The sequence below is a fragment of the Vulpes vulpes genome, chromosome 13 (genome assembly GCF_048418805.1).
Source record: "Vulpes vulpes isolate BD-2025 chromosome 13, VulVul3, whole genome shotgun sequence".
Lineage (NCBI taxonomy): Eukaryota > Metazoa > Chordata > Mammalia > Carnivora > Canidae > Vulpes > Vulpes vulpes.
In genome coordinates, this window is record NC_132792.1 from 102838679 (window position 1) to 102982857 (window position 144179).

General features: G+C 38.9%; 3 protein-coding genes and 1 non-coding gene across 6 annotated transcripts in view; 3 read left to right on the forward strand and 1 right to left on the reverse strand.

The window, feature by feature from the left end:
- The first annotated feature begins 1981 nt into the window (after positions 1 to 1981).
- On the forward strand, positions 1982 to 39250 carry RNF125 (ring finger protein 125). Of its 2 annotated transcripts, XM_025996925.2 has the most exons (6): positions 2011 to 2669; positions 18917 to 19070; positions 21197 to 21291; positions 23438 to 23528; positions 31893 to 32000; positions 35228 to 39250. In XM_025996925.2, the coding sequence occupies exons 1-6, from the start codon at positions 2506 to 2508 to the stop codon at positions 35312 to 35314; spliced, it is 699 nt and encodes a 232-aa protein (XP_025852710.2). In that variant the 5' UTR covers positions 2011 to 2505; the 3' UTR covers positions 35315 to 39250. The 2 variants fall into 2 exon arrangements, with proteins under 2 accessions (XP_025852712.2, XP_025852710.2); XM_025996927.2 differs by lacking the exon at positions 31893 to 32000 and having other exon boundaries at positions 1982 to 2669.
- Positions 39251 to 46866: 7616 nt separating this feature from the next.
- Positions 46867 to 46973, reverse strand: LOC112918976 (U6 spliceosomal RNA). The gene has a single exon (XR_003234791.1). It is a non-coding gene; the product is annotated as a U6 spliceosomal RNA (small nuclear RNA).
- Positions 46974 to 54927: 7954 nt separating this feature from the next.
- RNF138 (ring finger protein 138) lies at positions 54928 to 86368 on the forward strand. Of its 2 annotated transcripts, XM_025996928.2 has the most exons (7): positions 54928 to 55216; positions 67581 to 67746; positions 68929 to 69044; positions 79539 to 79595; positions 80392 to 80500; positions 82051 to 82158; positions 84008 to 86368. In XM_025996928.2, the coding sequence occupies exons 1-7, from the start codon at positions 55107 to 55109 to the stop codon at positions 84074 to 84076; spliced, it is 735 nt and encodes a 244-aa protein (XP_025852713.1). In that variant the 5' UTR covers positions 54928 to 55106; the 3' UTR covers positions 84077 to 86368. The 2 variants fall into 2 exon arrangements, with proteins under 2 accessions (XP_025852713.1, XP_025852714.1); XM_025996929.2 differs by lacking the exons at positions 67581 to 67746; positions 68929 to 69044 and having other exon boundaries at positions 54934 to 55216.
- Positions 86369 to 101829: 15461 nt separating this feature from the next.
- MEP1B (meprin A subunit beta) overlaps positions 101830 to 144179 on the forward strand; it is a 48461-nt gene continuing 6111 nt past the window's right edge. The window contains exons 1-14 of the mRNA XM_072733712.1: positions 101830 to 101839; positions 102520 to 102737; positions 102847 to 102932; positions 116104 to 116209; positions 130440 to 130458; positions 131290 to 131340; positions 131428 to 131471; positions 132517 to 132595; positions 136247 to 136364; positions 137113 to 137291; positions 139153 to 139371; positions 140003 to 140155; positions 141485 to 141700; positions 143698 to 144141. Coding sequence (XP_072589813.1) covers positions 101830 to 101839; positions 102520 to 102737; positions 102847 to 102932; positions 116104 to 116209; positions 130440 to 130458; positions 131290 to 131340; positions 131428 to 131471; positions 132517 to 132595; positions 136247 to 136364; positions 137113 to 137291; positions 139153 to 139371; positions 140003 to 140155; positions 141485 to 141700; positions 143698 to 144141 — 1942 coding nt within the window. The remainder of the gene's footprint in view (positions 101840 to 102519; positions 102738 to 102846; positions 102933 to 116103; positions 116210 to 130439; positions 130459 to 131289; positions 131341 to 131427; positions 131472 to 132516; positions 132596 to 136246; positions 136365 to 137112; positions 137292 to 139152; positions 139372 to 140002; positions 140156 to 141484; positions 141701 to 143697; positions 144142 to 144179) is intronic.

A 144179-nucleotide genomic window follows, 5' to 3' on the forward strand; every position in this document is an offset into this window, starting at 1 on the left:
GATTGGTCAATTCAGAACCCAGGTTGGACTGGATAAAGAGAGCATAATTAAGAAACGGAGACATAGATGGCAGAGAAGCAGGTCAAGAAATCTGGCCTTTAAGAGGACATGGGCAGGAGCTGAGTTTGTTTTTTGTTTTCTTTTTTAAAGGATTTTATTTATTTATTTTATAGAGCAAGAGACCGCATGTGAACGTGTGCACATGTGAGTGTGGGGGGAGGGGCAGAGGGAAAGAGAATCTTGAGCAGGCTCCGTGCCCAGCATGAAGCCCAATGCAGGGCTTGGACTCATGAGCCTGAGATCATGACCTGAGCCAACACCAAGAGTTGGACGCTTGACCGACTGAGCCACCTAGGCTCCCCACCATCCCTATCTTTAAAAGAAAAACAGGGGCACCTCCGTCCCCCACTCACACATGCACTTTCCTTCTCTCTCAAATAAGTAAATAAAATCTTTAAAGATAGAGATGGCTATCTTTCCTTCACCTCTATATCCAATTCATTTGCAAAAGCCTCTTGGGTCTTTCTCTTAAATGTATCCCAAATCTGTCCATCTCACCTTTGGCCCAGATAACTCCCTGGTTTGAGCCATCATCCTCACTTGGGCTCAGTCCTCTCCAAGTGGTTTCTCTGCTTCCATTCCTCTTTTGTTCTTGTCTTTTTGAAACCAGTGAACAGTCATAATACATGAAATCATGGTTTTGAAGTAAAATCCAAACTGGCCTATGAGATCAAATAGAATCAGGCCCTTCTCCTATTTAAGGCACCCTGTGCTACCCTGCTGGTTCCCCTTGTTCTGTTTCCAAAGAGAGTCTCTTTCTGTTCTTTGTTCCTTGCACACTCACTGGTCCCAGTGCTTAGCAAGCTTTTTCCTGCATCTTTGAATGGCTGACTCCCTTTCATTATTTATGACTGCTCAGATGTTGCCTCATCCCAAAAGTCTTCTCGGACCCTCTTACCCTCCCCACTCCTATCGTCAGTCCCTGTCTTGCCTTTTCCATGGTTCTTAGCATCTGAAATGATCTAGCTCATTTACTCGTTGATTACTTACATCTTCTTATTAAAAGCAAAGTCTGGGGGAAACTGGGTTAAGTTTATGGGATTATTATGTATTACATGTATTGTTGTGTGATGAGTTGTGTGGATCATATATTACTAGGTGTTATTTATAAATAAATGATAAGCATGTTGGGGCAGCCCTGGTTGCTCAGCGGTTTAGCGCCGCCTTCAGCCCAGGGCCTGTTCCTGGAGACCCCGGATCGAGTCCCACGTCGGGCTCCCTGCCTGGAGCCTGCTTCTCCCTCTGCCTGTGTCTCTGCCTCTCTCTCTCTGTCTTATGAATAAATGAATGAAATCTTAAAAAAAAAAGATATTAAGAAAATGATAAGCATGTGAATCTGTAATTATCTCAACCAAAGTCAACATTTTTGGTTTTGTTTTTTTAAAGTAAGTTCTGTGAGAACGGGGATTTTGTCTCCTGGTCAGAATTGTGTTCCCATCACTAGAACAAAGTCTGCTATGCAGTGGGCACTAAAGAAGTCTTATTAAATGTGTGGCTTTTTTAAAAATAAGATTTAAAAAAAAATAAAAAATAAAAATAAGATTTTATTTATTATTTGAGAGAGAGAGAGTGCACAAGCAGAGGGGAAAGGGCAGAGGAGGCAGAGAGAGAAGCAGCAGGGAGCCCGCGGTGGGGCTTGATCCCAGGACCCTGAGATCATGGCCAAGCAGAAGGCAGATGCTTAACCGACTGGGCCTCCCAGGCGCCCAGGTATGACTCACTAAATGATGTATTTGGTCCTGTCTAAAAGAGGGAGGGGCAGGGAGTAGGGGCAACAGCGGGACACCCTGCGCCCAGGAAACCGAGGTAGTAGAATGTCCTTATCATCGTGAGTTGAGATTCGAACCCGGGTCTCAGAACCTTTTGCACGCCGCGCGCTCCCTCTCCACCCGTGGGGCGCCGACTGCTGCCCGAGCGCAGGTGGGCGCGGTCTCGGGAGCCGCGGCCGGTGCCCGCTGGGGTCGCAGCCGCGCGGCGCGGACGCGAGCATCACCTCCCGCTGGGCCTCTGCGTCCCGGCCGGCGTGGCCAGCTCCACCCTCTCCGGAGCTCGCAAGAACGGGGCGAGGACGGACGCGACAGCCCGACAGCCGCCCCGCCGCCCGGCTCCCGGCTCCCGGCTCCCGGCTCCCGGCTCCCGGCTCCCGGCTCTGCGGGGAGGTTTCAGGTTTCAGCCCTCGCAGGAGCCCGGGCCGAGGCAGCGCGCACCGTGCGGCCGCCCCCGCCCCCGCCCCCGCCCCCGCGTCTCGGCCGCGGCCGCGCGCTCGTCGGCCCTGGACGGAGGTTGGGCGCCGGGCCGCGGCCGCCGCCGGGCTGCTGTCGCCGGGCGCGCGGGGAGGCGGCGGTCGCCGCTGGGCCGGGACTTCCTTCCTCTGCCGCAGGACAGCAAAACAACCCGGCCGCAGGCGCGGAGCTGCCGGCAGCTGTCCGGGCGAGAGGCGCCGCGATGGGCTCCGTGCTGAGCAGCGACAGCGCCAAAGCCGCCCCCGCCTCGGCCGCCCCCCGGGCCCTGGAGCGCAGGGACGACCCCGAGCTGCCCGTCACGTCCTTCGACTGCTCCGTGTGCCTCGAGGTGCTGCACCAGCCCGTCCGGACCCGCTGTGGCCACGTGTGAGTGCGGGGGGAGCTCGGCTTGCGCGCCCGCGTCTGGGGAGGGCGAGGCCCGGGGCGCCCGCGCGTGGGAACGGAGCTCCTGCGGGGGACACACCTGGACCCGGCGAGCCCGCGCCACGGGGAAGGCGACCTGTCGGAAGGTGACACAGGCATTCAGGAGGCCAAGACAGAAACAGGCGGGCCCCGAGGCGCTGCTTGCCCCCGAAGCCCAGGTGCGGAGCCCCAGACGGGGTGCCCAGGCGCAGGAGCCGCCGGGGGCCGGGGTCGGCCGCTGGGGAGGGTGCCCTTGGCTGGACGGCCGGCACCCGCTCGGGCACAGGGCGGTGGGCTTCTGCAGAGCAATCACCCCGCCGAGCTCCATCAATCGGGAGGTACCCCCACCCCCACCCCCACCCCCCGCCGCCCCGCAGGTCGGTTTTGTTTTGCTGGCTCTGCACGTGTTCCAGGACGCCCACTGGGGCAGCCTCTTGAGCAAACAAAGATCTGTGCAAACTGTCCTTCCACCTCCACCTCCCCATCCTAATGCACACACTCAGGCCCTTCAAAGATCAGCTCAACAGGCCGAGTGACCTCGTAGCCCTTAGACTTTAAGTGCCTGTCCGGGTGGGGCCGGGACCTGAGAACCTCAGCACCAGGCCCTTGAGTGTAGCCCTTTAAAATCTAACCACAGAGTGACAGGAGGTTGCAGACTCCCTGCCTCACGCGGCGCTTCCCTAAAATCGATGGAAAGTAGACATAAAAATTAGTCGTTTCTAAAAAGAGTCTGAAAACAAAATCCCTATATAAAATTGGCCCGTCCTTAATGTGTGCTGGAGCCACTAGTGATGGGAGTTGGACCTGTGGTTTCGTGTTCTGTTTCCGCAGAAGCTTGCTTTCCGTGGCTGCCTGCGTGTGTGTGTGTGTGTGTGTGTGTGTGTGTGTGTGTGTGAGTGTGTGTGTGCCTGTTGGGGGTGGGTGGGGTGCGGGGAGGTGCACAGAGTGAGAACGGAAGCCCACTTAATGTCTTCTTTGGCTGACTAGAGTTTGATGAAGCGCCAGGGCAATACCGCAATGGCTAGTAAGTGCTTCTGGCTTATCAAGGGGGGGAAAAACCATATTATGAATGCAAGTGCACAAAATGTTTTCAAAAAGACTTAGATGGTTCTTGATACCTATAGACTAGTGGCTGAGAAGCACCATGAAAACCTCGGTGGTGAGCCAAGAAGGAAAAATGCAGCCCACATAGTGTTTAAAGAAAGAGTGCCCTGGGCATTATTTTGTGGCTATGTTTTCAAGGCCTGTTGTTTCAGCGTTGTACTTTAAACTCAAGCCTAATTGGCCTCCTGACTGATTACTGATGTTGTTTCCCAGCTGTGCAGATGCAGCTCATGATATGAAATCCCAAGGCCAAGATGGAAGCCGAGATAGCATTGTGTAACAGTATAATATATTGATTAGTTCGGACAGTAATCATCTCCCGGTAGCTATGGGTAAATTTAGGCTGTGCATTAAAACTTTAAAGTTGCACCAGGAATGTGCAGTGGGCATCAAGTCTTGAAAGTTCCTTCTGTAGAACTGAGTTGGATGACTTTGATATTGGAGGTTGTTATCTGATTGAGGTTTGTTTTCCCTGGTTTGGATTTTTTAAAAATATTTTATTTATTTATTCACGAGAGACACAGAGAGAGGCAGAGACACAGGCAGAGGGAGAAGCAGGCTCCATGCAAGGAGCCCGATGTGGGACTCGATGTGGGACTCCACCCCAGACTCCAGGATCTCTCCCTGGGCCCAAGGCAGGTGCTAAACCACTGAGCCACCCAGGGATCCCACCTGGTTTGGATTGTGAATGCCATAATTTACTGTTTGTAGTGTTTTTGCTTCTGCTAAAGGATAATTTAAATGTGTAAAAAGTTAAATCTTTTGTTTAATCTTTTTCTTTGTTAGAGTTTGAATAGGAAACCAGCAACTGGAAAAAATAGTCATGAAGTAGCACAAGGGCTGGATGAATTGCCTTCCCTCACTTTACTGTTCTTTGTTTTGACAAATCTATGTCCATTGTTCTGGCTGTGGGCAGAATTTCCATATTCCTCCTTTTGGCAAATTTACTTGGGCCCCTTCCACTTTGTAAATGTTAACTAGAGTTCCTTCTCCACTGGGAATGGTGAGTGCTGTTAACACCATTTGTGTACTTCCTAAATAAATTACTCTCTTCCATTGACCCTAAATTGGAAAATGGAGAAATGCAAATGAAATCTCTGTATGTTATCTCCTATTGAAGCTAATTTCCAAACTTGTTGAACTCGTTTGTTTATGCTGATTTCTGCTCATAAACCTATTTCGAGTCAATCAAGTACTTAATAATGACAAAAATACATTGAATGAGTATGTATATAGCACTCTATAAATTGTAGAAACAGTGGGACTGAGAGAGAGCAGTATTTGAAATTCAGCCCTGCCACTGACCGGTTGTGTGACCACCATGGAGCTATCTCTTTGACTGCTTCTTCATTTGTACAATAGGGTGAATAATGGAATTTTTATGAGTATTTTAAAAATGTAAAAGCGGCCCATCATAAAGCCTCAACACTTAATTTCTGTCTCCCTTAAAGACATTCCACAAAGCAAATACTCAGGAATGGTTATTATTTCTTATCTGTATTTCTTTTGGAATACAACTGGGCCACAAAAGATAGATCTATGACATTTCTAAGATGTCGCAGATTATCTTCCTTTTAGCTGAGTTCTTTTTCCTTTGGTAGCCTTTAATTTAAGATATTCTATTTTAATGTGCTGTCATTTCAAATTGACATTGCTCATACGTGTATATCAGTTGTTAAAACAGCTTTTGGGGGAAAGGCTTCCTACCTCTGCCTTATCTTCTGTTATGGGGGTGGGGAGTAGATAAGTTGAAGCTGTGTGAATGAAACTGAAAGGGAATCAGAATCTGATTTATATTTAAAATAAGTATTTATAAAGAAATTTGTTGACCAGTTGAGTATGACAGATAAAGGGGGGGAGAAAGGGGTGGAAGGCAACTCCCTAACAGGTGACAGAGATAAAGGGGGGCAGAGTTCAGCTCCAGAGGTAATGTAGTGAACTTGTAATGGGGCTTGTCAAGTATACAGTAGTCTGATAGGGAGATATCCAAAGGGAAATATCCCAAAGGTACTGGGAGAACGGGTTTGGGGAAAGGTCAGAGCCAGAGCTAAGGGAGTTATCTAAAAGAATCAAGAAGTGGAGAATAGATCTAACAGAACTAGTAGGTACAGACTAGAGCATGCTAGAAGGCACAAAGAGCTACATCTTCATCGAACTGAGTTGGGTTAAATAGTTCTAAATCACAGAATTTGCCTAATTTTGAAAATGGAACTGTTGAGGATAATTCTGAAGTGCTTTCAGGTAAGTGGATTAAAACTTTCCATTTGTGGTCAAGTATGAATGGTACAGCCTGCAAGAAATTAGTGGTTCTCTGAGAGTTTCCTGATGAGTTTTAAACTGACCCAGAAATATACATCAGTGCTTTCACTCTTTTTTTTTTTTTAACATTTAATATATTTTATTTTTTATTTAAAAATTTTTATTAAGGTATAATTGACATATGTTAGTTTCAGGTGTTCAACATAATGATTCAATCTTTATATATATTGGAAAATGAACACCATGAAGAGTCTAGTTAACATCTGTCAGCATACATAGTTACACAGTTTTTTCTTATATTGAGAACTTTTTAAGATCTAAGATCTATTGTTTTGGGGCACCTGGGTGGCTCAGTTGGTTAAGCATCTGCCTTTGGCTCAGGTCATGGTCCTGGGATCCTGGGATCAAGCCCTGCATCTGGCTCCTTGCTCAACAGTGCCTACTTCTCCCTCTCCCTCTGCCTGCCACTCCCCCTGCTTGTGCTCTCTATCAAAAAGAAATACAATCTTTGAAAAACAAAAAGATCTATTGTCTTAGCAACTTTCAAATATATACTACAGTACTATACATATAGTGTTAACTATAACCACCATGTTGTACATTAGAGCCTTGTGATTTATTTATTTTTAACTGGAAGTTCATACCTTTTGACCCCCTTTCAGCCATTTTGCTGCCCATTTCATTCTTACAGGAGTTGTGCAATCCCAAAGAATTCTTCTTTAACATAAGATTAAAGCTATTTGCCTTATTGATTATTACAGATATTTATTACCTCCTTGTATATTATCTACTAGTGAGGGTTCTCCTGAGAAACAACCAATAGTGTGTGTGTGTGTGTATGTGTGTGTGTGTGTGTAAAAAGACTGATTTTAAGGAATTTCTTCACATCATTGAGGATAATCGCTTTCTTAAAGTCAACTGATTATAGATGTTAACTACTTCTGCAAAATACCTGCACAGCAACACCTAGGTAAGTGTTTGATTAGATAACTGAGTACTATAGCCTATCCAAGTTGACACATAAAACTAACCATCTCATCTATCAACTGAGTTTTTAAGGGTTATTAAAATCTGGTATCAAAAACAAAAATTAGATCATTGTCAGGCTTTACTATAGACCGTTCAGCATTCTACTAAAAAATCTGGCTGTCAGGCAACCATGTACACACCTACATGCTGCTCAAGCAGACAGTAGGAATCCACACAGTTTTCTTTAAAATAAAATCATTGTTCATTTTCTTCATCATTTTCATTTTGGTTTATTATGAGTTGTTTGGTTAGATCTGCTTTTGCATGGAATGCTTTCATTATCGATCAAGCAAATATCCCCTGTCCTGTGCTCAGCCCATAGACACAGATATCTATCCTCCTGGAGCTTGCATTCTCATCTGGCAGGTGCACAATAAACAAAATACCGGCATTAAATATGTCACTTGTTTATATAGTGATGGGTGTTAAAGAGAAAAAAAAATAAGCCAGGAAATAGGATAGGAAGTATGTGGGGGAGTTGCAATTTTAAGATATTTAGAGCAATGCTTCTCAAATTACTTGCTGTAAAGAACCAGTGAGGTTTTGTTTTGTTGTGCTTTTAGCCCATCACTGATCAATAATCTGATAAAATAAAAAATGAATTATTGAAAAAATTGAATTTAAAAATACCAAAGGTCTATAAAATACAAGCCTTCATTTAAAAAAGTAATAATTACATTCAACAGACATAAAATTATTCTGGCAGATATCTATACAAGACTGAGAGATGACCACTGGTTTTATTAATATGGAGGCTATTGGTGATCTCCAGAAGAGCAGTTTCAGTGGAATGCTGAGCACCAAAGCCTACCTGGAGTGGGTTCCTGAGTGATCACAGGAGTCAGAGACAGAGAGGCCCTGTCATGGAGTGGGGAGGCAAAGCAAAGGAGAGAAATTGGGACAATAGCTGGAAGGAGAAGTGGGATCAAAAGAGTTTTCTTTTAAAAAAATATTTTTTTGATGCCTGGGTGGCTCAGTGGTTGAGCACCTGCCTTCAGCTCATGTCTTGATCCCTGGGGTCCTAGGGATGGAGTCTCGCATGGGGCTCTCCACGGGGAGCCTGCTTCTCCCTCTGCCTGTGTCTCTCTGCCTCTCTCTGCATGTCTCTCATGAATAAATAAATAACATCTTAAAAAAATAAAATAGAATAAAAAATTTTTTAAATATTTTTTTCTTTTAGGAGAGGAAAAGTGGAACATTCTGTATGGTTATGGAAATGAACCTGGAAATGAACCTGTAGTGAGGGGGAAACTGATACACAGGAGGAAAGAGAATTTTAAGAGCAATGGCCTTGAGTAGGAGAGGAGCTAGGATTTACAGTGAGTCTTGGGGCCCAGGGGAGGCTTGGCCAGAGCAGGAGACTGAATGGTTCATCCATTTCATAGGATATTGGGCATTAAATGGGCACAGATGCTGGGAGTCGAAGTGGAATATTGTGGAAGTTCCCATCTGATTACCAGTTATCATTGACATATTTTTTGACCTGTGATTTGACTTTAAGACAAACTTTGAAATTTAAATATGAACATCCAGGCTCCTGATGCTAAAACAAATGTATTTAGAATGCTTCCTCCTTCCAGTGTGCTTGGGTAAGCGTCACTTAAAATAGGATGGTTAGAGCCTTTGGTACCATCAAGATCCAAAAACTCTGGAGAGCCTTTGCTCTAGTAAAGAAATGCTACACTGCCACTCCTTAAAGATCTGGTGCTTAGTAGGTGTTCAATATGAGTTGAGTTAATGGATGATTCTAAAATACAATGCAGTTTGAATACTTTGGTGAATGCCCCTCAAGTGGGGACAACTACCTTATAGTGCCAGCCAACGGCTGCTATGTAGTCAAGTAACGGGAGTCTCATGATAGTTTCTGAACTCCATTTTTTTTATGGGGTTACTCATCTGTCCCTGTATTACTGAGAATTTCAGAAAGATGTAATTAAGCTGGCCTGAAATTTGCCTCCTCTGGTGTTTGGACTGCTCTGTGTTTACTTAGTAACATTAGTATTGTCACAAGCAAATTAAATATTAGTGATCTATTAAATTATGTATTCTCTAACAAACAGAACCTAAATAATGTAGCAGACTGAGTTTTATGCCCAGATTTTCCTTAGGATTTGGCTACTGGCCTGTGGACTAGCAGCACTGCAGGATCTTGGGCCCCATCTCATAGCCACTGAATCAGGATCTGCATTTTAATAGGATGTTGAGGTGATTTATATTCACTTTAAAATGTGAAGCACAGCTTTACTAAAACCTATTTAACTGACAATAAAATACAGCAAGTTGAGGACAGTTTTGGAGGTTTTAGAAAGGCACCCAGCTAAGATTTTAAGTTAAAGGAAATAACATTTTCTTTGGGGGTTAAATTTTGAATCAACAAATAACCCGGTATAGAGGTATTCAGAATCAGATTTTGGAGGCTGAATGATTCCCAGGATGAACTTGGAGTGGGACCTAATTGAATACAGAAATAACATCAAAGGAAATCTCAGGGGTAGTGAGTGGCTGGAGGGCTTTGCTCTAAGAATAGCTGCACTGGGGCCTGTCTGGCTCATCTGTGTAGGTGAGGAGGGAGTAGGGTGTGTGTGTGTGTGTGTGTGTGTGTGTGTGTTTATTACATTGAAATATTTTAGCCTGAGACTCTTATCATGATTTTGAATAACAATAACAACTCCCTTTTTTCCATTTCCATTTTCAAGCTCACCAAGCCAGCTCAGGATTTTCATTCAGCTTCGTATTCGCATCCCCACAGTGAGGCAGCCTAGTGTTGAGAACAAATAGAATGTTAGATCGGCCTCATGTTGCCAATGGGTCTTACAGAGTCCTATTTGGGGGCCATGTGTGAATACTTATTTTGCCTGTCTAGCCTTGGACCCCATGGAGTCCCTAATGCATCCCTTCCCTCCTTAAATCTATGATGCTTAGTGTTCAGTTTTACCTCTTTAAGATTGGGTACCTAATTTTACCCAGTGTCCTCAGCAAGCCTTTCCTCATTTTTCTACAAATGCTTTGCTGATCTCTTCATTACAAGGGTTTTATTGATAATCACTTAATTTAGGGAAACAGAAAGGGGTTAATAAAATTATCAATGGGAGCAAGGTATTTAAGTTTCCATCTGGTTTCAAGGCTCTTAGAGTCATCCAGTTCCTAATCGATGTCTTTAGGAGCTGCAGACTGCAAGCGATATCAGTGAATGGGGAGGGTGAGTACTCACTCCACAGGGTAGGGGTGCCAGCCCATGTGACCATTTGGGAATTGAGTCCAGAGTTGGAGGAGACCAGCTTTTCAAGAGAAGCCAGAAATTTGGGTTTAGTTGTAAAATATGATTTAAAAAAGAAAAATTAGGGGGAGGGGCAGAGGGAGAAGGAGAGAGAGAATCTTAAGCAGGCTCCAAGGGCCAGCACAGAGCCTGACTGAGCCACCGGGGCACCTCCTATAAAATTGGATGTTAAAAGCAAGGGCACCTCGCTCCAAATTTTTGAAAACATTGAACTGGTCTAAAAAAAAATGTAATTGACTTCTATACTTAACTTCTGCCTTTCATCTAATTTCTCATTCTGATTGTATCTTTATTGATTCATCATTCTTAACCACCTTATGAAGTGGGGATGGGGCAGACAAATAAGAATCTTTATCTCAGGGTTTGTGTTTACTTATTTTTTTTAAAATTTATTTATTTGAGAGAGAGACACAAAGAGACATCGAGAGAGAGCACAAATGGAGGAAAGGGCAGAGAGAGAGAAGCAGGCTCCCCAGTGAGCAGAGAGCCCAATGCAGGGCTTGATCCCAGGGCCCCAGGATCACGACCTAAGCTGAAGGCAGCTAGCTGCTCAACTGACTGAGCCACTCAGGTGCCCTGGTTTGTGTTCATTTCTATCCCTTGGGTTCTTTCAGAAGGATCTAACACTCTGCCTTATTAATGGGAATGTTGGGCCTGGCCCAGAAAATTCTTTGTTCGGTTCCTCGTAACTAATTTTGTTATTTCAGTTTACTGAGTAACTACTACTCAGTAGTAGTAACTACTACTCAGTAGAGAGTAGAGTAACTACTACTCAGTAGTTACTGGGGTGGTGTAGGCAGGAGGCCTGCAAGATTCGGAATGGTTTATGTATTTCTGTGATCTTCTTCATGCAATGTTGTTGTCTCTGGCCTGTTGTCACTGGGGCATTTTTGTTTTGTTGTGTTGTTTTTCAGCTTTGTTGAGGTGGTACAGTGCAATTCACACAGAGTGTACAAGTTGATGAATTTTGGTGATTATAGAACTACCTCCACGAACGAGATCTAGAACAATTAATTCCATTACCCTAAAAAGGTCCGTTCTCTCCCCCAAGCCCCTGGCTCCAACAACCCCATCTGCTTTCTGTCACTAAGTTTTGGAATCATACAGAAAGTAGTCTTTTGTGTTTGACCTCTCTCACTTAGTATAACAGGGCGTATATTTGTTGTCATTTGGTATGTTGTAAGTCCCTTTGCCTCACTTCCAAAATAAATCCTAACACTGCCTCCTGTTACTTTGCTTGTCTGAGCCATCATTCTCTCTTGAACTGACTCTTGCAATGGCTTAAACCTGAGCTTCTCGCTGCCGTGGCTCTTGTACCTCTGTAATCTGTCCTTCACACATGAACCAGAGTGATCTATGTAATATAAATCAAATTGTGTTACCCTCCTGCTTAAAACCCTCCAGCACCTTCCCATCACCCTGAGTTATGGCTTGATGATCTGTCTCCTGACCTCTTTACTCCCCCCCTCTCACATCTCCAGTTACTCTCCCTGGGTGCCCTGCCTTTCAAGCGGGTTGGCTTCCTGTACCTCAGCAAGATGCTCCCTATCTTTTGTACCCTTTGTTTTCAGTTTGGAAAACCATTCCCAGATCTTCCTTAGAGTGGTGCCTTCAAATATCTCAGGGACCACCCATTTAAATACTCCCTCTGCCCCACTCACTCTGTTTTTATCGTCAACTGTTTGTTTCCTCTCAAAGCATTTATCATCTGACCAGCCTATTTGTTTACCTGCTTATTGCCCCCCGCCCCCTTTCCAGAACTCTGAGATCAGGGACTTTAGACACTGCCACAATTTCATCCCTGGCATGTCAAACACTAGCTGGCAATAATTAGCTATTGCTAAAAATTTCACCAGTGCATGAATGCTTATATGGATGGGTCTAGGGAGGTTTGCACAGATTTACACATTCTCTAATAAAGTCTTCTCTGTAACCAACTATTCTTGCTAATAGCTTCACATAATTGGTTTTAGAAGGTTTGTATTTTCTCTATTCAGCCTTTTATTATATTCCAAATTGTTCTGTGTTCTTTAAGTTTCTTTAAATAATCATAAATGCAATGTAATCTTTTCCTCACACTGAATTTGGGTGCCCTTAAAAATACATTTTTAAAAATATTTTTCTCGGAGGGAGACAGAACATAAAGACTCCTAACTCTGGGAAACAAACTAGGGGTGGTGGAAGGGGAGGAGGGCGGGGGGTGGGGGTGACTGGGTGACGGGCACTGAGGGGGCACTTGACGGGATGAGCACTGGGTGTTATTCTATTCCATATGTTGGCAAATTGAACACCAATAAAAAATAAATTTATTATTAGAAAAATAAAATAAAATATTAAAAAAATATTTTTCTCAGGATGCCTGGGTGGCTCAACGTTTGGGCGCCTGCCTTCGGCTCAGGTCATGATCCCGGAATCTGGGATCGAGTTTCGCATCGGGCTCCCTGCATGGAGCCTGCTACTTTCTCTGCCTGTGTCTCTGCCTATCTCTCTCAGTCAGTGTCTCTCATGAATAAATAAATAAATCTTTAAAAAAATAAATAAATAAAATAAAAATGTTTTTCTCTTCATGTTCCATTAAAAATATCAGGTCTCTTCATCCTCTAAACACTTCCTCTCCTAATTTTATGGTTAAAATTTTTCTCAGGAATAAAGAAAATTTAAGTCATAGTAAGGTGATTAATTTTCTCTAACATTTTTTTCCCATCGTATTTTTTTTTTAAGATTTTTGTTTATTTGACAGAGAGAGACAGAGAGAGGACGTGCAGGCACAAGCAGGAGGAGAGGCAGCAGGAGAGGGAGAAGCCCTCAGATCATGACCTGAGCCAAGGCAGACCCTTAACCGACTGAGCCACCCAGGTGCCCTTCCCACACATACTATTTTGAAAAATTTCAACCACAGAGCTAAGTTGAAAGAAATGTATAGTGAATACCTGTATATCCACTACCTAGATTTTATAATTATTAATTTTGCTGTATTGCTTTTTATCTCTCATTTTATCACATACCTATCCATCATCCATCTGTCTTCTTTTTGGATGCATTTCAGAGTAGGTTACAATGATCAGCACACTCTGTTCCTTCTTATATCAGGAGGCATAGTATAGTATTAACCAGACTTTAGTATTTATGTTTTTTTTTAAGGTAAATTACACATGTAGTGAAATGAATACATTCTAGGCATAACCCCTATTGAGATACAGAATACTTTCAGTTAGTTTTCTCGTGTCCTTTGCCAGCCAATGCTTGTCCATGTACCCCTACAGGAAACCATTACTGTGATTTTTTTTTTTCTCTACCATAGATCAGGTTTGCCTGTTCCAGGACTTCATATAAGCAGAATTATACAGGATGTGCTCTATTATGTCTGGCTTCTTTAACTCAGTATGCCTTTGAGGTTCATCAGTGTTGATGTGTATATTAGTAATTTTTTTTTTATTGCTGTGTGGTATTCCATTGTAGGAATATGCCACAGTTGGTTTATTCATTGTCTTGGTTTTTTTTTTTTTTAAGAGTATATTTATTAATTCATGAGACGTGAGACAGAGACACAGGCAGAGGGAGAAGCAGACTCCCTGCCGGGAGCCTGATGAGAGACTTGGTCCCAGGAACCCCAGGATCATGACCTGAGCCAAAGGCAGATACTCAACCACTGAGCCACACGGGTGCTACTATTCATTTTCTTGTTGATGGACATCTTGGTAACTTCCAATTTGGGGCTGCTATGAATACATTTCTTATTAATATTCTTGTACCAATAGGTATAAATTTTCATTTCTCTTTAATAAATACATGGGCTTGTTATTGCAGGACCAAAGGTACCTATATATTTTGTTTTATAAAAATGACCAAGCCATTTATTTCAAACAATTATAGGTGATTAACTTTTTTAAAGAATCATTTATTGTGTAGATACCATCATAAGATTCAAACTTGAAATTTGACAATGAAAATACTCACCTCTTCTTCTTAGTTCCCATTTCTCCAAAAGGTAGGTAAGTGTTCTTTTTTTTATCCTTTTAGATGTTTTTATACATCTACAAGACTATGAATAGCTCATATTATATACATAGCCTACACTTTGGTTTCCTTTTTTTTGTTTGAAATTCAAGTTAGTTAACATATAGTATATTATTAATTTTGGGGTAGAATTTAGTGATTCATCAGTTGCATATAACACCCGGTGCTCATCATATCACATGCCCTCCTTAACACCTATCACCCAATTACCCCATCTCCCCACCCACCAAACCCTCCAGCAACCTTCAGTTTATTTCCTATAGTTAAGAGTCTCTTATGGTTTGTCTCCTCTGTTTTATCCTATTTTTTCTTCCCTTCTCCAATGTTCATCAGTTTTGTTTCTTAAATTACACATATAGTGAAATCCTATGGTATTTGTCTTTCTCTGACTGAATGATTTTGCTAGTTCCTCTAGCTCCATCCACGTCATTGCAAATGGCAAGATTTCATTCTTTTGATGGCTGAGTAATATTCCATTGTGTATATATGTGGTATACACACACACCATATATATACATATATATATATATGTATGTGTGTATGTATGTATGTATGTTTATATATATAGGTATATTATACACACACCCATGCATACACACCACATCTTCCACATCTTCTTTATCCATTCATCTGTCGATGGACGTCTGGGCTCTTTCCATAGTTTGGCTATTGTGGACATTGCTTCTATAAACATTGGGGTGCAGGTGCCCCTTCCAATCACTGTTTTTGTATCCTTTGGACAAATACCTAGTAGTTCAATTGTTGGCTCATAGGGTAACTCAGTTTTTAACTTTTTGAGAAACCTCCATACAGTTTTCCAGAGTAGCTGAGCCAGTTTGCATTCTCACCAACTACACTTTGCTTTCTAAGAGGTTTTATTTTTGAGTTATCTTGTTTTTGTGCCTTGTTATATAGCTTATGTACACACACATACAATTACATAATTACTTAAATCTGGATTCTAATTACACAACTCGTTTAATGCTTGATCACTTACATACTTTTTATGCTAATATACTAGAGTAAAGATGTTAAATTCTCCAGTTCACAATACTTGAATTTGATAACTGTACCTGTAAGGGGAGACTTTTAACTTCAGATTTTTTTTGAACTAAGCGGTTCTGCAATCTTATTTCTGCACCCCCAAAAGCAAGACTTGTGATGGCATCCATTCCTCTCCTTATTGGTAACACTTTAAAAAGTCATGGGTTTTATGAACTCATAACCAGCACGTTTGGTCTGTCCCAAAACACCTTGGTCTTGTTGTGTTTTCTCCATTTAATAATCACTTTTGTTAAAAGGGGTACAGCTAGTTGACTGACCTATGGGATTTGCAACTAATAATCTCATAGAATGCAATAGTGTCTATCTAATCTCATTTGAGAGTTTTACGCCACATGTAACACCACTGTGTATTCATAAAGGCTTAGAGCCTTGATTTTTAAAAATTCCTTAAGTATACTACTTTTCATGACTATCTACTAGATATTTCTGTAGTTGTAGCAATCAGTTTTTTTTTCCAGTAGTGATCAGTTTTAGTTACAAAAATATGTGCAAAAGCACTTACACAATGACAGTAGAAACGTACTCTAACAAGCCCGCTGGTTTATACGGGTACATCCACAGTCTAACAGTTTTGCTGCTTCTGCTTGTCACTGGGAGGAATCGAGGTGACTTAAAAAGAACTACAGACCTTTCTTGACTCACAGTGGGGTTCTGTCCCGATAAACCCATCCTAAGTTAAAGTAAGTTGAAAATGCATTTAATCACCTAACCTGCCAAACATCATAGCTTAGCCTAATCTACCCTAAATATGCTTAGAACACTTACATTAGCCCACAATTGGGCAAAATCATCTAACACAAGCCTATTTCATAATAAAAGTGTTGAATATTTTGTGTAATTCATTGAATAGTGTACTGAAAGTGCAAAACAGAGTGCTTGTCTGGGTGTAGAATGGTTGTAAGTGTATCAGTTGTTTATCTGCATGGTGGACTGGGAGCTGCTCAGCATTGCAAGAAGAATATTTACTGAATACCAGGAGTAGACCAAAATTCAAAATTTGAAGTACAATTTCTACTGAATGAGTATCGCTTTTGTGTCACTGTAAAGTCAAAAAATCCTAAGTGGAACCAGTTAATTTGGGGACCTTCCACACATACTTTCAAGCCCCTTTCAAAACTGAAGTTCAAAGTACTCCCGTCTTCAGGCTGTATAAACTTGGCAAGTTGTTACACCTCTGTGGTTTTTTGTTTTGTTTTGTTTAGAGATTTTTATGTATTTATTTGACAGAGAAAGAGAGTGAAAGAGCTCAAGCAGGGGGAAGCAGAAGAGGGAGAGGGAGAAGCAGGTTCCCTGTTGAGCAGAGAACCCCATGTGGGGCTGGGTCCAGGACTCTGGGATCAAGCCCTGAGCCAAAGGCAGCCACTTCACTGACTGAGCCACCCATGTGGCCCTGTTGTTACACCTCTCAGAATCTCTGTTTGCCACCAGTCAAGTGATGAGAAAGCAAACAAAGCAGCATTGTAGGATTACTCTGAGAGCTAAATGAGATTGTGTCTATGGGTGCCCACTGCAGGGCTCGACACCAATATTAGTCTTCTGTTTGTATGGGTATAAAACTCAAGTAAGTTGTGAGGATCCTGATGTGGGGCTCAATCACAAGACCCGAGATCACGACCTGAGCCGAAACCAAGAATTAGATGCCTAACATAACTGTGCCACCCAGGCACCCCTCATAGGGGTTTGTTAAAGTCAAATGAATTAGGGTATGTTTTAATATTTGTTAAAAATAAAAAAACAAAAAACCACAGCATACCAAGTTTGAAATCATATTAGATAAAAAGTTACTAAGACAACGGTAAAAATAAAAACACCTAGAAAAAAAAAAGGTAGGAATCCAGGTAGATCTGGGATTCTAAATAAAGAGCAGCATCCCATCATGTTGTTGCTGAATCAGTCCTTATGTCAGTCTGTTTTGCACTCATCATCCAGAGAGAGGGTTTACTTGGTCTGGCCCACTGCGGGACTCTTGCCTTCAGCAATTGAATGTGGGCACCTTGGTGAGGGCCCAGCAGATTGTATCTCACGTAAGACATATGGTTCCTGCAGAGCAAAATCAGGGTACTGTTGCAAGAAAAAGAGGAAATGGATGCTGAACAAGCATAGACATCAAGCAGATGCCTCAAGAACAATGCAAATGGGGATGCCTGGGTGACTCAGCGGTTGAGCACCTGCCCCTGGCTCAGGGTGTGATCTGCAGTCTCAGGACCAAGTCCCACATCAGCCTCCCTGCCTGGAGACTGCTTCTCCCTCTGCCTGTGTCTCTGCCTTTCTCTCTGTGTCTTTCATGAATAAATAAATAAATAATCTTAAAAAAAAAAGAACAATGCAAATGTCAGCATCCTCTGTGTGTGTATAAGAATTTTATAACAGATGCAGAAGAGAGTTCTTTTAGGCATCAGTCATGGCTAATACAATTGGGGATTCAGTGAACTATATACCTATAATATGTGAACCTTTCAATATATATATAGTATATCTAAATTTTAAAAAAGCTTAACTTTGCCATAATATTAATACTCCCAGATAGATGGTATATGGCAAGTACTTTAGCGGCGCTTATCAGGTCACGCTAACGTATGTAATTTATCTAAAGGTCATTTTAACTTTGGTGTGCACGTGGCCTTCAACAGCTCCTATAAATAGGGCAAGATTTTCTGTGAGTTCTGCTGATTATGTTAAGATTTTGTTACAATTATCTTTAAGTAAGCCAGGGAATAAATGTCTTGACTTGGAGAACATTTCCTAGTAGTGGTAACTTTAATTAGATCATTTTCTGTACCTGGGAATAACATTAAAATCATTTTATAAGCCTGATAATGCACATGGTATTTCTCCTCCTTGACTTCTTGCTGTGTTCTTTTTTAACATACAAAAGCCCACAGAGCCAAGACCTCTTTCCGCCCTCCCCCACCCCAACCCCAATTTGGAGTAAAATAGGATTAAAGAAAAGAAAGAACACATTGGCTACCCTTTGGGTTATAGTTTTAATTCCATTTATAGGAATGCTGTTTTCACCACTTTGTGCTCTTCTGTCCAAATGCAAGCAGCAAATGTGGTGAGAATGTGCGACCCTCAGGCGGTCTGCCCGGAAGGTAAGAGACTCTGTGCCAAGGTATAGGCTGCAAGCACACCTTTAGCTTGGCAATACAGCTCCCGGTATGTAAGGGGTCGTGAAAACACACTTTACACAAATGAACACATAGTGGTGGCTCCCTTACACTTTTTTTTTTTTAAGATTTTATTTATTTATTCATGAGAGACACAGAGAGAGAGAGAGAGGCAGAGGCACAGGCAGAGGGAAAAGCAGGCTCCCCGCAGGGAGCCCGACGTGGGACTCGATTCTGGGTCTCCAGGATCATGCCCTGGGCTGAAGGCGGCGCTAAACCGCTGAGCCACCCGGCTGCTGTCCCTTACACCTTTTAAGGGAAATGATGGATGATGTGTACTTCGTTTCTTTCAGATTCTGTCGTTCCTGTATCGCTACCAGTCTGAAGAACAATAGGTGGACCTGTCCTTATTGCCGGGCGTATCTTCCCTCAGAAGGAGTTCCAGCCACTGATGTAGCCAAGAGAATGAAGTCAGAGTACCAGAACTGCACTGAGTGTGACACATTGGTACGTGACAAGAGCGTAAAGTATCAGATGTACCTCCCAGGTTTCTGACATGCGTAGGTGTAGGTGAAGGTGCTGATAGGAGGAGCAGATTTGGAGAAAAATCCACGAAGTCTTAAATAAGTCATGTTTGAACTGCCAAGGGGAAGATACTATCATAGGGAATCTTGAGATCAAAAGAGAAATCATACGCTAAGGGCCTGAATTTTTTTAGAGCACCTTTCTTGATTGTTCATCGACATTGTCGCCTGTTTAGAATTATGCTTTTGTGATTTTTTAAAATTTATGTCAGTTATCCCGACCAGATTTAAGTTCTGTGAGGATAAGGACCATGTCCGTTTTATTGGTGACTGTGTGTGTACCCAGCACTTTGAAGAGTGACTGGCACATAGTTAGTGCTTCATATATTGTTTTGAATATTTATCTGAGACTCAATAACTTATTCATGGCTGTCTGACTATAGAACTTATATATGGTCTTTGGAGTCAGACTTCCTGGGATCAAATGTGAATTCTCTCACTCATTAATTGTGATTTGGGGACATTATTATTTAAGTTTTCATCTTTTTGTAAAATGAGGAAAAAGATAGCATTCATGTCATGGAATGATGCATAGTTGCAAAGGAAAATGATAAAATATATATGGCTTTCAGCACTGTCTGGAACATGGTACAATGCTCAAAATCATTAGCTTTTTCCATTCATAATAATAATTGCTTATTTTTACTTTGATTTTTTTTGTCGTCACATGACAATCAGCATGCACAGAAGTATCTTCCTTCTTCCTTTGTATTCTTAAACAACAAAGATAAGCATTTTTGATACAAATGAGAAATCTTTTAAGAAAAGTAATAAAGAGAAGTGAGAGATTTGATGGTCAAAATTGGAATGTGAAAACTTGGAAAATAGTGTGTTTTTAAGACCTCTACCTCAACAAGTCCCAGGTGGATATTTGTGAAACAAGGATTTGTTCTCACTTTTCCACTTGCTTTTATTTTTGTCTTTTGTGAAGCAATTTGTCTTTAGTGAAGCAATTATAACAGTTTCCTTGACAGGGTAGATTTCATGCTTGAGGTTTAACTTCCGGCGCTTGAGCAAAATGAAGCAAGATGGGTCGACCACCTTACCACAGCTCTACAAAGCTTCCTTTAGCACAAGATCTTATCAGAGTTTCAAATGAAACATTTAGTAGAAGATGTGTTTTTTAGCCACAGATCCCTCATGGTTAGGATCTCTGAATGTATATCTGGAGGAACAAGGGCTCTTTATTCTGTCTTGATAAAAATGGACTTGTAAGAGCTGTCTTTTATGTTTGCTCTTAATGGGGCCATTAAGTATACTGTGTATTGTGAATTCATGTAATACTGCTGGATATATTATAAAACCATGATATTTATATCTTTCTCTGAGGCACAGGATTTCCTTTTACTTACTATGGGCATCTTTAAAATTAAAATCCATCTATTGGTTCTTTTTATCTCTCTTTGTTTTCTTTTCCCTCTGTCTCTTCTCATTTTTTTTCTTTCCTCCATCTTGCTTGCTCTCTTTCCCCTCTCTCCTTTTTCTTTCTCACTTCTTATTATCATCAGGTTAGGTAATGGTATGTCTTTCCACTTTAAAAAACATATGCTTTCTGAGGATGCCTGGGTGGCTCAGTTGGTTAAGCATCTGACTCTTGATTTTGGCTCTGGTCATAGTCTCAGGGTCCTGGGATCAAGCCCTGCATCAGACTCTGTGCTTAGTGTGGAGTCTGCTTAAGGATTCTCTCTCCCTCTCCCTTCACCCCTCCCCCTCACTTCTACAAATGCACATGTGTGCACAGGTGCTCGCTCTCTCTCTCAAATAAATAAATAAATATTTTAAAAATAAGATTAAAAAAAATGTGCCTTCTAGGAGAACCAAACTCAAGAACTCAACATTTGGATCTTCTGAGTATTAGAGGTATTTTTAAAGTGTTATTCTTGGTAATGCCTTAACTTTGTTGTACTCTTGTCATGAATGCATCCTTTGAATCCACTGACCCACACTATGAACTTATTTGCAATAATGAAAGTAATAAAGCTGGATCACAGAAGACTTTACTGAGCCCCTTTTCAACAGGGACTTTATTTTGAATTTGCTTTTATATAGGTTTGCCTCAGCGAAATGAGGGCACACATCAGATCTTGTCAGAAGTATATAGATAAATACGGACCGCTGCAGGAACTTGGGGAGACGGCAACCAGGTTTGTTTCAACACGATGTAGTTGAATGTTAAATTTGATATGCCTATAAAGAAGTTCATAGGCTGGAAAGGTTAACCTTCTTATGGTGAAAATATGTATGGAGTTGTGTTTAGGCTCTGAACCCTAACACCTACTATTGGTAATCATTTGTTAATGGCAATAATTATGAAAGAGTGAATTATGAAAGAGTTTTGCTTTCTTTACTCGAAAAACTTTGCATGAGGGGAGCCAACCGAGTACTGGAGAGATTGGGAGAACTTCCTCAGATGATTGTGTATTCAGGAAGATCCAAAAATAGAATGTGGAACTGCTGAGGTTCTGCAAGGCTCTGTTTTCTAACTAATGGGTTCAAGTAGATCCTGGTTCAGAGCCTATTCGTTTTCACTCTTCCACTGCCACTGCTCAGTGCCCCAGCTCATTTCCTCTCAGTTTTGCTGGTTTGGCTTTAGAAGGTAGGAAGTGGCATCTCAGTATATAGTCTAACAAGGAAGAACAGGCCTAGGGCAGGCATCCTGAACTGAGACCTTTTTGGTGGGTAATCTTTTATGGGGCCAGAGGAAGGAGGGGGTTAGTAGGCTCAATGACAAATATTGATCATTATTTGTTTTTCCTTTAAAGAAAAAGAAAAGATATAAATCTGGGCCATTACTACCCTGATGGCGAGAGTAATTACAAAGGTTGGAGTCTCTCTCTAGCAACAAAATGAGGAAATGATTTGTTTCCCTGTCTAGGCTGATAACTTGGAAGCCATTAAGTCTACTTACAAGTTCAGTTACCAATAGTGGTATTCAGTAAGAGTGTGATTTTTTTTCTTTTTCCTGAGGAAAATGTTACTCTTATTTTAAGAAAATATACTCAAAGCTTAGATCTCCTAACCCGAAAGTCTAAATGATTACCCCCCTTCTTTTTGTTTTACTAGATATTGCTTTGCAAATGTATCCAGTATTGTAGGATTAGTCCTAAACCATGATGTTACAAATTTGAAATGAGCATGTTGGCTCAAAGCAGTGTATGAATTCTGTTAGATTGGCTGCAATGACCAAAAGGAAGGAAGATAAGTGGATTAAGAAAATGCATAGATTTGATTGCAAGGTTTATAGGCTTTATGAAAATTTAAAAATACATGCAAGCTAACTTAAATCCTAATTTCTTCTGCTGGTTAGAATTAAATAATAAAGAATTAAAATAACAAAATGAGGAGGGTTGTTGATTAATCAATCTTACGGGATACATTAATATTTGCATTTAAGATAGAAATCTTTGCTTTATAAAAGAACTTACTATTACATAATTCAAATTATAAAAATTCTTATACAAGGTGCTTTTACAAAGTACAAATGTTAGGGAACAGGAAGTTGTATCTATGATAGAAAGTGAGCGAAAAATTCCAAGCCTCCATATTGTCCCTGTGAGTTGAAGGCAGCAATGTCCACTAGAACACATAGGTAATTTTATATTTTCTGGTAGCCACATTTAAAAAGGTAAAAAGAAACAGTGAAATTAATTTTTAGTGTATTTTATTTAACTGAAGATAGCTTAAATATTATCATTTGAACATGTAATCAATATAAACATTGAGATATTTTACTTTTTTTTAATATAAAGTCTTTGAAACTCAGTATGCATTTTGTACTTCCAGCATAACTCAATTTCAATAGCCAGGTTTAAAGTGCCAGTAGACATATATGACTAATAGTTCCTGTAGTGGACAGCATACATGTAAGGGACAAATATTCCTTATATACACCTGTAGTCACATATGATGGTAGAGCTGGAGAACAAATAACACCCAGTTATGTTACCTGAATTAGGAATGGGAGGAAGAAAAAGAAACAAAAAGTAACCCAGGGACATCTGGGTGATGTGATCCCAGTTTTTCAGTTAATGGGCGCTCTGACAGCACTTCTCTCCCAAAGAGAAGAAAGGGCTTCATGTTCACTATAACTGTTTCTCTACTGTGCCCTTGTGAGGATACTTACTTTTTTTATGAGGAAAAAAACGTAGATATCTGACCATTATCAGGATGGAAAAATAATGTTAAATCAGGAAGAATGAGGGCTGGAAACTAGATCCACCTACATTCTATTTTTTATCTCTATTAAATGCCAACAATTTTAGTAATTTATGTATTGTATGCAATTTCCAGGTGTGTATGTCCGTTTTGTCAGAGGGAATTGGATGAAGACAGTTTGCTGGATCACTGTATCACTCATCACAGATCAGAAAGGAGATCTGTGGTAAGGAATTTCGTTACTATATTTCTGCAATGTCTGAATTCAATATACACTAGAAATCCATTTAATAGGCTTCTATTTATAGATATATTATAAAGGATAGTTTATGTCAAGGTTGTGCTAATCCTGTGACTTAATATGTGAAAGTGTTAATTTGAAAGTGGTAAGAATTACTAATGCACAGTCATTCTCTCATTTATGAAATTTGACATTATATCTCACAGATAATTATGGGCATAATCAACTAAGAAGATAAAAAATACACAGCTAAGATCCAACTTTAGTATACTGTGGTCATGTCCTAAGTAAAAAACATTTTTTAATAATGCAGAGAGGGTCATCATGGAAAGTTATTCGTCTTATCCAGTCTTTTATTTCATAGTCTTGACTATTTATCCATATGCTTACACATTAAGTATATATATCGCTCATCATTTCCTGGGTTCATTGTGATGCTTCCTTTTTTTTCTTTTCAGCCTGGCATTTTTGTCCTACTTTTCTGTGTGGCTTTGATAATTTTCATTTTTATATAGTTGTGAGGGAAAGCAGGGCAGTACTGGGTACGTCCTCATTTACTTAGCCATTTTACTATTTTTGTACACTTGTTAACCAATTTTAAGATTTTAATTCATACTGTACATTTGAACTTTTCCCTCTATTGGATTTTTTCCTAAGAGGAAATTCCTTAGGTTTATCTTTCTGGGACCAAGAAAGTACAAACTTTTTAATAGCTCTTGAAATAGACTTCTAAATGCATTCCAAAAAGGTTGAGTCAGTTTATATTTGTGTTAGCAATTTAGGGGTAAACCACTTTCACCTTAACCTGGTTAATATTGGGTACATTTAGTTTAAAATTAAAATAAAAGGCTTTGCTGAAATAAAATGATACCTTGAAGATTATTTTGAATTTTGTCTTAGTTTAATTTTTATAAATATATATGTGTATATCTGTGTATATGTATGTGCTTGTGTACATCTACATACACAGGCATATAAGTGTATGTGTGTCATTTATATAGATACGAGTTTTGCTTTGTGGTTTTTTTTTTTTTTAGTTTTAAGGGGCTTATTTTTCTGTGAAATCCTCTTGAAAAGTGATGAGATTGAACCATAGTTATATTAGAAAGATAGATAATTTACAAACAAGGATAGTTCTCACAACAATCCTAGAAGATAGGTGTGATTACCTCCATTTTACAAATGATAAGTTGAGGCTCAGGGGGGTTAACTATGTCCTGTAAGGTCACATAGCTGATAAGTAGCTGAGCCACAATCTGAACATGATAGTCTAGCTTCAGAACATAGTGAACCCCTGTGCTCTACTAGCAAGTTCACAAGAAAAGCCACACAGTACAGTCAAAGATATTTGCTATTGATCCTAATAGTTTAGAGGTTTTAGCTCTTGGAATGGCTTGGTATGTGTTGGGAGAGCAGGGGAGATTATCCTGGGCTTTTACTGCTCAAGTTGCTCTGTGGAAGGAACCCGACTATGGAGCTGTTTTATGATAGGTCCCCGGGAGCTAGAGGCTGTTAGAAGAAAGTGTTAGGATGGCATAATAATAGCAACCATATACTGATTTCTAAGTGCTTCTTTGTCTTCTAGCAACCCTAACGTGGCATTATCCACGCAACCTGAGCCCTAACCACTAGAATCCAGGTGCTGCTCTGGCTGGAGGAACACCAGGTGCTTTGGGCCATGGTCTTGGGCTCTATTACAGCAGCAATCTGGGGCAGGTCTATCCATTGGTACTGTGTGCGTGCTCCAGCCGAAATCTAGCCCCTGTGCTGCTCAGTTTGGCCATCAGATTGAAGGTGGCTCGTGGAAGCTAGGTCTTCCTTGATTCAGAGGTGATAGAAGTCATTGAGGAAAGTTGGGCAGAAATAAACCAGGAATGGTGGAATCAGATTGCCCGTAGAATTTTATAGTTAAAAGCCTAGGCTTTGGAGGAGATAGACTTTGGTGCCAATCTCAGCAAATTCCACTAATGTCTTTGCCTCTGTTTCATCATTTGTAAAATGGAGGTGATAATGATGCCCTTTTCACAGGGTAGCAGTAAATGAGTCAGGTGATAATGGTGGGCTACTACCACTTGTGCAACTACATGAAACCAAGGCTAGTGGCGATTTTGAAGAAGCCATGTACTCTCACAGTTAGGGAACCCAAGCTGGAAGAGGTGGGGGAAGTGTTAGTAAATTTCAAAAGACCAGGATGCTATTGTGACCTTGAGGCAGGAGCACATTGTTCACAAAATCTGTGGTTCTGTAATATACGAGGGCTGTCTAGAAGTGGTCACTAGAACAGAAGACGTTTAGGGTTCCTGTTAATGTTTTGTGCTTGAGTAGAAACTCAAGCTACATGTCACTCTGAAGGATCTAGAGCCCCTAGAATTCAGGATATACACTTTGGTTATGAAAAGGCTGGAAGTAGATACTGTGGCATAACTGGGGTTTGCATTCACATGCCTGGGGATCCCTAATGGGGGGACATAGGTGAAAACACCCTGGGAGAAGTCCTAAATCCAAGACTGGTTCTGGATTGGTGTGGAAGTCAGCAAGGAATTAGTTAGTGCTTTGATGGGCTGGGTTGTTGAGTTTGCTTACAGATAAGATCATTGACATCATCTGACTTAATCTGATGTAAGAAGTTTCATGGCAGTTAGAGATTTGAGCAAATGATTCTGCCTTTGAGATAAAATTAGATAATTCAGACATCAAACCAGGAGCAACTAATCTTTTCTCTCTGAGTTGCTCAACACTTGGGTAGTAGGTTAAGGACATCAAGGAATTTTGACTTACGTGCAGTTTTAAGAACCAACAGCTCCCTTTTGTCACATAGTGATTATAATTCTACCACGTTTTGTTTTTTTTTAAGATTTATTTATTTATTTGAAAAAAGAGGGGGGGGGGAGAGAGAGAGTGTGTGTGTGTGTGTGTGTGTGTGTAAGCAGGAGGGAGGGGCAGATGGAGAGGCAGAGAAGCAGACGTCCTCCCTGAGCTCAGAGCCAACACCAGCTCTACCCCAGGATCTCAGGGTCATGACCTGAGCTGAAACCAGGCATCGGAGGCTTAACCAACTAAGCCACCTAGGCATGACTGCCATGCTTTATTTTTTAAAGATTTGTATCTATGGAATATCAAACTCAGAGGAGGCCGATTATGTAAGCAGCATGCTTCAGATTGAATTGTGAGACCACTTTTGAGGAAAATTTGGTATTTTGTCCTGTGAAGGAAAGATGTTTCAGCAGGAGCCATACTTTCTGGCTCTTCTCTCTGCCCAGAGTGCCCTTTCTTTCAGTGGTTGGCTCATAAAAGTATCCTTTAGAACTCTGCTTGCATCTCACTTCCTCAGGGAAGCCCTCCCTGACATCCAAATTACTTTCGGCTCTTGCTTCTCTCCTCTTCTTTCTTTCTTTCTTTCTTTCTTTCTTTCTTTCTTTCTTTCTTTCTATTTATTACAATTTGTAATTGTGTTTTTGTTTCACATCTGTCTTTCCCTGTAAGTTACCAGGTTCACGAAGTCATGGAACTTGACTTCTTTGTTGCCTGCCCACCTGTTGGCAGAGAGCCTTGTGCATAGGAGGATATAGTGATTATGAAAAATGAAAAAAAGATGTTAAAGGAAAACATAATTCCATTCACCCAATTTCAAAGGTGCCAGTAGTCTCTTATTTTCTGCCTTGCTCCTGACATTTATTCCTTAAGGGAAGAGATAAGATTTTTATTGGTTTGGAATATAAACTGTGGTGACTAAAGCCTGAGCCACATGCCCCAACAGTGGTTTATTTCTGTGGGTATTTAGAATATCTGTGACTCGACGGGGCAGTGGGAGTATGTGTGCATAAATGTTTTGGAAGAAAGAAAAATTTCTATTAAATTTGCTTATAGACTTGCTAAATTAGATGTGCAATCTGGTACCTTAATCTTGGTTACATATTTGCCTGCAATTATTTTCAGTGTACGTCTCTTTTCTCTTTTTTTGGATTCAGGAATTTTAAATTTCTTCCCCAAATGGCACTTTCCATCAGATGGTTGCTGTGGAAGTTAATCTAAACCACAGATAGAGCTGGGTGTCCCTTGTAATAGATACTCTGAAGGATTAAAGTCAGTGGTAGCTTCTGATATGGTGGCTGTTTTTCACCCGCAGAGTTCACCATCAGATAAAGTCAATACTGAGATGAGGCCAGCATCTTTTGAATGTATACTGTGCATTGATTGATTCCTAATATGAGTATCATGGCCTCGGAGCATTGAGTTGAGGCTCATAATAAAGGATAAGCTGATGTTAGCAAATTGACAACGTTTGGGAGAGTTTAGGTGAACACCTAGGTACTTGGTGATGATTAGTCAGTCTCTTACCACTTCTTTCTCCTTCCTGTGTTTACCCTCTCTTCCCTCAGGTTAGATCCCTCAACATAAGACACAAATCTTGAGAATAGTATAGATGTTCACCTGTTCTTTTTCATTGTCCTTCTGGAAGAAATCTCTTGAGTTACACAACTAAATTTTATGTATGGCAGAAGACCAAAAAGTCTCCACTAGCTCCTATTAACATCAGACTAAAAACCAAAACTACTTTGCTTAAAGTTCCAGGTTTTTTGTATCTTTCTCCTTCACTAGATGTTGAAGGTCCTTAATGTTAGGCCAGCGCTTAGCATCTCTGTACCTCTGACTCTTGACAGGGGGGCATACAGAAACCACAATAGGTGCTCAAAATCTATTGAGCAAAACTGGTTCCAACTTAGCCTTCCAAACTCATCTTCTGCTGCTTCCCCCAACATGCCTTACTTTCACCTTTCCAAAGCTTTTCCCATTCCCTAAGCAGGCCTGTCCTTTAAGGGTTTCTTGACTTTTCCCAAATTGATTTCTCTGCCTGTGATGCTCCTCACTTTGGCATCGGCTGGCTCATTCTTCCAGACAAATTTCAGTTACCAGCAGCTTGGCTAAAGCCTTTCCTGATTACCTGAGCAAAATTAATGATTCCTTTTTTAGGTCTCGAACTGTCTTTCTGAGTATAACACTTGAATATATAATAATGTCACATCTTGGGTATAGCACTTGCTGTGCAGTATTGAAAAGTATCTGCTCATGAGACAACAATAGCAACCATTTAGTATTTGTGCCAGGGACCAAGCTAATATAATGACTGAGCTTCCTAATGTTAAGTGACATCTTTTAAAAATATACAAACAGCTCTGCAAAGCGGAAATAATTCTCATTTTGCAGGATAAGATTAATTACTTCCAAGGTTAAGTCCATGAGAGGCAGAGATGAAGTTGGAAACTATTTTCCAGGTACTGGGAATGCTGGAGTGAACAGGCTACATGGAGTTTCTTCCCTCACAAAACTCCAACTCTTCAAGAACAAGGATCAAATAGTAGGAAATATATGGTGTTTCTTAAATGCCTTGTATGTACCTGGCACATTGAGCACATTATCTCTAAACATCATACCTACTCTACAAGTTAGGTGGTGGTATTTGCACTTCACAGAAGAGGGATATTCATGTGCTGAAGGTCAGTCACACAGCTAATAAGAGCTGGTGCTGGGATTTGAGGGCTCTCTGACTTCACAGGCCACACAACACAACGGTATCTTTTTTTTTTTTTTAAGATTTTATTTATTTATTTATTCATGAGAGACACAGAGAGAGAGAGGCAGAGACATAGGCAGAGGGAGAAGCAGGCTCCATGCAGGGAGCCTGATGTGGGACTTGATCCCAGATCTCCAGGATCAAACCCCGGGGTGAAGGCGGTGCTAAACCACTGAGCCACCCGGGCTGCCCCACAACAGTATCTTTATTGGTTTCCGTATTCCAGGTGCCTAGCTCATAGTAGAGGCACAATAAAGAGTACTGAGTGAGCAAATTTCCATAATTTGTTTCCCTTCTCTCACATCACAAAAAAAAACTAATGTTGGTTTTTTTGTTAAAATGTCTTGGTCTCAGCTGTGTTCTCATTACAACATAGGGGTCTCAGGGTAGATTAAGTGCTATCTTGGGATAGCCAGTGTTGCCAAATAACCAAAATAGCTACAGCATTAGAAAATCATGAATGACCATAAAGCAGTAATAACTTAAATGATGTCATTTTATTACAAAATATATTGATGGATTAGAGCAAAATTCAGAAGTAGCACTATGTATAGATATTGAACATACTGAAACTGAGAACTCCGTAAAAAAATAAGAATTACATTAAGACCTCATTTAAATTTAAAGGAAGATGTTATCAATCAAACAGATAAATTAAGCACTGTTATAATATGAAAAGAATGTTGAATGGTTTATCAGGAGGCCTCATCCCAGTTCTGATACTTATAATGGTATTAATTTAAGGTAATTTTGTTTTTCTTTCTGAAATTGAGTTCATGAAAGAAATAGGATAATAATTAATTCATGAGGTTCTTGTGAGGATCAAATAAGAATACCACCTAATTTAATGCCTAATATGTACCTGGCACTCAGTACCATATTTTAAAAAATGAGAATGGTGAAGAAATAGAACTTAAAAAAAAAACCCCTAGGTTAAAATGTAATAAAGCAGTAATAAAATAGTATATGGTAAAGAAAGAGGGCACATGGGTGGCTCAGTCCATTAAGCTTCTGACTTTGGTTCAGGTCTTGATCTCAGGGTCCTGGGATGGAACCCTACCTCCTGCTTCAGGATTCTCTCTCTCCCTTTGCCCCTTCCCTGCTCGCTTGCATGCATACTCTCTCTCTCTCTCTTTCTAAAATAAATAAATCTTAAAAAAAGAGAGTCATTTATACTAGCTGTTAGGGATGTGCAAATTAAAACCATAATGAAATATCACTGCACGCCTATCAAAATGACTGAAATAAAAAAAAAAAAGAGACAGTATCAAATGCTGGCTATAATTCAATTGCTGGTGGGAATGTAAAATGGTACAGCCACTCTGGAAGAGAGTTTGCAGTTTTTTTACAGAGTTAACCCTAAAACTCACCATATGACTCAGCAGTCACACTCCTGGAAACTTATTCTAGAGAGATGAAAACATGTTTATGCAAACATCTGTAGACCAATGTTCATTGCATCTTTATTTCTAACAGCCAAAAACAAAAAAACAAATGTCCCTCAGAAAGTAAATGGATAAACTGGCATATCCATACTGTGGAGTCCTACTCAGCAATAAATAAAAAGGAACTTTTGATGCATGTAACCACCTGGATGAGGGACACCTGGGTGGCTCAGTGGTTGAGCGTCTGCCTTCTGCTCAGGGCGTGATCCCAGAGTCCTGGGATCAAGTCCCACATCAGGCTCCCCACAGGGAGCCTGCTTCTCCCTCTGCCTCTGCCTCTCTATTTGTGTGCGTCATGAATAAATAAATAAAATCTTTAAAAAAAAAACCAACCTGGATGAATCTCAGGGCCATTATGCTCAGTGAAAAAAGCCAATCTCAAAAGATCAAATATTGTATAGTTCTATTTATATAACATTTTCAAAATGTTGAAATTTTAGAGGTGGAGAACAGATCAGTGGATACCAGGGTTTAGGGAGAGAAGACAAAGAGGTAGCATAAAGGGGTTCTTTTATAGCAACACAGCAGTTCTGTACCTTGATTGTGTTTGTGGTTACATAAATCTATCATGTGGGGGGACCTGAGTGGCTCAGTAGGTTAAGCATCCAACTTGTGATTTCAGCTTAGGTCATGATCTCAGGGTTGTGAGATGGAGCTCTGCATCAGGCTCTTCCCTCAGCGTGGAGTCTGCTTAAGAGTCTTTCTCTCCCTCTGCCCTCTGCTCATACATGCTCTCTTTCTAAAATAATAAATAAAATCTTTAAATCTATACACATAATAAAATTTCACAGAACTAGGTACATATACCCCAAAAACTGAGTTCATGGAAAAGCTGGTGAAATCCAAGTAAGGTTTGTAGTCTAGTTAATTGCCAGTTTCCTGGTTTTGATAATGTACTGCAGTTTATAAGATATTACTATTGGGGAAGTTGGATGATAGAATTGTAGGACCTCTTGCATTATCTTTGTAATTTCTCATGAGTTTAAGAATACTTGAAAATGAAAAAGGGTATTTTTTAAAGCCATTAAGTATTTCAAGGGGGAGGCAACTAATTAGGTATATTATAATACACCTACTAACTGCAATAATAGATTGATAAATATGAAATAAATAGCTATACTGTTAAGTACAGGAAATGCATATGAAGAAAGAAATGCAATTTTACTTGGTTAGTATTGTTAATATTTATGCAGTTTTAAAACATTATGCTGAAGAATGGCCAATAGATTCATAAAGTTAAAATTCACTTTGTTGAATGGTTAATTAATTTTTAAATTGTGAGACTGGTTATTTTAAATTCTTTCTTGAACTCTTGATTTTCTTTACTTCCAGTTCTGTCCACTTTGCCGTTTACTACCTAATGAGAATCCAGGCAGCTTTAGTGGCAGTTTAATAAGACATTTGCAAGTCAACCACACTTTGTTTTATGATGATTTCATAGTAAGTATATTTTTTTACTTTTACATTATGTTTCTGTGTGGTGTGTGTTAAGCTTATCTTTTTAAATCCAAGCAAATAAAATGATAGCAGAAAAAAATGTGTAAAAACCTTAAGCTAAGTATTAGCATTATGTAGAAAATTATAAAATACAGTGTTCATAAACTATATCTGCCTTAGACACAATTATTTTCTTTTTCATCTAGATAATTAGTCATTGTATAAGGTACTATATTTCACTTTCAAATTATTTTAATTTCTACTCTAGTCCCCTCTGTAGATATCGTCTTAATTTTTATGAAGTTGAAAATTTATGTAGCTGAGATGAGAATCACATCAGTAATGAAATGGCTCAGAATTTGTTCTGCATCTGGTTGCTATTACAGTACATTAAATTGCTAATAACAGATATGGCATCATCAGTGTAGTAAGACAAACAGGCCTCATTTTTTATTTAAATTCCATTAAACACAAAACTCATGTTTATGAACTTTTGTAAACTGAAAAAAATTTATTATGAAAAGTTATAAACATATACAAAAGCAGACAAAATAGTACCATGAATCCCCATATATCAGTAACTACCCATCAATAACTACCCACTAATGGCCAATGTAAAAAATTAAGAATTTTTTCTTTCCATTTTATTGAGAAATAATTGAAATGTAGCACTATGTAGGTTTAAGGTATACAGTCTAGTGACTTGACTTACATAGTGTGACATGATCACCACAATAATTTTAGTTAACATCCATCATCTCAAATAGATACCCCCAATTTTTTTTTCCTTGTGATGAGAACTTTTAGGATTTATTCCCGTATCACCTTTTTAAAAATTTTTTATTTATTTATTCATGAAAGACAGAGAGAGAGAGAGAGAGAGAGAGAGAGAGGCAGAGACATAGGCAGAGGGAGAAGCAGGCTCCATTCTGGGAGCCCAACATGGGACTCGATCCCGGGTCTCCAGGATCAGGCCCTAGGCGGAAGGCGGCGCTAAACCACTGAGCCACCCGGGCTGCCCCCCCTTTTATTAAAATTTTAATTACTTACTCATCAGCTTTAAAAATTTTTTTATTTATTCATGAGAGACACAGAGAGAGAGGCAGAGACATAGGCAGAGGGAGAAGCAGGCTCCCTGCAGGGACCTCGATGTGGGACTCGATCCCAGGACCCCAGGATCACGACCTGAACCAAAGGCAGACGCTCAATCACTGAGCCACCCAGTTGCCCCCTCTTATCAGCTTTCAAATATACCGTACATTAGTGTTAACTATAGTCTTCATGTTGTATATTACATTCCCAGTATTTATTTATAAGTGGAAGTATGTATCTTCTGACCCTCCCTTCCTCCAAATCTCCCTTCCCCATCCTGAGAATTTTTTTTAGAAGAGAAGTTAGATGTAGTATGAATAGTTCTAACTTATGACTGTATTTCCCATGATCAGGAATGAGAATAATAAGCAAAAAGTTAATGTCGCCTTTGTTCTACTTTGCTCTGTGTTGCCATGTGAGGGTAATGTGTTATCTTCTGAGTCCCTCTCAGCAAAGGGGTGTTGCCTGTTATGGAAGGAAAATCCCTCAAACCCATGTTGTGAAATAGTGTATTTTATTATTACTATATGAAATGTTAAGGGCTAAATTTTACTTTGCATATAATTTTCACATGATTTTGATCGCTGTCTTTTCATGCAATTTCAAGATAAAATGTAGTAATTGTTGAAGATCATTCCTTGAAAATGCGCTCCCTGCTTTCTGATCTGCCCACTGTGGTTATCCAGATGCAACACAAGGAGCTTGGGTTCTGACCTGGGTTTGAGTAACAGCTCTGTCTCTGTCACAGTTCTGTGACCATGGGCAAGGGGCAAAGTATTTCACCACTGAGCCTGTCTGTTCATTTGTTAAGTGAGGAGAGTAAAAACACTTCTTCCTGAAAGCTCTTGTGAGGATTAAAGGTGATAGTGCATGTAAAGTGATTTGCCTAGTTTGGGCAAGGCTGTTTGGCCAGCTGGATATGGGGAAGAGTGTAAACGGAAGTGCTAGGACCACTTGAAGAATTGAACTGAAACAGAGGCTCCAGAGCTCAAATTATGTCTTTCCTGGCCCTCTGAAGCACCCAGGGCCTTTGACAGAGGCTAGTTCTGGTCTATATGTTCTCATTTCTTACAACACATAGGGCTTCCTCTTTACCTTAGCTCCATGAGATGTTCTAAAACCAAATTGATTTCGTGTCTCCTCTGGCTATTCATATTCAGCCCATCCTTCTCAAGATTCTCCAAAGTATGATCCAGGGCTGGTCAGGAGGAAGCTATTTTGATGAGAGCACTTTCAACCCACTCAAAACAGTATTTTTGGATGTGGAAGTAAGGTGGAAGCAGTATTATTTGTTTTGATTTTTTGGTTTCCCAAGCTACCAGCTACTATACTATGCACTTTAAGTGTATTATCTCATGTTATTCCTTACAGCAACTTTGGTGAAGTAAATATTGTGTTACTATCCTCGCTGAGCTGTGAAACATCTGAAGCTTAAAGATTAATAAATTGCCTAGGAAAAAGCCAGGATTCAGTCCAGATCTTGTGTTCCTCTAGACTATATGGCTTTTCTTTGGATGTTGTTGATTTGCCTTTATGTTCTTATGTTTTAGAATGGATTTCCAATAGATTTTTCTTTTTCTTTCTTTCTTTTTTTTGATTTATTGCAGAAGAAGAGATGGATTGCAGAGAATAGGACTCTTAATAGTTTTTGTTTAATTTACAGCATGTGCTGACCTAATGTTTTGAAAGCCATTTTGACCATAGGGAGGCAAGGAAAAAGAAGAGTTTTGCACTCAACATATTTTTCAGAAATAGAGATTTAGTATTACTACTGGGATTGGTGAATTCTAGGAGAATGTCTTAACTTTACTCCATATTACATGTTTATTTGGAACATGGCACCCTGACCATGATTTATAATGTTGACTAAAAATTACTAATTTAAATTCCAAATCAAGACTGTGATAATAATAATAACAAAACTAGTTAATTACTAGGTAGCAAAATGAAGTGGAAAATGCACTAGCCCCAAACAAAAGTCCTGGGGTTTATGACAGTTTTTGTGGAAACTTGGACAGGTCACTAAATTCAGGACTCTATTTTCCTGCAGAATGAGGCATTGCCTTGACTCTTATCCTCCAGGTGCTGAAAACTATCATCTCTGATTGTATGTTTCTAACTATTTTTCTTTGTTGTAGGATTTTAATATAATTGAGGAAGCTCTTATCCGAAGGGTCTTAGACCGGTCACTTCTGGAATATGTGAATCACTCAAACACCACATAATTTTATTAAAAGGAAAGGGAAGGAGACCGTACAGTTGCACCATGTGTTCAGATGCTGCTTGAACAATTGGAGGGAAATCATCAATGTTCAGTGGGCAAAAATGTACCACACAGTTATATGTTTGTCCATGTTTATAATTATATTGCATTTTAAGACTGCTTTCATTTTGATGGCTTAAATCTGTTTTACATTCTTGAGTTTTTTAGACACTTAACAACAAAAAAAAAGCCTCTATCAGCCATTAATATGTGGAAGAGAACATAAGGCAGGATATGTGGGTGAAGGATCTTTTTTTGCAAATTGGATGATACTGTGTGTAATGCTATATATTAGTAACTACTGTCATGATTGGGCAAGATAATTAATCTTTGTTCTATATAAAAAGATGGAGAGTGAAACCAAGTACAGATATTCTGTTCTAGTGCTTATCTAATCTCTAATAAAATAATATGAGTAGCCTTCTATTGGAGTAGGAGAGGAAAATTTTGCAGGTCAACAAAGTCCACTTAACCAAATTATAAAACATAATACTGTAACAAAATAAATTTTGTGTTAGGAATGTATACTTAATTCTTTGACTTTTTGTAACTATGCACAATAAGAATTTAATATTATATTTTTCAAATATTTGTAGCTTATCATTTAGAAATATTTCTATAATATAGGCAATTTCTTAAGAACCTTCGGCTGATATTTATAGTAGAAGTGTTCACATCTATAATTTTTAGTGGAAAACCCTAAGGGCTTTGATTTTTTTTTTTTACTTTTATTCTTTAGAAAAAACGTAAAATATAAATACTTTAAACCAAACAAAATGTAGCTTTTTACATCATTCTAAGGAAACACTGTTTTAGAATTCTGCCAGCCATTCTGTCTTCTGTGTGTCCAGTTGCAGTTATCAACCATCTTCTCAAACTCCACAGAAGTAACCACTACAGTGATAGCCATTGTAATCACTTCCTTGCATTTCTTTATTACCCAAGTGTGTATCTCTACACACTATATTTCAATCTTATCCATTTAAAATTGTTTTATTGGCTATGTCTTTTACATCTTTTTAATCCATAAGTTCTCCTTTTCTTTTCCTTGGAGTTTCCTGAAGAACTTGATCTTATGACCTATAGAGTTTCCCACAATCTGTATTTTGCTGATTGCATACTCATGGTGCAACTCAGCATGTTCCTCTTTCCTCTGGATATTGACACATGGATCCAGATGTTTGAATACACTCAGGTTCAATCCTATTTGGCAAGACTGTAGGTCATGGTGTGTTCTTTCATCAGAGGGTACACTGTGTCTGGTTCTCTCTTTCTGTGATGTCAGCTGAAATTGATATTTATTGTCTGGATCCATTGATTTATTGTGAGTTGGAGGATATTCTATCATTTCTCTTTCATTTATTAGCTGGAACATTTTTATAAAGAAATGTTTCCTCACATCTACTATTTGGTTATTAACCAGTGGTTAAGTTTGTATAGGAAAAAAAAAGTTTGTATAGGAAAGGGAAAGTAATTATTTGTATTTTCCCTTCATTTACTGATTTTCAAGATAATAAACTTGATTCCTGTTACCTTCCAGAGATCACTTCTTTTTTCAGTGTTACGAACTCATGGATTCAAACGTATTTGATAGGCTTCAACCAATTCAAATATTACCTTATTGGAGTTCAAATTGTCCCATCTTTGGCCATTGGGTGCCTCATCAAGTTTTCTCTGAATCATTTTGACGCTACATGAGCTGTCTTTATTAGCTTCTTTGCTATCTTGGAAGACAAGATATTCCAGGCTCAACTTAGAAGCTTCATGCCCCAGACCTAGAATGAGCCATTTCTCTAGGAAGCCTGGTTACTTTCAGTGAGAAATAATATTTCAAAACCATAATTAAGGTTCAAAGAATGCTCATTGCTATTGGATTGGCCATTGATTCTAGGAGAAAGCTAGGAAATCCCTATTTTTTCTAAGATAAAACACTTTGTGAGTTTATTGTGAAACTTCAAAGTTAAATTGAGTACTAGCTTTTACTTAATCCTTTCTACTACAACTATATTTCCTTTTTCTATACTGAGAATCCTGGTTTTCAAGGACATGGGGCATGATAGAGTTAGAATATCCCACAGTTATTCATTTCCTTTATTTACCTTACACATGCAGCAGCCTCAGAATAACAATGCTAATACAACCACCACCAGTATGATAACTGAAACAATTAAAACCTTTTCAGTTGCTCTTCCCATTCTCTATTTTTAAAAGTCATACTTTGGCAGCATTTGCAGAACATATTGGTGTAACATATTATACTCTCTCCCTTCTATTCTCCATTTAGTCTTACTTCTTCAAATAACTGTGTATTCAGTGCTTACCACTAGTAGTTATCTGATGGTCCTATTTTTCATATCTGGCTCTTCAATGACGAATCCAGGATGTAGAATGACGTCTCTGTATTGTAAGCAAGCAAAGGAAGCTATGAAGAGTAGTGATAACAATTGAGGATAAACTATTTGGCTGTAGTTAGCTTTCTAATTGTCATCATTTATAAACTTTGTTCCTTACACATAAACGTAGTCATAATCATGGTGCCCCCCATTTTTTTTTATAATAAAAGGTCCATTCCTTCTTTAAAGGCTTGCTTACTATTCTGCTATCTACTGTGAGGTAATTAGAAAAATGTAAAAACCAGCCAAAATCTAGAGGGCCTATTCCCTCCCTTTTAGATATAGGCTTCAAGCTTGCTTTTCATGGCTGCAGACAAGTAAGAACAGATATTTAGTTTCACAAGCTCTTGTCCTGCAATTTGGATAGATCATCTGATAAAGCAAAACCCGCTGGACAACAAATGTAAAAAGAGAGGAATTTTTCAGAGATAATCAGGCTGAAAATCTAGTCTCTAAAAAATAAAACAATATATTTCTGAGCATTAGTACCGAAGTTCCAGAAAATAAATCTTTTCTGTCCAGAAAATAAATCTTTGTTAGTTCAGAGCAACATAAAAGGCATCTTTAAATCTGTAAAACTTGAACCTGAAAAAACTTCAAAATATTAAAACCTAGATTTTAAGAAAAGCTTTAAAAAGTCATCTACCACCATTAACTTCAGTGCAGCAATTATACAGCCTGTTCCTGGGTTCCTCTTAGGATAGTTTTGCCACCTACAGGACAAATGAGGTGCTGGCCACCTGAATTAGTTTGCTTTCTGAATTATTTTGAGTTCTAAAATGATTAAGTGCAAATATTCGTTGTTTCACTGTGCCTTTAACCTTTCTAAAAAGGAATTTATAATTAATTGTTTCAAAAAATGAAAATCATTAATCAAACCATCATACTGTACACCTTAAACCTTATATACTGATCTATGTCAATTATTTCTTAATAAAATGGGGGGGGGGAGCAGGATGAAAAACAATATTTGAAGCTGTTGACTACTAACAAAAAAGTTACATTCACTTTCTTTATAGTGCCTCCAGAGGCATTTTTTCCAAGGCCTTATAAGGAAAAAAACTGATCGACATGTTATTCTTTAAAAACTAACATCTTCTAACCCAGCAAAAAGCTATGGAGATTTTCCTTCATATACTTTTTCACCCAAGTTTCTAAAACGTAGGTTGAAAAATTGGATTATGAATCTGTGATGAACAGAGCTTCAGATCAGAACTCCTAAGAGATCCTGTCTCCAGTGATGTTGCTTCATTTCTTTTACTGGTGCTAGGTATCTTTCATTTTGAAGTGAGCTTACTCCAGTTATTGCAAGTTTATGATATTATCATTTGTATCTTTAAACACTGAAGTTGTTTTAAAAAGTCACTAAGAGATTTGTTCTTTTATTATTCAATTGCAACAACAAATCTGTATGATTAGAATTTTAAATGTACAATTCTTTTCCTTCTGTAAATATGTATTATTGTTAGAAATAAAGAATGGCAGGACCATTGCTTTCATTAAAATGTCTACTGTGTCTGTTCTTAAATATGAATCTTGATAATTTTTTTACAAATTTGATTAGCTTTTTAAATTGTTATCATTTGGCAATATCTATCACAAACATATACCTCATTTTAGGCCAGTAGTTCTCACCTGGGGGCAATTTTGCCTCCCAGAGGACATTGGCAATGTCTAGATACATTTTTGGTTGTCATAACTGGGGTGTGCTATTGGCAGGGATGTGGGTAGAGGCCATGGATGCTGTTCAACATCTATAATGCATAGACTAACTCTCCACAGCAAAGAATTACCCTGCCCAAATGTCAATAATGCTAAGGTTTAGAAACCCAGATTTAGGCCAGGGTAGTGCTAAGCATCATCGAGTTAGTACTTGTTCTGTTTCCAAGGGGCTTCATTGAAATTTAAAAGATAAGATGTAAATGGACTCTATAAATCCAACTCCTGGTTAAGTGCATATGAAATTTTGGGTGGCAATAGCTATCAAATGTACCCCAGATCAGAATATGTTCAAACATATGAAAGCTTTTTGGATTTTTCACAAGAAGAGGTACAGGCCAGAACTCCGGTGTTATGGACATGACCTCTGATGACTGTTTACTGAAAGTAAAAGAGGCAACCCAGAATGGGTTAAGAAGACTTACCTCTATCCCCTAGATCATCTTTACTGAAGATAAGACAAAATATTGCAGAAGGACATGCATGTTTGAGATTCTTGAGGCTAAGAAATATTTATTTATTTTTAAGGATTTTATTTATTAATGAGAGACACAGAGAGGGAGAGGCAGAGACATGGGCAGAGGGAGAAGCAGGCTCCATGTAGAGAGCCCAATGTGGGACTTGATCCCGGGACTCCAGGATCACGCCCCAGGCCAAAGGCAGGCCCTAAACCCCTGAGCCACTCAGGGATCCCCTAAGAAATATTTAAATTTCTACCTTATAACTAGAAAACCATCTGGTATTTTAATCATGGAGGTTTCAGAGAAGGCTACATATGGGTCTTGATTAAGGCTAATCATTGCTGCAAAGCAGCCATATGAGAGCCCAGTGAAGGTGAACCACGGGGAGAGATTGGTCAAGATAGATTAGGTCATGCTGCAATTACAAACAACCCCAAACCCCAGTGCTCACACAAAGTCAATTGTGGATCCTGGCTATTCTCCCCCCTGTTCTCCAGCCTCAGAATCCCAGATCGTTTTGGTCTCGGGGCACTTGTATATTACCATGTGCTTCCCCAGTCACTCCATACCACAGTGGGCTGGAGATTTGGTTACACAGGGCATTTCCATTCACATTTCATTTGCCAAGGCAAGTCATGGCCATATGTAATTTCAAGGCATAGAGGGAAATGCAATCTTCTGGGTAGAAGAGAATTGGATGGTGGAATAAAATAGTAATGCCAACCATGGAAGTAGAAAGCCAGGAAGGGCTGGCAGAGACCAGGAGGTCCACAGGAAAAAGGGATTAAAAACACGTGTGGAGGGACACCTGGCTGGTTCAGTTGGTAAAGCATGATCTTGGGGGTCATGAATTCAAGCCAGGAGAGGCAAAAAGCCAAAAAGAGACTAGCTTATTAGAGACAGGAGCTCATATTCATTTTGCCATTGTAATATTTTGCTTAATTTTACTCAAAGTTTGGGATCATTTCACCAAATGAAAGATCTTTGAGTTTCTCAAACATAAAACAATAATTTTGTCTTTGAGTCACTTTTTCCTTTTCATTAAAAAAAAAAAAAGCCAAGTGTGTTCTCAGTCCCTTATACATGTATTTTCTCCATAACTTACTGTGTACTTTCATCAGAACCACTTGGGTTACTTGTTACTGTGTTTTTCTGGGCCCTCCCCAGATGGACAGAATTAGAATGTCTGAATTCTAATGAATATATCAGCAAGTTGTCAAAATGTAATCAGATCCATCCATTTCTCACCATCTCTGTGATTACAGTTTTAATCAAACCCATCCTCGTTTGCTTGGATCCCTGCAGTAGACAGGCTTCCCTGTCTCTACTTGACATTAGGTCCATTATCCAAATAGCAGTCAGAGGGATCTTCAAAAGCATAAACCTGAATATGCCTCTTTCCTTCCTCACTACTAAAATGCTCCTAAGGCTTCCCCTTGTTACCAGAATAAAATCCAAATGCCTTCCCATTCTCTTCAAAAGACTTTCATGATCTGGCCCCTGCCTATCTCTCCAATTTCATCTCATCCCACTCTTGCCTTTGATCCATACATTTCAGCCACATTGGTCTGTAGTTTTACTAAACACACCAAGGTTGTAATGGTCCCTGTGCTTTGGTACTTTCTATTTTTTCTGTTTGAAAGCTCTTCCCCCAGAGTTTGGCATGTCTGTCCTCTTAAATCATTCAACAGTTCCATGTCATAATCTTTCCTCATAATTCTAGCCAAAGACTCTTCCCCATTTTGCCATTAGCCTATTGTAGTTTCTTCTTAACTGTTACTAGAATTTGCAATTAGCCTGCATATTTATTTTCATTTTTATTGAGTGTCTCTCCTCTCTAGAATGTAAATTCTTTGAGTGCGGGTAGACACCACTAAGTTAACCAACATCTTAATGTCCATTTTAAAACAACATCTAAAACAATGGCACAGGGGATCCTTGGGTGGCTCAGCGGTTTGGCGCCTGCCTTCGGCCCAGGGCGTGATCCTGGAGTCCCAGGATCGAGTCCCACATCAGGCTCCCTGCATGGAACCTGCTTCTCCCTCTGCCTATGTCTCCGCCTCTCTCTTTCTCTCTCTCCCTGTGTCTCTCATTAATAAATAAATAAAATATTAAAAAAAAATAAAAATAAAAAATAAAACAATGGCACATGGTAGCTACTTAGTAAATATTTCTGCTCTCTTATCAACCATTATAGTTATTGATTATATAAAGATATGTAAAAACATGTTTTGATTATATAAAGATCTTAAGAATGATAAAAAAGTATTAAAACTAGTAATATGCTGAAAGTCTTTATGTAACAAAGCAGTATAATTAGTAAAAATATCTCAATAGGTGAGTGACTCAGCTCAGGCTGTTATAACAAAATACTATGGACTGGGTTACTTACACAACAGACATTTATTTCTCACAGCTCTGGAGGCTGGGAGGTTCAAGATCAAGGTGTCAGTAGATTCAGTTCTTGGTGAGGCCCCTATTCCTGTGCTGTAGACAGCCAGCTCTGTATAGCAGAGACAGAGCAAGCTCCGTTCTCTCTTTCTTTCTTTCTTTCTTTCTTTCTTTCTTTCTTTCTTTCTTTCTTTCATTTATTTATTTTTTTATTTTTGTTTTAAAAGATTTTTTTTTTTTATTCATTCATGAAAGACACAGGGAGAGAGAGAGAGAGAGGCAGGCAGAGACACAGGCAGAGGGAGACGCAGGCTCCATGCCGGGAGCCCAATGTGGGACTCGATCTTGGGACCCCAGCATCACGCTCTGGGCCAAAGGGAGATGCTAAATCACTGAGCAATGCTGGGATCCCATCCTTTTTTTTTTTTTTTTTAAAGATTTTATTTATTTATTTGACAGAGAGCACACAACCTGGCGGAGATGGTGGCTCGAGGGAGAAGGAGAAGCAGACTCTCTGCTGAGCAGGGAGCCGGATGCATATTTCCACCCCAGGACCCTGAGATCATGACTTGAGCCAAAGGCATGAATGAGCCAACTAGGTGCCCCTCCTTTCTTTTTTTCTTGTTTTATGAGTATTAATCCCATCATGGGGAGATCCACTCTTATAAATTCATCTAAACCTCTTTACTTCTCAAAGTAATAACTCCAAATAGTATCACATTGGGAGTTAGGACTTTGACCTGAATTCTGGGAGATAACATTCAACCATAACGATAAATATGCAATGAAGGTAAATATATAGTTAAAAATGAAGAAATATTGGAAAGCACATATGTAAAAAGCATGCAAATGTTACCAGTTATCTGAGATATTAACTTGAACACCATAATGATACCATTTTTTTCTCTCTTGACACAATATCTGGCATTGTGTGATCTCTCAATAAATTTTTGAATCAGTATTGGCAAAATTTCTCAACTGATAGTTTTTCACACAAGAAAGATGTAGTAGAACTGGCACACTGTGGTGATGGTGGTGGTATAATTTATACATTCCAAAGCAGTTTGGTAATGGTACCTTACCTCTTGACCTAATAATTGTACTTCTGGAAATATTTCCTGGCACTCTAATCCAGAATGGAACCTCTATGCAGGATCGTAATTATTGCACTGCCATCCATACTAACAAAAAAAGAGAGGGTATAAATTAGAGCTCACTATTTTTTATTTTTGCTTTTTCAAAGGCCTCCTTTTTTGTTGTTTTGTTTTGTTTTTGTTTTTGTTTTTTTAAGTAATCTCTATGCCTGACATGGGGCTCAAACTCACAACCCAGAGATCAAGAGTCACATGATCTATTGACTGAGCCAGCCAAGTGCCCCAAGTCCAGTAATTTTTAAAACGTAACCTTTTGATTGACACTGTCATTCAGTATGTTAATACATCATTCAGTTTACTGTCAGGTCAGCCTGGGAAGAAGATTATATCTAAATAATCACACTTAAACTCTGTCATCTATGGTTAGTTTTAGTTTAACTCCCAAAGAGCAATCCTATTCACTATTTTCAAGCTCTTTTTATTTTTTTTTTTATTTTCAAGCTCTTAAGAAATATTTTATCATTGTTCTAGACCTTTTAGCCCCAATACATTATATTGTTTCCTGCCTCTGTGATTTTGTATACTTTTTCCTTAGCCTAAAATAAATTCCATGATTTCTCTGAAAAGACTTTTTTGAGCGATCCAAGTAGAGTCAATGACACTCTCCTTTATATCATTACTATCCCTCCACCACACTTTCATTGCTACAGCTATTCTATTTCTTTGTTTATGTGCCTAATGCTCAGGAGACTGGAATCTCCTTAAGGGCAGAGAATGATATTGACTTTATCTTCACAAAGCCCCACTATAAACTCAATACAAGTGTCTTAGTCTGCTAGAGCTGTCATAATAGAATACCTTATACTGGGTGGTTTAACAGAAATTTATTCATAGTTTTGGAGGCTGGAAAGTCCAACATCACGTTCCACTAGCGTTTGGTTTCTAGTGAGAGCTCTGCTCCTGGCTTGCTGATAGCCACCTTCTTGCTGTGTCCTTACATGAGCTAGAACACTCTTATGAGGCACTAATCCCATCATGAGGAATTTGATATACTAGATATTTTTTAATATACCTCTAAGTGCATTTCACATTGTCCCTTTGATACATTCTTAATAATGTATGCAAGAAGATCAAAATATTTTTTTAAGAATTTACTTATTTATTCGAGAGAGAGAGAGAGAGAGAGTATGAGAAAGGGAGAGGAGGCAGAGGGAGAGGGAGAAGCAGACACCCTGTGAGTGGGGAGCCCGATGTGAGGCTCAAATCCAGGACCCTGAGATCATGACCCAATTCGAAGGCAGCTGCCCAACTGACTGAGCCACCCAAGTGCCTTAAGAAGGTCAAAATCTTTTTGTTTTTTAGATGTATTTATTCATTCATTCATTCATTCATTCATGATAGACATAGAGAAAGAGAGAGGCAGAGACACAGGCAGAGGGAGAAGCAGGCTCCATGCTGGGGGCCCGATGCGGGACTTGATCCCGGGACTCCAGGATCCCGCCCTGGGCCAAAGGCAGGCGCCAAACCACTGAGCCACCCAGGGATCCCCAGAAGGTCAAAATCTTATAAGTAAACTCACACTGTCCTTTGATAGTATTTCAAAAGTATGTTCTCCAAATATTCAGTTTTGAGGCATGTTGGTTTGAAAACTATCTTAAAGAGAGAAATAATAATTTTGTTATAAAAAATTTTTAATCATCTAGTAAAACTATTGGAAACAAAATGGAATGGTGGTTGTCAGGTGCAAGAGGAAGGGGGTGTTATTGGTCAGTGGATATAGAGCTTCAGTTTTAAAAGATGAAAAAGTTCTGGAGACCCATTGCATAACAAGGTGCTTATGGTTAACATTAGTAAGCTATGCACTTAAAATGGTCAAAATGGTAAATTTTATGTTATATGTTTTTTTACCACAACAAACAAACAAACAAACAAAATTAGTATGTGGGTAAACCAAATACCATGGTGTATATATAATTCTACACCACCCAGTTTGGAAAATTATAATTGTCAGTGAAATTTAGGGAAGAAGTATCATCTCACTGGTAAAATTCTTGAGATTTCAAAAATAAAGTATTTAAATATAGAGACCAAACAACTCTCCTCCCTGTTGCTATTTTTTCTACCTACAGGTCTCTCTCCAGACTTGGGATAAAGTTTAAGGCACACAGCTTTGTTTGATTCTTTTTTCCCCTATTTGTAGTGGTTGTACATTCTCTTAGATATTTATTGTTTTGAGTCAGCAATCTGGGTTTGTATCACTTATAGGTGTTTTGATGGAACGCTTAAGACAAGAAGGCAGTTTTTGTTTTTGTTGTTGGTTATGCTGTTAATGTTGTTTTTTAAACTGAGAACCCTAAACTCAAATAATTTCGTACTTGGAGACCACTATGAGGGAAGTATGCCTGAGGCTAAAGTGAATTCAAGAAAAGCAGAGCCAAGAGGAAGTGAAAAACTCAATCCTAATGATATCTTTTGAGTCTCTGGTTTCAAACACGCCTCATCTCAGCTTTACCACTGGAATTATGTGAACTAGAAAATTTTATTTATTGCTTAAGACATTTTAATATTTGGATTTCTATCACTTGTAATGCAAAGAAACTTGATTAATATGGATTCCATTCAATATTTCTGCACCCTTAAAATGCATTTCCCCCATCACCTAGTTCAAGTTGGGTTCTGTAATGTGACCACCATAGAGTTCCAAGTGATAATAGACATCAATACCAGAAGTGGGATCATTGTTTCAGATCATCAGAGAAAATGCAGAACTAGCTGAGCTGTGGCTCAGTGGGAGTTGAGGCAGTAGATTCCTGCAGGTAGAGTTAGAAATTTAAGATTGTCTAAGTTATAAAGCAATGGCCAACGCTATATCCTTAAGTTTCTTGGGCTTAAGGCAGGCATGTGGTTGTGAAGGGTAAAGCTTTAGAAAACTTAGTAGCAAAATGTCAATGGGTCAGTCTGCCAGTTATCAGTCTATTAATTCTTAAGTTCCAAATGTATTCTTTTTGCTTGTTGTGTGAAAATAGATCTGGGCCCTTAAGTACTTTTCCTTTGCCAGCTGGCACTATACTAGATTTTTCCAACAGATGGCACTAGAGAGAAATTGCAGGAGGAAAGGGGTATTGTTTCTCATTTCTGATGTGCTTGCTTCGCCATAGTGCACAGGGTCAGCGCACAGTGTGCAGTGGCCAGCAGCACCCAGCAGATAGCAGCTTGCTCCAAAGTCCCCCTGGTTGGTTTTATAACAAAATGACTCCATGAGACACATCTCTGTAAACAGCTTTCCCTTGCATCCTAGAGGATGTATTTCCAGCAAGTTCCCCCAGCATGATACCATAGAGACTTCTCTGCCATCCAGTGAACCACGGCTGCGTCCTCTCCAGCAAGGTCAGGATCTCCATCCTACTGGTGGAAGGGCCCTTCTTTGGGCACTCAAGTCTCTTTTAATTTTTTTTTTTTAATATGGAATGCTTCGTGAATTTGCGTGTCATCCTTGTTCAGGGGCCATGCCAATCTTCTCTGTATGGTTCTAATTTTAGTACATGTGCTGCTAAAGTAAGCATTGAAGCCTATATTCTTTAGCCTCCTCTTTACTTATTATACCAATCCCTTATTAGAGTTTTAAAAACTTTATATTAAACTTGCTCTGGATGGGGCATCTGGGTGGCTGAGCTGGTTAAGCATCTGCCTTCAGCTCAGGTCATGATCTTAGGGTCCTGAGATCAAGCCCCACAATGGAATGTGGCTCTCCACTCAGCAGAGAGAGTCTGCTGATCCCTCTCCCTCCGCCCCTCCCCTTTCTTGTGTGCTTGCACTTTCTCTCTCTCTGTCAAATTAATAAATAAAATCTTTTTTTTTTTAACTTTCTCTGGTCAAATTACTATGTGATTTTTCTCCTGATTATACTCAGACTGATAAATCAGATTATGCTGATTTTTCCTGAGTAACTTCAATAAGGTACAACAAAAAATTTGCATGCACCCATCAAGATTTTCCTGCATATGGAACGCCTGGGTAGCTCAGCGGTTGAATGTCTGTCTGCCTTTGGCTCAGGGCCTGATCCCTGATTCCCCGGATCAAGTCCCACATCAGGCTCTTTGCATGGAGCCTGCTTCTCCTCCCTCTGCCTGTCTCTGCCTCTCTTTCTGTGTCTCTCATGAATAAATAAATCTTAAAAAAAAAAAAGTGGTTGCTTTTATCTTTAAGCAACCCTGTAAAAAAAATTAAAAAAATAAAAAATAAAAGATTTTCCTGAATGTGAGCAGGAAAAAAAGAGGAGTTGGGAACTAATAATGCTGAGGTCCAAATCAAGATAGACAAAAGTGCAGAGAAGTCAAGTTCTCAGACTTGCTTCATTTTCTCTGTGTAACATTGAAGTACTGACTGAGAAAATGGGAGATCCTGTCAACTACAACAGGGAGGAATTAATGGAGGATGTGGGATACCTGATACCCTGAGCCACACCACTGGGCCTCACACTCACTTTCCTGACAAACAGGATGACGCTGCCATTGCAAACTACACTGGCCTGGAATTCAGTTTGCGGGTAGGGTGCTATTCTAGAAGAGAAAGAAGAGTTCTCGGCCAGCTCAGACAGTTTCTGCACCCATACTGTCCTGAAACAAAGTTTGTCAAACAGAGCGCACTAGGAATATGTGGTCCTCAAAGTTGCGACTAATGAACAGAAAATTTATCAGTATAGCCCAGCCTTGGCTCTTTAACTCAATAACCATGCTGACCTGATAAAGTCTTTGTTGTTTGGTTTTAGGATGTTGCCATAAAGTGAAACTCATAGGTGACTATGGTGTTATTCGAATTGTAGCACCAGCAAAAACCAAACTATATAACAGGCCTGTGATGCACAGAAATCAATGGGACAGAAGAGCCCAATTCCTTAGATGGCTTCAGGCCATTTTTATACCCCCATACAGTTAACAAGTGAATTGCAAATGAAATATACCCTTCCTTCCCAAATGGGTTGTCTACTCTAATGTCCTTATATGTATTCCCTTGGTGATAGGAATGATTTCAGCAGGCAATACCAGAGAGCCACATTAGTCGACAATAGAATTCTCACCACTGCCAAGTCAACCAAATGATGCTCATGAGACTCAGTGATTCATTCACTACTTTGCTTCATTACCTCTGTCCAGCAGCAAATGATACATATTGCATGATTTCCTCCCCTCTCTCTGTGTTGTTCTAAATGGAAGTTTTCATTGTAGTTGTATTTGCTCTGCTTTGTGGTACATAAGAGGTGGTTGATAGGGATTACATTTATGATTTAGTCTAGGCTGTAGGATTATGAGATATTACAACTGGATCAGATTAAGACTCAACTAAAGGAATAAATAAATAACTTAGAGACACTGGACTGGAAAAATAGTGGTTTCATGACATTGCCTCTAGAAGCATAGCTGGAAGGTTCTTTGGATTGTGTTCTTCTGAATAAGTAGTTATGTGTATGTATTGAGGGGGAATGGGTGGAATAATTGAACTTTCTGTCTAGAAAGAAGGGTGTATATTTCTGCTGGATAGTTCTTCTATTTCTTTAAAAATTAGGCTTTGTTTGCTTTTTAAAACTGGTGTCAGGCTTTTGCCTCAACTGTTATGCTGGAACTAATCTTACTGTAGTTGCCTTTATTCAAGGTATGTGCCCAGAGGATGTTGATAAATATGTGAAGTGAAAGGGTGGAGGGGGAAGGAAAAAAAGGGTGGGGGGGGGGGAAGGGTGGGAGGAGAAGAGAAAGAGAGGAGAGATGTTTTATTAGCTTTAAATTTACATATTTCTCTCAAAGATGAAAAAAAAAAAAAAACGCAGCATCAAAGCAAAGTTGAAATGTGAGTTAACTGGTTGGACTGTATTGTCATTTCTGGTCTAATCTATGGCCCCGCTTCTTAGGACAGCATAGTGTAGTCCATGAAACAATATCAGCTGCATTCAAAATGTCTGTTTCATTTTTGGTTTGGTCTATCTACTGATTGGCTTTCTCTGCTTGGGCAAAGGAACAGGGTGCTTATTCCTCAGATCATGTTAATATAACTTCCAAGTTAAGGCACTAATAGAGACTGACTAGAATATAGGGATCTCAGTTCTACCTTCTGGGGAGAGAGTGTAACTGGCACACAGTGGTGCTGTATCTCCTCTATTTTAATCAGTTGTAGCACGGAAGGTGGATTCTATGGGATAACTAGGGCCACTAGGGCTTCAAATAGGAATATTAGTAAAAATGACAGCTGTCCAATAGATTATAAAATACTGATGATAGGAAATTAAATGTCATTAAATAGCATGAGAAATGCATATTCATAATGACATTTATGAAAGAGCTGCAATGTAACCGTCCCAACCTGGGGTGGACTATAAAAGGGTAAATTCCCTTATTTTCCATACTTAATACTAATAACCTCACTTTTGAGTTTTCATTTGTGTTAATTTGCAGAGTTACGAGGAGAGGATTTAAACTCACAATGACAAGTAAATTGGTTCCTTCTCCTTGGGGAAGATTTTTGCAGGATTCCATCCTCTTTTGCCTTTCTATCTCCTCCTAAAGTGTTGATTCTGTTAGGAAAATCCATCAAGGTCCAATCAGGACAGAGAACGTTCAATAAGTAGTTCAAAAGAGGATGTTTAATATGGAAAACAATTGCAAAGATGTCAGAAATGCAGGAAGACATTATGGGAGAGTGAGGCAAACCCCAAAGACGCTGAGAAAAGTCAGGGACTGCCCAGCAGGCTCTGGGACCCTAGAGGGAAAGGTGGTCTTCCAGAAGTTGAAAACATGGAAAAAAATGAAGCCACAGCCAGAAGCAGAGAGAGGGAGAAACACTTGGCTGCTTCTTTCTAGTCTCCCATCAGTGCCTGCCATTGACTGAATATAGACAGATGTCAGTGGGCAAGGGAAAATAGGAAACGGTCTGTAAGGGTCAGCTCCAGCAATACAAACCAGAACAGGTGACAGGTAGGGAAACAGAACTGATAATCAACCAGCAAATGTCTGGCTCAGATACTGCGAGCTACAAGTAACAAAAGAGCCAACTGAGAATGGTTTAACTAGAAGGGCTTAATAGGAGATCGGACAGTTTCAAAGTTAATTAGATTTTTAGAATGGCTTAACTACATTAAGGACCTGCATCCCCTTCCATCTTTCAGCTCGCCATGGTCAGCATATTGGCTTATTATTTTCATGGTTTCATGACGGTTGCAGAGTCCCAGGGGGCACAGTTGGACAAGAAAACATTCAGATGTAGCATGGAAGTATTTATCCCTATTTGTTTTTTAAATTAGCAAAGAGAGGCACTTGCCCCTCAATGGAACTTCCCTCACACATCTGTGGTCATAACTGAATCACATGCCCAGGCTTAAACTGCTGGCAAGAAGAAATGACCCATTCAGATTGGTTCATCTCAATTCTGGTATTTCCCCTTGAGCTGGGAATGTCCTCTTAAAGGACACATCCAGGAAAAAAAGAGAAGATACCTAAACAAAAATCATGATTTTTTAGAGTGGCGGATGGAAACAGGATTTATAAATGTTTGTTGATGGGAACATAATGCCCTGTATGGCTTCCCTTTCACATTTTTATTCACTTGACCTCCTTCCTACTCAGCCTGAGGGATCCATCTGCCTGTATGTGTGTAGGGGTGAGGTAGGGAAAAGAAGAAATTAGGATTAATTTATCAGGAATGTAAAGAATGTTGCTCTTTTTTTTTTTTAAGAACATTTCTAAAACAGGCATAAACAATGAAATTATATGCCTTCAGCTAACAGGTTGTTTATGTCCATGGTCAGGACTAACGTGAAAAAATATTTAACAACTGGAACCAAATGGGCACTGGCCATTCAGGACAGACTATTGCCCAATCAGAGTGGGCAAGCTGAAAAGCACTAGCAGAGATGTACTGGTGCAAACCAGCTGAATGTCGACACTGCACATGGTACCAATTTAAAAAGATACCAAAAGGTAGACATATGAGCCTCCCTCTCATTCCATTCCCCAGTTTCCCAGTTCACTTCTCAGAGGCAAGCAACTACTTTTACTGGCAAAACAGACTTTTGAGGCTCTGTAGTAAGACAAAGCCAGGCTCTGTGAAGAAAGAAGTTAATTTTCTAGATTCACCTATCTCCTCTTTTAGTGTGTTAATTACCTGGCCAAGTGGACTTGGCTGAAAAGTTTTGCATGTGGTGGTGGGAGGCGTGGGCAATTGGGAGTAGGAGGCAAGGTGAAAAGGTCCAATCTTTCCAGTCCAAGGGATTGTGGTTGGAAAAGAAAGGCAGAATAGGGGAAAGGTGATTAGATAGGATGAGGAAAGTGGTGAGGGCTAGGGAGCTGAGAGCACATTGCCTTCTGGGTTGTACAGAACGAAGCTGAATTTGCATCACTGCAAATTCAGTGATGCAGAATGTTTAGAAGGAATGACTCTCCATCCCAGAGTGAGAGAGGAGAGGGCTCCAAGGGATGCCATGGAAGGTAGCTGTGTTGAGACCAGAGCAAGAAGGGCCTTCCATGTTGAGGATCAAGGCACCGGAAGATGATTGCGGCAGAGATTGAGAGGGTCCTATAGTGCTAGTGAGGCTGACTCAACACAGGTCCTTGACTCAGCTGAGACAGGCAGGAGTAGTCTTTACCAGCAGGTATGAGCAGCAGAATGTCCAGCACTCATTGCATTTCAGAAAGGAGCCAAAATTAGCCTCCCTGCAGCATAGTCCAGCAAGAATTCAAAGGAGACCTTGTTAGGTACCAGGACTGACATTCTCAAGTTCATGTCAGCTACCCCTTGTCTTCCCTCTTTTCCTTCCAGATGTTATTTTGAGAGGAGGATGAGAGAGATGGAATATTAAAAGCTTAATGCTTTAGCCTAAATGTAAAGGAACTGATTAAATTATTGCAACAGACTAAGTTTATCAAGTTGGTGTAATATTTAGGGTTTTCCCCCTATTGCCCAAAGGATGAGGATATTTTGAGTAAATCAGTGACACTGCCATAAAAATATCAACTAATTTTTCACATGAAATGCTGCCAAGACAGCAGATTGTCTTTTGGCCATTATGGTTTATTTGTCTTAGTTAACACTCAGAGAGTAATCACATTTTTTATGGATTTCCACATATTAACAACTATATGCTTACATTTACCCCCCAAATGACTTCTTAGCATATATGATGAAGTAATGCAAACATGTTTCCATTACAGCATCAGTAAAGCTGCCAGAGGAAAATGAAGCAAATAAAATTAAAGTCACAAAATTAATGTTCTGGTTAAAGATTCCCAGTGAGTAAAGGGAAATACTTTATTCAACAGGAAATACACTTTATTTCTTAAAGTGGTCAAAAAGAGTGGGATATGATTGGAAATATATTAGCAAAAAGGTGAAGTTTGAAATCCAAGAACCATTTTATAAATAAATTTGAAAAGTACCTGTACTATGCTATTTGGTGTCCCTCTTGTCAAGTGCTCTTTCTCGTCCCAGGAAATCTGAAGCTAAAATTAGCTTTCCTGCTCTGCTTCCACTATTCTTCCTAGGGAAGAAAGGGCACAAAAATACAAAATGTATTTTGGTAAAGGGAATTAGCTGTTCATTGAACAAACAATTCAGTATTTTTCTAGGAATTGTTATTTTAAAGATGTACATTAAGACCCATCTCCTCAATCAGATTTTTCTCTAAACCTATACAAATCCAATCATTCCACTTCCTATCCTCATTAGAGCCTCTGTTTATGAAAAATGATACTTTGGCAGATATCTTTTTTTTTTTTTTGGCCTTTTATTTTGTTAGACACCCAAGAGTGTAAACTAGTTGAGAACAAAGTTCATGACACCAGTGTAACATCTAACAGTTCCAAGGGCAATGTAGACAATAAATGACAGGCCTGCATTAACTATTCAGTGGCTCCTGCGTATGATTCACTGAGACTGTGGTGGAGAGCTTTAAGCAAGCATGGTAAGGAAATCTTTTTTTTTTCTCTCTTTTCTGAAGCTAATTGAGGATGCTTTATGAGGTTCCAGATTTCCCTTAGCTCCTTTCATGTGGTTGTGACCCCATCTTCCGATTTATCAATTGTGTGGCTATATCTGGGAACTAAGGGCTCATTAAAAAAAAACAAACCGGGATCCCTGGGTGGCGCAGCGGTTTGGCGCCTGCCTTTGGCCCAGGGCGCGATCCTGGAGACCCGGGATCGAATCCCACGTCGGGCTCCTGGTGCTTCCTCTGCCCGCTTCTCCCTCTGCCTATGTTTCTGCCTCTCTCTCTCTGTGACTACCATAAATAAATAAAAATTAAGAAAAAGATATTTAAAAAAAACCATTTAGTGAATAACGTTGATGAAATGCTTAGATCCATGCTTCTACCTCACTTTTCTTCAAAGCTATCAAAAAAAGTATTGATGGCGGAAGGCTGCCGTCTGCGACTGTAACTCGTCAGACTCGTGTCGAGGGCGCAGGTTCAAACCCTCTCCAGGGAGCTTATTTTTAATTTTCCCTCCCCAAAGGGTCAAAACCCCGCACAGGTATATTACTTGCTTCCTAACACATCTTGACATACGTTCTGTCAAAGGCAAATGGCAAGGACCATGCCTTTAACGTTAGACAGTATTTTATGAGGAAAAAAATTCCTGAAAAACCCAGTATCCTGGACAGCAGCGGTGAGACAGGGGGTCCCCGCTGGAGGGAGGCGGCGGGCCGGGGGGTACGGGAGGACGCCCAGCTGCTGAGGTCACAACCTGCGGCGCGAGCCACGCGCCGGTTGCTATGGCGGCCGCCCTCCCCGCCCCGCCCCGCCCCGCCCTCTCCTCACTCCTCGGTGCCCGCGGTCGCCGCCCTCCTGTGTTCGGTGACCCACCCCTCCCCGACCCCCGGCGGCTGCGGGCGGCGCAATGCCACGGAGAGCGGCTGGAGGGGGCGGTGGGATCCCGGCGCACCATGAGCCTCGGGCCCGGCCCCCTTCGGGCCGCTGAACCCTGAGCGCTCCGCTCGCCAGTCCCCTCCCGGCCTCCGCGGCGAAGGCAGCAGCGGCCGGACGCGGAGCCCGAGGAGGCGCAGCGCCGCTTCACCCCCGCGCGCCGGGAGAGCCGCTCCCTCAGTGAGCCGCTAGGCCCGCGGAGTGGAGGGGCGGGGCGGGGCGGGGCGGGGCGGGGCGGGCAGCCGCCGACCTGGGAGGGCAGCAGCCGGCGGCCGGATTGCAGCGCGGGCGGGGGCGCCGGGGGCGGGGCGCCGGGGCCGGGGGCGGGGCGCCGGGGCCGGGGGCGGAGCCGCGGTCGCCTCGGGAAGCCAGGGGAGGGAGCGGCCCGGCGCTGGAGGCCGTGGGCCGGTGGCGGCGGCTAGGGCCCGGGTCGCCTTCCTTCCCGGGCGGAGGGGCGCGGCCTCCCGCGTGCGTGCGAGCCCGCGGGGAAGCGAAAGCGAAGGCGAAGCTCCCGGCCGGCCTCCCGCCAGGCCCCGCCCCCGGGGGAGGAGCAGCCCCGGGGCCGGCCCCCGCCCGGCGCGTGCGGCCCCAGCGTCCCGGCGTGCGGCCCCGCCCCCGCCCCCGCCCCGCCCCCTTCCTGGCGCGAGCCGCTTCCTGACGCGATTCCCCTCCCCCCCGCCGGGTTCGCGCAGGGAGTCGGGCCCCGGGCCGCCACCGCCAGCTTGGCCGCTGTCGCCGCCGCCGCTGCTGCCGCCGCCGCCGCCGCCGCCATCGCCTCGATCCCCCATCCCCCGCCATGGCCGAGGAGCTCTCCGCGGCCACGTCCTACACTGAAGATGATTTCTACTGCCCTGTCTGTCAGGAGGTGCTCAAAACGCCCGTGAGGACCGCGGCCTGTCAGCACGTGTGAGTAGACGCGTCCTCCCCCGCGCGGAGCCGGGTGGGCGTTGAGGCCGGGCGTCCAGCCCCGGACCCTCGCCGCGGCCTGGCGGGAGCAGAGCCCACCGCGACTTGCCCGGGCGCCCCTGGGCGCGGCCCGCCCTCCTCCGAGCTCGGGGCCGGCTTCCTGCCCCAGCACCCCACCCCCCCACCCCCCTCACCGCCCTCACCCCCCGGCCCTCGGGGTATCCATCCCTTGCTTGCGCGCCCCCGGGGCTGTGGCCGGGCTCCTCCCGGTCGCGTGTTCAGGCCCCGGAGGCCCCCCTCTCCTCCGGGCCCGGGAGGAATGGCAGGGAACGTGGAGCCTTTTTGTTTCCTAGCAACCTGAGTGAAGGCTGGGGTGTCGAGTGTCAAAACCGGCCGAAGGTGCCGGCACGGGCCCGCTCCCCCCACCACCCTCTGTCTGTGACCTGCCCTGCTTTCAACTTTTCTTTCAGAACCTGGGGCCCTTCTTTCCAGATCCTTCAGGAAGTCTTCTCTCACTTACCTTTCAGCCCTGCTTCCCAGGCCACCCTGGAAAATGTTCCCTTTCCTTTAAAATTCGGTACATGTTGGAATGATCTAGAATGGGGTGTCTTCTCTCCTGTGTTAGAACTGACAGGATTTCCGGGTATTGAAGTGATAGTTTCCCTTTGTTTTACCCTTCTGCTTATTACTTGGTTGCTACCAAGGTAGAGATGGAAAAGGAAGATTGCTGTTCCATGGAATGAACCGAAGGCAAGGCAGTGACTCCAGGGGTGGGTGGCTGGGGGGGACACAAAGGGATTGGGTGAGATGGCACAGTGCTCTGATTTGGCATATTTCTAGGAAGAACTTCGATAATTTTACAGACGGCTTGAGTGTCAGTCAGGGTTGGAAGGAGCCCTTCTTGTAAAGATACATAGCACATCTGACAAACCTGGCTGCTGATCAGAGTCCTTGGGGAACTTTTTAAGTAAACATACCAATACCCAGGCTCCATTCCAGATTTACAGAAGAATTTCTGGCAGGTGAAGCCTGGAAATCTTTATTTGAAAAAATACACTCAAATTTGAAAGTTCTGTGTGCTTGCAAGTAGCAGAAAAGAGTGGCACAAGTTTATAAATATATTTCTTTCTCCACCTTTTTTTTTCTTTTTGAGTGTATTTTCTTCTATAATTTTGTAAAGAATGGATTGAATTTGGGGTTCTTAATCAGATGTTTTATTATTGTTTGATACCCATTTTTCTGACTCTGATCCCCACCTTCTTCCTATTCTGCAGTCATGTAAGCCAGGAGTATGTAACTTCTCATTATAGGAGTTGTGCCAGTTATGTTTTGCTGTTATGGGAGATGAATGACAGTCCGAAATTGCTTTGTGATTTGGTTCAAGAAATGCAGATTGCTAAGGGAAATATTTTGAGATGTTCACAGCACAATGTATAACTTTTTGGCCTTTAACCTGTCCGTATTCGTTATTGTAGCTTGATGCCTTTCCTGTGCTTGTGCTGGCAGTGAGTGGACAAAGGGGAAGGTAGGAAGTCAGATTGAGAGGAAGTAGGTGTTTCTGGACAGAATCGTTTCAGTTACCCCTTGGGCCATTGACCTCATAGAACTCATTGTAATCTTCAGCTCTCCTCAAAGTTCCATGCAGTTTGCTCTAGTTCATTTCCCTTGTGGGACATTTTAAATCAGACTAATTTGGCCTGACATCAACGGTATGGAAAAGAGAGTGGAGATGATTTTTGAGGACCTTTTTCTAATCATCTCATTTCACTTGGTTATGACTAGACTAGATGTGGAAATGAAATGTAGAGTAGATATTGTTGATAGGAAGAATGGACACTTAACTGCTTTATCACTGTCCTCCTCAACCCATTTTCTTTCCGCCTCCACAAACACACAGTTGCTCTGAGGTTCAATGAATTAAAAGAAGGCAGAGGGAGGGAAAAGTTTTATCTGGAAAGGATGGTAATGGTGGAACAGGGTCTTGACTGACTGGAAAGAGTTTGGTGGGGAAATAGAATTGTTAATCTAGTTTACCATGTCATTTGCTCCTCCTTTTTCACAAAGGACAAACCTGTGCCTTTAAAAATACTTCCATTTAGCTACAAAATCAGTTTTTGACTCATAGGTAGTAGGAAATGAGGTGATAAGGGCTTTGGGTCACTCTGAATATGTTAGAAAATAAAAAAATTTCATCTCCATTTCAATGACTGCAAAGGATTTGCCCACTGACTATTCAAATGAAAGGAACAAGTTCATTATCATTACAATAACTTCATCATAATATAAATTTCTATATGATTCTTATTTATTTTTTCAAACAGCAATTGTTGAATGTCTTCTGTATGTCAGGTACAAAGAATACAAGGTGCTCTTTCCCTGGGGAAAAGTTAAGACTGTGTTAATAGTCTAATGGAGAAGACCTAAGCATGGATGTGATTGATATGGAAGTGATTTAGGAGGAAAATTTTATGTGAGCATTAAGAGCAGCATCTAAATCAGCCTATGACTAAAGGGGAGATTTCCTGGATGAAGTAATACTTTAGATCAGAATTGGTTATTCAGGGTTTGTCGGGGAATACCCTGATTAGATTTACGGCTTATGCAGAGGCAAGGAGGGGTTAAGAGGATGACAGTTTCCAGGCCGAAGCCAAAGGATGAATATAGTAGAGATAGAGTTTAGAGATGTTGGCAGGAACTTTCTGTGTAAGCCAATTTGAACTTTTTCCTGAAAGCCATGGAGACCTACTCAATAATTTTTGGCAGAGGAGAAGCATGATCACATTTCAATTTTAGAAAGTTTACTTTAGTAACAGGATTCAACTTCTTGGTGTAGTGGTGAGACTAGTGAAGAGGTCATTCATTGCTGTGTCAGAGAGAAAAACGGTTAGAACCTGAATCAAGGTAATGATAGTGGGAATGGAGAGAAGAGATTCCTGACATTTTAAGGAGATGCATGTAAGATTTGATGATGCCCGGTAGTTAAGAGTATCTATGTGGATCTGGAATACTAAAGCTCTGAGTTTGAGTGTAGCGGCTGAGGGAGGTCTGTAAGTTGGAAGATAGCAGAGGGGCTAGATAAGACAAAGTGCTGGAGAATATATACTTAAATCTGGAGTGGAGAAAAGTGCAGCCCGAGAAGGAATGGACAGAATAGGAAGAAATCCAGGATAGAGTGTGACAGGGGAAACTGAGAAGAATTTTAAGGAAACAGTGTTAGCAGTGTTAGGTAGCTGCCTTGCAGTGATCAGATGTAGTATTTTAAAAAGCAAGTAAGTATGAATTAAGAATATTAAAGTTGAGAAGGTATTCAAAGTAGGGTTTCAGAAGAATGCACAGACTGGCATAGTTTTAAGGTATTTCTTTTGGTATTTTCAGTTGTAATCTTCAAAGGCTCTTTGAACCAAACCTCCTCTTCCCTGTTTTGAGTGGTTAGGGGAATAACTTTTGTACATGGTTAAAAGAAAACTCCATCACAATGAAAATTACATGTAGCAAGATACCTTGCCAAACTCTTAAAGATGGAATCTTTAAAAAACAACAACAACAACAACAACAACAATTCATTTACTTGAGAGAGTAAGAGAGAGAGAGAGAGAGAGCATGAGGGGAGGAGGGGCGGGGAAGCATGTTCCCAGCTGAACAGGGAGCCCAACTGGGGGGGGGGGGGGCTCTGTCCCAAGACCCTGGGATCATGACTTGAGCCAAAGGCGGATGGATGCTTAACCAGCTGAGCCACTTGAGTACCACTTAAAGATGGAATCTAATTTGCTTGTTTTGGGGCATCTCTGTAAGGAGTCATCTTTAAAAATGAGCTAATCTAAATCAGTTTTCATTTCTTATTAGGCACATATTAATATGATTCTCGACCTGCTTTAGGTTCTCTAGTTCCTGAATTTTCAGTTTATATTTCTTATTTTATTATATTTATTTTTGAAGATTTTACTTATTTATTTGAGCACATATGCACACAAAAGTGGGGAGGGGGGAAGGGGAGGGGGAGGGGAGGGGGGAAGGGGAGGGAGAAGCCAACTCTCCACTGAGCAGGGAGGCTGACACAGGTCTCTACTCCAGGACCCTGAGATCATGACCTGAGCTGATGGCAGATGCTTAACCAACTGAGCCACCCAGGCGCCTCACATTTCTTATCATTTTAACAACTTTATGGGTACCTTATTCTTTGAGCAGTCATGCTCTAAATATATACTTTTAAAATTTCTACTTTCCTATAGACTTGTTACAATCCTTAAAGCCAGACAAATAGGTTCTTGCTGATTTAATAAATGCTTTTCTAGACCATTTTTTTTCTTAAGGATGTTAAGACTACCAAATTCTCTTGACAAATATTAAATGACACGATTAGAAATCAATTATGCTATTTACTTATATAACAGAAGGTTGACTTAGTTTTAAGTCCTGAAGACTATTTAAAAATCTCTGATTTTTTTTTTTAAGTTTGTTGTTTTGGAGTATGATTTTGATTATAGACTAGAAGATAAAGAGTGCTAGATTTTAAAGTAAGATGTGGGGATCCCTGGGTGGCGCAGCGGTTTGGCGCCTGCCTTTGGCCCAGGGCGTGATCCTGGAGACCCGGGATCGAATCCCACATCGGGCTCCCGGTGCATGGAGCCTGCTTCTCCCTCCGCCTGTGTCTCTGCCTCTCTCTCTCTCTCTGTGACTATCATAAGTAAATAAAAATTAAAAAAAAAAATAAAGTAAGATGTGTGTATATATGTATGTGAAGGCATGTGTGTATGAACATAAAAAATACACACACATGAAATATTACTTAGCCATAATAAAGGATGAGATCTTTCATTTGTGACAACATGTATGAACAACATGGAGGGTATTATGTTAAGTGAAATAAGTCAGGCAAAGAAAGACAAATACCATATGATTTCAGTTACATGTAGAATCTAAAAAACAAATGAACAAATAGACCCATAAATAAGAGAACAAACTCATGGTTGCCATTGGGGGATGACATGTATAAGTGAAGGGGAGATTAAGAGGTACAAACTTTCAGTTTTAAAATGAGACATGGGAATGAAAAGTACAGCATAGGGAATAGAGTCAGTAGTACTGTAATAATATTGTGTGGGGACAGATGATGACTATACTTACTGTGGTAGGCATTGAGTAATATATCCAATCACTATGTTGTACACCTGAAACTAATATAACATTTTCTGTCAACTATGCTTCAGAAGTATAAGAAACTAAAAAACCCATTCTCAGGAATACTGAAAACTTACTTGACAATTGCAACTTTTTTCTTTCCAAAATTAAAATAGTTTTATTTTTCTATTTATAAAAGTGATATAATGTAGAGTGCAAAAAGATGTAAGGAATGAAATGAAACTCACAATCATAGTACCTGATTGTAGTTGTAAGCAGTATGAAGTATTCTTTCCAAAGACTGGCTGGCTGACTGATGGGTTTTACTGATTTATATATCTTTACCTTTCTGTCATCTATCTATTAATATTTGATCAGTTAGGTGGGGTGATATTACATGTGCTGTTTTATAACCTTTTTCTTTTCTTTTCTTTTCTTTTCTTTTCTTTTCTTTTCTTTTCTTGAGAGAGAGCATGTGCATGAGAGAGTCGGGGTGGGGGGTAGGTGCACAGAGGGAGAGAAAGAACCCTAAGCAGGCTCCCTGCTTAGTGCAAGTTCACTGGGTGCAGTCTCACAATCTTGATATCATGACCTGAGTGGAAATCAAGAATTGAACACTTAACTGACTGAGCCACCTATGTGCCTGTGACCTTTTTCTTTTGGTAGTTTGTTTTGGACATTTATCTTTATAATTTTAACTATTAAAAAATGCTAGATTTTTAATTAATTAATACTAAAATCAGGAGCATAATGAGTGGGACAGTTTTCCTCTCCCAGTGTCTATTGATCAGACTTTTGGTAGGAGAATGGGTAAGAACAGAAATGCATCTGGCATGTGCTAGTTTAAAATTGTGGGAAACTTAAAAATAATCTTTTAAATTGCTTTTGGGTAATGAACTGTCCTTAAAGATGCAAGCTCCTTTGATACATCAAAACAGTTTTAGTAATTTTGATCTGCATATTTTCCTTACCCCCCTACTTTGTTTTGAAATAGGTTCTATTTAGCAAATTCAAATAGTTCAGCCAAAGGGAGATGAGGAATAAGCCAGTTTTATATCTGAGGAAACTTGGTGTTTGGTGGTATAGAGGAAGGAACAGTAGAATTGGAGATAAAAGACCTTAATAATTTTCTTTGCACTTTTCACAGTTTATAATCTTAATGTTTTTGGAATCAGATGATTTGACTAATAATCCTTCTCACTATAAGCTCTATAAAGGCAGCAACCTAAGTCTCCTTTTACCTACTGGAGTCTACTATACACATTCAGTATTGAATAAAGGACTGAATGGGTTTGTGTTGGAGGCCATAGCTTATTGGGTATATATCTTTCTCAAGTCATTTAACTTCTTTTCACCCTGTTTCTTGTCTATAAAATGGGTAGAAACAACATTCTTCACAGGGTGGTTGTAAGGACCAAATTAAGTAATGTTTGTGAATAATAATAATATTATTTGTTTCACAGTTTTCAAAAGCTATACAAGTATTAAATTATTGTTAGTTTGATAACTGTAGCATCTAACACAAAAAGCTAGATTATTATCAAAATGGAAAGGAATCTATTTCAAGTTTTTTGGTCCAGATATTTAATACCAAAGGAATTGTTGTGAGTGGAGAATATTGTAATTTACAATTTTAAATTTACAAAAGGTAATATGTCTGTTTCCCATGATCACTGTTAACCTTACATATCTTTCCAGAGATGTGTATATAAAAAAGGTTATAAATATTATTTTTTTTGTTTTTCACAGAAGGAACAGCGTTCTATATACATTATTTTGTACCATGCTATTTTCATGTTATTTTGGAGATCATTCTGTATCAGTACATATATACATGTTTTGGTTGTAGTTTTCTCCATTTATTCAACCAACACTGAGTAGCCATTATGTGCTAGTAGTATTGTAGATACGAGGGCTAGAATATTCAACAAACCAGATAAAAATCCCTGACTTCATGGAACATATTTAGTGTTCTAATATTCCATTGTTTGATGTATCATCAAACAGATCATCATCAAACAAATCATCATCCATTGTTTGATGATTTATTTATACAGTTTCATATTGATGAACATTAGGTTACGTCTGGTCTTTTGCTGTTACAAGTAATGCTGCAATGATTAAACTTTTATGAATGCCATTTCACGTGTCAGACTTTTTCCTGTAAGGTAAATTCTCAAGTGAAATTGCTGGGTCAAAGGGTGAATACTAGGGAATTTGTCAGCTCTGTCACACAAGGAGATCATTGTAGATTCACATTTAGTTGTAAGAAATATTACAGAAATCCTATGTACTGTGACCCAGTTTCTCCCAATGGTAACATCTTCTAAATAAAACTAGGATATCTGGGCAGCCCCAGTGGCTTAGCGGTCTAGGGCTGCCTTCAGCCCAGGGCCTGATCCTGGAGACCTGGGATCGAGTCCCACGTTGGGCTCTCTGCATGGGAGAGATACTGGCTATTCTAGATGCCCTTTGGTGAGTAAATGGTTAATCAGAAGGTGGTACATCCTACCATGCATGGATTGTACTCAGCAATAAAGGAACAACTGATACATATAACAACCTGAATCTCCAGAGAATTATGCCGAGTGGAAAGAGAAATCCCCAAAGGTTACATAGTGTTTGATTCTACTTACATAGCATTGTACAGCACCTAACATTCTTTTTTTGATGATGACTCTATTGAGATATAATTCACATACCATATACTTCACCCATTTGAAGTGTACAATTAAATTGTTTTTACTCTATTTACAGAGTTCAATATATAAGAATCTTGAAGTGACAAAATTATAGAAATAGAGAACGCAAGAATGTTAGTGCTTTCCAAAGGTTAAAGAGGGGCGGATGGAGAGAAAAGCGGGCATGGCTATGAAAGGGCTTTTTGAAGGATCTTTGTGGTGATGGAAATATTCTCTAACGTTACTCCATTGGTGTAGATATCCTAGTTTTTTAAACTAGATTTTATTTATTAATGAGAGAGAGAGAGAGAGAGAGAGGCAGAGTCACAGGCAGAGGGAGAAGCAGGCTCCATGCAGGGAGCCTGACATGGGACTCGATTTTGGATCTCCAGGATCACACCCTGGGCTGAAGGCAGGCGCTAAACCGCTGAGCCACCCAGGGATCCCCAAGACTTCTTTATGTATTCTGGATACTGGTCCTTTGTTAGATATGTGATTTACAAATGTTTCCTTCCAGTCTGTAGTTTGTCTTTTTATCTTTTTTTAATAGCAGATGTTTTTTAATTTTTATGAAATCCATTTTAATTTTTTCTATTTAGAATGTGCTTTTAACACTAAATCTAACTGTGTAGCTCTGTATTGTGAATATTTTCTTTTTTCCCCCTAAAAGTTTTGTAGTTTAATGTTTTACATTTAACTCTGTATTGGTTCTGAGGGCTATTGTAACAAATTATCACAATCTTGATGGGTTATAATAACAAATTTATTTTCTCATAGTTCTGGAGGGTAGAAATCTGAAACTAATTTCCTTGGGCCCAAATCAAGGTGTTGGCAGAGGCCTGAAGTCCTGGGGGCACACCATTCCCAATCTCTGCCTTCATCTGAACATGACTTTCTCCTGTGTGTCTGTGTCATATCTCCTTTTGCCTGTCTTACAAAGACACTTGTGATGGCACTTCTAGATAATCCTAGCTAGTTTCTCCACCCCCAAATCCTTAGCTTTAGTGTAGGCTATTGCAATATAAGGTAATATTCACTTGTTCTGGGCATTAGAAAGTGAATATATCTTTGTATGGCAATTTCCCAGTTTACTACACTCTGTGACCTGTTTCAAGTTAATTTTTGTGAAGGTGGTAGACTTAGATTGAGGTACATTTTTGTGCCTATAGACATCTAACTGCTCTAGCATCATTTATTGAAGTCTAACTCTCCTCCATTAAATCACTTTTTGCATCTTTGTTAGTCATTTTTGCCTTTAAAATAATTTAAAAATTTAAGTAAATTCTTTGCCACACATAGGATTTGAACTCACAACCTGAGATCTAAAGTCACATGCTCTACTGACTGATCCAGCAGGCCCCCCTATCATTTTTGCTTTTTAAGATATATTCTTGCCATTCTTTAAGATGTTTCAATATCTATTAATAAAGCCCTGTTTTGTATTTATTACTTTATTATGTGTATTTCCATTAGAAATCTTTGTTTCTTCATTTATGTCTACATTTTGAATAAAATCCTAAGTTAATCTTAAACCTGATTACCTTTTTTTTTTAGTTTTTTTATGTACTTTATTATGTGTATTTCCATTAGAAATCTTTGTTTCTTCATTTATGTCTACATTTTGAATAAAATCCTAAGTTAATCTTAAACCTGATTACCTTTTTTTTTTAGTTTTTTTATGTGAATATTTTTCATTGTTTTTGATTCTGTTAATGATCTTTAATAATGCAATTACTATTGGAGAGTTTGTATTGTACAGTTGCTATGTATTGTAATATTGGGGGTTAATTGAAGATTTTCTAACAAAAACAGTTTTGTCTTCTAAAGTGATTTTTATTTCTTGCTTTTCTGTATCTTATGCCTTTAAATCTTGTCTTCACAACCATTGCCAATATTTTTGCTAGTGGTAAATAGAAATTAATGTATTTATTTTACTTTTTTCGTAAAAATTCAACATTTAAGCATGTTTTGTACTTTATAAAAGAATCATATAGTTGTACTCTTTTACATCTGGCTTTCTTCAGCTCAACATAATATCCATATTCTCATTACAATATCTTATAGTTTTCATTTTATGAATATGCTACAATTTATTCATTTTTCTATAATGAACATTTATATAATTTTCAGTTGGCTATTACTGGTAGTGTGGCTGTGAACTTTCTAGAAATTTCTTCTAATTGTATATACTGTTCTGTTGGGTATAAACTTTGGGATGGAATTACTGGGTTATAGTGGATACTGTCAGTTTTCTAAATGATTGTATTAATTTTCCAAATGATTGTATTAGTTTGCATTCTCCTAGATCAAATGGGAGTTTAAGTTGGCTCACATCCCCCTCAACACTTTGTATTTTCTACCTTTTTCATTTTAGTCATTCTGGTTGGTATGTGGTGTTACCACATTTCTACTATTTTAGTTATTTAATCAGTGAGTGAGTTTTGAAATTTTGCTTTATTTTAGCCGCTTCCTTTAACTACAGTGTTTGTTTATCTTGGTTTTTCAAGATCTTTGAATAGTCTATGTTTATGTTTTATTTATAAGTAATTGTTAAATTAGCCAGCATATTGACTAATTTACCTTCTAATAGTTACTGTTCTACTTCATTTCTTTCACTCAAGCATCATCATTTTTATGCATGATTATCTCTTTGTAATGAATTTCGCTGGTATGAACTTTGTGGATAGTTTTCAATTCCTTATTTAAAGAGGAAAGTTTAACTTAATTATCTGGTGACAGTTTTACTTTCATCTTTTTATTATTTCTCTTTGATAGCTTATTAAACTTGGCTTCTCTAATATTACTTATCTTCTTTTTCTCTGACTCTTCTCTCTGAACTCTCCTATAAATGTTTATATTTCTCTAGATTCTTTAGTGCTCTTTGCACTTTATCAGCCCTCCATATTTTTCTCCGTAACTCCCAGATCCATATTTCTAGTTGTTAACTGAATATCATGCATTGAGGTTTTTGTAGGTACTTTGAACTTGCATCTATCTTTCCTCTGTCAAACCAGCTCTTCCAATATTTCTTAATTTGGTTAATACAATTGCCTTTTACTTACTCTTCTAGGTTAGAAATGCTTATCTTTCTCATCCTCCCACAAATAATTGTCAAACAATTCTGTTGATTTTATTTGTTAACATAGGAAGCTCCCTATATACACAATCAGAAACTGAGAACTGTGTTTCTGAAGTAGAGATCCTCTGTTTCTCCTACCCCTGCCTTAATGTAGACTTTTCCATGGTCTAGACCATTGCTCCGGTTAGTCTTCCTTTTTTTTCTGACTCATCCTCCCTTCTTTTTTTCCCCCTCTTTGACAGTCCCTTTGATTACAGAATGCAAACAGTGACTGAAACAAAGAATTTAAGTTAAAAATTTATTATTCAAAATCTACAAAATATATAGACAATTCAATTTCAGCTTTTAACAGTTGAACTTACAAATGGTGATTTTGTAGCTTTCTAGTTTTCATATTTTCTGAAATTATTAAAGCTCAGAATGGCACTAAGACTTTTAGGATGCCCTCTTTAAAGACTTTGATAAGTACTGACAAATTGTTACCCAGAAATATAGATTACTCCTTTCTTTTATGTCTCTTCTAACACTGGTTATTATTTTTTTTTAAATCTTTTTTTTAAATTTTTATTTATTTATGATAGTCACAGAGAGAGAGAGAGAGAGAGGCAGAGACACAGGCAGAGGGAGAAGCAGGCCCCATGCAGGGAGCCTGATGTGGGAATCAGCCCCGGGACTCCAGGATCGCGCCCTGGGCCAAAGGCAGGCACCAAACCGCTGAGCCACCCAGGGATCCCCTATGTATTTTTTTTTTTTAAAGCTAAATGATCAAGTTTGTTATTTGTGTTAGGAGAGAAGAAATAAAGATTTTTAGTGAGTTTGGTTCTAATTAGAACGTTTAGAGATGTTTAGAGCTGGAAGGGTCTTTATTTCTCAAATTGTGTTCCATTGCACATTGTTGTGGGAAATTTTCATATTTCCTGGCAATATAAGTTTGAGTAATACTTAACATTTTTCCTAGCAGAGAAACTTGAATGTTATCCTAGAATTTCCCAAATCAATTTATGCACTATTTGGTGGTAGACCTATTAATATCTTGTGGAATATCTTGAAGTATATCAGGTTGAGACAAAAGCTGATGTGGTCTATTCTTTCATTTTATAAGGGGAGGAAATGGAGATCTAGTATCACTGAATGTGTTGCATAAGGTAACAGTTACTAAATGATACAGGAGAAGCCAATCAGTCATTGCTTTGTACTATCCTTCCTCTGATAATGTTATATAGTGTTAATACTTATTTTTCATATATTATGTTAAAAAGTTTAAAGCATAATTGAGTGCAATATCTTTTATATTCCCATTTAGTTTAATTATTAGCCTTAGACTCTGAGAAATATGTGTACAATTTTTAAAATTCTGTGAGTACATTTGAATAGCCTAACTCATTTAATATGAATACATATCCATAACCACATGATTGTGTTTAATCATAGAAATGAAAAGAGTCTTTTTTTTTTTGTAGTTGACATGTCACAATGTTTGGTTTAGTTTCTGTAGAAAATGTTTCCTGACTGCAATGAGAGAAAGCGGAATACATTGTCCTCTCTGTCGTGGAAATGTGACTAGAAGAGAGAGAGCATGTCCTGAACGGGCCTTAGACCTTGAAAATATCATGAGGAAGTTTTCTGGTAGCTGCAGATGCTGTGCAAAACAGGTAGAGTAAATTTGACATAGCTCTTCTTTGAAAATGAAGGTTCTGTTCTGCTTTGAAAGTCAAATTCCTGTTGGAATTTTCTTGGTAGGTGCTGGTTTGAAGAGAAAGAAATTAAATTGGGTAGAAAGGCCAAACAAACTGATGGTAGATCTTAATAGATTATAAACTTGTTGAGAACAGAGACTGAAAGATACAACCTGTGAATTTGTCATAATTTTTAACAGGGCATTTTTCTCAAAGTAATTGTTCACAGATTACCTATTAATTGAGCAAACTGGCATTTAACTCATTTAAGCCTTATTCTGGTACAAATTGTGATGGTAGCAGCATCATTATTGTAATTGTGTATATAGAAATGGGCCAAATGGATTTATGTAGTCAAAGAACTCTTTAGCTGCCTGCTTTACCTTGTATTCATGTGTTTAAGAAATCACAAAATATTTTGCAGAAGGCTAATTTTTAAGGAACGGGTAAGAAAACCAGGTGTTGGCAAATAACTGGCATTAACTCTCCAGTCTGGATTTTATTCTATCAGTTGAAGAGGGAGTGAAATAGTGAGGGGTGATTAGGCTTTGAGTATATCCATATGTTTATGGATTTATTGCAGCCACTTTTTCAAACAGCTAATAAAGTCAGTGAGCAAAACCAGTTGCTATTTCATGCATTCACACAAGTCAGATCTGCTTTTCCATCTCTTTGAAGGAAGTGGGAAGTGTTAACTGAGAGGGCAATGAAGTGAAACTGGAAAATACACTTGAGAGATTCAGGCCCTGCTCCTCAGTGAGAAACTGAAAAATGTTCCAGATGTTAACCTGGGAACCTAATTTTTTTTAAAGCACTTTCTAACTCTACCTGGACGCAATAAAGAATAAAGAAATGCCCAATAACATAAGGCAATCTATTACCGCTTATTTTAAGTCTATTATCAGTAGTGTAGTTTCAAATGTAAATTTATTTGTTAATATTTTTTGCAGTGAGTTTATATCTGTATCTAAAGGACAAATACTTAATACTTATTTTCAACTTCCACTTAAGAATTAAATCATTTACATGAAAAAACTCTTGTTTAAATGGAATATTTAGTTACGTTTATCTTGTTTTTCTCCTGTTGGCAATATCTCAAATCTTATGAATTCTATTTGAAATTAAAAATCACATTATATTTTGATCAATAATTTACAGATTAAATTCTATCGCATGAGACATCATTACAAATCTTGTAAGAAGTATCAAGATGAATATGGTGTTTCCTCTATCATTCCAAACTTTCAGATCTCTCAAGATTCAGTAGGGAACAGGTAAGCAATATTTATTCTTAAAAAGAGAATTTTTATAGTTGAAATGGAATTGTTTGGGGAATTATATAATAAGGTGTTTTTTATTTTGAGTATCTATGTGTGTTTAAAGTAAATTGCCAAGTAACAGATCTGTAAGATTTGTCTTCAGGTTTGTTTAACTCCTATAAGATTGCATCTGGGAGAGTATCTTCATGATATACTTAAGCTTATGTTATTTGAAAATAATTCTAAAAAAAAAACTACATTTTGAATAAAAAAAATGTGAGAGTTGAAGGCTGTTTTCTTTTGCAACTGAAATTAACTTGAAAACTAAAGAAAATCCCTTTCAACTAAAATCTTTATTTGCTATCTGAGAAAGAGTTGTTTGAAATTTTAATTCTCATAATAAAATGTCATATAAAAATGAGACTTAGTATATTAAATTCTTAGTTCTATTTTAGTTCCCCTTTTTTTAAGCTAGATTTTGGTTTGATATATTTTATTGTCTCTGATGTTTGTATATTAAACATTTTTATGGAATGTATACTTTACACAGAGTAATGACCAAAATACACATGTATGATTTTTTTAAGTAGTGATAAAACGAGTATCCAGTTACCCACTATAAACCAGATTGAGAAATAGGACATTCTTCAGTGTATTAGAATCTCCTTGTGAGCCCATGTCCTTTTGAACCACATACTCCCAGAGGTAACCACTCTTCTCTTTTAGGTTATCCATTCCCTTACTTTTCTTTGTAATATTACCACCTATGCATGTATCCTAGATGATAAAGTGCTTAGATTTTAAACAATAGCAAGCACACACATATTTGTGTAAGGAAAGGCAGTATTGGCAGTATTATAGAAAGGCTTTCAGGAGAGAGTGTGTTAAGCAGAGTCTTTTAAGATTTTGTTTCAGTGGCATTTCATGTGCTGCTAATTTTCAGTAATGAGCCACTTTTAGGCACTCATACTGTAGGTTCATACTCTATTCCTCATTTGAAACTGTTCTAGTCTTGAGTAATTTTCTGATTGCCTAGTCTGCAAAATTCTTTTAGATTCTCATTTTACTTGACTTAGTGTCATTGGATGAAATGGGTCACTCCTATTTTGTAATTAAAAAAAAAATCTCCTCAGATTTCTTCATCCCTGTGCTTTATTATTATGCTTCTACTGTACTGAAATTACTCAGCAATTTGTTATTGGCCTCGTAGATTATTCTTAAGTGTTAGGTGGTGTTTGTCTTGTTTAACATTGTACCTCTGGTTCTTAGCAAAGTTCCTGGTGTATGTATGATTTGTGCAATCACTGCTTGTTAAAGGACTGGAGTTTCTTCTCAGGAGTCTTGCTGCCTTCTCTCTTACTTCTCAGATCCAGTTTGATTTCTGATAGCAGTATTCCTCATCTATGCTTTTCTTCTAATACTGTTGTCACTTCTCTAGTTCTAGCCTTCATCATCTCTCACTCGAACTATTACAATAGTCTTTTTGTTGGTGGTCCTCCTCTAACCCGTCCTGTTCACTGTTGCCAAAGTGATATTTCACAAGTGCTATTCTGATCTCTTTCATCCTGTCCTTATTCCTTTCTCCTTGTACTTTGTCAGTGAATTAACATCGCCCCATACCAGTGTTTCTTATCCTGGACTCCATGGGCCAGTAAAGACTCTGTGAACTACCTGAACTGCCAAATTTTTCTGGGGAAAGAATGCTGAGATTCTTAAGAGATTCCATGATCTAAAATCCAGCAACTGTTTTATCCAACAAAATTCTCTATTCTAAGGTGCTTTCTGATCTGGCACTTTCCCATGCCTTTTTTAGTCTTTCTTTTTCTTGGCTAACCATCATTGATTGCATCATATGCCTAAACCATATTGAATTATTTGTACTATTTCCTTGAGAAGCAGTATAAGTTAGTGATTTTTAAAAAATGAACTCTTGGAGTCAGACTGCCTGGGTCCCAGGCTCTGTCACTTACTAATTGTATGATTTTGACAAGAAACAACACCTCGTTTTTTTTTTTTTTAATCTGTTTTAAAAAGGAGGATAGGGGATCCCTGGGTGGCGCAGCGGTTTGGCGCCTGCCTTTGGCCCAGGGTGCGATCCTGGAGACCCAGGATCGAATCCCACATCGGGCTCCCGGTGCATGGAGCCTGCTTCTCCCTCTGCCTGTGTCTCTGCCTCTCTCTCTCTCTCTGTGACTATCATAAATAAAAATAATAATAAAAAAAAGAAATTAAAAAGGAGGATAGTAGTGATACTATTAGTACCTCATTGGGTTGGGAGACAATAAATAGGTTAATAAAGATAAAGCATATTGAAGAGTCCCTTGCTTGGAAATGTTAGTTTTTAATTATCACCTTCATCATTCCCTCACCTCCATACTTTTACCGGTAGTAGTACCTTTTCCCACCACCCAACCCATACTTAGCCAGTTGGTGGACTTTTCCTTCTCTTGAAGATTTAGACCAAGTATTACTCAGTAAAATCTTTCCTGACCTCTAGAATTTCTTCCTTTTGGTAGAACTGTTCTTTATTCTCCAACTAGACCCTCTATCACTTTATTATATTTATTTGTTTACTGTCTGTCTTTTTAAAATCTAGAAATCTAGAAAGGGCTTCTTGGTCTTAATTTTAAATCCTATACAAAATTCTAATTGTAATGGAAAAATTGGGTTTATTTATGAATAATTAGTAAGGAAATTGGTGAAGGAAGGAAAATAAGGGTTTTTTTTGTTTGTCTGTTTTTGCTTTTGTTTTTGTTTTTTTAATGGTAGGAAATAGAAGACGTGAAGCCAGAATATATAGTAAAGGTCTTGGGAGGAAAGAGATAGTATGCTCAAATTAAGTAGTTTGAGGAGAATTTAGCCTTTAAAGGGACTATTTTCAAAGAGTAGAGTGTTGGATATACTATGTGAGCAGCTAGAAATCACAAGTAGTGAGTGATGTACTCGGTCTGCTGAAAGCAGGGGAGGGGAAGAAGTAGATACTTTCTTGGAAGAAAGTAAGCTGTATAAAGAGAGCAGTTGGGAGGTATGCAGCCAGCTAAGGCACTTTTGCTGGGAAGGAGTCTGGGAAATAAATATCCTAACTCTCCTCTTGTTTTACCCTTCCAATTGCCAGCTGGGCTGAACCCAACTGGGAAGCAGAGAGGGGAGCCTGTTGATGCAGGTTAGTCTGTCAGTACACAAAGCATGGTGAAAAATGGAGGAGAGAAGATCGGGGGAGGCAAAAGATACCAAATATATAAGGATTTCAGTTAGTAGCCAAATATATTGTAATATCTTATAAACTATGTTTCACAGCTTCCAAGTAGCTAGTACAAAGAATAAAACATCCATTAAGTTATTAACAGTCTGTGATATTGTAAACAAAATAGTTTCTAATGAGAAACATAGGTATTCCTGATACTAAAAGAAATGATACTGAAATGATTTTGCCCATAGCATCCTGAAAAGGAGAAACCATGCAGTTAAACGTCATCTTTCCTGTGGTAAATACAAAATGAGGTACATAGGGCTGTAATTTAAAGGCCTCCTTCACTGTAGCATATGATAAAAACTTTTCTTCTAGAGACTTTTCTCTGATATTTCTGGCTTAATCTAGGTGTGGTGGTAGGATGGAGAGAATCTGTATATTCATGTAGTTTTCCTTGAAGATTATTGCCAGAAGCTAAGCTTTTGATAAACAGCTCAGTTTGGAAAATTTAAGGTCTTACTCTTTGTCAAGTAACTAGAGAACAGATACATTTTATATTGCTGATTAAGAACAGGGCCATATAATTAATAGCTGAGCAGGATTTAGTGGCATTTTATGAATATTCATTGCTTTAATAAAGACATCTCTGTGGCAAAGTCAAAAGACTACCTAAGAGTAGAGCATGTGTTTTCTCAGAATATAGTTTATAGTATTCCCTCATATGTACAAATGGATGATTTAAACTCTGAACTCCATGGCTGTAGAAATTCTTAAAGTGGTATTTACATGTACCTATCTCAGCAGTAAAAAATATTTCAAAATAAATCCATTAGATCATTTGATTAATTCAACGTAGATTTATCGTACTTTTAAATACTGGGCACACTCTACATGTTCTAGAATATAGGGATGAGTAAAACAGATGCAGTCCCCTTTTCTGTATATATAAACAGTTTAACTACCAATTGAGCAGTCCAGGATAAACTAGCTCACTAGTTTCAGTCAAATCATTCAAGGTAGAACTGTTTACTATAAAGTAATAAATGTTAGAGGATATTTAACAAAATTATTGCATTAGTAAGGGGTAGTTTGTCATAATTATATAGCAGGGCTAGTTGTTTAAGGCCATTTCTAGTTCATAACAATAAAATTCTGGTTTTAATCTATAAGACTATGCTTTCTGTTTTCTTTAGCCTCTATAGAAGTGAGGAAGAGGAGGAGAGGGAGGGAAGATGCATATAATCATTAAGATACCAGATATATTTTATTTATCTTCCTTGGAAATTGGTCTGTTTGTAGGCTTTTCCTACTAATTTTGACTCTTTGTAAACATTAATAAGTAGGTATCAGTAGGTTTACATAGTTTAGTCCAAATACAGCTCTTCACAAAGACTAAGAGAATGAAAGTTGCAAGCAGTCTTATGTTGTTCCTAACAAATTTCTCTCCAAGATGTTGAACATTTTAAGTGGCTAAAAAACCTTTTTTTTTTTTTTTGATCAAGTGCAAGAGAGAGCACGCAGGTACAGGGCATGGGCGTGGGGGGTACAGAGTGAGAGAGGGAGAGAGAGAATCTTAAGCAGGCTCCATATCCACATCCAGTGAGGAGCCCATGTGGGGCCTGATCTCATGACCCTGAGATCATGACCTGAGCTGAAATCAAGAGTCAGATGCTTAACCAGTTGAGCCACCTAGATGCCCTGCTAAATAACTGTTAAGGAATCTGGTACAAGTATTAGATAAAATTTTTCTTATTTATAAGCATTCATTATATATTGTGGATGCTAATCCTTTATTCCATGTATTTGTGTGTGTGTGTGTGTGTGTGTGTGTGTGTGTGTGTGTGGTGTGCTTGTGTCTGTATATATATATATATAAAATTCAGAATTAAATGTATGTTTTTGGCCATTTTGTAAAACACATAAACATAGACTTTGAAAAAAAACCAGACTTTGAGATTTGTCTTCATATTTTTACATATTTTTAAAAAACCAGAAATACTTTAGTAGTTTGAAAGCTTTGCTTTAAGAACTATTGCAATTTATAGTGTTTATTTGGCATAGTCCTACATAATTTTAATTCTTTTTTCTTTCTTTTTTTAAAGATTTTATTTATTCATAAGAGACAGAGAGAGGCAGAAACATAGAGTGAGAAGCAGGCTCCCCTGCAAGGAGCCTGATGTGGGACTTGATCCCAGGACCCCAGGATCACAACCTAAGCCAAAGACAGATAGATGCTTAACTACTGAGCCACCCAGGCCCCCCTCTTCCCTTTTTTTTTTTTTTTAAGTTTTATTTATTTAAGTAATCTTTACGCACAACCTGGGACTGAAACTCACAACCCAGAGATCAAGAATTGCACTCTTCGAACTGAGCCAGCCAAAGGCTTCTTTTCTTTCTTTCTTTTTTTTTTTTTTTTAATTTTGGGAAGGGTACTTAACATGAGCTGGCTAGCTAACTTATTTAATAGATTTTTAAGTGTGTCATATAGTATTCTTACTTATAGTATAGGCACAGTGTTGTACAGCAAATCTCTAGAACCTACCTTGCATAAGTGATATTTTATACATGTTGATTAGTAACTCCCCATTTCACCCTCTCCTAGGCTCTGGCAGCTACCATTCTATTCTTTGCTTCTCTCTGAGTTTGACTATTTTGCATACTTCATATAAGTGAAATCATGCAATATTTGTGCTGTGACTGGCTTATTTAACTTAGAACATTCTCAAGGTTCATTCATGTTGTCATTTGCAGGATTCATTCATTTGTAAGATTTCCTTTTAAGGCTGAATGGTAAATATATACCACATTTTCTTTATCCATTCATATCTTTGTATATTTATGCATTCACAAGATTGTTTCTGCCTCTTTTATGAATAGCACCACAGTGAACATGGGAATGCTAATATTTCTTCACAATCCTGATTTCAGTTGTTTTGGATAAATACCCACAGGTAATATTGCTGGATCATATGATAGTTTTGGTTTTTTGGGGGGGGAGGGGGACCCTCCCTACTGTTTTCCACAGTTGGCTGCACCATTTTTGCATTTCCACCACAGTGTACAAAGGTTTTAATTTCTCCATACCCTCACTCACACTTGTTTTATGTTCTTTTGATAGTAGCTATCATAACAGGTATGAGGTGAATATAACTCGTGGTTTTGATTTGCATTTCTCAATTGTTTAATGACCTTGAGCATCTTTCCATATATCTGTTGGCCATTTGTATATCATCTGAGAATTATTTATTCAGGCTTTTAGCCTATTTTATAATTGGGTTGGTAGTTTCTTTGCTGTTAAGTTGTAGGAGTTCCTTAGATATTTTGGAGATTAACCCTTTATCGGAGACATAGTTTACAAATATTTTCTTCCATTCCATAGGTCATCTTTTCACTCTATTGATTGTTTCCTTAGCTATGCAGAAGCTTTTTAATTAAGGTAGTCCTACTTGTCTATTCTGGCTTTTGTTTCCTGATGACAAATGTCTTTGCTCAGTTTTTGGCTAGTTTTGTTGTGGTGTCTTTTGATGTACAAAAGTATGTGTGTGTGTGTGTGTGTGTGTGTGTGTGTATAATTATTTATGATTTTTGCTTTTTGTGTCATGCTTGAGAAATTTTTTCCTATATCAAGGTTTCTTCTTTAACGTTTTAAATCTTTGCTTTTCACATTTATTTTGGATGTGTAATGTGTGGTAGGAAAAATTTTACCCATGTCATTAGTCATTTGTCCCAGTACTATTTGTTGGGTCAGTTTTTTCTCACGGATTTACAATGCCATTTCAGTCCTATACATCTCTTTATTCTGTTCTGTTGGTTCACTTGTTTATTTCTCTGATATCAGGCTATCTTAATTACCATGGCTTTAACAATAAGTCTTAATGTCGGGTAAGAAAAGTTTCCTTTCTTGGTTTACTTATAAACTTGTCTCTGCTGTTCTTGGCCCTTTGATAATTTCATATGAATTTTAGGATCAGACTTTTGAGTCTCCTGAAAATCTCTGAAGAGATTTTGATCAGAAGCATTATAGAGGCTGAATATTGAAATCATCATGTATTTGGAGGGAATTGACATCCTATGATACTGATTATTCCCTCCTAGAAATACAGCCTGTCTCTACCTTTTTTCCCTAAAGACTTCATTTATTCATTTGAGAGAGAGAGAGCACAAGTAGGGAGGGGCAGAGGGAGCGGGGAGAGCCCACCATGGGGCTCCATTTCAGGACCCTGGGATCATGACCTGAGCCAAAGGCAGAGACTTAACTGATTGAGCCACCAAGGTGCCCCATCTCTTTTTTAAAAGAACATTTTTAAAAAATGTACTAAAAGAATTCCATTTAGAGCATGTATGTTTTGTTATATCTTTTCCTAGTAAAACTTTATAGTTTTTGTTGCTATACAAATAGATCTTTTTTCCTGCTTCATAATCTAAGTGGTTATTACTAGTGAGTAGGAATAGTACAGATTTTTACATTAAGGTTGTATTTAGCAACTGTTGACTTACTAGTTCTGATAGCACCAAATAATTTACCTGTAGATTCTTTTAGATTTATTATATGGAAAATTATTTTGTTTTTTTTTAATATAATTTTATCTCTTAGTGCTTCATGTCAATTTATTGCCTAACTAGGATCTCTATTCAATATTATATAGCAAGCACCTTTTTCTTGTTTTTAATTTTAAGTGAGAATGCATCTAAAATTTTACTATTAAGTATTATGTTTACTGTAATTTTCTAACATAGGCATTCTTTATCTGTGTAATGATGTTATCACTCTGAATTTAAGATTTCCCCATTAAATGAGTCTGTTCCAATCAGAATATTTTATGAAATTAAAAAATTATGTATATTAGGCACCATTCCCAGGTATTCTGATAGAGTCTAGGCATTTGTATTTCTAAAAGCATTGTGATCAGGGCTTTTGGTTTTGTTTCCATTACTAAGGAGGTTGAATTTTATTGAATGCTTTTTCTGCATCAAATGAAATTATCTTTTTAAAATTTTAATTGATAATAGGGTGTCAGTTGTTGAACTCATTCATGCTTTTTTGGAATAAATGAGTAGGCTACCAGTAGCCCAGATGTGGTATAGGATGATTAGAATGGGCCGGAATGATGAATTATCATCAGTTCTATTGAATTATCATTAGTTCTATTGGAAAATAGAGGACTTGTAATGAGAGAGGGAAGGGAGAAAGCATTTGAAAAGGGCATTAAATTTGATATGAAAATGTTTTTATTTTTTTTAATTTTATTTATTCATGAGAGAGAGAGAGAGAGAGAGAGAGAGGCAGAAACACAGGTAGAGGGAGAAGCAGGCTCCATGCAGGGAGCCTGACGTGGGACTCGATCCCAGATCTCCAGGATCAGGCCCTGGGCTGAAGGTGGCACTAAACCACTGGGCTACCTGGCCGGCCCTTAAAATGTTTTAAATCACTTTTGTGATTGTATACCCCATCAGTGAAAAAAAATCAAGTATGCATATGTTTATTTAAAAACTGTATGTAGGGCACCAAGGTGTCTCAGTTGGTTAAGCGTCTGACTCTTGGTTTTGGCTTAGGTCATGGTCTCAGCGTTGTGAGATTGAGCCCTGCGTCAGGTTCTGCACTCAGCACGGAGTCTGCTTCTCTCCCTCTGTCTCTCCCTCTGCTCCCTCTCTTTCTCTAAAATAAATAAATCTTAAAAAAATGAAATATTAAAAACTGTTCATGTGTTTTACAGTACTGGTACTTTACCTACATTATACATGTAAAATTTAAGTGAGATAAAGATGAAATGAAATTATTACTTTAAAAATTTTACTTTACCTAATGTTATAAGAAATTTTTGTTAAAGTCGCAGAAATACTTTTACTAAAACCAGTATTGTTGACTATACTTTCTAGATTTTTTTTTTTTTTTTTAAGATTTACTTATTTTAGAGAGTGCTTGCACAGGTGTATGAGTTGGGGAGCTAGAGGGAGAGGGAAAGGTCTCCATTGTTTGAGTTTATTTTAAAAAGGTGTTTATTCTTCACATTGTTAAAATGCCACCTTTACCTGAAGAGGCAGATTAGTATCTGCTGGAAAGATACAGAAAATAGTGGTTTACTAGTCTCCTCTTTGGAAGCGAAAACTAGGAGGCTTGCTTGCTGGCTCAGCGTAGGATAGATGCATGTGGGGAGATAACATGGTTATCTTCATAGAAGGGACTGTCATTGGGAGAGTGCCTACATCAAATAAAGCCTTGTTGCATGTAGTTTTACTATGAAAAATCAAAAAAAGAAAGTTCAAAAAGAAAAGGATATATTAGGCAGCTGATATAGTACTGCTTGTTTTTTTTATAAAAGAAAAAAGAATAAGTTTTCTTGGTTTAAAAACTCTTTTAACTCTGCCATTGAGATATAAGAACAGATACCTATATGATAGTTTTTTGCCTACTGCCTGTCTAATTTCTGTTAATGTGTCTGCTGTTGAAAGATCTTATTTCTATAAAATTGACCACTTTGATGAAATTCTGTAAGGCATAAGTGACAGTCTCCATCTGGGATATATGCACCCTTCCCTCTGAATTTCTCTGAGACTGCATATAACATATGGCTCTGGCATAGGGTCCCATTGAGGATGTCATATTGTTCTGTATATTAAATGTTGGAAAGCCTATTTCCTTTTTGAGAAATATGAACATAATGAACATTTAAATGTTTTCTTAGACCTACTCTACTTTGGAGGCCGCAGCTTTAAACCATATTCTGTGACAAGTCAAAAAGTTCACAAATTCTTGCTTCTATCCCACCCTTCAAAAACCTAGTAAGCTAGGTAGAAGAGTCTCTTTGAAAGTCTGAAGAACGTGGGGAAATACCATGCTAGGGATTTAAGATAATTCTGCAAAATTCTATATTCTCTACCTATTTGTAACTACATCAATTAATTTTAAAGGATGTGAATAAGGATTTAATAAGCAATTTTCTAACCAGAATTTATTTAAAAACTAATTAAGGCCACAATTATTTCATAGTTTAGAACTATTTGAAGTTGCCTTTTTCTTTTTTTTAGAGAGAGGGCATGTATGTGCAGGGGAGGAGCGGAGGGAGAGGGAGAGAGTACCTCAAGCAGGGTCCACACCCAGCATGGGAGCCTACATGGGTCCGTATCTCACAAACCTGAGATGATGACCTGAGCCAAAATCAAGAGTTGGACCCTTAACTGACTGAGCCACCCAGGCATCCTGAAGTTCAGGCTTTTAAAACAAAATCAGACTAGTGATTTTCATTAGTGATTCAACTTAATGAGTCTGTAATGTACTTTATTACTTGAGGTATTAACTTTTCCCCTTCTATGCTTCTTAGTAATAGGAGTGAAACATCTACATCTGATAACACAGAAACTTATCAAGAGAATACAAGGTAAACTTTTGAAAATTCTGCTACTTTAGTAAATATCTGTCACTTTATAATAGATTTTTTTAAATAAAATTTTTTTATTCAATGAAATCATCAGACATAATGCTAGATTAGCAGTTAAGAAATAAATGCCACAGATGCTTTTACAGATCACGTTAAATTAGAATAGTCTAGCTCTCCTTTTTCACTGTGGTCCGGTTTCTTCCATGAATAATTTAGGTAGAGTTGTCCTTTGCTGAAATTCTGAGGTATTAAACTTCAGTGATGCATGATCCTCAAAATGTTTTGAAATGTTGATCATTCTGATGATTGATGCTTTTGTTTTTCACTTTTCCTATGAATTTTGTACGTTAGATTCCTAGACACTGAGATAGACTAAAGATCTGAGTTTGATGGGAGTCTTTTTAAAAGTTTTGAGTTCTTAGATATGGGTTTTCTAAACTGTGACACCACAGGATATTTACAACTTTCAAGGGAGTTACAGTGACATCTGTTGGCCTTATCTGAATGACTAAACTTAACTTTTTAGGATGTAACAGCTAGGTTTGTTTTTGTTTAGGCCAAAGGCACCATAAAAAAAATGTACTGAGATATTTTAAGGGTACTGTAAATTGAGATTGTTTGGAAACATCTGTTGTAGATCATTTACTGAAAATAGTTTTTTCAAAATGAGGGAATCTTTGAATAATCTAATAAGTATAACTTAAAAAAAGGACAATAATTGTCCAAAGAATGGGAAAGCATCATTTTTATGTTTTGATTTCAAAGTAAGTACATTTCATTTAAATTTATTTTATAGTTCTGGGCATCCTACCTTTAAGTGTCCCTTGTGTCAAGAATCAAATTTTACCAGACAACGTTTACTGGATCACTGTAACAGTAATCACCTATTTCAAATAGTTCCTGTGGTAAGTACCCATATTTAAGACAGTCTTCTGCTTAAATATGTCGTTGCATTTATTTCACTTCATGTGTACAAGGAAAAGTAGTTGATTTAAATTTCAATGGGGCATTATCATTTTTGTCAACAAAAAGATAGTTTTTTGTCAACAGAAACATTAATGCCTGTGAAGCAGAATGAGATATTTAAAATTCCAGTAACTCACTTATAAAAAGGGAGATGCTTACTGTAAGGGTAATATAGGAGAACAGCCTGGAGGAAAGTAAAATCGTGAAAGGTGAACTGGGGATTTTCATTTGAGGAGTGGCAGAACCAGACTCTGTTGGAGCTTCTTGATTTCTTAGTCTATAGGATGCAGGCAACTGGATCTGGTCTGATGGCTCTGCTGCAGGTAAATACACTTACAAATAAGAATAAAGTCAGCAGGTATTTTTAATTGTATCCTTGCAGAATCTAGTATATGAATGCATAAAGCATGGAAGGAAAAGAAACATACTTTTTGATGCATACATATCTTTTTGATGCCATTTTGAGGCTGTGTAAGAAAGGGGTGAGATCTTTTTGATGAATGAGGGAGACAGAGTGGAATGCAGGATTCCAGCATTGTGTTAATGGTCCTACAAGCCCTCTTTTGGAACATGAGTCACACAGGTAAGTGATATCAACTGTGAATGGAACAGGAGAAACTGAGCTGGAAGAGAGATTTCTTTTTCAGCTGTACATTTTGATATATAAGTATTTTCTTCAGACATGAGTAGTAGGAAAATTTTATAAATAAAAAGGATTATAGGTATTTCTAAGTGGTTTTATTTGTTTATACTAGAAAAAGTTGTGAAAGAATATGCTTCAGTATCTATTGAGGCTGCCTTAAACTCTTACATAGCACTAAGGGAAACACACCACCTACTTTGCTCATTAGGGGAGGGTCAGTTACTGTTCAGTAAACAAATACAATTGCCAAAGATGTCTCCAGGAAAAAAATCTTACGTTTAAGATATTTCATTTCTTTTATATTACATTGGCAAATTTTTGTTTCTGCATGATTTTCAGCACAGCATGAACTTTGGCTAGAAAGTTGTAAAAGTTCCCAAAATTTTCTTCTAATTTCATTTGAATGTACCATCCATTCACTTTTTAGTGTGTCCTTCATTTGAAACCTTAAGGATATAATTTAAAGTTTACTTCACTTTCATTTTATTTATAAATAAAATTAAGCTAATAATTATAGTTTTGTGGCTCAAATGAGATTACATACTGGTTAATGATAGCTATGATTGGTATTATTAAGCTTGGGTGTGATGTTTCTGTTCAAACAGTTGTGTAGTTGGCAATTTAAGTAACAATATATAAGATCTGTATTTTTATTGTGTTGTGTTAATATAATTTATCTGAGGTAATTTGATTAGGAAATGATTTTATCCTGAAATTTGGATCTTAGAAATGGTTTTCATGTAAATATTTTCAGTAACATAAGCCTGTGTTGTTTTAATACTTTCAATAATTAGTATGTTTGATTATTTTTCATTATTTTTTACTTAAACATTCTGTTTCTCATAGACATGTCCTATTTGTGTGTCTCTTCCTTGGGGAGATCCTAGCCAGATTACTAGAAATTTCGTTAGTCATCTAAATCAAAGACATCAGTTTGATTATGGAGAATTTGTGGTAAGTGAAATTCTTTAAGCTTAAGAAAGTACCCTATAAATATTCAAGTTAAATTAACTTTTTCGATCTAGACTTGAGTTTTGAGACAAGTTGCTGTATCATACTGGATGGTTATAGAGCAAGTTCTGTTGTTTTTACAATAATATAGGTGTTTTTATAATAATAATTTGGCTTGTGAGAAGTGGTGAAAATTGAATTTACTGTTCACCTCCTATACTAGAGGGATAATTAACATAAGAAGAGCAAACCCCTAGATTGACAAAATGATGATTTATATGAAAACTGTCTAGATTTAAGGGATAGTTGTACCAAGTGCTTATAGAAGTAAAATTGGTACAACAGATGAAGGAGAATGTATTTCTCATGTAGTATAAGTTGCTTATTATAACAGAGTTCTCATATCTACATGTGAGACACATTCTTTTTAAAAATGAGGAAACTTAATTATTAAATAAAGCCAAGTTGAGTAGAGTCTGGTCTTAGATGATGGCTTTAACAGGGCATGAGGGAAGTTATATAATATAAAAACAGATCCCTAAATCAAAACATGGGGTTACTTTATACCTCCCAAATGTGTCATGATTTTTTAAAAAAAATTAGATGACTTTTTTTTTTTGAAATTACATTTTATTCAACTTGAATGAATTAAAACCATACCAATTCAGTATTAATCCTGACAAAGAATGGCTGACACTTGTTTTCCAGTTTAGGTAAGCACAGGCAATATGCAATTCTGACAGTGGCATGCACAGAATTTACATTTTTCTCTTTTCTAATTTTCTCCATTGTTAAAATTATATCAGGCTTGATAAATGCTTTTCTATTTTGTGGAATTTACATGTTTATTAGTCATACTGTTTTAAAATAACAACTCAAACGTAAAATTCAAGTGTACTTTTATAATTTTAGCATTTTTATGAAATACTTGTAGATTCTTAAATTCTCACTTTAAGAAAGTTTACTGTGGAGAACTATGATTTGGAAAAACAAAAATATATTTTATGAACCACTTTTGACTTAATTGTCCAGTTCTATTATGCCACAAAAGAGTATGTAATTTTAATTATTTAAGATTAAATAATCTCAAGTGGAAGCCTATTTTAAAGCAAACCCATAGGACATAACTGATAGCAAGTAGAATTAAGTGAAGAATGGGAGTATAACTAAGATTGATGAGCTGTAGTTTTTAGCTTCATGTTATGAATAAGCTGCTATTCAGTTCTCTTCATTCAGTAAATGCTTATTTTCTTTAAAATGAATTTGTTGGGATTCCTGGGTGGCCCAGCAGCTTAGCGCCGCCTTCAGCCCAGGGCATGATCCTGGAGACCCAGAATCGAGTCCTGCATCATCACGGCTCCCTGCGTGGAGCCTGCTTCTCCAGAGGGAAGCTTCTCCCTGTGTCTCTGCCTCTCTCTCTCTCTGTCTCTCTCTCTCTCTCTCTCTCTGTGTCTCTCATGAATAAATAAATAAAATCTTAAAAAAAAAATAAAATGAATTTGTTTTTAGACACTTGGCACTCTTTTCTAGCGATGACAGAATTTATTATCATTTATAATTGTGGGTTACCTTTACCTATACTTTTAATTAATAACCTCATCATAAGGCACTGTAACTCTCAAATTTCATTCTCTGCTGATCCCATTTGAGAATAATTGATAAAAATTATTCTTAATTAATTACAACTGAACTTAATTACTAAAGTTCAAGTATTTAAGTCATATTTTAAAGGATAGTGTATATATTGTAATGTAAATATAAACCATTTCAAGTGTGTGTAATGTATTGGGCAAAGTATTGAGTAGTTGAGTATGTTTTTTTCATATTGACATGTTAATGTTGTTGTTTTTAGAATCTTCAGCTAGATGAGGAAACCCAGTATCAAACTGCTGTTGAAGAATCTTTTCAAGTAAACATCTGAAGGCTATAGACATCTCTGCATCTTTGTACCTGCAAGTGCCATCTTTAAGGGGAAAACTACATGAAGTCACCGTTTCAGTAACTTGATGTGTATATTAATAAAAGTAATTCAGTCTATTGATTTAGGTTTTTAATTAAAAAATAAAGATGGGCTGTCTAAAAGCTTCATCTTATTGATAAGTTAAAAATTGAAAGTTAGGACATATCTTTGAAATTCTGAAAGGATTATATTTCATTAATGTAATGAAAAAAAGGGATTCCCTGTTGTACTTAGCTTTTTTATATTACACATTCTTGAATTTTTCCTTATGTTGCTTTTGAAATTTGGTGCAGTTCTTCCCATTGATGTTCTTGTACACAGGTAACACACAGTAGATGTGATTGATATAAACCTACCAAATCTGAGCCAGTTATCAGAGTTGCAGAATGGAGACTTGAAGTGCTAAATGAAACAATCCAAAGGAAATTTTTTAATACAGATTCTAGCTGAAGAATTCAACTATAAGAAAATTGTATTTATATAATGTTTAGTATTTTTGAAGACTAGTGAGATTTCTTTAATAATTATAACTTTAAAAAATGAAAGTTCATTGTAAAGATACTCCCTTTTTGCTTTAGAAGGAAATACTAAGAAAAAATTTATTTCTTAAGTGGGCGGTTGGTAATTTCAAATCCTGTTTGGCTAATTTGTAAGCCTAAAGTATATTAAGCTGAATTATAGCTCTTTGGCCTCAGAATTTTCAATAGCCAGTATTTCTCTTTAGCTAAGATGAAACTTTTATTAGAAACTTTCAGTTGGTGATATCATAGTCTACATGTATATTTAAATGAGAGGTTTGGCTTCATCTCAGTTTAGAAATTCATCCAAAGCTAAAGATGTATATGTATATATGCATACACTTTTGTATGTGTCTATACACACACACGTATGCATGCAATTTGTCAGGTTATATACAGAATTTTTATTAAAATTTTAAAAATGGACAAGCAATATGGAATTGAAGTATTTATCTGATTTGATTAAAATTTTATATATCACCAAATTTTTAGAAAGTAATAATAAAATGCTAAGTGGTCTAGTTGGCTACTATTACACCTTAAAAGTTGAATTTACACACACACATAATTACCTTGTTTATATGGTGCTCATTTGTTACTCTCAAAGGTAATGCATGACTATGAAGTAATGAGAATGGGTGCTATCAGCCACTCTTTTTCACTACTCCTTAGTCAAAACTGGGTTTGTTCTTAGTATTTATTAATGAAAATCACAAAATAACTTGTACTAGAAGGCTTAAATCACAGAATAAAAGAGGAAGAGTATATTAGCTGACATTCCATACTAATATTCATTGTTTACGCTTTCTTTAAAATAACTAAAAGAACATAAAAGAAAATCTCAAAAGTAGTTTGCTGCTAATATATACATATATTGTACGAAAGGGTATATTTTGGTTTTGTTAAAACCCTTGTTGACTTTTCTACAGTGAACATTTTTTTTAACTTGATTTAATAAAAATGTTAATTTTGGAAGTGGAGTTTTGTAAAAATGTTTTTCAGTCAAACAGTAATAACTATGGGTAGAAATAACAATCACCAAAAAAGCCATACATCTTGATGAACATATGCCTTTGTTCTGTCATTCGAAAGAGTGATGTTTACTATGTGCTTGAACATTTTCTCTGCAGTTACATGAGTGTAATTGTAAGAATAGCTGTTTAATGAACTCTTTTTTAAAAGATTTTTGACCATAGGTTTTTCCAGTTTAAAGCAATAACTTTACTACTTTCTTTCAAAGTGAATACTTCGAGTATATCAAGTTTTAAACCATTCTGAGATTTGAGAGTTTCTTTAAAGCAAAATTGTAGTAGAGATCATCTTGATGAAATTGTGTTTTGAAGTTTGTGGATTAGTTAAATATCAATAATAGTCTTGTGTGTCTTTCCTATAAACGTTTTCATAAGGAAAATATTGACTATTTGCTATTATCTGGGAATTCCTCAGTATGGAAATGTTTGTTTAAAATCTCACCTTTTGTCAGTGGATTAGGAATAGGGACAGGCTTTACAGATTTACAGTTTAAATTCATGAAAAGTGAACTTATTCTTATTTTTAATATGCTTATAGCTGAGTCAGAATAAAGGAGGGAAACTATTGATTTCTGATAACCTAAATTTCACAATACCACTTATAGGAAAGCTATTTCCCTCAGCAAATTACAGTTTATGTTGTTAAACAGAGTCTTATTTGAGATGTATTGCTTTATTTTTCAATTAAAAGTGGTTTTCTCCTACTTGTGTGTCTAATTAAAATTTTGTCTAGAGGCAAACATGATAACATTTAATTCTCATAACTCACCCTGGAAGACATGTAGGAGATAACCCGTTATTTTGCACTTCAAAAAGTAGATAGGGGAAAGCTACCACATGCCGATGCTATATGTTGAATTTAACTTTATAAACCTATTTTATCTTTATTTCAAGTGTTAATCAACTCATAAGGCTATTTTGTCAAGTGTTTATGCAACAAGATTTTCAAGTCCTATTAGCAACGAGGCAGAAAAGTAGTTAAGTGGTTAATAAACACTTTTATATGGAGAAGTTACCCTTAAGTAAGATATCAGAGTTGTAAGAACAACTAAATACAATGTTGCTAAATACAATGTCATATACCTTTTGGGCTGCTTAATAAGTACTAATTATGACCTTCATTGAATCCTGACTTTTATAGAAATCCATTAAGGCTGCTACTCAAAAGAATAAACCTTTTGAGGAGGTGATGACATTTTAGCCTTTGTGACCCAGAAAACATGTAAATACATGTAGAATAAAATTCATGATAGAAATATGAATAAAGTAATCATTCCATGATTCGACTTAGTGTCAATATAATTTTCTGATTATGCAATACAATTTTGAAAAAAATTGTGGAATAGAAAGGAGTTACATTAAGAAATTAAAAGAATATAGGAGCCTCAAGAAAATGAGTATTACCACTTCCATCCCCTCCAAATATGACAGCAATTGTCCAAATCTGGGATTGAGGTGACAGTCACCACACACACATACACACACCCCAAAATAAGAAAGATAATGTGTGTATTCCATTACGAACTTAACTGACAAACTTGCATTAAACTAGACCACAGTTTATTGTGTTTATTTATTTATTTATTTATTTTTAGTTTACTGTATTTAATAGAAGTTCTTGAGAGTGTAATGGTGAAGGATTTACCGTTACAGAATTCAAAATGAGCAGGGCACGAAACTGAATGTGGAGGAGACCTAGTCATCTGAATTACAGCCATTCTATATATATAGAGAGAAGGAACACATGAAATGTGAATGAAGAAATTTCATACTTGTCAACGTGGCAAAATAATGCATGATCGTGTGCACAAAGTGAATGATAGCCCTTAGATCAAGACAAAACATTACTAGAATCCCATAAATACCCTTATTTTGGCTTGCAGTCAAACTCGTCACCACCACTAATTTTTAATACCACAGGTAGTTTTGCCTACTTTTATACTTGATAGAAAAGAAAGCACACAATAAAAATTCTATCTGGCTGTTTTTGCTCAACATTATTATTTTTTAAGATTTTATCTATTCATGAGAGACACAGAGAAAGAGGCAGAGACACAGGCAGAGGGAGAAGCAGGCTCCATGCAGGGAACTCGATGTGGGACTCAATCCCGGGACTCCAGGATCACACCCTGGGCCGAAGGCAGGCGTTAAACCACTCAGCCACTCAGGGATCCCCCTGCTCAACATTATTTTAAGGTATTAATATGCAGGTTTTAATTTATATGTAGGTTTAATTTAATTAATATATAGGTTTTAATATGTGACTTGTCTTTTGTGCAGAACAGAAAAGCTAAAATAAAAAGCCTTTGTGAATGTTAGATCTATTCCAAGTGATTGATGTATGTTGTTGGCACTCGCAGATGCCAGATACAGGTGAAAACTAAGAACTGGCTGGCCGTCCTTACTCAATAACTGGGAAAGATGGATGAAGAGAGTAGCCCCTGACCTTTCTCCTCAGCTGCATGGAGGAGGTTCTTGCCAGGGCATTTTGCAGGCAGCAGATTTTACTAAAAGTAAGGACTCTATTTCCTGGAAATTGAGTCTAATGTTACCAATAGAAACTTAAAGAGGAGTTACACTGAATACAAAAGAAGGAAAACTGAAAATGTTTAAAACAACCAAGCCTATAGTTTCTTGGGTTAGAATGGTTTTGATGATTCTGTGGTTTGGTACTTAACATGGTTTTAGACAAATTACTCAGCCTCTCACCTCTATGATTTGTGAAGACTGAGTAAGCTAATATACAAAGTGCTTGTTACGTTTACTCTTCCCATGTGTTCAGTCCATGTATACCAGTTGTTTATATCTGGCAAGTCTCTCGATAAGTCTTGCCAGGAAAGCCTGGGGTAATGTATTTTTCCTTTCAGAATATAGATCCTAATTGGTTATTAGTTTTTATTATCCTAAACTTTTGCAGGAAAACCTGATACATTTTTTTGTCTCCAAGAAGTACAAATGCTCCAGATAAGGAGGAATTCTAAATAAAATAATATATCTTTTAGAATAATCCTTATAAAGAATAATCAGTTGATACTCATACTAAGTAAGTAATCAAATGTAGGCCCAGGATTTATTGATGAGAAATTTATTTAGCCTGTTCTCTCCCTGTCCCTGTTTTATTGAGATTTAGTTGATATACAGCACTGTAGAAGTTTAAAGTGTATAACATAATGGCTGATTGGCCAATTGTGAAATGATTACCACAGTAAGTTTAGTTAACACCTATCTATACATACAAAAAAAAAAGAGGGTTTTTTTCCTTGTAATGAAAACTCTTGTGATTTACTCTAACTTTCAAAGACCATACAGCAATGTTAACTATAGTCCTCATGTTGTGCATTATGACCGACTTTATTTTAAACATGCCTAGTTCTTAGCCAATAACTAACATGAAGAAACTTGCTGTCTAGAAGAAAACTTACTTTGCAATATTAACAAATCACTTGAATAGTTTATATATCATCACTTGAATAGCTTATATAGATAGGTTTATCTAGGTTATTCAGTAGTCTTAAAGGGTTTATTTTTTTAAAGATTTTATTTATTCATGAGAGGACACAGAAAGAGAGGCAGAGACACAGGCAGAGGGAGGAGAAGCAGGCTCCATGCAAGGAGCCTCATGTGGGACTCCAGGATCACACCCTGAGCCAAAGGCAGACGCTCAACCACTGAGCCACCCATGTGTCCCTCTTAAAGGGTTTACATAGTTTTTCTGAACTTTTTGAAATATTCCTGAGTGTTTGTTGAGAATATTGCTTTATGCTAACTTTGTTTTTCCATTTCTAGATAGAATTGATGCATTGCATCTTAAAAGCATTTTATTTCATGGTTAAAAAGTCATTTTAGGCTCATTAGACCAACAATTCTTAACCGTCTTGGTCTCAAGACACCATGACACTCAAATGATTGATGTAAAAAAAAATTCTGCTGTAGCATATGATCTAAGTGTAAAAAAAATGGTAATTTTCTAAACATTTACATAGTTGGGGTGTATTATTATTATTATTTTTTAGTTGGGGTGTATTAACAAAAAAGTTCCTAGAAAATGCTCTTATAGAATTGACACACTCCCAACCGATGGTTGTCTGTTCCTCCACTTAGGATCTAATCAAGCAAGATGTTTCCTAACATATATTTATTCCTTAAAAACAAAAAAGAACCAAGAAAATGTCCTAACAAACATCTTATTATGGCAACATCCTTAACATTGTATGCAGTTTCTTTTTAAAACTTTGCAGTTCAAGTAGAAGTCTTTTAATTACCAATCCAAGCATGCTTCCATACTCTACCTATGTGTTGTGGGAAACTTCATTTTTGTGTACTAGCTGATGCTTTTTGTAATTTGGGTACTTTAAGAAGGTACTTTAGGGATTCCACAGAAAAACAAGTATTTTATACCCGATTAGGCAGATGTTAGTTACCAAGAAAAAACCTTTTTTTTTTTTTTTTTTTTGCTTTTTTTGCATTCTGCCTTTTGAAATTTAAGCTATGTCTTTAGTTGGTAAGCTGCAGAACTCCGGCAGTTTATGGGGAAGACTGAGTTGAACAGAGGTGATGGCTTAGCAAACAAAAGTAGTAATCAAGACTGTGAAGTTAGTGCTGTATTGCTGAGAGGAGCACTTGCTGAGCTACTGAGATTTTCCAGAATATTTTCAGGCTGTAGCCTGATGACATCCCATCTAAGCAATCTCCACAAAACAACTTCATCATTCTATATTTTATCCATTTTAAAGATTTTATTTATTTACTCATGAGAAACAGAGGCAGAGGCATAGGCAGAGGGAGAAGCAGGCTCCCTGTGGGGAGGCCGATGCAGGACTCAATCTTGGGACCCTGGGATCATGACCTGAGCTGAAGGCAGACGCTCAACCACTGAGCCATGCAGATGCACCATCATCATTCTATATTTTAGTCTGATTAACAGTATTACCACCTCTGATTTTATGTTTGTTTTTAATTGAGATAAGATTGACTTAAGTTTCTGGTGTGCAGCAGATCACCACAATAAGTCTGGTTAACATCCATCACACACAGCTGCAAATTTTTTTTCTTTTGATGAGAACTTTTAAGGTTTACTCTCTTAGCAACTTTCAAATACACAGTACAGTGTCATTAACAATAGTCATCATGCTGTACATTATATCCCCATGTCTTAACTCATTTTATAACTGGAAGTTTGTACTGTTTGATCACCTTCACCCATTTTGCCCATCTGCCTCCTCTCCTGGCAACCACCATTCTGTTCTCAATTTATGAGTGTGTGGTTTTTGTTTTGTAGATTCCACAAAGAAATGAGATCATGCAGAATTTGTCTTTCTCTGACCTATTTCACTTAGCTTAATGCCCTCAAATTCTTTCATATTACAAATGGCAAAATTTCCTTATTTGTGGCTGAATGTGTATGTGTGTGTGTGTAGACAGGTTTTTCTGTGTCTTGGCTGTTATAAATGCAATAAACATGAGAGTGCAAATATGTCTTTGAGAGCTTGATTTTGTTTCCTTTGTATATATACTCAGAGGTGGAATTGCTGGATCATATGACAGTTCTATTTTTAATTTTTTGAGAAAACTCCATGATGTTTTTCATAGTGGCTTTACCAACCTGTATTCCCACCAACAGTGCACAAGGGTTCCCTTTTCTCCACATCCTTGCCAACACTTTCTTGTCTTTGATTTTTTTTTTAATTGAAATATAGTTGGCATACAATATTAGTTTCAGGTATACAACATAAGGATTTGATAAGTATATACATTATGAAATGCTCACTGTAAGTTTAGTTACCATCAGTCACCATACACTTGTTATTTGTCTTTTTGATAATAGTCATCCTAACAGATAAGAGGTGACATCTCATTGTGGCTGTGGTTTGCATCTTCCTGGTGACTGGAGATGTTGAGCATCTTTTCATGTACCGTTGGCCATTTTTATGTCTTCTTTGAAAAAAACATCCATTCAGATCTGCCAATTCTTTAACTGGATTTTTTTTTTTTTTGCTATTGAGTTGTCAGAGTTCTTCATATATTTTGGATATTAAACTCTTATCAGATAAATGGTTTGCAAATACATTTTCCTAGTAGGTTAGCTTTTCATTTTATTGATCATTTGATTTTCTGTATAAAAGCTTTTTGTTTCTTGTAATCCCACTTATTTTTGCCTTTGCTTTGGTGTCAAGTCAAAAAATTATCACCAAAGAGCTTTCCATTTATTATTTTTTCTAGGAGTTTTATGGTTTCAGGTCTTATATTCAAGTGCTTTAAGTTTTGAGTTAATGTTTGTGTATGGTGTAGGATAGTGGTGTCCAGTTCCCCCAACACCTATAGAAAAGGCTGTCCTTTCCCCACTGTATATTCTTGGCTCCTTTGCTGTAAATTAATTGACCATATGTCTGGGTTTATTTCTGGTTCTGTTCTGTTTCATTGTTCAGTGTGTCTATTTTTATGCCAATACTATATTATTTTGATTACTGTTGCTTTGTAATATAGTTTGAAATTGGAGTGTGATGACTCCAGCTTTGTTCTTTCTCAAGATCGTTTTGGCTGTTCAGAGTCTTTGTGATTCCATATGGACTTTAGCATTATTTCTGTTTTTGTGAAAGAGTACCGTTGGAATTTTAATAAGGATTGTATTGAATCTGTAGGTGCTTCTTCTTTTGAATGCATAAAGTAAGAAACTCTTGCAATATCAGGAATATATTTACTCCATTTCAGACTAGACTTTTTCATTTTCTTCAGTCATTCCTCATGGCCTGGTTTTAGTATCACTTACCTTTTTGATCTTCATTAGCTGGTCCCAGTTCAGTTTTTAATGGTCTGAATTGTTGGCTCCTTGACTGCAATACAGTGCTTTACTTTTTTTTTCTGGTTGATGCAGAATGCTTTGGTACTATTATGTGCATTAAAAATTTTTTTTAAGATTTTTTTTTTTTTTTAATTTGAGAGAAAGAGCATGAGTGGTCGGGGGAGGGAGAGCCAGACTCCCCACTGAGCAGAGAGCCCAACACAGGCTCTATTCCTTGATCCTGAGATCGTGACCTGAGCCAAAGGCAGACACTTAACTGACTGAGCCACCCAGGGGCACCCCCATTATGTGCATTGTATTAGAAACCATATTTTCATCAAAATTGTTCAAGAATATATGGGCATTAATAGCAATTTATATCAGTTACAGCCTCTAAAATGTTTTTCATAATTTAGGACCTTCCATTTGTGACTAGTGAATTTTCTTTTTTAGTTTTGGCTCATTGTTGCTACATACATATTTTTTTAAATTTTATTTATTTATTCATGAGAGACACAAAGAGAGGCAGAGACACAGGCAGAGGGAGAAGCAGGCTCCATGCAGGGAGCCCGATGTGGGACTCGATCCTGGGTCTCCAGGATCACACCCCGGGCTGAAGGAGGTGCTAAAACCACTGAGCCACCGGGGCTGCCCTACATACATATTTTGATTTTTAATTTTGGCATTCAACACATTAGCTATCACTCCAAGATTCATTTGCACATTGGGTAAATGAGGTCTTGACCTTGTTGCACATGACCAAACCAGCCCAGGAGCAAATCATTAAAGCCTGCTTTAGTCAGGTTTCATCTATTAATATTATCAAGCCCCACTTATAAATATGCTTAAATATTCTAGTCTCCAGCTCTTTAACAATATTCACAAGACTAACAATTCTTCATCTAGTCGTCCATTAAATGTGTTAAAATATAAAATGTATTTAGTTCAGTTTGACTTAGTGAATATACAGTGGGTTATTTAATTACTATTTTCTTTTCTAATTGCTTACAAGTCAACTGCTCTAGAATTTTGCCAAGCAACATAATTCTCACTGGTAGTTTCTCTTTGGAAAATTAGCTCTTTCAAGAATGCTTAAAGGAGACTATATGTAGGCCATTGTATGGTCTTCAGTAGTGATGGGTGTATTATTTCAATAGAGCTGGAAATCTACGTTTCTTCAATTTGTTATTTAGGTCTTGAATATTAGGGAGGACATTCTGATTCTGAAGAATTATTTCTTGCACAAAATTTGGGAGCAGTTTGATCTAGATAGTGTTTCTTTCTTTCTTTCTTTTTTTTCAGATAGAAGTTTCTTAGGTACTGAGTGGTGCTTATTAAAGGCCTACAATATCATGAGTATAACACTTTTCCATGCAAACACGTCTAAATAGAAGAGAAGGTTCTATGTGCAGGCATATTCTTTTCATATTCCTGATAAATGACCCTGCTGCTTATTATGTGATGTGGCCAAATAGGATGTTAAGGAGGCAAGTTGATTTGAAGTTTGTGAAAGCTATAATACAGCAAAGGTTATATTTACTTTATAGCACTTTGAGTTGGGTTTATGACATCATCGGGTCATTTAATACAGGGGTAGAAATGTACACATGAAATCAATGAAGTCTCTGTCTTTGTTAACCTGGGATTTACTGGGGGCACCTGGTTGGCTCAGTCAGTGGAGCATGCTGCTCTTGATCTTGGGCCCCATGTTGGGCATAGAGATTACTATGAAAAATAAAATAAGCCTAGGAATTATGAGTTTACTTGTCTTTTGTCTTGCCTTTATCATTGCTCAAGGATTATTTGTGATACTTCTATGATATCACAAGTTTAAAAGCAATTGACATCATAACCACTATAGATTGGTATTCAACCCACCTTGAGAATATGACAGGACTGCCTGCCGGGGCTGTATGTCTTAGGTTATCTGTGGACCCAGGTCCAAAAATCAAAATCTTGAGGTGAAGCCAGAGGTCTATTCATGCATGTCCAGATCAAAAGCACTGAGTCAAGAAGGAAGAGGTAAACTACAATGAACTGGTTGGGGAAAGGAGATGCTTCTAGTCACAGAAGCAGACCCAGAGCAAGGAAAGAAGGAATGAAGCATGAGTATGCTGTGGTGTGGGTTAGATTCAGGTGAACCTTAGCAGAAGGAGATCCTCTGAACAGAGGCACTCCTTCCACTCTTTACATGCTCTCTGGAGATTGGATGTGAAGCTTTCATGCGGGAGGCTCTCAGCAAACAGCTATCATTGTCACCATTACCATGCGATTGTCACTCTTACAGTGAGACACAGTTTATCTGGAACTAGAGATATGAATTCACACGAGGTAGCTGTTTACTTGTATTCAGGTATCTCGAGCTTCGATTCTCTGTTAACTATGTTTATGGTATATATTATTTTCCTTAGTAGAAAAGATGGGAGGCAGGGTTTGTATTCTGAGAACCTTAACATTGAAAAGTCCCTTATTTCCTGGATGGCAGTCTCAGGGCTAGTTAGTACTGGTTTTATTTTACTGTGCTGAAATACTGCTTTTTCTTGGCATAGGTAGCACTCTACTCTCCTTGGTTCTCCTTAGATCCCTCTCTTGCTCCCTCTCTGCTGGCTCACCTTAAATGCTAGAATTCTGGGGCATCTGGTGGCTCAGTTGGTTGAGCATCTGCTTTCTGCTCAAGTTGTGATCCCAGGGTCCTGGGATCAAGCCCCGCATGGGGCTCCTTGCTCAGTGGGGAGTCTGCTTCTCCTTCTGCCTCCTTGCTCTCTCTCAAATAAATAAATCTTTTTAAAAAAAGTTAAGAGTTCTTCAAGGCTCAGTCCTATCCCTCTTTTCTCACTGCACACTTAATCCCTCTTCAAGCATCTCATTTTTGCACATCAGTGATCATATTTGTACAGGTTTCAGGTACCATCTATGTTAACCAATCTCAAATTTTCTTCCACACCCGTCCTCTGAGCACTAGATAGGTACATCCAATATCTGCTCAGTATCTCTGGGTTTTTTTTGCAGGTACCTCAAGCTCATGCTAGCTATCTTCTCATGCCCAGGCCTCTGTATTCCAGAACTCAGAATCATGGTACCTCCCAGCACTTACTTAAGTCAAAAAAACCTGAGAGTCATCCTTGGAACTTGTATTTTCCCTTACCTCACATATCAAATTCAAATCCTGTTTAGGATTATCTCCTCTCTCCTATCTCTTAAATATCTCTGCTTTTCTTCCTGTTGACTATCATTCCATCAATCAGAGAGATCATTCCTACTCGTAGATTGCTACCAGTCTTCCTGAATCTACTTTGCTCCCTTTAGTAGATATCATCCTCAATTTTCTCATTTTCTAGAGAAAATCATCCAATGTTCTCATGAGAAAAAGAAACAAAACAGAAGTTCATAGGGCAGCTACAAACTTCCCTGGTTTGCTTCTTGTTACACCTTCACAGCCACATCTATCACTGCTCTCCCGACTAGAGACCAGAGCAGGTTGGCCAGGTTCCCGTCCCCCCAACGTGGTCAAATGCATTCCTCCCACAGACTCTTCACACGTGCTGTTTCCTCAGCGGAGGATACCTCCACCCGCATGCCCTTCCTCATCTAGCTAGCTGTATATGATCTATTCATCTGAAAACTCACTTCTTACCTCATGTGATGGCCATATACTGGCCATAGGCCTTCCAGAGCACTTGCTTCCCACCTCCACTACAGGTGTTTACTGTGCTCCCCAAATAAACCACTTACATTTGAATCCTTGTCTTAGTGTCTACTTCTTGTGGAACCCAAACCAAGCTATGCCATAAATCTCAGAGTGTGGTACCTGGACTAGAGCAGCATCAACATTACTCAGAAATTGGTTTCTGGAGCAAAGGTTTTTTTTTTTTTTTTTTTAAGTAGGCTCTATGCCCAGTGTGGAGCCCAACGTGGCACTTGAATGGACTACCTTGAGATCAAGACCTGAGCTGAGATCGAGAGTCAGATGCTTAATTGACTAAACCACCCAGGCACTACCAAAATGCAAAGTCTCCAGACCTCTCATACAGTAACTTTGAAGTTGGGAGTCAGCAATCTGTGTTTCCACAAGGCCTCACAGGGCGCCTGGGTGGCTCAATCAGTGAAGCATCTGCCTTCAGCTCAGGTCATGATCTCGGGCTCCCTGCTCAGGGGAAAGTCTGCTTCTCTCTCTTCCCTCTGCCCCTCTCGCTGCCCCCCTCCCTGGCTTGTGCTCTCTCTCTCAACTAAATAAAATTTTCAAAAGAAAACCAAAAACAAGGTCTTGAGATGATTCCTATGCATCCCAAAATGTGAGAACCATTGGAATAAGTCATACCTGCTTCCTCAAACAGAAACCTAGCTCTTTTCCCCCTTGTTCCAAATATATCTCTAAAAAGTCAAAAAAATAAAATCTTCAGAGTTTTTTTTCAACCTTCAAAATTTTATAAGAATCTTAGCTATTGGGATACCTGAGTGGCTCAGTGGTTGAGCGCCTTGCCTTTGGTTCAGGGAGTGATCCTGGATTCCAGGTTTGAGTCCCACATCAGGCTTCTTGCATGCAGCCTGCTTCTCCCTCTGCCTGTGTCTCTGCCTCTCTGTCTCTCATGACTAAATAAATAAAATCTTAAAAAAAAAAAAAAAAGAATCTTAGCTACTTGGGGACTAAGCTTCTTAAAACAATTTAAGAGTTTTAGACCATCACAGCTACTTATTCTTGTATATACTTATTCTTGTATATACCCATTTACCAGACTGATCCCATTTAAAAAATTGATGTTAATCAGACATGCTGTTACTTTGATTTCCTTAACTATTTCTCCCTTTACTTCCTCACTGACATCAGTTTATTATAACATTATTAGAATACTTTTTCTAATACTTTTTTCTTTTTAATGAAAAGTCTCTTTTTAAAAAAGTCTTTTTTAATGAATGTCTCTGGGGATCAGGGTACCTTTGTCTAAACCATTGAAATCTGAGGTTTTTTTCACCCCACTGATTCATGAGTCTTCCTCCAGAAAATTTTCCCTTAAAGAATTTTTTTTTCCAATCTACTAAAATATTCCATTCAGAATTATTTTCGGTTGTACTTTGATAATCTGCTTTATTTTAGGTGATATTTAGTTCCAACAATATTATAGATTTTCACTGTCTTCCAGTATTGAATCTTTAACTGAATCTCTGTTCCTATCCTGTGCTTCTGTAATGAAGCCAGGCGCTTGCAAGTTTAGCTTCTTTGGTCCAACTATTACTGGAGTTTTGAACACAGGAAGATTAACTTCATCAACTTTTTCCATTCTAAAAGTGGAGGCAGTCAGTGGTCTTGTTCATAGGAACACACAGGAAATATTTGATGATCCTTGCACTTGAGTGTTATTTTTGAAAACTATCAATTGTGTACTGTTTTGTTCTTTGATCTTTACTAATTTCTGCACACTATAGAACAAATCCTCTAGCATGAAAATCAGTGCAGTTTTTCACTAGTTTCCATTACATAGTCTATAATCTGGTTTTAGTTAACTATTTGAAATTCTTCCCAAACACTCTTCACTTACTCTCATGTCGTTTTTTTCTTTATAGTATCTCTGCTTTGAATGCTTTTCCCATACCTCACCTTGCTGAAATTTGATTTATTCACTCTCAAAGCTACAGCTCGACAGTATAATTAAATGGCTAGCTTAGATATGTTCTAGTGCTTAAGATACATCAGTAAACAAAACAAAGATCTCTGTCTTCCTGAAGCTTATATTCTCCTTGATCTTCAGGCAGAATTTAGAACTTTGATAGCAATTTGTTTATACCCCTAACAGAACATTACAATTACTTTGTTTTAAGTCTTTTTCCCAACTAGACCAGTTTTCAACACTGCCTGCTCCATAGGATCACTTGGGAAACTTTGGAAAAGCACTCATATCCAGGTTCCATCTCTAGGGATTTTGACTTTTTTTTTTGGTTTGGGGGAAGGCCCACATGAGTCTAGTGTACAGCCAAGGGTTAAAAATCACTGCACCAGGGGCACCTGGGTGGGGCAGTCAGCTAAGCACCTGCTCTTGGTTTTGGCTCAGGCCTTGATCTCAGGTAGTAAGACTGAGCCCAGCCCCAGGCTCTAAGTGAGGTGGCTTAAAACTCTTTGGAGTTCAATTTGCCAACATATAGCATATCACCCAGAGCTCATCCCATCAAGTGCCCCCCTCAAGTGCCCATCACTGAGTCACCCCAGCCCCCCGCCCACCTCCCCTTCCACTACCCCTCGTTCGTTTCTCAGAGTTAGGAGTCTCTCATACGCTGTCACACTCTCTGATATTTCCCACTCATTTTCTCTCCTTTTCTCTTTATTCCCTTTCACTATTTTTTATATTCCCCAAATGAATGACACCATATAATGTTGGTGCTTCTCCGATTGACTTACTTCACTCAGCATAACACCCTCCAGTTCCATCCACGTCGAAGCAAATGGGGGGTATTTGTCGTTTCTAATGGCTGAGTAATATTCCATTGTGTACCTAAACCACAGCTTCTTTTATCCATTCATCTTTCGGTGGACACCGAGGCTCCTTCCACAGTTTGGCTATTGTGGATATTGCTGCTAGAAACATCGGGGTGCAGGTGTCCCGACGTTTCACTGCATCTGTATCTTTGGGGTAAATCCCCAGCAGTGCAATTGCTGGGTCGTAGGGCAGGTCTATTTTTAACTCTTTGAGTTAAATTCCACACAGTTTTCCAGAGTGGCTGCACCAGTTCACATTCCCACCAACAGTGTAAGAGGGTTCCCTTTTCTCCGCATCCTCTCCAACATTTGTTGTTTCCTGCCTTGTTAATATTCCCCATTCTCACTGGTGTGAGGTGGTATCTCATTGTGGTTTTGATTTGTATTTCCCTGATGGCCAGTGATGCAGAGCATTTTCTCGTGTGCTTGTTGGCCATGTCTATGTCTTCCTCTGTGAAATTTCTCTTCAGGTCTTTTGCCCATTTCATGATTGGATTGTTTGTTTCTTTGCTGCTGAGTTTAATAAGTTCTTTATAGATCTTGGAAACTAGCCCTTTATCTGATATGTCATTTGCAAATATCTTCTCCCATTCTGTAGGTTGTCTTTTCGTTTTGTTGACTGTTTCTTTTGCTGTGCAGAAGCTTTTTATCTTGATTAAGTCCCAATAATTCATTTTTGTGTTTGTTTCTCTTGCCTTCATGGATGTTTCTTGTGAGAAGTTTCTGTGGCCAAGTTCTAAAAAGGTGTTGTCTGTGTTCTCCTCTAGGATTTTGATGGATTCTTGTCTCACATTTAGATCTTTCATCCATTTTGAGTTTATCTCTGTGTCTGGTGTAAGAGAATGGTCTAGTTTCATTCTTCTGCACATGGCTGTCCAGTTTTCCCAGCACCATTTATTGAAGAGACTGTCCTTTTTCCAGTGGATAGTCTTTACTGCTTTGTCGAATATTAGTTGATCATAGAGTTGAGGGCCCATTTCTGGGTTCTCTGTTCTGTTCCATTGATCTATGTGTCTGTTTTTGTGCCAGTACCACACTGTCTTGATGACCACAGCTTTGTAGTACAACCTGAAATCTGGCATTGTGATGCCCCCGGCTATGGTTTTCTTTTTTAAAATTCCCCTGGCTATTCGGGGTCTTTTCTGATTCCACAGAAATCTTAAGATGATTTGTTCCAACTCTCTGAAGAAAGTCCATGATATTTTGTTAGTGATTGCAATGAATGTGTAAATTGCCCTGGGTAGCATAGACATTTTCACAATATTAATTCTGCCAATCCATGAGCATGGAGTATTTTTCCATCTCTTTGTGTCTTCCTCAATTTCTTTCAGAAGGGTTCTGTAGTTTTTAGGGTATAGATCCTTTACCTCTTTGGTTAGGTTTATTCCTAGGTATCTTATGCTTTTGGGTGCAATTGTAAATGGGATTGACTCCTTAATTTCTCTTTCTTCAGTCTCATTGTTAGGGTGTAGAAATACCACTGATTTCTGGGTATTGATTTTCTATCCTGCCACACTGCCAAATTGCTGTATGAGTTCTAGCAATCTTGGCATCCCTCTGTTTATTAAATACTCTATAATTTTAATGTACTTTGGGGCCCCTTGTTTTGCTTGAGTTTCACTATGATGGTGTACAGGGCAAATATCATTTCCATTTTAAGATGGGGACTCTGAGTCGTGGTAGATGAGGTTAGGTGATGGTCCAGGGTTATATTCCAGCTTGATAGTAGGTAGAGCTAGGACAAGAACCTAGTCCCTGGTTTTAATCCAATGCTCTTTCCACACACTGGCTACCCACCAAGGATGAATCGTCCTTGAGTTTGATTGTCTAGCAGAAGACATTCATGAATCCACATTCCCTTTCTTCTACATGTCTGGGTCTCCCCTCCAAGGAGATCTTCTTCTGGACCTAGGCCTCTGGAGTTATTTATAGTCACTAAAGCCCCAAATGATATATTTTTACATGCCTTCCCTATAATTATTTCCCAGAACCAAGACTCAGGACTTTAAAACTTGTTCTACTTACTTGTTTAGTGACTGATTTTTATTTCATGAGTGATTAGTGTATGCCAGGAACTGTGCTGCACGCTAGCAGACAATATGGAACAGAAAGACACAGTCCCTGCCCTTATGACATTTTATAGCAGCGGGTGAGACACAAACATTAAATATTTGTACACACAAGTCCCCAACTGCAACTGTGATAAGTTCTACAGAGAAGAAGCACATGATGCTATGAGGGCTCAGACTCACAGGATTTGATTATGTCTGAGAGGTCCTAGAAAAGATCCCTACTGAAAACCAATTCTGAAGAAGTAGGTGTGAACTAGATAAAAACAGGGTCGAGAACTAAACTAGTTCTTCCAGTCTCTTCCAGCATCACAAACTCCTTTCAAACTTCAAAAAGTTTCTCAGACCTCCCCACATGATGAGTGGCTGATTTTTATGGTTGACAAAATATTCAGTGCGATTAATGCAGCCAGGACACTAAATGAATTTATGATTCAAACATTTATATAAGTTTGAACCACATTTTTTATTTTTGTGGAATATTAACTACTGACCATATAGACAACACTTGCTACAACCTGTGGCCTCCTTATCTTCTCCAAGGCTTTCAGGGTTGGCACACGTGGGTTGTCCTTCCCTGAGCAAATCTGTGGGCATCTGCTACTGGAAAAAGAGAGAGCAAGACCTTTTTCTTCTCTCTTTTACCCTCCACTACCACATACCAGAAGTGTATTTTCCAGTGACTTCTTGCAGACACCGATCTCAGCCAGTTTCCAATCCAGTTTTAGGGGATGGATGGTTTTTGCTTTAGACTCAATAATTTTGAAATGGGGAAATTATATTAAGGAAAGAGAAAATACACATTGGGTAACACAGTGGTTGGTCAAATTGTACATGTATCAGGAATCCACGATGGGTCAATGTAAGATTTTGTTAGAAAAAAAGGTGTCGGAGGGTAAAGAGTTCTAAGAATATTTAAACCAGCCTGTTAAAAAAGCAAGATTCTGGAGTGCTACTTGGGCTGCCAGAACTCTGGAAATGAAGTCCCAGAGTGGTGCTGTGTGAGCTCCTTCAGCAAAACACCACTGCTCTTCTTCCTTCCCTTGGCCTGGACCCCTCCCAACCTTGGCCCCTTGACCTCCTGGCTTTCCCTCAGCCTAGGTTCTTCTGTGAAGACATCACTGATCCCTTTGGAGAGATTCCAGTGCTCTTCCCCAGCCCCAGCCCTCAGTGTAGGGGGATCCCCAGAGCAAGCAGATTGCCTCCAGCGATTGTCCCGCAGACCCTCATGTCTCTTCTCAAGGCTGCGGCTGCCAGGAGCTCAGTAAATGCCCACGAAGGAAATTTGCCATTGCTTGTGGGATACCGCTATTTTAAAATAAAGATTACATTGCAATTGGGGACAGGAGTAAACTATAATTATGTGTAGACTCCAAAGTGATGCTCAACCCTGCCATGATTTTAAGCTCTTGGGCCAGTGGTTATCCTGAAGGATATAGTGTTAATCCATTTTCATGATTCTGTGGTAGGAAAACTGGCAGCTCCAGAGGAAGGAAGCACGTATTTCTACTTTTTTTTTTTTTTTTTTAATCTGTCATGTAGGTAATGCATTGCTCTTATATGCCAGTGGAGTTCGCTGTAGTGATGAAAATGCAAAGGTTGAGGAGGGCTGGCATCAAATTACGAGTGCTGGTGAGGGCCAGCTGATGCAGGTACATGGAACAGCCACAAGGTGGCAGCTTAGAACTAGGACATTCTGGATCAAACGTCCGCAGCCGGAGTACCTTGCAACACTCTCCAGAGTGGAGAAGGGACGACAGGTACAGTGGGGCAATTTAAAAGGAGAAAAAAATAAATAAATAAATAAATAAAAGGAGAAAGAGATGGCAGTGCTTGCTGCATACATCTTCATACTTTTGTTTCCCCTAGAATAAAAGTCCACATGTCCACACCCAGACCCCAGAAAGTCTCATCGAATGCACCCCGAACCTGCCTCACTCTCAAGAAGCCCCATCGTGAGTTTGAGATGTTCCATGCCTGACCTGGTTGTCCTCAGGTGGCCCTCACTTCCTCTGTACCACTTACTAAATGCTTTCATAGACTCTTCAAGGACTTCCTGAGGGTAACTGTGCTTTTATTTGATTTTCACCTAACATGTTTACTTTTGAACTTCATCCTCGTACAATATGTTCCTCTACCCTGCTTATGAAAATATACTTTTATAAATGTGTGTATAGATTATACATAAACACACTGTATGTGTTATAAAAATATATGACATACGCTGATACATCAGGGAACCAGTGCTTTCCATCATTCCTTGCATGCAGTAGGTACTCTATGTATGTTTACTGAAGGGAAACAGAGATAAAGTGTCCAGAAAAGGAAGGTGCAGACTTGGCAGCAGAGCAAAAATTCAACACGGTGTAGAGGTCGTAAAGAGTCACAGTGTAGAGGGTCATAGAGGGTCATAGTGTCGAAGGTCATAGCGTAGAGGGTCATACACTATTCAACATAGTGTAAAGGGATAAGAAAACAACAAGTGAAAAAGAGAATGCCCACTTCTCTGCCTCTTCTCTGAGCAAACCTACCACTTCCAGGGGTAAAGACCCAGGATATCTTCCTCAGTTTTGATCCAAGCTGACACCATGTTCACATGTTCCTTCTAGTGATTTGAACACCAGTTCTTCTAAGATGAGAACGAAACTTTAGTAAAAATAAGACTTTAGTAAAAAAAAAAAAAACCTGATTACTAGAGGGCAAAGTTTTGAGGGCACATGCAATCTGAACTATTCTCAGTACTGTGCTCAGAATAAGTACTTGATAAAGAGCGATTACAAACCCAACCTGCCCAAAAAGAAGTTCAAAAGGTAAGCACCAAAACACATGAATATAGGGAATGACTGGAGTCATTAAAAGGAAATGTTATTTCTAGTAAACCATTTGTGTATTACTTAAAACATAACTCTTGTTAAGTATCTACCAAATCGAAATTACATTTTAGCAAAATCATCTTTCCCCAGACAACACACACACTAGGCTCAAAACAATGCCTATAGGTAGGGCAAAGGTCACTATTTCATTCTGCCTTCGAGGAACTTGTAATGGTGGGAAAAAGTGACATGTCTATACAAACATATTGAATAATGAATGGCAAAATAAATGCTGTAGAAGCCCAGAGGAGGGAGAGACCCTTTTCTGACGTTGAAGCATTCATGGAGGAGACTGCCACTGTCCTCGACTTTGGTACATGAATCACATCTAGATAATTCTAGGATGGAGGAGGGTGGGGGAAGGGACATTCTTGGAGCAGAGGACCAAGAAACAGGCTCAGGAAGGTGTGCTCAGAAGATGGTAAAAAAAAGCAGGGTGGACAGAACAGAAGTTCATGGAGGGTGTGGCAGGAGATAAGGCTGAGATACCTTCAGGGCGCCAGAGCTGAGGACTCCCCAGGGGCCAAGCCAGCAGTCTGTTCTTTACCAGCCACACTACAGGTCTCTGATGAGGCTACTGACTTGGTGGAGGCTGAATTGCTGACAGATTGATTATGCCATGTATGTTGGTTTGGGTATGATGAGAGATGTAGATGATGTTTTATTTATTTATTTATTTATTTATTTATTTATTTATTTATTTTCTTATTTATTTAATTATTGTTTCAGAGAGAGAGAGAGAGAGAGAGAGAGTGGCTGTGGGGGGCTGGCAGAGGAAGAGGGGGAGAGAATCTCAAGCAGATTCTACCTTGAGTGCAGAGCCTGACGGGAGGCTCCATCCCAGGACCCTGAGATCAAGAGTGTGACACTTAATCGACTGGGCCACCCAGTTGCCCCTTATTTTGTTTTTTAGAAGTTATCCAAACAATCTGTAGCTACTATGTGTATATAAATGTTCAAATGCATTACAGCGAGTAGATTTATTGCACAATTATAACTGGATCACAAAATAAATACAAGAAGCACATGCTATTTTAAACAGTAATTTTTAAAATAGATTTATAGATTTATTTCTTTATTAGAGAGGGAGAGCTTGCATACTAGTGGGAGTGGGGGGCAAGGGAGAAGCAGACACCTTGCTGAGCAGAGAGCCCCACACAGGGCTTTATCTCAGGACCCCAGGATCATGGCCTGAGCCAAAGGCAGATGCTCAACCGACTGAGCCACCCAGGTGCCCTAAACACAGTATTTTAAGTTCTGATGTTACTGGGGAGTGGATGATGAATGAGGAGGAACAATGGCCATGGCTTTATTTGGAAGTCATGATCCAAACCCAACCTAGAGGTTTATTCAGAGCAGGATCTCAGTTTTGAAAGGGGTTTTCTGTGGCCAACATAACGGTAGTTTGCTATACCCCGTGGGGTGTCAAAGGACCAGCTAACCTGAATCAAAAATTCTTATTCAAGACCTCCAGCCAACCTTCTGTAAAGGTTGCAGCACAAACCTTCTGTAAAGACAAATGGTATCCACATTTTCACTTGTGTAATGGGAAAATACACCTGCTGTAGTTTGGCAGTTCATCAAAAGATTAAATATAAGTTGCCATATGAACCCAGCAATTCCACACCTATGCCCAAGAGAAAGGAAAATATAGCCACATTAAAAACTTGTGCAAGAATGCCCATAGCAGCATTATTCATAGTAAACAAAAACTGGAAACAATCCACATGTTTATCAAGTGATGAATGGATAAATAAAATGTGGCATATTCATACAGTGAAATGTTATTTGGTGATAAAAATTGAAACATTGATACGTCATATAATATGGATGGATTTTGAAAATGTTATGTTAATTGAAAGAAGCCAGACACAAAAGATCACATATTGTAACACTCCATTTATATGGAATGTCTGAAATAAGCAAAGCTACAGAGACAGAAAGATGACTAGCATTGCCAAGGCTTGAGTAGGTTGTGTGGAAATGGAGAGGTACACCTAAAAGGTATAGGGTTTATTCTTGGGTAAAATGTTGTAAAATTGATTGTGGAGCTTGTTACACAACTATGAATATGTTAAAAGCCACTGAATTCTACACTTCAAAAAGGTGCAGCCCCGGTGGTGCAGCGGTTTAGCGCTGCCTGCAGCCCAGGGCGTGATCCTGGAGACCCTGGATCGAGTCCCACGTTGGGCTCTCTGCATGGAGCCTGCTTCTCCCTCTGCCTGTGTCTCTGCCTCTCTCTCTCTCTGTGTGTCTCTATGAATAAATAAATAAAATCTTTTTTTTAAAAAAGGTGAATTGTGTGGCATGTGAATTATACCTCAATTAGACTGTGATCAAAAGAGCCAACGGACACATGAAAAGATACTCAACATCACTCATCATCAAGGAAATGAAAATCAAAACTACAATGAGGTATCATCTCACACCTGTCAGAAGGGCTAAAATCAAAAACACAAGAAACAATAGCTGTTGGGGATGTGGAGAAAAAGGAACCCTTGTGCAGTGTTGGTGGGAATGCAAACTGGTGCAGCAACTGTGGAGGACAGTTGGAAGTTCCTCAGAAAAATTAAAAATAGAATTACTATATCCTCTAATTCCACTGCTGGGTGTTTACTTAATAAAGAAACATTAATTTGAAAAGATATATGCACCCCTAGGTTTATGTACAATAGCCAAGAAGCAGAAGCAAGCCAAGGGCCCCTCAATAGATGAGTAGATAAAGAAGATACAATGGAATACTACTCAGCCATAAAAAAGAATGAGTTCTTGCCATTTGCAACAACATGGGTGGATCTAGAGGGTATCATGCCAAGTGAAATCAGTCAGAGAAAGAAAATACTGTATGAACTCACTCATATGTGGAATTTAAGAAACAAAACAAACAGAGACAAACCAAGAAACAGATTTTTAACTCTAGACAACACACTGATGGTTACCAAAGGGGAGGTGGGTGGGAGCAGGTGAAATAGATGAAGGGGGTTAAGAATACACTTATTGTGATGATCACTGAGTAATGTATAGAATTGTTGAATCTATATTATATACATTAAGTGAATATAACACTTTTGTTAATTATACTGGAATTAAAAAAAAAAAGAATGACCTAATGGGGTGCCTGGGTGGCTTAGTCCATGAAGCATCCAACTCTTGGTTTCGGCTAAGGTCAGGATCTCAGGGTTGTGAGACTGAGTTGCACATTGGGTTCTGCGCTCAGCTCAGAGTTGCTTGAGATTCTTTCCTCTTCCCTCTCTGCTCCCCTCCTCTTCCCCCTACTTATGCACTCTCTTTATCTCAAATAGTCTTTAAAAAATGACCAAAAGAAAAATACCTGCTGCTGTGTCCCTAGTACTGGAAAGGATTTCAAGATATCATCTTATGCAGTTTGATCAATTAGATGTAGTTCATGTAATATAATGTCAACCAATTCATTGAGCACATGTAATGTGCCAGGTGTTTGGATTTGATATTGTGAAAGCCCTGAGGAATGGCATTTGGCTTAAGCTGGATCAGAGATAGCTCCTTGGAGGAAATGATGCCAAAACTGAGAGTTGAAAGGTAATCAGACATCAGCATGGAGGTACTCCACAGTTTAGGGGGTATAGTTTTGGGGAGTGTTGTGCAGGGAAGCCATTAATGCTTAGTCTAATTGGTATGTAAAGTACCAGGTTGGAAGGAGCAGGAGATGTAGCTAAAGAAGTAAATGTAGCGTGAGAGGCTTTGAGCACCATTAAGTATAAACTGGACCACCGAAATGTTTACTCCAGGAAGTGGCACAGTATTTGTGTTTTGGACAGATCACTGCATATGTGGAAGAGAGAGTCATCAGGGGGCCACATTGACAGAAATGATCAGTTAGGAGGTCAAAGTCTAGAAAAAAAATGCCTGAGAGGGTGAAAGGGTACAGTAGGAAGGATGATGATAGAGGAGAGAAGGGAGGAGAGAAATGGTTTTCAAAATGTTAAAGAGGGAGTATGAGAACCAGCGTTCTGGTTGATGTGCCCAAGTGCAAGGAGCCTGTGACAAGCTTGCAGAAGATGGAGCTGCCCAGAGGAGACCAAAGTGAGTTGAGTTCTAGACCTGTTGATTTTGAGAGATGTCCAGCAGGAGTTGGATCTTGAATCTGCAGCTTATGGATAGGAGGCCAGTGAAACCTTGGGAACAGTTTAGACCACCCAGACTGACCAGTAATATTTAATACCTGTTACATTCATTACCCGCTTTCTGCGAGTTTGTATGTTATTAACGTATTTAATTCTCCCAACAATCCATTCAATTGATATTTTTACCCCGTTTATGTAGAAATGAGAGATTAGGAATAATAATGAGGACTTCTATAACTTCCCCCAGAATCTGCCTACCTGCATCCTGTACTTGGTCTGCTGGCCTCAAGTATCTGGTCCACCATGGACAAAAATCACTCTTCTCCAGAGTGCGATCCCTCTACTTAAGTACTCGAGCTCATCCTTTACTCACTGTGGATAGTTTCAACAATTATCCCCTCTCTCCATCCATCACAAAAACTTCCCTCTCTACTGGATCATTCTTGCCAGCCTACAAACATACAATGATTTCTCCTAGTTCAAAGAAAGACCAAAACTCTCTCTTGACCTCTATTCTGTTTTCTTGCTCATGTTCCATTCTTATTCTTCCTTTTACACCTCAGAAGAGTTGCCTCTATGCCTTGTCTCTAAGTTCTCTATTTCATCTTATTTGAACTCACTCCACATAGCTTTATTGCTTCCAGTCTGCCAAAAGTGTTCTTAGCAAGTGGCCAGGGAACCTCCATTTGGCTAAACCCAAGGATTGGCTCTCAGTTCTATCTTCCGTGATCTATCTGCAGCATCTGACTCAACTGACCACTCCCCCTCTCTTCTTGCTACTTGCTTTGGAGGCTATGACATTCTCTTGGATTGTCTCTTACCTCTCTGGTCACTCTCTTAGCATCTTTTGTTTATTCCTCACCTCTCTGAGCATTTAGCGAGTAGGGTCTCAGCAAGCTGTCATTGCAGCTCTTTTCTCCTCTACTTTACATCTTTGTGGTCTCATCCAGTCTCATGGTGTTCAGTACTCTCTGTATGTTGCTAATCCCAGATTTATGCCTTTAGCCTACACCCGTTCCCTACATTCTATGTTCATAGATCCAACTGTCATCTTCATTTTGATGTCTAAAGGAAAATGCAAACTCAACTTGTCCCAACTGAACTCTTGATCTTCCCCTTCCTTTCTAAGTGTTGTTGTCTTTCAGTTTTCGCAATTTTAGTTAATAGCACCTTGAATGTTCTGGTTGCTTACCCAAGACTCATCCTTGATTTTTCCTTTTCTCCCATATCCCACACCCACTCCAAATCTCTTGACTCTATCTTCAAATGATGTCCGGATCCCACCTCTTCCTTCTATCCCCACTGGTACTTCCCTGGTCTAAGCCATCATCTGCTTCTCTGTTGATTTTTTCAGTAACCTTTTAATAATCCACATTTGCTGACCTTTCAGGCTACTCTCAATATAGCAGCCAGAATGATCCTGCTGAGACTGATTTGATCTTCTTATTCCCTTGCTCAAAATCATCCAGTGAATGCTTGTACGATACAGAGTAGAACCCGAGGTCTTGGCAAAATCTTCAAGCTCTCCCCTCATCACACACACACACACACACACACACACACACACACACACACACACACACAAATTCGCTATCCTCTTTGCCTGGAACTCTCTTTCTATAACAATCCCCAAAGCTTGTTCCACTTATTTCAGATTAAGAAAGTAAATATCCCCTTCTTAGTAAATCTTTCCACAAAAATTCTATTGAAAATTGCCCCCAACAGTATTTATTCTCTTTTGCTAACCATGGTGAATTTGTATCATCAATGGGGCTGGGCTGGAACTGTTACCTAGAGTGTCTTCCCTACAGAGTTCTCAGGCTTCATGGGTCACAAAAACAGCGTGCATGACATTTAGAAGGCAGAAGATAAGGAATGACCGCACTGATTTTGCACGTAGAGGCACAGTACAGTGTGCAAAGTGCTGGTGTCGCTTACCTGCTGGCTTACCTGGTTGGAACATCGCTGTGGCTGGAGCCACAACTCCTACAGCTCTCCCTGTAGCCTTCTCTAGCGTCTCAGACTCCAGGGTCAAGGATGTGTTTAGTTCCATGATGAAGGGTGCGGCTTCTCCTGTAGGACTTCCCCACATCACTGAAAACAGAGGCTTGGAAATGAAGGGACATCAATGAAAATTCTCATCCATCCTCTTGGTTTCATCTGGCTTCCCTTACTTCACACTCCTCTTCCCTTGCTGGCTGCCTGCCCTGCTGACCTCAGGCACCAGCACCAGACATGAGGGCCACAAAAGTTCCCACAACTGCACAAAGTCAAATTCCTATAATAAATCCATGTGTGCATGTGTGCGCGTGCATGCGTGTGTGTGTTTTTATGCTGGGAAATGTTGAACAACTAGCTTTCCAGGAAAAAAAGCCCCAATTAGTAGCATTTGCCAATTTCCTTTGTATAAATATTCCCACTCTGGCCATTTTGAGCTCCTGGTGTGATACCACTAAATGAGGACTGGGGAGGAGATGCTAGTAATTAGCTCTCTCAGGCCAGTGCTAAGCAACTCCTGCACACCAGTTGGACTTTGTCCTGGTGGCTTTGCTTCTCCACTGCACCTTATCTCATAGACCTATTTAAATTTTTTCCATAGGTCTCAGCACCATCTACCCTGCTACATATTTTAGTTATTTGTCTCCTACCTTGGAATGTAAACTCCAGCAGGGCAGGGATTTTTGTTGTTTTTGTTCTCTGCTGTATCTCTGGCTCTCAGAACAGGTGCTGCCCTCTGTATTTACTTATTGTATATATTGATTGGAGAGAGGAGGGAATGAATGAAGGAATGTAGTGTGGGAGGATGGCCAGTGCAGCGACAGAACTGGATGTGTGGCAGAAGAAAAACCTGAGTAGGAACTTTGTCAAGGTGTCACCTGGTTTGAGTCAGTTCAACAGGTATTTGCAGATGCCTGCCATCTGCCGGATATTTTGCCATTGGGGCACATAAGACGAAAAAGGCATGGTTGCTACTCTGGTGGAATCTTGAGGGCCTGGAAAAGAAGGAGAGAAATCATTATCAGGGGACCTGGAGACGTGGAGGGTTTTAAAAATAAGGAAGTATTCAATAGTGCCAAAGGCAGAACAGTGGCCAGGAAGAAAGGGATGGAAAAGGATCCTCTAAATGGGGCAACTAGGAAAGTGATTTAAGGGCTTTTCTCTGAGAAGCACCCCCAGTCCCTCCTTCCTCTGGAGGTCATACTCTCAAGCTCTCTAGCCATGCTTCGAAGCAGCCACGTGATGGAATTGGCGTTGCCAGCCAGCCTACCCTTCTGGCAGCGGACTCTGAAGACAGGACTGTTCTTCAAAACCTGTACCCCCCCCCCAAAAAAAAAACCCCAAAAACCTGTACCTCTGGTGCCCAGGTCAGTGTTTGGCACTTGTAAGTGCACAGTGCACAGTAGATGAAAAACCAAATTTCAAGGAGAAGTTTAAAAATTTAGACATCTCAGCTACTTATCTTGGGCATTTCTTAGAGTTATTTTCTCTTAGCATTTTCTGTGGAAACTTAACAGAAATTGGACCATTGCGATACTAATTTTGTCCCTTGGTGCTCTAAAATGTGGGCCTGTTTGGGGGATCAGAAGTAAATAGTAAGTGGTATTTTGTAATGAGACAAGACACATGTAGGATTAATAGAAAATGGATTTGCAGCCTGAATTTTTTGTCAGGAAATACTACTGACTTTTGTTTATTATGTTCCCAAAAGGTATTGTTTCATAGGGTCTCGAATTTTGAAACTTTGATTTCCAATATCCATTGGTCACTAAATTCTGTCCTACTGGTTTCAGAAAAATGTCATCTGGCCAGAGATTCCTCCCTTGACCATCTTGTATGAATAGTGCCCCGGGGCCTCTCTAGATACCTTCTTCCCTTCAGTTACATGCTTCTTGAGGACACGTACCACTTCCTCACGTGGTGTCCTATAGCAGCACCTGAGACAATTGCCTTATCTCCCACGAGAACATAAGTGCCATGAGGGCAGGACTTCATCTGTCTTTTATTTTTTTAAAGATTTTATTTATTTATTCATGAGAGGCATAGAGAGAGAGGCAGAGACACAGGCAGAGGGAGAAGCAGGCTCCCTGTGGGGAGCCCGATGTGGGACTCGATCCCCAGACTCCATCATGACTTAAGCCGAAGGCAGACGCTCAACCACTGAGCCACCCAGCTGCCCCAGGACTTCATCTGTTTAGTTCATTGCTTGATCCCCAGCCCTGAGAATAACACTGGCATAAAATAGAGACAGGAAATCTATGGACTAGATGGTAATGAGCCTTCTGGAGCAGTAAGTAGATCTCATTTTCATGGGCTTTTATTTATTTTTTTAAGAAAGAATTTCTAGAAACTGATAAAGTTGAGAACACGAGAGCTGATGCTGGGACTGTGTGGTACACGCCACAGGAGCCTCATCCTTTTCTACAGAGATGGGCAGATGGCTCTCCCATGGCTCCCCTGACCCTTCCCTTCCAGCTCTTTCCCATTTGCCCTCTTCCCACTGTTACTCCAGCCTTGCTGCCGACATGCCAGAGTCTTCTCTCTCCTTAAGACCTTGGTTACGACCTGCTGCTCCCTTAAGTCACTCCTTACCTTTCTCCATTTTCTCACATTCCAAATTCTCAAATGTGAGAATTGTGCTGACAACTTCCATGTCTTTTCCATCTATTCCTCTCTTAAACGTTGATCATCTGGCTCCCATTCCTAAATATTTCTGGAAACTTCTCCTTGTGCAACTATATCCAAAACGGTTTTTCTTAACCTTTTTGAGTCTCTCCTCTAAATAGAGAGCAATCCATCTAAAATGAAAACCCGATCATAACAATTTCTTGCTTAAATCTGGCTAGGCCTTCCATCCACCTGAAGACCAAGTTCAAGCCTGTTTTTCATGGAACCTTCACCCTGCCATGGCTGTTTCCCACCGTTCTGCTCTGCTCAGCTCACCACTCTCTGTTGGGCATTAAGCTTTCCATCTGGACCCTCTGTTTTATCCTTGCTTGCACTATAATTCCTTTGCTCTGGCTGCCTTCTGTCTAAAATACCAGAGCTCTTTCCCCTATCCCCACCTAGCTAAATCCAGCTGATGCTTTAATAATTTAAAAACAAATTTTTTCAGTATGTGGAGCATGTGACTCTTGATCACGGGGTTGTGGGTTCAAGCCCCATGTTGGGGTGTAGACATTACTTAAAAATACAATCTTTTTTTAAAAAATATTTTATTTATTTATTTGAGAGAGAGTGTGAGCGAGGGAGCACAAGCAGGAGGAAGGGCAGGGTTAGAGGGAGAAGCAGACTCCCTGCTGAGCAGGGACCTCATGTGGGGCTCAATCCCAAGATGCTGGATCATGACCTGAGCTGAAGGCAGATGCTTAACCAACTGAGCCACCCAGGTGCCCCTAAAAATACAATCTTAAAAAAATAATAAATTTTTTGAGCAACGGTGTATCAAGTTGTCTCAGTATTGATAACCATCATTTGTCCACTCATTTTAAATGTCACATCCAACATATACTTCTTTTTTTTTTTTAAAGATTTTATTTATTTATTCATGAGAGACACACAGAGAGAGGCAGAGACACAGGCAGAGGGAGAAGCAGACTCCCTGCAGGGAGCCCGATGGGGAATTCAATCCCAGGACCCTGGGACTATGACCTGAGCCAAAGGCAGATGCTTAACCACTGAGCCACCAAGGCATCCCTGTCCAGTATATTCTTAAACTTGAATCTGGTTTAGGGGTTTAGATTGTTTTATTAATTTATTCTTGTTTTTAGTATTATAAATTTCAAGTGGTTTTAAATATCTAACATCAGGAAAAGCAAGCCTCTCCACTTTTTTCCTGCATAATCCCTGACACTGATCCCCTTCTCCCAATTCACTTTCAAAATTTTCTTGATGGAGCACCTGGGTGGCTCAGGTCATGATCTCAGGTTCCTGGGATCAAGCCCCTTGTGGACATCCTGCTCAGCAGAAAGTCATCTTCTTCCTCTCCCTCTGTCCTTCCTTCCTGCTCATGCTGTCTCTCTCTCACTTTTTCTCTCAAATAATAAAATCTTCTTTAAAAAAAGTCTTTTTTCTTGGCTATTTTCAGATACTTATCTTCCCGGGTGAGCTTAAGGATCACTTTTTTCAGTTTCTCCCTCTTCAAAGAAATGGGACTTAGATTGAAATTGTACTGTAATTATCAATCATTTTAGAAAGTATTATTTTGTTGTTAATGTAAAGTCGGGAAGAGGAAAAAGCAGAGGAGCTAGCAAATGTTCAGCTATAATTCTCATAGTTCCCAGCTGTCACTAATTTCTTCAATACTTTGGTTTTTGATAGGGTGCAATCGTTGATAAAATGGTTTCTTGTCCAGAAAAATGATCTAAGACTTGGGAATTGGCTAAAGAAATTACAGAGTCATCTTTTGGTGGAGTACTGGGCAGTCAGGAGAACAACTGATTTTGTAGGGGTGCACACCTTTGATTGTCTCCTATTGACTAAGACAAGATTGAAGTAGCAGAAAACTGTTAGTCATGCAAATGATTCTTGTCAAGAGATATGCAATACTTTTGTTCAGTAGAGTTACAAGTGACTTCTGCCCGGTAGAAAGAGAACCCCAACATTCTACATCTTTTTCCCATGTAATGTTAGTCAGTTTCCCAACTACTACCATATCTATTTCAGCATTCCTGATTGCCTCTATAAATGACCATTCCTTAACTTCTTGAAACTGGTTCTTACACCCTACTGGTTGTAATTAATTGTATAAAATCTCATACATGTGTGAATTTCTATTTTCATGACAGTCATAATTTTTTACCTTTTTGAAAATTATGCTTTAGCAGTTTTGTACCTTAGCAGACTATGTGGGAAATATAATTAAAGCAGAATTCTTTTTTAAAAAAAATTCAATTATCCGACATATAGTAAGTACATCATCAGTTTCAGATGTAGTGCTCAATGATTCGTCAATTGGGTATAACACCCAGTGCTCATCACATCATGTGCCCTCCCCAATGCCCATCACCCAGTTACTCCATCCCCCCAGCCACCTTCCCTTCAGCAACCCTCAGCTTGTTTCCCAGAGTTAAGATTCTCTTATGGTTTGTCTCTCTCCCTTTGGTTTCTTCCTATTCAGTTTTCCCTCCCTTCCCCTATGATCCTCTGCACTATTTTTAATATTCTACATATGAGTGAAACCATATGATAATTGTCTTTCTTCCAACTGACTTACTTCACTTTGTGTAATACCTTCCAGTTCCATCCACGTCAGTCTAAGTGGTAGATATTCATCCTTTCTGATGGCTGAGTAATATTCCATTGTGTTTATATACACTGCATCTTCTTTATCCATTCATCTATCGAAGGACATCTCAGCTCTTTCCACAGTTTGAAAGCAGAATTCTTTTGCCTACAATCTTCAGAGGAATTAATCTATATATGTTGTATATGACTATAAAGCAATTCAACTCTACAGAAGCCAGCAATCTCCATTATCTTAAACCCAGGAAAGATCATAAGCCCAATCCCTTATTTTAAAATAAAAACAATACTGTTAAAGACAGATTTTCAAGCAACTTAGTCATGAGCAGATATCAAAGTTTTATGGTATCCTCGAAGGCAAAGGCAGTGGTGTTTAGAACGCTCACAAGGATTTATTCTCGGTAGGGGTATTTCATAGAAAAAGAGAACATTTTTATGTTCACGATAAGATCAGATACATCAATAAAAAAAAGTTTGGTAAAGGTACCTGATATTCCAACGGGTGGGTGAAGAACTCCAGATTCCCCAGACAAACCTTAGTCCCACTAACCTTCATCAGCAAATGGCCTGTGCATTTTATTAAACTTTTTATTAAACTTCTTCCTGGGAGGAAGTTTTTCCCAAGTCCAGCTTCGAGACAATTTTTGGTTTACACTAAACTTACAATTAAGCGTAAGAAAGTACATTAAAATTCTGATTTTTCCTTGATTTCTTTAGTGCTTTCAAATAAATACAGCAAATTTTCAATACTTTCCGAATGTTTTTCTTCTTTTTTATGGCCTCAAGCAAATAGTCCAGCTGACTACAAAGTCCACAGTTAAACACAAAAGGCCCTTTCTAGATCCCAGCTTTCGATTCCTTTCTTCAGAGTTGAATCTTACTGGCATCTTCTTGTTTATTTCTTACAGATGTGCTGGGCACGGACAAGCAGACCTGTCTAAAACCTCTATTATCTTTCTCCTTCTCATCTCTAGAGATGGGCCTTCCAGCCCTGCCACCTACACAGCTGAATGCGCAATGACATCCTGATGGAGGAATAAAAGCTCGAACAATCTCTCCTCCGCGGGACTTGTCTCCACACAGGGTGGCAGAGGACTTGTCCTGTGCTTTTTCAGGAAACCAGACAGAGCATTTCTGATGGAAAGAGGAAAAGTCAAGAGACAGGACCCAGGAAGGACTCCTGGATGGCTCAGTGGTTGAGCGCCTGCCTTCGGCTCAGAGTGTGATCCTGGGGTCCTGGGATCGAGTCCTGCCTCAGGCTTGTTCCTCCCTCTGCCTGTGTCTCTGCCTCTCTCTCTGTGTCTCTCATGAATAAATAAAGAAAATCATTGAGAGAGAGAGAGAGAGAGAGAGAGAGATGACCCAGGGGAATTCCGAGGCACTCCCTGTTAGAGGGCCAGAGAGCTGGGCAGAGGAAGCCCCAGCCTAGATTCCAGTGAACCTGAAATGCTGTCTGCAAAACTCTGAAGGACTTCATGAGTGCTGGGACCCATCTGCAGGAGGCCCTGCATTTGATTCCCAGGCCATCTCCAGCAGAACAAATACAAATAGCTGGAACTCTCTGACCTTTCCGAGAAGGTGAAGTGCCAGGGCAGGGGAGTGAGGCTGACAGTGAGGGGTGAGGAAGGGTGGTGGGAGGACTGGGAAACCTTGCGAGTGTGTGCGTCTGAGGGATGAGGAGGGTAGGCCTCTTCCAGAGGCCCGAACTCTGAGGCTCTGCTCCCCTTGAGGGCCAAGAGGAACAACTTTACAATTTCAAGCCAGCATGGTTTTGAGATGTTTGAAAGCCTGGGCCTATTCTCTGAAGCCCCACCACACATCCTTTCAAACATACTAACATGTATTAAATGTAATGACATTTCACATTACCCAAGTACAGTTTTTTTTCCCTATAAAATATTGGGTGTATTTATATAATTCTACTTTAGAAAATATTTGGCTGTAACTTTAATTTTTGATTGTGTTTCTACATAATCGTGTTTACCTGAGATTTCGTACAAAGTAAGAAAATCTAATCTGTAAATTTTTTCAAATGCAAAAATATTTATGAATATTAAATGCAATGACAGATGAATTCGACATATGAGATTTGGTACATTTAATTAGGCATTTATTAATTTCACATCTGTAGTTTTATTTTTAGTTTAGAACAAAAAATGTTTCCCCCAGGTCTGTCTTGAGTGTTTTTGTAGACATTGTTCAAGCTCATTGGCCCTAGGCCCCGTTTCTATGGTGTCTAATGGATAAAACAGCTTGCTTACGGTCCTCGGGCTTGATGCTTTGAGTTGCTTCCTGGAAATGTCATGAAAAAAACTGCCTATCCCTTCATGAGAATTCAGCGGGATGTCCATCCAGAGAAGATCATGTACAATGGAAAGAGGCACTCTCACCTTAGCACTTTTTTTCATTTTTATTGTTTCTAATTTTAATCCCAACATAATTAACATAGTGCTATATTCTTTTAGGCTCACAATATAGTGATTCAAAATCCCATACGTCACCTGTGCTCATCGCAACAAGTGCCCTGCTTCATCACCATCACCTGTTTCACCACCACCCTCCCCCCCGCCCCGCCCCTTCATCCCCTCTGGTGACCAGCCGTTTGTCTCTAAAGTTGAGAGTCGGTTTCTTGGTTTGTCTTTCTCTCCTTTTTTTTCTTTAACCTCTTTTGTTCGTTTGTTTTTGTTTCTTAAATTCCACATATGAGTGAGATCATATGGTATTTGTCTTTCTCTCACTGATTTATTTAGCTTAGCATGGTGCTCTCTAGCTCTTGTCACATTGTCACCCCGACTTTTTGGGCCGTGGCTGCCTTTGTTAGTCTGGAGAAGCTCAGGGATCCCTTCTCAGAATAATGTTTTAAATGCATAAAATAAAATACATTAGATAACAAAAATGCAATGATACTGAAATTTAGTTACCAAAGAGAATGTTCGTGATACCATAATACATGTGTTTATTAATGTAGTAAATGACAAGACCTCCCTGTGGGCCGAACGGCTACCATCATTCAAAGCAGCAATGAGTATACACAAATATTTCGAGATAGCAACACTTATTATGACCTGATATGAAAGTATTTATTATTGTTATTAGTGACAGTCATGGGTACTGATACTACTACTTGGGTTTGTGGCTTATTTTGCAATGGAGGAAAATGTTACATTTTAATGAAAGATTAATGAAATTGAGATGTAATTGTTTTATGTAATTATTTTCTGCATCAAATTCACAGATATCCTGAATTCTACCCATAACTGTGGACCTCAGATTAGGATCAATGGAGGGTGAAGGGTGCTCCACTTCATGAATTATGTGGAAGGATTACAGACACCTAATGACTCTCAAGCCTGGCAGATTCTGGGGCTGAGTCTCTAAGCTTCTTTTAGCCCCCAGAACCACTGCCCACAACTTTCCTGATGTCTCAGACAAAAAAAATAAGTGCCTTTGAATATTTGAGATGCGATTTCCCATCTCTAGTTCAAGGCCAGAGCTAGGACTCTGACTCATACTCTCTATTCTTTAGGTATGTGATCCCCAGACAGCTTTCCTTAGGTATCCTACCTTAGAAGTTTTTAATTTCTTCCTAAAATTTATTTCATCTTTAGGTCTAAAGTTCACATTTCACACCAAACTACCACTAACCCACTTTCCCATTCATCCATCCATCCATCCATCCATCCAAACATTTAACTATACGTTTTTTAACCATACATTTAACAATGATGTCATGCTGTAAAGATATGAATGTATAACTTATCTCCCTCATATCAGGAAAAATCTACATTACTGCAAAGGATTATCTATAATAGAGCCATCCTCTAGGATTATTAAAGCAAATCAAGTCACTTCACTATGCAGGACTAGTTTTAGAGCCAATTTGTGAAATATGGTTGTTTTTGGCTCCCGGTCCTCAGACCAGAAATGTCTAATGCTTGGCTATAAAATCCCCCAGCCCACATGTAAGATGACACTCATTTCCAAGATTGCTCATTATCTCTCTTTTTTCCTCTCTCTTCTCTCAGATGAAGATGGAACAGCAGCCCGTACTTCCTGTTTGCTTTGTCAGAAAGCAGCCATTACTTAATCTGCTGTGTCTGTGAGGCTTTGTTCTTTCATGTTCTAGGCTGAGGCTTAAGCCTTCAGAACTCTCATCTGGAGAGCCAACTCCATGGAAACACTGACAAGTGGCTTCAATTATGACACTTGAATTATGACTCTTGAAGCAACGTTTTTCTTTCCCATTGACTCTTACCCGAACTGCAATGAAGCACATATCACCTACTCCATACACATGTTGCCCTTCTGGCCTCACAGAGCAAAGTCAATAGTTTGAGGGACCAGAACATGGCAGCACCTGTCAAAGCACAAGTCCCTGGTCACAGAACAGCTGAGCACTATTTATCTACATCCAAAGGTGTGAGGAGTCAGCTGCTTCTGTGTCTCACCACCATGGTGGTGAAAATCCAGTGATTTTCCACCTGTGAAAATCACATGAGCAAGTACTTCCCTGCTTGACCTTGGTACTTGGCAAGTACTTTTCTTTATAACACTGATCAAGTTGAGTCCCTATCCTGGATTTAAAGGCCAAGTTGATTTAAAGGCCCCTATAAACTATTCTATAACAGGGACCATGTGACTTGTTTCTTTATCTTCACCTAGCACAGTGCCTGGTTGTGGCTCTCTATAAATATTTTGAAATGAATCTGTTAATAAAGGTATACTTTAGTTTTCTCTAATAATTTCCTTTGTTTATGTATTCCCATCTCTGGTCCATATTCTAGTTTGCCCTATATTCTAGGCACTTTTTGTATATAATTTTTAATGCACTTATTGGAACTATTTTTTTAATTAAAAGCTCTGTTATGCATAAGAAAGTTGAGACCCAGAGACTTTAACTTTCCCATGTTCAGGTAGCTATTAAATTGTTGAACCATTTTTAAAGTTTGTTTGTTTATTTGTAATCTCTACATCTAACCTGGGTCTGAAGCTCATGACCCCAAGATCAAGAATTGCAAGCTCTTCTGACTGAGCCAGCCAGGTGCCCCTAAATTGGTGAACTTCATATCTAAGGGCCCAGACTCCAGTCTTTCTGAGTCTTGTTTTATCTTCCCCTCAATATAAGGCAATAGTTCTCCAAGTATGGTCCACAGACTCTTGAAATGCCCCTGAGACTCTTGTAGAGATCCACAGGTTAAAATTATTTTCATAATAATACTGACTTTTTGGGCCTTTTTTTTTTTTTTTTTTTTTTTTTACTGTGTTGACAATTGTACCTTGATGCAAAAGCAGTGGCAAGAGTAGCCATTGTGTACTTCAGTGCCATGCTTTGGCAGGAAAAACAACCACTGGCTCACTTTAAAATGTCCTTTTGGGGGACTCCTGGGTGGCTCAGCAGTTGAGCATCTGCCTTCGGTTCAGGGCGTGATCCCCAGGTTTGGGGATCGAGTCCCACATCAGATTCCCTGCGGGGAGCCTGTTTCTCCCTCTGCCTGTGTCTCTGCCTCTCTCTGTGTGTTTCTCATGAATAAATAAATAAAATCTTTTTAAAAATGTACTGATGAAGCTATAAAAATTAATTTTATTAAATCTAGGCCCTAAGCACACATCTTTTTAATATTCTGTGTGACAAAATGGGAAGTACACACAAAGCACTTCTGCTGCATTCCAAAATATGATCTTTGTCTTGAGGAAAGCATTTGTGTCATTGCTTGAGACGTGAGCTGTGCCTGCTGCTTTTTTTCATAGAACATCATTCACTTGAAGAACAGCTGATAGACAAGCTATGGTTATGAAGTATTTCACACGAATTTTCTTGAAAATGAATGGAGTAAGCTTAAACTATCAAGGAAATCAACTAAGTATTTATTGTCCATGATAAAAATTGAGCTTTCAAGAGAAAGAATTTTTGGAAAACCTGTGTCTACCACTGCAACTCTGGTAGTTTCCCAAACATTTACAAACTTTTCTGATGAGATTGGTGGTGACATTAACCAGAAGATTTATCTGAAAAGAGATATGAAATGCATTAACATTTGGAAGATCTAGATTTTCTTTTTTTTTTTTTAATATTTTATCTATCTATTCATGAGAGACACACAGAGAGAGAAGCAGAGACACAAGCAGAGGGAGAAGCAGGCTCCATGCAGGAAGCCCAACGTGGGACTCGATCCTGGGACTCCCGGATCATGCCCTGAGCCAAAGGCAGACGCTCAACCGCAGAGCCACCCAGGTGTCCCAAGATCTAGATTTTCTAAAAGACAGGCACTGTTAGAAATCATATATAGGTAAAGACTATATATATAAAATCATATATAAGGCAAGACTAGACCAATGGATTTTAATATAATAGAGTATGAAAGGTTCATCAATGTGATTTTTTTAAAAGATTTTATTTATTTATTTATTTATTTATTTATTTATTTATTTATTTATTTTTTTAAGATTTTATTTATTTAGAGAGCACAAGCCAGTGGAGGGGCAGAGGGAGAGAGAACCTCAAGCAGACTCTTTGATGAGCACAGAACCTGACATGGGGCTCCATCTCATGACCCTGAAATCATGACCTGAGCTGAAGTCAAGAGTTGGACCCCAACTGATGCTCCCATTGATGCAATTTAAGAAACAACAGCTTGTAGAATTTGGGTGTAGAATTTAAGAACATCCAGAGTTATCTAAAAAGGCTATTAAAATAGTCCTTTTCAACTACTTTTCTGTTTGAGGCTGAATTTTCTTCATATGCTTTCATCGTGACAACATATTGCAATGGGTTGAAAGAAGCAGATCTGAGAATCCAGCTGTCTTCTAGTAAGCCAGGCATTAAGAGATTTGCCAAAATGTAAAGCAGTGACACTTCCTACTATTTTTTTGAATATGTACTTACTTTCTTTAAAATATATTATGTTAACATATATATAATAGGGTTAAAATTGTTATTTTAAGGAATCAAGAAATATTTCAAAATTTTTTGCATGTTAATTTCTAATAAGGTCAATATTGATGGATAAAATAATAAAATCTCTTTGTGGATCCTCAATCATTTTTCATAATAAAAAGGGATTTCAAGGGATTCCTGGGTGGCGCAGCGGTTTGGCGCCTGCCTTTGGCCCAGGGCACGATCCTGGAGACCCGGGATTGAATCCCACGTCGGGCTCCCGGTGCATGGAGCCTGCTTCTCCCTCTGCCTGTGTCTCTGCCTCTCTCTCTCTGTGTGTGACTATCATAAATAAATAAAAACTTTAAAAAAAAAAAAAGGGATTTCAAGGGAAACAATTTGAGGATTCTGTGGAGGAATGCACACATGACAGGAAGGGACAGGAGCTAAAACACATACAGCAGAACACATGGAGGTCTTCCCCAGTCACAGGAGACTACGATTAAATCAATCATACATTTGATCTTTTCTTTCTTAATAATTTTTGTGGTTAAATTGGCCTAGGCTGAATGTTACTGCAGGTTAAAAGCCTGGAGCTCAAAAAACAGAAGGAAGAAAGAAGACCATCTTTCAAATTGTTTTGCCCTGTCCAGCAACTCTCCTACCACATGCAGCAAAAGCTTCCTGCCACTGACCACACCCCCTCCCCTTCAATGTAGGGACAGGTGAGTTCATTCCCCCAGGACCCCAGCGTGTGCTCTGAGGGTGACCCAGTTTACCCTTTGCTTTTTCTGTTGCGCTGTAGGTAGCGTCATTTATACATTCTTCAGAAAATATCTATTGTTTTAGCACATGTCTGGGTGGCTTTTCTCAGCTGGCATACACAGGAAAACAAAACAAAAAGCCATTTCAGTGGAAACAAGCTAGATGGTGTGTAGTTTTAGGCACAAGTTACAACTGGCTAGTTTTAAAAGCAGATTGATTGAATTTTGGTGATTGTATATAAGAGGCCTATAACGATATCACCTTAGCTGACCCAAAATATCCACTGCTATGCTCAATTTACATGTTTTTGAGGAAAAGCACTGGGATTAACATAGTTGAACTAGCTGCTTTTTTTCATCGAACACCATGTTTTACTTAAAGAACAATTGACAGGCAAACTATAGTTTTTAGGTATTTAGTAGACATTTTCTTGAAAATAAATGGAGCATAGGGTGCCTGGGTGGCTCAGTTGGTTAAGTGTCTGCCTTTGGCTCAGGTTGTGATCTCGGGGTCCTGGGATCGAGGCCCTCGTTGGGCTCCTTACTCAGCAGGGAGTCTGCTTCTACCTCTCCCCGTCCCCCTGCTCAAGCTCTTTCTCTCTCAAATAAATAAATAAAAATATTTTTAAAAATATTTTTTAAAAAAGAAAATAAATGGAGCCAGTCTGCACTGAATACATTCATACGGATGGATGACTTTTTAAACCATGCTTGTTTTAGTCACATATAATCCCACCCTCTGGAAGTATTCCTTTGTCATTTTTTTTTTAAAGATTTTCTTTATTTATTCATGAGAGACACAGAGAGTAGAGAGAGAAAGAGAGGTAGAGACACAGGCAGAGGGAGAAGCAGGCTCCATGCAGGGAGCCCGAAGTGGAACTCGATCCAGGGTCTCCAGGATCACGGCCCGAGCTGAAGGCAGGCGCTAAACCGCTGAGCCACCCAGGGATCCCCTCCTTTGTCACTTTGTATACAGTGTGATGTGGCCCAACTGAATCATGAAGCAGTGATGTGTACATAGGCAACTCATAAAAATGCATCACAACACACATCACAACAAAGCCTTGCATCACTTCCTGGGAGAAATACAGGTGTCCCCCCTACCTGAACGTAGAGCATTCCCATGAAATCTCTGATAAACCAAATTGATGTAAAGAAGTGATTACTGTTCACTTAGATGGAAAAGGTTTTGAGTAGTCCTAGACCCCAAAAATCACCTCTCTTGGGCTTTTCTGATACCTTAGGCTTATCTTGCTAATGGATACACAAAATAAACAAAACAAAGCACAGATGCTCACAGGCAACAAGTCAAAGCTTTGGCTACTGGATGCTAAGAAGCGGAGTGCAGTTGCGCTGGAAGGTGCTTGGCGGCTGCTCTCGCTCTCCTGGTGCACGCTGCCTCTATAAGGTTCACTGCAAGGCAAACGCTAAGTGCTACTGGCACTTTTCACCTCTTTTCATAAAAGCAAAGATCTTGGGATTTCTTTTAGTTAGTAAAAACAGGTACTAATGTAGGTCTTTTGAGTTAATGAAATGGTATAAAGTGAACTTTCAAAAAGTGAGGGATGCCTGTATTCTTGTTGGGCAAAAATATGCAGGATGAAAACATGTGATTTCTTTGGCCTCTCTACCAGTGAAAAAAAATTTTTGTGCCTAGTAGTTATGAGGTAGGCTACACAAGCAATTCATAGGTGGACACTGATTTTCAATAGTCCGGTCTGTTTCTTTCCATGAACGTTTACCAAGAGCCTATTGAGTGTGAGTAGCAGAGTTGCACATTTCAGTGAGACTGCTTCTAGTTAGTCACTTAGAGGAGAGGCAGATTTGTAAGTAAAGAACCACAATCCTGGGCAATGAATGCCATGTATAAGTACAACCGAAGCACAGAAAAAGTGATGAATCCCTTTTTCATTTGCAGTATTTGCAGTCCTGAGCTATGGACAGAAAACTGGACTTGAGTTCAGATGGTTAAAATTCTTGAACAGTCCAGTGAAGTAGATATACAGGTGTGAATTTAGGAGCAATCTCACATGTCACTGTTTGCATTGTGGAGCCAATGGATGCCTGTTTTAGACCTGTGCTAGCTTGGGGCGAATTTTTAATGGCCTCAAGCCAGCTGAGCTAGAGTAGGGTTGCCAAACTTTTTGGGCCACCTGGTGATCCTTTTGTAGTGGTGAGAGGAAGCTGTTAGCTCACCATCCTGCTGCAATTTCCGCCCTCTCCACCCCCACCACTATTTCTTGGTGGACTAGCTCCCAGCATAAGAGCTCCCTGTATTAAGCCAGTCCAGAGTGGCACCTTGCTGGCTAAATGAGTAGAGCAGGTAATTCTTGATCAAGCCCCACGATGGTATACAAATTACTTAAAACAAACAAAACCCCCTATCCAGTCTAGAGATTTAAAGTAGAATCATGCTGTGTAGGGATAGAATTGTTCCTCACTGCCTCAGTGAACTGACTTTGTGAAATTGAAGGGTAACTCTTGGTCCTTTGATATTTTCCTAGTATTACAGATGTGACTGTATTGTTATTCATGCTCACCAGGAACTACAATATAGCATCTTTGTCTTCAGCCACGGGTGTGGTTGACAGATGAACCAATTGGATTAAATGGCAATAATAGCCACCTTTAGTATAACCAATAGCTATCCAATAAACAAGTGATCCAGAAGAGTCTGGCAAATAAAAGAAGGGAAGCAAAAAAGGGTAACTGTTGGCTCATTTTATGTGTCAACTTGGCTAGGCCACAGTATCCAGATATTTGGTCAAATACCAGTCTAAATGTCACTGTGAAGATATTTTCTAGATGATACTAACATTTATCTCAGTAGACTTTGAGAAAGCAGATTTCCTATCTTTATGTGGGTGGGCCTCATCTAATCATTTGAAGGCCTTAAGAGACAAAAGACCAAGGTTTCTGGAAGAAGAGATAATTCTGCCAGCAGACTGCCTCTGGACTCAAGCTACAACATCACCTTTTCTCTAGGTCTCCAGACCGCCAGCCTGCCCTGCAGATTTTGGACTTGCCAGCCTCCAAAATAATGTGAGCCAATTCCTTAAATAAATTTCTCTATCTATATGCAGATCCTATTGGTTCTGCTTCTCTGGAGAACCCTGACTAATACAATAACATACACAATTTTGGAAAATGGGGTAAGAGTTGATGGTTGGGGAGGGGCTTATAAGAATATGATTTATTCTGCTCAATATCAGGGAATTAGATGTCTTATGAGCTTTTCTGCCCTTTAATTGTCTGGGCTGCTAATGAATTTGTGTTCTCCTGGCTGCCCAGGGACTGATTTGGTCATCATACTTCCCATTCTCTTCCTTTTTCCTAGATCCATTTCATTTAAATTCAAATATATGCTCCTCCATAATATGTTATAGATGTATTGATAAGATTTCATAAAAAGCTACCCTTGGAGAATGCATGAAATAACTTACAAAAACTTTGTTGTTTTTGGAAGAAGAACTGGGTAGAAGAAATGGGCATTTTAAGAGGAGAAATAGGAAGTCTTTTGGATTTTGTGCTACAATCTCTGTACTATTTCCTGTTAGAATGCTTTTTTTACATTCAGGATATGCTCCCCTCAAGTTTAGAATGTTCTCATACTCCGTGAGGATTTTGAGGAGTCACATTCCTGAGAGAAATATACTTTCCTGATGGTTCCAGGGGCTCTCAGAGCAATCTGTAAGCCTAAAATCTCATGCACTGTTCGTGATACTCCCTGGGAGAAATGAAGACCAGAAGAGGACCAACAACCAGAGGCAGACACAGTTTCCTGGGATACAGTGAGCAGAGCTGGAGGTATGTTAGACCAATTAAGTGTAGCTTCTGCATTAAAGAGTTTTATTGACAATCCCAGAAAGAATGAAATGTAAAAGATATCCATTAATTGTAGTCAAAACACATTTCCAGAGTTGGATTTCAGCCATAACCCCATGACTGTCCGTGAAATTCCTAGTGAGGCCATCCATATGCTGTATTAGGTAGAGTTCAAGACAGACCACAGCAGTTCTAAAAATGATTGCCTCCTATCTCCCTCCTTTCAATTTCCTAACTTCAAATGTGAGCTGTCTGTTCCAACACATAGCTTGTAATCAGGTATCTCAGTTACACATAGTTCACAAAAGCAGATGTACATTATAAATATCTTTATTTTTCTGTAATGTAATTATTATTTTGTGTCCTCATTCACGTAAGTGGGAGAAATTTAATTTGTCAATTGAGGATTCCCATCTTTTACCCTTAGGCTTGTGCCCAAGCTTAATAGCCTAAGGCCCCATCTGATCCCGATGACTTCTGTGCTCACAGACATCCTCTGAAATATCCATCCCTCTGTCCAGTCCTTGGTTGTCCTTCTATGCAGCCCGCTATGGAGACGTTCTTATTCCTCTCCATATGGCCCTTTAAGTCTGGTGGCTTTCTCTGATATTTCCATGCCCCTCTTGTCTCAAAGGAGTTATTCTCTTCCTCTGAAGATATGCTTTCTTTTGTAGAGAGTGTTCTTGTCTCCTTGTAGCACTAGATGGGAGACAGGCCTATTTGATTTTGGATCCCACAACCTGACTGCAGGATCCCAGAGAGCAACTGAGGAATTGATTCTACCTACCATTTTTAACTTTCCCCTTGAACACTTAATCATACCCTCAAAGGGTGGGAATGACTTGCTTGAATTCACAAAGAGCATCCTCCCGTGTGTCTCTACCACATGTCTTTCCATGTCCTTTCTATGAGAGCAAAGTGGGGCAAAGACCAATCCTGAGTGGGGAAAACTGGTGTCTCAAAAACATAACACTGCATCACACTTAAGTTGAGAGTGGAATCACAGGAACACAGAAAGTTGTCTTCAAAGAAAAGTTATCCTGAGAAAAGAAGGACAAAGAGAAAGAATCGAGAGTTGGGTCAAGAGCATGAGTTTATCAAAAAACCAATGACCATTCCTAGACTGTTTAAACCTCCCTCTTGAGTTTGCTTGATGAGAATTTTCAAGAATGAGATATGTTGCTATTTTGCTATTTTACATCTAATTATCAAATATGTCAGATTTCTAGTATATAAGGGGATTTTGTAACTCCATGAATTTTTTATTAAATGCAGGAATGATAAAAAGCCATGGACATAACGGATATATGAAAGCAGCACAGGGTTAGATGGGCAGGAGGAGCTTCACAAATGTTACTGTTTGGAAGACTGAGATTAAAAATTAATTTGAAATTTTCTTTTAGTCTAGTGGCCATTAATAATCCTGGGGGCAAGGATGTATATATTATAACAGGTTTCAGCTAGGCACTTGGATACTGAACGTTGACATGAAAAAAAAAAAAAGCCAACCAATTACTCTGCAGAGCCGTGTTCAGGATATTGGACTTTAACTCTTTGATTGTAGGTATTACTACTGCAGCGAGCTGACCTGCACAATGGATCATTGAGATCAAAGGCTAGAAGTTATGATGTTTGCCCTTAAAAAGTAAATGCTACTCTGACTTTCATAGTTTGCAACTTTCAACTGGAAGTGATAACATGGATTCATGGTATCTGCCTTGGTTTCTGTTCTCTGCTGTTTTCCTCATGGTTCCTGGCTTGGTAAGGAAAACAATGCTCAGAAAATGATTGGAAAGATTGGGGGCTGATTGCCTATCTGTTCATTTCTTGTTTTTTTAGGAATTTGAAAATGTTAATGAAGCGAGTGTTTCTTTGGGCCAGCAGGGGCAGGCAGGGGAATACGGAGTGAGAAGAAGCCCGCTCAGGGAAAGAGTCAGGGACATTGACATAAAGTTATATATTTCTTTCAGTTTCATTTTTGTGTAACGAGTTTTCTTTTGATAACATGGAAAATGTGAAATTTGACAGCCATTCCATTTTTACTGCTGAGTAAAATGCATATTGCTGTTATGGTGACATAAGACACGAATGGAGTGAATGATGAATGTCATTGGCGAGGCAAACACAGTTTGGTAGCGTGGGATTTCTCATCTGCTTCTTTGTCAGGTTGGACCAATCTTGCTACAGTGACAGGTAGTTTGTACCATAGGGCAACTTAGAGTTTTAAATGAAGTTTCAAATACCCAGGGGAAAAACTTTAGTTGCCATTTTATTTTATTTTATTTTTATTTTTAGTTGCCATTTTAAAGTAAGTTATTATATTGAGTTGATATTCTGTAAGTGGTAGCTACAGCACTGAGAACAAGGGATACCATTTAAGACACATCAAAATTGGGCAGCCTGGGTGGCTCAGCGGTTTAGTGCCACCTTTAGCTCAGGGTGTGATTCTGGGGACCCAGGATCAAGTCCCACATTGGGCTCCCTGCATGGTGCCTGCTTCTTCCTCTGCCTGTGTCTCTGCCCCTCTCTCTCTGTGTCTCTCATAAATAAATAAATAAAATTTAAAAAAGACACATTAAAATTGCATTTATGCACAAATACTTTTCCAGTAGGAAATGCATTAGCATTTTTCTGTGAACGTGCCTTATGTGTGGCTAATGTGTGAGACAAATAAGGCACTTCTTAATATCAAAAAGAAGGGTAAACTCTCCAACCAGTTCATTCCTACCACTTGCCAAACAATCCATATGGTTCTGGATTTAGCTATGTAAACCATATTAACCTATTTTACAGATAATCTGAGTTCAGAAAGGTGAACTGATTTCCTGTGAGTTGATGGAACCAAGGATATAACCCAGACCTACTGCCTGTCAGTCCCATGAGCTTTCTCAGTTAGACTTCACTAGGACTTTCTTGGGCTTACTCATGTTTCTCTCTGTTGGGCATATATTCTGGGTTTTTCATTTGGTCCCTTGTAGAGAACCTTAGAACTCAGAAGTTTGTTCTTTTCTTTTCTTTTCTTTTCTTTTCTTTTCTTTTCTTTTCTTTTCTTTTCTTTTCTTTTCTTTAAGATTGTATTTATTTATTCATGAGAGACACAGAGAGAGGGGCAGAGACATAGGCAGAGGAGAAGCAGGATCCCTGTGGGGAGCCCGATGTAGGACTCAATCCCAGGACCCAGGGATAATGCTCTGAGTCCAAGGCAGATGCTCAACCACTGAGCCACCCAAGGCATCCCAGATATTTGTTGTTTTCCTTAAGATCTTTAATGGCAAAGTATAGCTATTGATTTTTTTTTCTTAAATATTTGGTATCATTGTTGAAAGCAGAGTCTTGAGAAAAATGTGAAAGTAAAATATGATTAATGAGGTCTTCAATAAAACTTCTTTAGAAGGGGTTGTGATAAATTACAATAATATTTCAACTATGGGGATAAATTATTAGGTTTTCCAAACATCGCTCCATGAATCCTTTAGAGAATTATGCTTAAAGTGAATGCTTATCTGAGGGCTGATTGAAAAGAAGACAATTGGTTTCTTGTTTCTTTCACCTTCACATTCATATAATGGCCAATTTCATTTTTTTTTTAATATGAAGTAAAAGACCCTTTGGTCAAAAGTTATTTTAGACTCCAAATTAGCTCTCTTGGATGTAAGCCAGAAAGTAATCCATAATATTAATTTTAAAAAACCTCACAAATTGCTAGATATAAATTGTAATGAAGAAGATAATTTATGTCACGGACATCAAAATAATGTCGTTTTTTCTGTTTGTTTCTCAGCCAGCTCGAGAAAACTTTGGTGAGTCTATTTTGAGTTTTTGTTCTAAGTTATGGTAGGAGAAAGTTATGTGGATAATAAAACAACAAAACAGAAGCACTTAGGACACCTTTAATGCTAATCACAATGCATAATTGCATATGCATAGTTTTATAACTGCTTTGAGTTTTAATCAAGCACTGCCTTTTTTTGACTTATTGAGAAATGTTTCATTGTTTCTGTCCCAGGATTACAAATACCCAGCAAAAAATAAATGGTAATAGAGGAAAGTCTAAACAGTGACAGACACAAAACAACCCATCAATGCTTTCTATTATCACTTTTGCTATTTTGTATTAACTCAGATAGACCTGATATCCGTCCTATTGTGTTGTACACTTAGAGATTTGGCCATATTTTCTACTCCTTTGCAACTTAAAAGAGTAATTCAAATTTAAATTAGGAGTTTTGCTTGAGAGTTCCAAGGTATTATGTTACTAGTAAGAGATATATTGGGCAGATTGGACTGAGCTGACCAAATTTAAACATTTGCTTCCCATTTGATTTAATCATCTAGTCTAGTCTTTAAAATTAAGTTTAATATTATGCACAACAACCAATTTCTTATTCCTGAAGTCATTTGGCATTCAAGAGACATGGATAGGACAAGAGCATATAAGTAAAGGCTCCTTAGCCCCAAGACTGGCTCATGAGAGGTTTTCGATCAATCAATCAACCAATGAATATTGAATCAGAAACTGGTGGTCACTTACCAGAAACAAAAGAACCTTACTTACTTTTAATTTGATAATTGATGAAGATTGTCTTCTTTCATAAACATAATGTTTAATGTGTTTTTCTTTGTTCCTTTAGTTAAAGATGTAGATGGTGGAATTGATCAAGATATATTTGATATTAATGAAGGTTTGTGGATTTTTTTTTTTACATTTTTTTATTAAGTGGAGAGTTTGAATCCAGTTTGCTAATATGGATTTTTATCTTTCCTCTTAGATTTGGGACTGGATCTTTTTGAAGGAGACATCAGACTTGATGGAGTGAGTTGAAACAAAACAAAGAAGAATCTTCTGTAAATTAGTGCAAACCAAAATAGAGAGTATCTGATTGGACAGCATGAGCTTTGTTAAGCCCAACTGTTTGTAGGGGAGAAGAGTCATGGTGACAGATTTATTCAATAAATACATTATGCTCTGGGGGACTCCCATAATAGTGCTTCATCGTCCATTCCTCAGATTTTTGTGTGGTTAAAGCCACCATCACTCACCATGTATGCTATGGTCTTATTGACCTGATTGATTTTCATTGTTGGAACAATAAGATGTTTTCATTTTTAAATAGAACCTCATGGATTTAATCTAGTTGAAGCAAAATTCAACTGAATTTGTAAACATCATCAATGAATCAGACTTTTTGCCATGAAAGATAGATTTTGTGACTTCTAGCCTGGCAGCTAAAAATAGTGTTGCCAAGTAAAGACACACATAGCAAAATGGTCTTCTAAACAGGTAATGATACCATTTCGCTTCCTGGCTTGAAAATCTTCAACAGGACGGCTCAGTTGGTTGAATATCTTCTTTCTGCTCAGGTCATGATCTTGGGGTCCTGGAATTGAGCCCTGTGTCAGGCTCCCTGTTCAGCGGGGAGTCTGCTTTTCCTTCTCCCTCTGTTCCCTGTATCTTCTCTCTCTCTCTATCAAATAAATAGATGAAATCTTAAAAAAAAAAAAAAAAAAAAAGAAACTCTCCAACAGCTTTCTAGTGCCTGTAGCATAATATGCAAATTTATCCACAGCTTTCAAGACCTTATGTAATCTAACTCCTGCCTATCTGTCCTCCTCCCTTATCATTTTTCTCCTGATTCATCAGGCTACTGGCCTCAAAGCAGATTTAGAACATACCAAGGCAAGCGTTATTCCCATCTCAGAACCAGAGCAACCTTCCTCCACTACTATTAAATGTATCCTGCTTAAATTTACTCATTTGCTTACATTTTAAATTTCATTTATTTCTAGATTAACTATTCATTGTTTTGTAAGTTTTTGCCTGATTCATTTAATTGACCCTTCATATTTATTTTTGACAGGCACAAGATAGAAATTCTATCATTGGAGAAGAATACAGATGGCCTCATACCATTCCGTATGTCCTAGAAGATAGCTTGGGTTAGTATATACCTCGGAGTATCCATAACTGATGTATGTTCCTGACGGAATATAATCACAATATTTTCAAGGGTAGGCTCATAAGGTCCTTAAGGGTTTGTTTGTTGCTTTATGGGGCCATGAACATTTACTTATAAAAATAAATAAAATGAACAATGAAGAGGACCAAAATGATTTTTTCTGAAATAGTTGCTGAATTCTGACCAAGAACTAGATTAATGCAGCCAGCATTTATGGAGAGCCTATTCTGTATTGGGTGCTGGCGACATAAAGTCAGGGAACTAACCTTTATTTAAAAGCAGTGGTTTCCCATATCAAATTTTACATATGAGTTAAAAACATGAGACAAACAAAGCTTTAGGAACTGGCTTTGTTTTATCAACATTTTATTTTGCCAAGTCAGGAACTTATCTAATGACAAGAACCCACTATCTTTATCATCATCTTTTCATAAGATAAAGAATGTTTCAATACTAAAAAGTCAGATGAATCCAATCCAAAACGAAGGACAGCTTTTCTATAGAAGATATTTATGTGTAATTGGAAACTGTAAACATTTTATTTGAGAGTTCTCATTTTATTTACCAGTTACCAGAATTACTTTGGGAATTGTTGTTTGGAAAACTTTTCTTAAAGTTCATACATTTCAGTGGAGATTCAGATATACCAAAGGATAATTATAATAGAATGGAGTAAACATTTTGCTTAATGATATGTTCAAAAGCTAAGGCAGCACATTGGAGGAGCATTAAACTCAACCTAGAAATAAAGGCATATGCATCAAGAAGCCCATGGCACTGTGCAGCAGGGCTGCCATGAAAGTTATGCAAGTTGTACACAATATATAGGTGCCTGGGAGTTGGGGGGAGGGAAGTGGGACTGGAATCAAGTTTGAATTTTGTTCACCAAGAGGCATTTTGTTACTTTGCATGAAGTGCTATTTACCTATATGCCACATCAACACTGGTAGTATCTGCCCAGATAAGGTGCTTCTTTGTAACTCACAGAAAGGCCTCAAATGGGCCAGTACAGCCTCTGATGGCAAGGGAAGGGTATGCTCTAGAAAGGGTGCTCTAGGAAGATGCAAAGGCATGGGGAAAGGAGAAAACCCTTAACTGTGATTCAGACTGGAAGTGGAGAGTTAATGAGGTTGAACAGGTAGGCAGGATCTAGATTGGGAAGACTTGGGTGTTTCCCATGTTAAAGAACTTGGTGTTCTTTAATGATGATGTGGAACTTGCAGCAGTTTTAATGTGGATGTGAGATTGTGATCGTGCTAGTTGCAGTATAGAAGATGTATTATTAGTGGGGCAAAAAGAAAGTAAGGAATTCAATTAGGAGCCTACAGAAGAAGTTCAGGAAAAGACTGAGAGTTTCTGAGCCAGGACTCTCTCAGTGAGGATAGATGAGAATGGACAATTCTGAGGGAGACTTAGGAGACAGTTGTTAGATTTGGCGATAGACTACAAGAGGTCAAATTGTTAGATTTGGCAATAGACCTTCAAAAGGTCTAGGTCAAGAGATGCTGGTGCCCAGGATTCAGTCTCAGGCAACTGGGTGGATGGTAGTGCCTGTAACAAGAATAGGGAATATGTCTTCAAGAGGGTGGGATAGAAAAGTGTGGTGCAAATCAGCGTTTGGCATACAGAGTTTGAAATGTATTAGGCCCAATGTGGTGGAGAGATCATATAAAGTGTTGGTGTATGGTCTAGTCATTCAAGATAGAGAGATATTTGGGTGTTATTAGGCTGTGGGAGATAGTTGAAGCTACAGGTACAGATAAGCACCTCCCACAATGCCCTGCATATAACGGGCACTCCTTAGATAGTTGGGTCTTACTGAGTGGCCCAAGAAGATTGTATTGAGGGAAAAGATGGCCAAGATTAGAATTCAGCTTGGGAGAACATTTTTTTGGAATTGATATAGATGGAAGATCTGATAGAAGTTATTGAGGAGGGAGACCTGACCAGAAACATAGTTGAAAAACCAAGAGTACACAGAAAAAGCCAAGAAAAAATTAAAAAATAAAAATGAAAAAATTAATTGATAAACATATATGAATCAAACATGTTAGGTAAAAAATTCAACCCAAATCTTACCATCCAGACTGTGTACATTTTTACGTGGGCTTAACTATAGTATTTTAAATTTTTTTAAGTTGTTTTGTTTTATTTTTTTATTTTATTTATTTATTTTAAAGTAAGCTCTACACTCAATGTGGTGCTGAACTCATGACCCTGAGATTAAGAGCCACACGCTCTACCAACTGAGACATTCAGGCAACCCTGTTTAAATTTTTTGACTGCCTTTTTCATTTAATATTACAGCTTATTACTTTGTGTTAGTTTTACAATGTAATTAAACTTCAAATCTTTATAGGTCATTTTTTTATTCCTCTGATTTTGATTCTTTTTTACTTAGAAAATAATCCCTCTGTTTAATATTGTAGCATTGAACTTCCTCTCTATGCTCAAAGTGAGAAGAGTATTTCCTCACATTTCTGATATTTAGATCATCTTCAAATAACTCCAAAGAAATCACTAAGCAAGGCCACTCCTACGGGTCACAAAGGGAAATACCTATGAAGGGTTAGTACATAGCTATAAAGAGTTCATTGGGAGTGATATCTGGCTTTCCAGAAATATATTAACCATTTTAAATTACCAACATACTAAATTCTGCTTTAGTCTTTTTACTTACACTTCAAGTGTTATCTGCTGTTTGATGCAGCTCCCCTGAAAGGGGTAACACTTCAGCTGCTTTCCTTTTCCTGAATGTCTTTGTTGCTTTCATGCCTCTGCCTTATTTGAGTTCTGCATCTATCCAGCCTGTTAGCATCACTCTTAATTCTGAAGCAGTGGTTCTTAACTCTAATTTAGGCCCTGAACTAGGCTCAAGAAGCTCATGAACAGTCTCCCCAGGAAATGCACTTTGCAGATACAGGTATAGGCAGATATAGATATAGATGTAGATATAGATATAGATAGATTATATAGATGATATAAATACAGATATAGATACTTCACATACAATTTCACCATATTCATGACTCTCCTGTCTCAAGGTCCTCAAATTAAAAGCTCTGCTGTGGGGCTTTAAATCCATACTATAGTTTCTCAGATGAAGCATGTGACAGTGAGTGTTCATTTTGGCTGCCTGAGATCTGAGGTATATGTTCTTTGAGTTAAAGAAATGTCTTTTCTGTTGTTCTATAATGTACTCTGTAAAGGTCCTGGAGAAATAAAAATGGGGCAGAATCAGGGATTTTTTAAAAAGATTTTATTTATTTATTCATTAGAGACACAGAAAGAGAGGCAGAGACATAGATGGAGGCAGAAGCAGGCTCCTTGCAGGGAGCCTGATGTGGGACTTGATTCCCCCCGACCCTGGGATCACGCCCTGAGCGGAAGGCAGATGCTCAACGGCTGAGCCACCCAGGTGTCCCAGAATCAGGGATTTGAAGAATAACAAAATACTTGCATATGATACTGAATTTGTACTGAATACTAAATTTGGTAAAATTAAAACACTACACATTCATGAAGGGACCGATTCATGATAAATAATATATTGCATAGCCTGTTCCCATGGTGAATCATTCAATGGTGATAATTTTAATAAGTGTATTTTTTGTTGGTTTTCTTCCTTCAGAAATGAATGCCAGGGGAGTTATCCTTAATGCATTTGAACGCTATCGCCTAAAAACATGCATTGACTTCAAGCCTTGGACTGGAGAAGCTAACTATATATCAGTGTTCAAGGGCAGTGGGTAAGGTGGAGAGTTTGTCTTCTAGGGTTTCAAATGAGAACCTTGTGGCTGTGGCCTATCATAGCAATTGCCCTAGGCCTTGACCTTGAGGTGGGTGGGGTCTTCCTTAGCTGTTTGTTGGAGAGTAAAAGACAAACTGTGTTTAGTTCCTCTAGCCATAAAGATCATATTTTCAGACATGCAACCAGACCACCCATACTAAAACAAGGTGGGTGGGATTCATGCCATCCATCCCATGACTTAGTGAACTTCAGCCATTTGTAGCTTACATACCCCTTATTTCCCTGTCTCAGTAAAACATGTGTGTGCATGCATGTGTGTTTGTGTATATGCATGTGTATTTCAAGTGACTACACTTACTACTTGAGTTAAACTGACAGTGTTATTTACCTGGAGCTCAGCAATTCTGCATGGTTGCTCTACCTATAAAACCGTATTATTGGTCATCAACATACCAAGGACAATGTGAAAAACTTAGAAATTTCCAGAAAAAAATCACAACTAGGTTGATTGAGGGATGACTTGCTCCTGTGTGATATTTGATGCCAGGGCCAGATCTCCAAAAGCCGTCTGGTCTGTAAGGTTTTTCATCCCTCGCCAGGGTTGTGAGAGAAATGCAGTGTCCTGATATGAGTGAAGGATCTAAGTGGGTAACCGAGTGGGGCGGGCACTGGGCATTTTTGCCCTAAGACCTCAGCCTGCATCATGAGAACCCCTCACTCCCTGTCTCTGTAAACTCTCCTGTAAGCTGCTGGTCTTCAGTGGGAAACAGGCACGTGGGGAAGCAAGAACTTTCCATCGGGACGAACTGTGACAGAATAGCAACGATTCAACACGAGTTCCTCCACGCACTGGGATTCTGGCATGAGCAGTCTCGTTCTGATCGGGATGACTATGTCAGGATAATGTGGGACAGAATTCAGTCAGGTATATTTCTTTTGTTCTGCTTTGGTTAAAAATTGAATTTCTGGGCAGCCTGGGTGGCTCAGCAATTTAGCGCTGCTTTCAGCCCAGGGCCTGATCCTGGAGACCGGGGATCAAGTCCCACGTCGGGCTCCCTGCATGGAGCCGCTTTTCCCTCTGCCTGTGTCTCTGCTTCTCTCTCTCTCTCTCTCTCTCGTAAATAAATAAAATCTTTAAAAAAACAACAACTGAATTTCTAAGCACATGTCCCATTCTGCTGACTGTTCATAATGGAAAAGCTGATGTCTTGATGTTTTACCTCACTCAGCCTTGACTCAATATGGGTTGAGGTGCCTGAAGGTTGTGGGGCACTCGTGTCCTAGAGCCCTGGTATGTTGGAGCTGGTTGGGATCTAAGAAAGTAATATTTCCCAAAGTACTTTTTATGGGATGTTGTCCCATGATATGTTCCCAGAGAGATCTGTAGTCCAATTAGTTTGGGAAATCCTAGGTTCCAGTAAATTCAACTTGAGTTATTGACACTGCTTATTGTTCAGTCTTTTTAAAAAATATTTTATTTAAATTCAATTTGCCAACATATAGTATAACACCCAGTTCTCATCCCATCAAGTGCCCTCCTTAGTGCCCATCATCTAGTTACTCCATCCACCCACCCACTGTCCAGAGTCTTTATCAGATTAACATACATTTACAGATTTTATTTCCCAAAGTGACCTGATCATGGTCTTTTTTGGGGGACAGGAGGTATTTGTGTTTGTTACTCCATGGGGCCCATACTGGGAAACACTGTGGTAGTTGAACAGCTCAAACTTTTTGGAACTTTGTGTTCCAAGCCAGAAAGGCCTTAACATAGTACGACTAAGGCTCATGTTGCCTGCAGAGACACTTAGTTTCCCACTGGGCCTGCCTACAAAGGGTATAGCGGAGGGAGTGGCATTGCTGTCATATGAGACATTATGGGGTCTGTTCTGTAGTTAGACCCCTGATATCACAACTTTTACAATCACAGCTCAGTGATATTGATTGTCTGGTGATCCCAACTCGGGTAAGGCCCAGCAGTGGACTAAGAGATTTCTAGGGCAAGAGAAGTGTTTAGTTTTCATTTATCATCTCACTCTTTAAGGTTCCCCAGGTCTTATCTGAGTAGAAACCCTCTCCCTGGATTTGATAACGCATCTGTAAGCTTTGGAAATCTGATCCACCTTACTGTTTCCCCAAAGTCATCCCACTTTGGGTTGCAATCAGTTGCTCATTAATATGATGCCAAGCAACTAGATATCTTCTCTAAATCTATTTACATAGGGGTGCCTGGGTTGCTCAGTCAGTTAGGCATCTGCCTTTGGCTCAGGTCATGATTCTGGAGTCCTGGGAGTGAGCCCCGTATCGGGCTCCCTGCTCAGTGAGGAGTCTGCTTCTCCATCTACTCTTCCCTCTGCTCATGTTCTCTCTCTCTTTCACTCACTCTCTCTCTCAAATAAGTAAATAAAGTCTTAAAAAAAATAAATGTACTTGCATATTGTATTGCATACATATTCCAGTAACCATGAAATCCCTGACTATGTCAGTTCCTTCTGGCGATTTCTGTCTGTGATATCAATCCCAGGTCCCTTCCCATCACATCTCTCAAAGTCCTCCTCCCTCCATCTTCATCTGCTTTGGGTGCTCTCACTTTCCCATTAACACCTGCTAATAACTCTGGTTGTCTTCATAACATCTTTTAGAATCTACCTTTCTATTACCAGTTCTTAGAGCCTCACACTGTGTGCTAATGTCCAGCCTTGGGTGGGAATGGAAACTTAGAATAAGGTAAGCTAAATTTTGTGAACATCAATGTAATTAAAAATCTTTTCACATTTATCGTGTAGGCAGAGAACACAATTTTAACACTTACGATGACCAAGTATCAGACTCCTTGAATGTTCCCTATGATTATACTTCAGTGATGCACTACAGTAAGACTGCTTTCCAAAATGGAACGGAACCAACGATCGTAACAAGAATCTCAGACTTCATGGATGTGATCGGCCAACGAATGGATTTCAGTGACTATGATCTCTTAAAGCTGAATCGACTGTATAACTGCAGTATGTGACAGGTTCTTTGATATGCCTTCTGTGTCTCTGCCATGTAGGAAAAAATTATTCACTGTGCCATTTTGCTGAGCATTGCTGGCTTTTCTGAAACTGTGGTTTGATAAATGTTTGATAACTGTTTGATAATTATGGTTTTATAGTTGAAGTTTGATATTTAAAAAAAAAATCCCACAAGTGCACTCAAATCTCAATCCACAACTTGGAAGCAGTATTTTTCTTCTCAGAAGTTTTGATCTTCAGATTAAAAATAAATTGGGCCCTATAGTGACATGCCCCATGTAGATTTTTAAGTGAGGAGCCATCATACAAATGGGATCAAATAATCTGTGTTGCAGTTGAATAATCTGGATAACTAGAGGAGTGTAGACTTCAGTTCCTATAAATTAGATGATTAAAGAAAGGCATCTTGGGGGCAGACAGCTTGTTCAAATACAGAGTTAATTAATCTTTTGGTTTTGCAGATATCAAGAGGTCTTCAAGCCACTATGCCCCAGAATCAGCAGGGTGTCCCCTTTAAAGCCATCCTGGCATTCCTAGTACTTCTGTGACAAATCAGTTTTCATTACTTAGATTATCATATTGTAGGAGTGTCAATAATTTTTTTTTTTTTTTACTTTTATAGCCACTTCCCTGAGCTTTATGGACTCATGCAATTTTGAACTGGAAAATGTGTGTGGTATGATTCAAAGTTCAGGTGATAATACTGACTGGCAGTGGGTTTCCCGGGTTCCCAGGGGCCCAGAGAGCGATCACTCCAACATGGGCCAGTGCAAAGGTAACAAGAGTGAGATGCTTCGATTTTATACTTGGTGACTCCAGCATTTTCCTTTGCTATGAAAGACGGGATTTTATCTCTAATTTTTATCAGAATTATTGATGATAACCCATGTGGTAGCTACTGAGGAAACAGTTCTGTGCCTTAGAAGGACATGGTTCGTTTCTCTGCTTTTCCTCTCTGACTTTTCTCATCTTTCTACGAGTCAGAGCTGGGCTCTGGGAAGCCTCTCCCTGCGTGTGCTAACAGCAGGAAGGTACTGAATCTCCTGGAAGGATTCTTATCCACAGGGTAGTGGGGTTGTTTTCTGAGAGCTTACAAGATACAAGAGATTTTCTAGGGAACAGCACAAGGCTGTGAATTCATCAGATTCGGAATTTCAGCTGGTTGTGATTACACGCTCCTGTTATAAAAATCCTGAAAATAAAGGGACAAAGTACAATTTATTTAATTTTATTCACATGACTATCCTTTTCCATCATCATTTTGTGTTAAATTAAGTAGTCATTTATTTGGCTACAAGTACTCCATTTTTATTTATTTGCTCATTCCTGGCATCAAAGATGTAAAACTAGACTTCAGAACTCAGGGTCATTGCATGCCAGCTCAGCTGGTGTAGGCAGTGCTTGAGGTCCCTAACAGCAAAGAGTGCTTTTCCTTTTCTTTTTTCTTTCTTGGAGCCTGGGGATTTGGGGAAGATAGGTGTTAAGGGTACAGACTTGCAACGAGTAGTAAATAAGTCCCGGAGATCTGATGCACAGTGTAGTGAACATAGCGATAATTGTATTCTAACCGCTAAACTTACTGAGAGATGAGAATTTAATAATTCCTACCACAAAAAAGAAGTGATAACTATGTGACATGCTAGAGGTTGCTAATTATTGCTACAGGGCTATCGTATTACAATACATAAATGTAATCAAAGTGATATGTTGCACACCTTAGATTTACACAATGCTATAGGTCAAATATGTGTCAGTAAAATACCATTTTCTTTACAAAGGCAGATTTGGGTAGTGGATAGTGGTCCTCCGTAGGCCAGAAGGAAGGAGGAAGGAAAGGAGGGAGGGAGAAAATGAGAGACAGACAGAGAGAGACACAGAGAGAGACTAGACCAAAAAGGTGATACTTTTTCTGATTTTGAAAGCTAGAGTAAGGAAAAGTGACTGAGAGTCTCTTTTATAAACTGCCTGTTCCTGGAACTGGACTCAACTGTCCAACCCAGTGCTGTCTATACAGTGCGTACTAAGTGGAACTCTTGTGCCCACAAGACATGCGTTCCTAGGGCTGGTGTCTGTTTTGTCAATTTTGCTTTGGTTTTCTTGACAGGTTCTGGCTTCTTCATGCATTTCGACAGTAGCTCTGTAAGTGTGGGGGCCACGGCCATGCTGGAAAGCAGAACGTTATACCCTAAAAGAGGATTTCAGTGCTTGCAGTTTTATTTATATAACAGTGGAAGTGAAAATGACCAACTGAACATCTACACCAGGGAGTACACTGCAGACCACGTGAATGGTACTTTGACGCTCGTGGAAGAAATAAAAGGTACAATATCAACATTCTCATTGCCTCGGTTCAGAGTGAGGCAACCTTAACTCTTTTAAGTCTCTGGCACTGAGGAGATCAGTTCTTGGCAAGGAATGAAAATACCAGCGAGGAGTGGCGGTGCAGTCGGTTGAGCATCTGGCTCTGGGTTTTGGGTTCAGGTCACGGTTTCCTGGGTGGGGGGATGGAGCCCTACACTGGGCTCCACGCTCCACGGGGAGTCTGCCGGAGAGTCTCTCTCTGCCCCTCGCCTCGCTCTCTCCCTCTCCCTCAAATAAAGAAATCTTTAAAAAATACAAGGAAAACTAGTTTAGGCAAAATGGGAAGTTACTGGTTCAATGTGAAGAGATTGTGGAATGGACGAAGGAGGAACTGGCGTCAGGCAGGACGGGGCCTGTCCCTGAACATGGCTGGGGACCTCTCGAGTTGGCTCAGATGGGCTTTGTCCACAAAACTGGACCTTTGGATATTTCACTTCCCAGCTGACATTTCTGAGAAATGTGCCATCTGACTGGAAAAGGGAGTCTTCCTCTAATTTTTAGCTTAAAAAAAAAAAAAAAACTCCCAGTGAAGAATTCTAATTGTTAGGATTTGGGTTAAGTGCAACTTCGAGAGCAATTCTGAGAGGAGAGAGGGCAACAGTCCATCCCTCTCATGTGTGGGAGAGGTGGGGCATGTTGATCAACTATAAAAGCAGGTGGTTAAGACACTTCCCTCGGGAAGGGAGGGGCTGTGGGCTGCCGACTATGTTACTGTCTGCTCCATGTATTGACCCCTTGGTTTGAATGAATTGAGTAAAACCTCTTATAAAATCGATCTACATTATGCTATATGTCATACCATTTTCTTCCCATAAACAAGAGTACAAAAGGTATATAAGAGACTTGCTTAGGGGTCCAGAATTTAAACGGATAGTAGTGACAATAATGAAGTGGAAGTTCTCATGAAAGATTTTTGTTCAATCCGGAGTTTATCCATGTATAATAGTATTTTCCATGATTTGGATATTTCTAACTTATTTTCACATGATTGTGTTTCACATTAAGTGCCAATGTATTGAAGTTTTAAGTCGTTGTTTTAACTACTTGTTTGACATGAATTCCTAAGCTGCTCTCTACCTGGGGGATTCTGATATTTTTAAAATGCATTGCTTCTTATTTGAGTATGTGATATAAGAAAATAACACAGGATAACAGAGCCTGCACTGCTAGCTAAGAGCAGGGGATGTTGGTGAAAGGGGGAGTATGGGATGGGGAGAAAGATGATGGTATCAAATATTAGATAAATATGTATAATGTTGAGTCACTAGTAAATGATCTAAGGAGTAAGTTGTAAATGTGGGCTTTCTGGGGTTTGGTGGATTCCTGTTTAATACTATCAAAACTTTGATTGAAAATTTTGCATGTGAAGAGAGTTTTTTTTTTTAAAGATTTTATTTATTTATTCATGAGAGACACACACAGAGAGGTGGAGACACAGGCAGAGGGAGAAGCAGGCTTCCTGCATAGAGCCCAATGCAGGACCCCATCCCAGAATTCCGGGATCACACCTTGAACCAAAGGCAGACGCTCAACCACTGAGCCATCCAGGCGTCCCAGTGAAGGAAGTATTTCAATCAAACTATAAATGAGGCTTTGGCTGAGTATCACAGGAATCTATATTTAGCTAACATAGAATGGGAGGTAATTCATATACAGGGCATGCAGTACTCATAAGTTAGATGTTGTCATTTGGTCACCCATCACTGGGAAAGGATGACCTATCTGAGGAACAAGTAAATAAGCATCCAAATATTCCAGATAGCATTTTGACACCACAGAGATTCCTTGAAGGTAATGGGTCTGGGCTGGAGAAATGAGAAAGTTACTCTGCGGACCTGTAGGAATCAATAGCTCTAGGATTATCATTTGTCCTATGAAGGTTAAAAACTCTAATGTTGATTTGCACTTGATTCCTGGTCCTTTGTTTGAGTTGAAATAATAATGTCTCTTTTGCAGATATACCCATTGGGAGCTGGCAACTTTACCATGTAACATTGAAAGTGACCAACAAATTTAGAGTGGTGTTTGGAGGAGTCAGAGGCGCTGGTGCATCATTGGGTGGCCTGTCTATTGATGACATCAATCTCTCAGAGACACAGTGCCCTCATCATATCTGGCATATAAAGAATTTTACACAGTATATTGGCAGCTCGAGTGGAACTTTATATAGCCCACCATTTTATTCTTCTAAAGGTTATGCCTTTCAGATTCACTTGAATCTAAGCCATTCGACTAATGCAGGAATATATTTCCACTTGATCTCTGGAGCCAATGATGATCAATTACAATGGCCATGTCCTTGGCAACAAGCCACGATGACACTCTTGGATCAAAATCCTGACATTCGACAGCGTATGTCCAACCAGCGGAGTGTAACTACAGACCCATTTATGACCACTGGTTCGTGACTCATTTTCTTTATTGCTAATACATGATCA

What these genes read in the sequence shown, in the direction of transcription:
- RNF125 (XM_025996925.2), top strand. Translation starts at nt 2,506, where the DNA reads ATGGGCTCCGTGCTGAGCAGCGACAGCGCCAAAGCCGCCCCCGCCTCG. An exon ending in CGGACCCGCTGTGGCCACGT is followed by an intron (nt 2,670 to 18,916) that starts GTGAGTGCGGGG and finishes CGTTTCTTTCAG; the next exon opens with ATTCTGTCGTTCCTGTATCG. An exon ending in CTTGGGGAGACGGCAACCAG is followed by an intron (nt 21,292 to 23,437) that starts GTTTGTTTCAAC and finishes TGCAATTTCCAG; the next exon opens with GTGTGTATGTCCGTTTTGTC.
- RNF138 (XM_025996928.2), top strand. Translation starts at nt 55,107, where the DNA reads ATGGCCGAGGAGCTCTCCGCGGCCACGTCCTACACTGAAGATGATTTC. An exon ending in GCAGATGCTGTGCAAAACAG is followed by an intron (nt 67,747 to 68,928) that starts GTAGAGTAAATT and finishes AATAATTTACAG; the next exon opens with ATTAAATTCTATCGCATGAG. An exon ending in CAAGATTCAGTAGGGAACAG is followed by an intron (nt 69,045 to 79,538) that starts GTAAGCAATATT and finishes TATGCTTCTTAG; the next exon opens with TAATAGGAGTGAAACATCTA.